We start from the raw sequence: 118,225 nt of genomic DNA, 5'->3' as shown, positions 1-118,225 counted from the left end.
GCTCACTTCTCACTAGTGGAGAAGTTACAGCATGACGTCATGCCAGGTGAGCTTTGTAGGGGAAGGGAAGTCCTTTAAAGAGTCTTTTTCTCTCTGGATTTCCCTTCTCTTTTTGAAATTCAGGAGCAGCAACATTGTTGTGGTGTCGCCAGGGCTTTAAGTGGAAGCTTCTTCAATATTATATACAATCCCTAGTTGCTGCTTAATTATCTTATGCAACTAACAACCATTGACAATGCCAATAGTCCCGACTTGTTGTAGGCATGATGTTACTTGTATCATATATCTGAATGCACTGACAGAAATAGCAAAATACAAGTCGGGCGGCACACTATGCTAAGCACAGATTTTTAGCTTATGTGTTTTAAAGCCACGCCCTTAATTACATCAGCCACGCCCCTTTGAGAGACCCCACAGTTTTTTCATCCCACTTAAAGCCCACCTACTCTATTATTTTCGGTACCGTTATTACAGCTGTCATTCTCCCATCATGTTGTCTTATAATGAGCTTTATCTCCTGCAAAGGAAGTGTTTGGGTTCCTTAAAGTTTCAGGGGCTTGTGCTGAGCAGGCTAACACCCTTGGAGGCACATTATCAGCAGTCATTGTAAGCATGCAGGATAAAATGCAAATTGCATTGCCACTTCTTTGAAGGTCAATCAATAACATACAAGTATTTAGGCTAACAACACAGGAACAAGTCCAAACAGGGTAATGTTCTTTGGCTCGTATAACACATAGGGGCTGATTCTGATGCGGGTTGGAAATGCTGCCCGACCGAATCGGTTTGGAAATGGTTTCCAACCCACTTGGATCGGGACAGTCCGACCGAGGGAGTACAATGCATCCGGATGCTTCCAGATACGATTTGGTTGGACTCCCATTGACTTCAATGGGAGCACATGTTCCTAACCGCATCTTAATTGGGCCCTGGGTCGTTCCCGATCCTATTTGGAAGGAGCAAATGCCGTTAGGAGGCCTTCCTAACCGCATCAGAATCAGGCCCTGGGTGGGAATGCTTTCCAACCCGCATCAGAATCTGGCCCTTAGTAGCACCGAGCAAACATTCACATGATTACAGATTACAAAGCATAGGAATCACACGCACATACTCCTTATCCTGCTTTCCCCTCTGATCTCTTTTGTGGGCTACGTAACACTGGCTACTCTCTGACGCTGTTCTTTAATGTATGTTAGGCTATCTCCCTGTGCCTTGTTTGACCGCTCCCTCCGCTCCGAGATCGCTGCACCTTGGCTCTAATTTTCAAGATAAAATAAAGCAAATAAAATCAAAATACCATAACACAGGAGCTTGTGTTTCTGTGTGTATACTCGGTGTCAATTCAAAGGTGTGTGCTAGGACAAGTGGTATTCCCGTTGGACACTGGCTGAGAGTTGCAGCATGATTTTTAGTATTTTCTTGGCAGCTGTGTACTTTGTTTTTGCTCTTAGGTGGGAACGCCTTTCCAGTTTTTGCCCTTACCTGGAAGAAGCAAACACTGGGGCATTGTCCCAGATAAACATAGAGCTGATGTAGTGGTTTGCCTTGTTTGCCCTGCTTGGTGTCTGGCATTGGTGGTCAACTTCTTAAATAGGTGCTGTAGGGTGATAATAAAGAGAACAGCAACTTGGTGCTCTCCAGACACAGAAGGAAGTGTGTCCCTTCATTTACAGTTAATGAGCTTTGAATTAACCCCTTCGGTGCTGATGACGGCCCCCGTCCGTCATGCACTGCGGTGGGCGTGTGCTGATGACGGCTGGGGGCCGTCATGAACCCGCCCACTACGGAAAACGCCGCACAGGCGCAGAATCACGGCCGCGCCCAAGGGGTTATTGTATGTGAAATGCTGGTTACCAATGGCAATAGTGCACCTGCTGCTATTGCAGGATGGACTCTGCTGATGCCAAGGCTGCTTCTGTTATCCTAACCCGGCTAACGAATACACTTGTGACAAAATACTTTACACAACAGCAGTGTTTGTCAGTTATTGAAGTCACCATGCAGGCTAACCATGCTTACAAGTCTATTCCTCTTAATATGTATGGGTGGCTGTGCTCTGGTTATTTACGGTTGTGTTGTTTCTGCAGAACTTACATACAAGCCATGCTTCAGTGAAAGATACTGCATAGCTTTAATCAGGTGTGCTCTAGATGACAGAATAAATATTATGACAGTATTAGGCATGGAAAAACCAAAAAACATGTCATGATTGTTTATCCTAAAGGATTTCTAATGTGTTTGCAGTATGAAAAACATGACTTTGGTGCTGTCGGTTAAAACCATTGGAGTGCAACCCACTTCCATAAAAAAATACTAGGACAGGAAGTAGCAGGTGCATTCATCGGAATTGATTTGCATTCAATTACATACAAGCACTACATGTCTGTAGGATATGTATACTCTCTCTGTGAGTAAGGTATGCTGGACTAGTTTGTCATTACATGTATATTGTAAAACATACAGTTGCCATCACATACATCCATTTCACTCCAAAACACATTTCCATTGCAACACCAATAGCTCTAACGCTAAAAAATAAATGTGAGACCTATTGCATTGCAAATGCTTGTTTTTTTAAAAGTGAAACTGTGGACTTGGTCCTTTTGGCAGGTTCACCCCAAAACTTTTTGCATTTGCCTAGCCTGTTTCTGTAACCTGGTGTTGGTGATTTTAGGCCTCTGTGCACTTTTTCACTGAGGTCCAGTGTAAAGTGCGTGCGCTCTCTGTGTATGTGTGTGTGAGAGTGGCCTGCCCTCCCATAGGAATGCATTGGGAATATGTGTGTCCATGGTAGTTCCTGATGTGTGGGGAGTGCAGGGTCGAGTTTGGTATGTGCGAACACATGTGATTAAATGCTGCGCGATGATGTGCACGGATTTATTGTGTCTAGTGTGGAAGTGCCACTTCTGGAAGTTGGCATGTCTGTGCAGTGAATGTGAATTGGCTGTCTGGCTTGTGATTGACTGGAGCTGGCTGGTGTGCCTGGTTCCAGGAGTCAGGATGGGTCTGCCCCGGTGGTGAATGGAGAGATCTGCATGTTGATAGGAGGGAGGAGTGCACCTGGGACCTGAACAAGGCTGGGCCTTCTCTCCACAATGCTGGCTCCACCCCCTGTGGTGCGTCTGATGTCCCTAGCCTGGCCAGGGAAAGGGAGAGAGGGGCTGAGAAAAACAAAGTGCTCAGGAGTTCCCCTGAACCAACTGTAGCTGGTTCTCCCATTGCCTGCACCTTGTTAACAAAGGGATTTTGTGTATAAAAAGGGGCTGTGACCCCATGGAAAATGTTCTTGTCTTGGACTGGAATCTGCCCGGGGCGTGCTGCTGCTGGAGCTCAGAGGAAGGCTTGCCTCCCTGGGCTCTGCCCAGCCCCTGGATGCCTGGATGACTTCTGGGAAACCCCTCTGCCTGGTCTGGGATGACTGGGGGACGTTTCCTTGCCGTGGAACCTTCTGCTTCCCCTTTAAAACTCTACAGGACCTGGCTTTTATTTTGAGAGCACCTGGCTCTTTTCCTGATGCTGGGAGCGCTGGGCTTCTTTCCCTTGTGGCCCTGTAAGAGGGAATCCCCAGCGTAGGGATTCCCCCCGTGGCTCCTTCATTGCAGGTGCCCACCCTGCATCATGTTCGCCATGCTGCTGTATATTTTAATTTAAGCAGGTGCCAACCTGCATCTTCGTTTTATTTTTTATCAATGCGGGTGCCACCCTGCCTTTTTTTATTCTTAAATTGCGGGTGCCCACCCCGCTTCTAACTTAATTTTTAGTTTCGAGGGTGCCTACCCCTCATTATGCCCCTGAGAATCACCGTCGCGGCCCATGCTTCCAAACCGGAATTCAGGCACCTCCTGCCCGTGACATGTGCGGGGCCTGAAATCCGACTGGAAGAGGCCAGTGCAATGCGAGGACAATGTGGGGCACAGTGCAGGAAGGGGGTGCAGGTGGAGCCTCTCAGGCTCGACATCCGAGTCCTGGGTCCCAGGAGAGGGCCTGGGTGAAATGGGGAAGTGGCAGCCGAGGCAGCTCGGGGCTCCTGTGATGAGGGAGAGAGCCCCGCGTCGTGCTGCCCGAAGCCGCCCCAGAGCCTGCCTTCCGCTGACGGAGAGAGAGCGGCCCCAGTGAGTGTAAGGGGTGGGGGCTGCCGTCCTTGTTCGGCAGTATGGCCTATGTTCTGTCCACATTTTTAGGGGGCATAGTTGGTGCATTTAGGGCGGCCCCGGATGGCAGTGGGCCGCCCCAAAGTTTTATCAGTGATTGCTAGAGCCTCCGGAGGCTCCAACGTTGGGGGCAAGTCCTTGCTAGGCCACCATTTTCTTAAAGTCCCAGTGAGGAGGGCTTGGGGAGCGCCATTTGTTTACCGCTCCCGGGTGTGCGCATATATTATGTTTTTCCGGGGCCTGAGGGGTTCATGCTATTTGGGGACATATTTCATTTTAAAGCGCTAGTGCGCTCCATGAGTGCCTAATTGTTTTCAGAGCCTAGATGGCTCCCATCTATTGCTGGTGTTCATTCCCAGAGCCCCGTGGCTCCAACGTTGGGCGCATAGCTATTTCAGGAGCCAGAGTGCTCCCAGGGACATACTTTATTTTCAGAGCCAGATGGCTCCAATGTCCTAAACATTTGTTCCGAGGGCCAGTGAGGGCCCATGCCGTGATTCTACTTCACAGCTTCCCAGCAAGTAGTGGGCAGCTGCACCGTTTAGGCGCAATCTTTGAATGAGAGTCCCTGAGAGGGACAGAAGTGGCACAGAGGTGCCAGGCCTTCCTCAGCTGCACAGCACTTAGGGCCAGCTGCAGCGTTTAGGCGCTGTTCTGGTTCTCAGCTACCCAGCAAGTAGTGAGCACTTGCAAAGTTTAGGTTTGCACCGGTGGCGCACACCTGACTGGCGCTGCGTTGGCAGCCCGCCCTGACATTCTGGACACAGGGCATTTGAGCCCCTTCTTGATGGACAGTTTGCCAGGGGAACTGGTAGAGGTATAGGGCGCAAGGCCCTAATGTGATTGATATGTGCTTTAAATATGGTGCTAGGAAATGTAATGCATCTAGTATGTTTACGCACCCTGTGTTGATACCTCTAGAGATGGTTTTACCTATGAAGGTTTGTGTTAGTGAGATTGTACTTCACTATGATTTATGCCCCTAAATGTGAGTTATACTTAAGAGGTAGGGTCTAATGTGTTTAGACTAGTGAGGAGATTGCCTACTGTATTTATACTTAACCAGAATATCCACCTCCCATTGGATATAGAGGTTAAGAACTGGTCTGAGCAGGCGTTAGTTTTCAGCGATATTCACGCCTAGCGCAAATTTTTTTATCGCTACGCCTGCCTTGCTAATAGGCGATAGCGACGTTAGCGACTGCTTTCAGGCGCTAACTGGTTGGGTACGCCCACTTTGCATGTCATTAGCGATAAATATCGCTGACATGCAAAGCGACCCCCAAACCGCTCGCTATCACCTAAAAGCTGTCGCTAACTGATGTTAGCGACAGCCTGCTAATAGGGCAATGAAATTATCGCCCCTTTGCAGCCGAAAATGGCCGCAAAAGGACCGATAATTTCATTTTGCCTGCTTTGATAATATGCCCCATAGTGCCTGTGCCATATGCACTCTTTTTAGACACTTTTTAAAAGACACAGATACCCACACACCCTTAACTACTCAACTGCACCAAAAACTGAGGGTTGTGCCAGCAAACACCCTCCCTGACTTTACTTGCAGGGATAATCCGTATCCCAACATAGGAGAGAGTGCTACTGACTCGAAAGAAGAGTCCCCGACCCTATGAGGCACATAAAGGACACCTTATTAACTGGAAAAACCTGTACTCGGGTTATAAAACCTGCAAAAGTGCCGTTTTCTTTTTAGGGTTTTAAAATCCAATGAATGCTTGAGGCTAAATGAAGCATTTAGTGTTCCTGCTTTCACTTGAGGTTTGATAGACTATATACTCTTGTCATGTGTTCAAGTTTCATGACTTTTATTCAGTACAAATGGTAAACTGTGTTGTAAAAGGCACTCTTTTGCTACAGTTTATAACACCAAATACAAGGGAGATTCTCCCTAGCGCCTTGATGTAATATGTGGATATAGGCTGAGAAATGTGGCCAGATTGTTTTCAGTCCCTAATCCTGTTGTGCCTGTCTGGGTAATGTTCCTGGCGCCTCAGTAACATATAGGGCCAGATGTAGGTATCCAAATACCGGTCGGTAACGGCCGAAAATATCGATTTTCGGCCATTACCGACCGGTATTTGGATACTGAGATGTAAGGCATGAAAAAATACAGATTCTGTCATTTTACCGAATCGGTAAAGTTACCGATTCGGTAAAATGACCGATTAGGTAAAATTACCAAATCTGTATTTTGAAATGTAGGTAGCACTGTAAACAGTGATACAGGGCTTTAAGGATTCGTTATTTACCACCAACTATTAGTTGGTGGTAAATAACGAATTCCTATGTAAATGCAAATATGTGCATTTACACCTGTGCCATGTGGCACACATACATGCCCTTAGGGCATGTATGTGTGCCACATGGCACACAAGCACAAAATTAGGGGTGCAACAGGGTGTCAAAGTGACACCCTGCCACCCTTGGCTATTTCACAATTTTACCGAATCGGTATTTACCGATTCGGTAATTGACATTCATTCCTATGGGCCTCAAGGCCCATAGGAATGAATGACAGTTACCGAATCGGTAAATACCGATTCGGTAATTACCGAATCTTAACGGTTCGGTAAAAAATACCGAATAATTACCTATATAAGTTTTTTCCTCATTCTAAAATACCGAATCTGTAAAATTCGGTATTTTAGAATTGGTAAAACCTTTTTACCTACATCTAGCCCATAAATCCTCAAAGCAACCTACTCACAGACTAATGCATCATCCACACACTCATCATCCATCCACCTGCCTACCCATCCTCATACCCACTCATCCCTTCCCTCGTTTATCCATGCACCCTCTCACCCCTTCATCCACCCACCCAGCTGTACACTCATAAACCCATCATCAAGCTATTCACGTGGAGATACGTCCACCCAACTATTTACTAACCCACCCACTAGCCCACTCATCCATACATTCACCCAACACCTCACCAATTTACCCATCCACCAATTGATCATTAGCTTCCACTCACTCACCCATCCATCCACCCATCCACTCAGGCATCAACCATCCATCTGCCCACTCAGTCCCACATCCACTTACTCTCTGATTCATCAGTTCGCCTGTCTACATCCCCACACATTCACTAACTCACCCATCCAAAAAGCACCTCTATCTGTGGCATAGAACAACGTCCTTCATTTATCAATGCTTGTTTATTATCTTTTAATATGATACATATGCAATATTTGTTATGCCTTGGAAAAAATGCTGAAAAATATATCCATAAGTTTGTTGTATTAAGAGCCATTATGTGAGGTCACAGGAAGCACGTCATGGGCCTCCTTTGCAGGATCCTCACAAAATCCTAATATTTCGTATTTAAAAATATTCATTTAAACATAAGGGCCAGAGTTATTAATTGCATTATGAAGGAGCCTGAGATGAACAAGTAATTGGTGCAGAAGGCAGAGTAAATGAAACTGACCAGACTTTCATTTCTCTGGTGTTTACTTCTTTGGGTTTAGCTCATGGAGACATGCCTGTGGCACCCCACTTCCTGCAAACCTTGTCTTGTGCTTCAGAATACACACAGCCGCAACACACCATGAGCCACAAGGCCAGACCACATCCCAGCTGGACAGATGCACGCCTACTTCACACTGCAGAATGTAGGTCACAGAAACTAGGGCCATATTTACTACAAAGCGACGCAGCGTTGCGTGACAGGGAAAGGGCAGGAGAACACCCTATTTAAAAGAATACAGCGCATTCCTGCCTTTGTCCTTGCACTGGTGCTGTTTTGGCTGCCTAGCGCCAACGCAGGCACCCATGCACCATGGTGCAAGGATGGCTGCGTTGTAAGGAGGATTGTTTATTTTTGATGGAATGGGCATCTTCCTGCACAAAAACAACCCATAAGGGGGGAACATCCTTTTCGACACGGATCTTACCCCGCAGTACTTTTAGAACGCGTCCATTACAACGCAAGTCATAACCACGACTTGCGCTGGAGGGCGCTAGAGGATAAAGAATAGTAAATGTACTATTCCAACACCTTCCCTAGTATCCACGGGGACTGGTGTTAGAATAGTAAATTATACTATTTACTATCCGCGCCCCCAACGCAAGTCGTGGTTACGACATGCGTTGTAAAAGACGCGTTGTAAAAGCACGCGTTGTGACGGTACGCGTCGTACCGTCATACATCCCCACTAAGGCATTTTCCTCTTTCTATTTGGTAGATTTATGGGGATTAGGCCTAGGGCAGTGCAGCAAGGCACTTTTGTGCAGTGCCCTACGGCAAAGTGAAAGGGCAGGAATGCACCGTATTTATCCAATACGGCACATTTCTGTTTTTTCCCCCTGCGCTTCCACCGTTTCGGCAGCCTAGAGCTAACGCAGGCACCCTTACACCATGGTGCAAGGGTGCTTGTGTTGTCGGCAGGTTTCTTATGTGTAGGAAGGGGTACCTTTCTGCACAAAAACACTCATGTGAGGCTTTTTACTCTTTCTATATGTGGTGTTGAATGCAGCATGCATAGAAAGAGGAAAGAACGAGGAGAAATAAATATATTTTTCCTCGTTGCACCTCCACTTGGGAGGTGTAAGGTTTTGGCGAATCCCCAGGTTTACATGGTATTGTAAAGCTGGGGAAGCGTCAAAATCCATCGGTGTTGCGTGGGAATACCCACCACAATGCCCACGGAAAGCCTCCTTAGAGCAGAGTAAAATAAGGCAGTATTCTCCGCTGTCATACCTTACTTCATATATATGAGGCACTTCAAAAACCACGCATAGTGGCTTTACGTGGCCTCATAAATATGATTTTGTGGGTTGCCCCATGTCACTATCGGCCACATGCATCATTGTTGCCGTTTGCGATTTCTTAATTGCGAAAATTAAGGAATCGCAATTAAGAAATCGCAAACGGCTATGCATCAAGAAATTGCAATTTTTTTGCGATTTCTTAAAATTCCTTAATTGCGATTCACAATTTGCGAATCGCAATTAGGGAATCCCTTCCCATTGATTCCTATGGGCCTAGAGGCCCATAGGAATGAATGGGAAGTCATTCTCAATTTGCGATTCGCAATTTGCGAATCGCAAATTGAGAATGCAATTTCAAGGGTGCAGGGGGGGTCCAAAGAACTCCCTGCCCCAAGGGCATGTGTGTTTGTAAAATGAAACTTTCAAAAATGCACTTTTGTGCATTTTTGAAAGTTTTCGCAAATTACCATGAAGGTCGACTTCATGGTAATTTACCTCTCCCTATTTGCGAATTCGCAAATTTAAAATGTTCATGCATTGCATTTAAGAAATTGAAAATTGCGATTTCTTAAATGCAATCCCAATTGTAGAAATCGCAACATGATTGCGATTTCTAAATTTGCGAAAAACATGATGCATCCCAATTTTGTCAATTGCATTTGCAAACGGCCGAAAATTGCGATTCGCACCTTTTGCGAATGCAATTGACAATGATGCATGTGCCCGTAAAAGTGATGCTTAGGTGGCACAAGTGTCTCAGAAATACGCCTCTACGTGTGCTGCAGAATTCAGCACACATAGAAAGAGGAAGTAATGGGGAGAAATAAAGATTATTACACCTTGGAATGCGTGGCATTTTGGCACATTTTCAGGTCTACCACTTTCAGTAAATTTGGGAATGCATCACAATCCATGGGTGTTGTGTGAAAACACCCAAGCAACACCCATGGCATGCCTTCCTGGGGCAGAGTAACGCAACGCAGCGATTTGCGCTGTGTTGCATTACTCTGTATGTATCAAACCACTCAGCTTGCGTGGCTAAATAAATCACATTTTGGGCTTGCGTTGCGCATGCATCATGTAGCGTGGTACAAGAGCGACACAACCTCACTCGTAATATGGCCCCTAACGTCTAAACGTGCTTTGTCTCTGATGCCTGGTGGTATTAAAGAAGACTGCGGAGAGGTTTCTGGAAATAATTTTTCAAATAAGACCAAGGGCTAGATGTAGGTAATTGAAATTTACCGATTCTAAAATACCGAATTTTACCGTTTCGGTATTTTAGAATCGATAAATGTTATGTAGCTAAAAAATCAGTAAAAATTACCGAATCGGTATTTACCGATTCGGGAACGATTCGGTAAATACCGATTCGGTAAAATAGGGAAAGCTTCAAGGGTGGCAGGGTGTCACATTGACACCCTGTTGCACCCCTGAATAGTGCTTGTGTGCACATGTGGCACACATACATGCCCTAAGGGCATGTATGTCTGTCACATGGCACAGTTGAAAATGCACAGATTTGCATTTTCAAAGGTATTCGTTATTTACCACCAACTAATAGTTGGTGGTAAATAACGAATCTTTAAAGCACATGAGCGCTCTTTAAAGTGCTTCCTACATGTCATTTACCGATTCGGTAAATACCAAATTGGTAAATACCGATTCGTTATTTACCGAATCCTCCCCTACATCACAATTGGCTCAATACCGGTCGGTAAACCTGAAATTTACTGAATTTCGGGTTTACCGACCGGTAACGGGCCACCTACATCTGGCCCTAAATCTTGTGTGGGTGAAATTATAATATAGCTGACAAAGGTCTGCAATGCGGAAAAAACTTTGCAACATCACAAGTAACATTAGTAGCAAACACGTTTTTGTGGGACATGTTTTCCTTGCTTATAAAGTTTGAAACGTTTTAAATGAGAAGTTCACGAAACTGGTGTAAACTATCTTTGCACTCCTTTATCCTAAAGTGTGTATAATGTTATGGCAGATTAACACCACCAGGTATAACTATTTGGCACAATGTTCTGTGTGCTCATCGCAAACCAATCATAAATGGTCTCTTTTTAATCCTTAGGTTGAAATAATCTTTGCTCCCACGTGTCAGAAATCTTTATGAATTATTTCAGTGTTTTATGTCCGCCAGGTGTGCTTAGAGTTTGCACTATGCATTCACTCCTGAAAAAAACCATTTCCATTAAATGTTACTGTTAGATCTGACAGCCTTTGGGTGACCTTCCCCCAACTTTTTGCCTGCCTTTCCCCATTTTTCTGGACTTGTTTTTGCTGGTATTCAGACTCTGAGCACGTTACCACTGCTAACCAGTGCTAAAGTGCATGTGTTCTCTCCCTTAAACATGTTATGATTGACTTTCACATGTTTGGTATATTTTATTTACCTTTAAATCCCTTGCCAAGTGGCTTAACTGGGTCCATATACCCAGGGCCTGTAAATGTATTTCTACTAGTGGACCTGCGTAGAAAGAACAATTGATGAAAATAATGCTGAAATGTCAGGCCCTCCCTAGACCAGAAACAAGAATCCTGAGACCGGTTTCTGGGTGCCACCCCATATCAGCCACACTAGTGTGACTCCAGTGGCATGGAGAACACAGGACCCACGTCTGTGTAGGCCCATCCAGCACAGGGTGGCAAATGCAAAAAGAATAATTGATGACAAAATGCTGAACAATGTCAAAAATCTATCCCAGTACAGAGATCGGGGCCTATATCCATCGTTTGTTTGCTCCCCATGCCATTCCAGTTTAAACCCAGCCAAATGCAAATCAGACTTTACCCTGCTCCCTTGGGGAACAGTCCAGCTCGAACAGCGTGGCCAGGTCCTCCATGAACCTGCTGCACTGATTGTGCCACCCACACCAGTAGACTTTCAAACCTGTCTCAGACCTGCCATCACAGGCCCTGTGTGTGCAGTTTATTTCCACTTTGATTTGGCATTTAAAACTACTTTCCAAACCTTGAACTCCCCTTTTATTACATACTTGCTTACCCGTCGCACGTTGCTGCGATCTCCGAAGAAAGGAAATTCAAGGAAACTCGTTATGATAACATTCAATGTACATTGTGTAATTTTTATTGAAACTTATTCATTTTAATATGGAAAACATTTCAAAGTGTCGTTTTAATTCTATTTATTTATTCGAGTGCTTGTGGATATATGATATTTTGTTTTTCCGTCTGGTGCGTACATCAGTATTCGAAAGATTATGAGGGCCCTGGGAGGCCGATATTTTAAAAAATGTTATGCCAGAAACCTTCGCGGGAGTGTACTCAACAACTTCCCAAAGTTTCCTGGCGATCGGATGAATGCTGTTTTAACTCTTCTTTTTTTTTCCGAGTGCTTGTGGATACACAATTTTTTGTTTTTCCGTCTTGTGCGTACATCAGTATTCGAAGGATTATGAGGGCCCTGGGGGGCCAATATTTAAAAAAAAAATTATGCCAGAAACGTTTCCGGAGTGCACTCAACAACTTCCAAAGGTTTCATGGCGATCGGATGAATGGTGTTTTAATTAGCATCCGTGGACTTGGATGCTAAGGTACCTCTGGATATTTACATTCATTTCCATTGAAATGAATGGGCACTCCATGACGAGTTACCCTTGTCATTAGCATCCAAGTGGTTATTATATTTATTTATTCGAGTGCTTGTGGATACACGATTTGTTGTTTTTCTGTCTGGTTGTCTGGTGCGTACATCAGTATTCGAAAGATTATGAGGGCCATGGAGGACCGATATTTAAAAAAAATTTATGCCAGAACCCTTTGCGGGAGTGTACCCAACAAGTTCCCAAAGTTTAATGGCGATCGGATGAATGGTGTAGTAATGCATAAAGGACAAACAGACAGACAGACAGACATACTTTTTTTTATATATATATATATAGATAATTCACCCCTAAGGAAGGCCTACGGTAACCCAAAGGGCAGGGTGCTAGGTAAGTAAAAGGTAGGACATGTACGTTTATGTGTTACATGTCTTGGTACTACTATGAGGCATACTCCACTCATAGGCTAGCATTGGTAATTCTGTAATACACTTTTAAAATATAATTCCTGATCAGAGAGGAGAAGCTTTTTCATGTTTCATATGTTTGGAATGGTCTTGATAAATCCTCTTTCCTGGTGAAGATGGATTTAACATTACTTTTTTAGAAATGTTTTAGAAAGTGGACATTTCTCTGCTCTTAGCTCTTTTTGTGCCTTACAGACAGACCCCAATACACATCTGGGTTGGCTGACAGCCAACATTTCATGGTTTATTAGGCTGACTTACCAGATCTTTCCCCAGGTGGTGCTACCTCAGTTCCTTGCCTGTGTTTGCCGTCCTTTGGTTGTTAGAAAGTGGCACCGCTTACAGTTTTGAGAGGGTTACCGTGTACCAGATTTGACGATTTGTCGACACTTGACTGAGTACTGTCAATTTTAATATATGCATCCTTAATTTCTTTATATATTTTATATATGTTGATTTTTCTTACTTTACCAGGAGACTCATTGTACTGTCAATTTTTGGATGTGTGAATTAATACACCAAGGGTACAAGCAACACTAGGACACTAACCCCTCATTTGGAAGGTCATATTTTGGTTCTGAGTGAAGGCGAGGGCCTGCAAGTGTGAAGGACACACAAAAGGACCTCGAGGGCTTGTTTGAGCTTTGGGAAGCAGATGTTGAGTAGGGGTCTTTAGAGCTCTCAGCGTACCTAATTTAAGATGTGTACGAATGGGTGTGAAACCATCAATCAATCTCTTTACATTGAGATGGGAAGAGGGGTCCCTACCATAGTGTCTGCTGATGCACAGCTACTGGATACCCAGTGGCATGGTCCATGCAGAGCTGCAGCTCATTGGCTCCTCAGTGTTTTCCATGAAACCATTGAATACACCTTGATGAAAAGCACTTTCTGGCTGATCCGACGGCAAGCCAGGATGTCACATTCTAGTGTAGTGCTGGCCAGGCATCTTAGTTCATATCAGTTGCACAAAAAAGGAAAATACTAGGTGGAGAAGTGTGGCTCAAGGGTTAGAGCGGCAGACCCTGATGCAGAGGTCTGGCCCGCGACCAGGGTTCAATTCCCGCCTCGGCGGGTCTTGGGCTCAAAATTCCACGGACCTGATAATTCTCGCCTTGGTGCCTATTCCAATCATGGAGTCCCACTCTGCAACTCTGGGCAATAGCTTGATTAATCTCCACAACGGCCCCCACAATGCTAAGGATGCCTGGCCTCCACCTTGGGGGTGCCCAGGAGTGGACACCTCACAGGGAAAGCCAGGATGGGTTCCACAGCGGTATTCGTACAAGCGCCTTGAGACCCTTGCGGGTGAGTAGTGCGCTATATCAATTTACATTGTTCTGAGAAGTAACAGCCTGTGTTTCCAAAAGCTACATCTTTTTAATTTAATCGTGAAAATAACCAGATATCACAGAAAAGCGTGCCTGCTAATGAGGACTGGCGTTAGTCCGTTGATGTCCTAGCTCCTGATTACAAGTTTGGAGGACCGGTTACCCCATCACAAATGTGACGGATATTCCGTCCGCCATATTACACTTTGCATTATACTCTATTGGACACAATGGAACTCATAATATGGCCGACAGGATATCCGTCACATTTGTGATGGAGCAACTCCTCCGCCAAACTCGTAATCAAGCCCTTAATGTTTCTGGATTGGAAACAACCTTTACAACGTGGACATTACACCGCGATACCGTCACAATGCTGTAATTACAACGACCGCGTTGTTACAATGCAGTGCCATTACAACGTAAGTCGTTACAACGACTTGCTCTAGATGGTGCTCTAGACTAAGGAATTGTATGATTTAGGATTCCAACACCTTCCTTACTGTTGCACACACTGGAGTTGGAATAGTAAATCATACCATTCCTAAGTCCAGCGTGCCATCTAGAGCGAGTCATTGTAACGACTTGCGTTGTAATGGTGCTGCATTGTACCAACGCGGTGGATGTAACAGCCATGTTGTAAAGGCACGCAATGGCGTAGTACAGAGTCATATTCTTTCTGGATATATCAACCATAACAAATAGGGGTTAACCACAAACATATGAAAACATCAGGAAAGATGAAAAACCTTTTTTCAGCTGGATCACACTAGGGAAGTAGAGAAAAATACAAAAAAAGGTACAGAAAGGGGACCATACGCCCCAGGAAATGAGTGGGAGTACTTTGATACCTCCATGCAATGTTCTTTTCTTGGGCTGTTTCAGGGTTTTGCCTGCATTAAAAGTACACGTCTGAGAAACTGAGGTTTAGGAATAGGAAATTAAAATAGTCAGGTTTCACAGCATAATGACTAATGTTGGAGACTGGGAAAATGTGGTATTTTCTTTTTGGTGACTTGTGCTCCATTTAACTTTGTAAAAGCAAACACATTTTAATATGTGGAATAAAATAGAAGTTTGTCTGATCACCATTTTTGGTAGGAAAGTAAAGAAACTTGGCCACACGTTTGAAGGCACTTCATCCGAGGGCCAACAGTTGAGTCGTGAGAAAAGTCAACAGAAATATATTATTCTGAAAAACACAGAGATCGCCCGCATGGAGACTATCGGGTGTTCCTGTGAAATTCCATAAGTATATTATGGAAATACCAAATCATTTTGAATTGCAATTTGATGTCCTGCAATTTGTCTGGGGTACCTTGAAAAGCTGCCTGGAAATGGATTCTAGACAACTTAACCTGAAATTTCCTGAATACCCTGCAGAGGGCGCTTTGAGAGATGGCACCTGTCACAGCTATTATGCATTGGTGTTACCTGATCCTGGCAGATGCAATGAACATAGGACCTGGCTGGACATGCGTGGGGATTGCCTGGCTATGTTGCATCTGCCTGCCTAGCACAGAGAGTCTTGTCTATGATTACTCTCCTATTTCACCTTTACCTACCAAAGCCTCCTACTCTGTTTGGCCAAAGATTGTTACTCTCAGCCTACAAATTCTCTTTCTTCTCCTACATCTCCTCCACTGGGCTGCCACAATTCAGCAGCCTTGAGATCTGCAATTTTGAATGCTTGCATTGCATTGTGGGTCTGCTTTTGTGGTTTGCACCAGGTTCAATCCGCTTCCAATTGATGATATTTTAAAAGTGCAAATTTTCTGTTTCTGTGCCGTTACATTCATATTTTGTGTTTTGATTTCTGTAAATTGTAATTTCCCGTCACATTTTCCACATCTGTTATTGAATTGTCCCACTGTGATATAGTTAAACAAAATTAAATTGTTTTGCAAGTTCATTAACATGGCAGTGAGCAGTTTTTGAGATTGCAGATTGGTCTGTGACGTCACCGTTCCATTCATAATTCACACTGATTATCAAAAGTGTAGACACCTATGAACCTTTTGTAAGCCAAAAACATAACCTAAGAGTTGAATGGAACCAAAAGGGTTTCCTTCCAGTGCTTAATTTGAGCAGTGGTTTCTGGTACTTGCACCGGTACTTAATTGTCAGCACTGGCGCTTGTGACAGACTGTCACAAGGTGGCGCTGTTTAGCTAATTTAGAGATGACCACAACAACTGTTAATTATTAATGCTATATTAAATAAAAATGACTATTTCTGCTGGCCAAGTCATTCTTATAGCTTTCAGGGCCTGAAATAGTCTGAATTGCCACACTTGTAGGAGTGTGATGGTTAGCTGTTGTGTTGTTACTTTCATTGGCAGAATGGCAGGGGCAATGTGTGGTACAACCTGCAGTGGCCTCCTGACAAGAGCCCGGGCACTTATTTTTCTTACAAATTAAGCACTGCTTTGGACTATGATTAGAGCTCAGAGTTGTGTTGTACCTCCAGACAGTCAGTAAAAACACCTTGTCCTTGCGTTACCATTTTCAATGCAGGAGTTTTTCAGCAGCACACAAGGAAAATGGAAAATGATGCTGGAGGTTATCAGGCCTCAACTTGCTATCGGAAGATAAACTTTATCCTGATCATAACAGGCGCACAGACAGGCTACACAGCTAACTACAAATGTAACAAAGGGACACATTTTGCTAACCTAGGGGTCGATTAGGAAGGCGGACAGACAAAGTCCGTCCGCCATCCTGTCTGGGGCAGGTACCGTCCGCCACAAGGGCGGAGGACCCGTGTCCCAATTAGGATGCACCCGCCACAGTGGCGGGTGCATCCCGTATTTTTAACATTGCGGCGGACGGTGCATAAAGCACCGGCCGCCGCAATGTGAAAAATGCATGTTGTGCGTTTCACTGTTACAAAGAAATAAGGGAACCCAAAAGGTATAGCATAGGGACCTTGGGCAGTATCATATTATAGAGAACATTGGTCCCTATTTTGGAACGGAAATCACATTCATACAATAATCATACTCTAAATAGATAGTATGTCTTTTATCCAGCCGGACAAGAGTTTATTTTTCATATAAGAGCAAAAATAAGGAAGTGTTTCAAACACTAAATGACAAGTGGGCACAGCCATGACCCACAGAACATTGAGACACAACAACGAAAACAGAATGGCCAAAGGGCAAGGTAGAATATGTCTGTACACTCGTGTTTTAGAATTTTACAGACTTAGATCATTACTGTATACACCATTGCACATTACAATATTGCTTAATCATATTGCATATGGCGTATGGGTGTCGACGACGTTTCGATGCCAGCACTAGATACTGGGCATCATCCTCAGGACAATTAGATCAATCATTGTTGCCTTAAATTCAATTACACAATGCCTTTATCGCATTACGTAAAAATTGTAGAATCCCACTTAATTAGAGAATGTTAGACGGGGACCCTGAGGGTCGGCCGGATACTGGGGGAGAGATCCCCGAGTGGGACCGTCTCCGGCGATCGTACAGACAAGTTACCTCCCGTCCCACAAACAGGCACCACACCAAGTCGAGTTCAATGCTTTATGTAAGGTTCTTAAGGCAAGGATATCAGCGATACAGGATATCTCGGACCCGGGGGTCCTCTCACTTCTAGTCTCTGTAGGGAAAAGGGGGTAGCGGGACAGTCTTGTTACCGGATCGGTACAGGTGGTGTTAAGAGGCGAGCTCACAATCCTCGAGCTGGAGTGTCTGTGGATCGGGCCGCGGCGGCGCCAGCAGGCCAAGATGATAGTCTCACAAAGCAGAGGGCCGCGGCAGCGCCAGCAGGCCAAGTCGATGGGTTCACGAGGCAGAGGGCCGCGGCAGCGCCAGCAGGCCAAGACGATGGTTTCACGAGGCAGAGGGCCGCGGCAGCGCCAGCAGGCCAAGACGATGGTTTCACGAGGCAGAGGGCCGCGGCAGCGCCAGCAGGCCAAGACGATGGTTTCACGAGGCAGAGGGCCGCGGCAGCGCCAGCAGGCCAAGACGAAGGTTTCACGAGGCAGAGGGCCGCGGCAGCGCCAGCAGGCCAGTTACGGATGAGTTCTTCTTGGGTTTCTCGACTCCAGGATACAACTCCCTTCCTGTCCTGGGGCTGCCTCAGTTATAGGCCTGGCGCCCTTTGATGTCCGGACCCTCGCTCTTGGAGGTCGGGGGGTCTGGGATGAGGGAGCCCAGACACCCAGCAGGGGGGTGGAGCCAGCGCCCGAGGAGGCTGGGGGTGCTCGGCACCTGGCGGGGGAGAGCCGTCGACACTTCGTACTCCCATTGACCTGCCAAGTGGGCCGTTCACCTCCTGGGTGGAGGGTGGTGCCGGGATGTCGGGGCCTGGCCAGGCCCAGGGTTGGGGTTGGGCCGAGGCCGCACGGCCGCGTGGTGCCGTGTCCAAGATGGCGGCTGGGCCGGGCAATGGTGCTGACGGTGGCCCGGGCCCTGTCCTGCGGGGAGGGAGCGAGCCCTTCATGTGGCCTGTCCAACATGCGTCCCCCCCAGCTGAAGGCGGGGAGAGTCACCCATCTTCTTGGGGACTTTCCTCGTCGAGGCGGAAAAAGCGGGACAGGCCATCCGCGTTGGCGTGGTCTTGGCCGGGTCGATGTTCCACAGTGAAGTCCATCCCCTGCAGGGAGATGGACCAACGTAGCAGCTTCGGGTTCTCCCCCCGCATTTGCATCAGCCATTGCAGGGGTCGGTGGTCTGTTTGCACCCGGAAGTGGGTGCCGAAGAGGTAGGGCCGGAGCTTCTTGAGGGCCCAGACTACGGCGAAGGCCTCTCTCTCAATGGTGCTCCAGCGCTGTTCTCGGGGCAAGAGGCGTCGGCTGATGAAGACCACCGGATGGTCGACCCCTTCGGCGTTGAGTTGGGAGAGGACGGCCCCCACACCATGATCGGAGGCGTCCGTCTGCACAATGAACTCCCGGCTGTAGTCGGGAGCCTGGAGCACGGGGGCCGTGCACATGGCGGTCTTTAGCTTTTCGAAGGCCGATTGGCAGGCCGGGGTCCAGTTGACGGTTTTGGGGCTCTTTTTGGAGGTGAGCTCTGTGAGGGGCCCCACGATGCTGCCATAGTCCTTCACGAACCGCCGGTAGTATCCGGTGAGCCCCAGGAAGGCTCGGACCTCCGTTTGGATCGTAGGGGGTTGCCAGGCCTGGATGGCAGCGATCTTGAGTTGGAGAGGGGCCACCAGCCCGCTTCCCACTTGGTGTCCTAGGTAGGTCACGGACCCTTGGCCAACCTGGCACTTGCTGGCTTTGATGGTGAGCCCGGCTTGCTGGAGGGCGTGTAGAACCTCCCGCAGGTGGCGGAGGTGGTCGGTCCACTGGTGGCTGTACACAGCAATGTCGTCCAGGTAGGCGGCGCTGAAGTCTTCCAAGCCCGCCAGTACCTGGTTTACCAGCCGTTGGAACGTTGCCGGGGCGTTTTTAATGCCGTAGGGCATGACTTTAAAGTGGTAGTGCCCGTCTGGGGTAGAGAAGGCGGATCGTTCTTGGGCCCTAGGGGTGAGGCCGATCTGCCAGTAGCCCGCTGTTAGGTCGAAGATGCTCAGGTAGTGGGCGGCCCCCATCCGGTCAATTAGCTCGTCTGCCCGGGGGATGGGATGAGCGTCGGTCCGGGTAACTGCATTCAGCCCCCGATAGTCCACGCAGAACCGGAGCTCAGGGGCAACGCCCGGGGCAGCTGCCTTGGGAACCAGGACGACTGGGCTCGCCCAGGGACTGTCTGAGGGTTCGATCACTCCTAGGGTCAGCATTTTGGACACCTCGGTCTGGATGCAGGCTCGTACCCGGTCTGGTACGCGGTACGCTCGGTGTCGAATAGGAGGGCTGTCCCCGGTGTCCACATCGTGGAGGCACCAGGGGGTGACTCCGGGGGTGAGGGAGAACAGGGGGGCGAACTGCCTCAGGAGCGTTTGGCAGTCTTGGCGTTGCTCCGGGGACAGGGCCTCGGAGAGCTGGACCCCTTCCACTGAGCCATCCTGCTCGAGGGCCCTCAGTAAGTCCGGAAGGGGTTCGGAGTCTTCTTCTGTCCCAGTATCGGTAGCCATCAGGAGGCTGAGTTCGGATCGCACAAAATGGGGTTTGAGCCTGTTGGCATGGAGGACCCGTAGGGGGTTCCGGGCAGTCTCCATGTCGATTAAATAGGTGACGGGCCCCTTGCGTTCGATTACCTTGAAGGGCCCGGACTCTTGGAGTGCACAGGGCTCAACCGGGGACATCACCCAGACCTGTTGTCCAGGTTCGAACTCAATGGAGGACGTGTGCTGATCGTACCACCTCTTCATGTCCTCCTGACTGGCCTCGAGGTTGGCTTTGGCGGCGTCTCGGAACCGCCGGGTCTGGTTGCGGAGAGCCAGGAGATACCTGTAGATGTCCGGGGGAGTTTTCTGGGGAGGCTGCTCCCAACCTTCCTTGACTAGGCTGAGGGGGCCCCGGACGGGGTGCCCGTACAGGAGTTCAAATGGGCTGAAGCCGAGGGACTTCTGCGGGACCTCCCGATAGGCAAACAGGAGGCATGGAAGTAGCACGTCCCACTGGCGTCGAAGGGGTTCTTCTAGACCCCTAATCATCCCCTTGAGGGTGCGGTTGAATCTCTCGACCAGTCCGTTTCCTTGCGGGTGATAGGGGGTCGTGAACTTGTAGGTGACCCCGCATTGCTGCCAGAGGGACTTCATATATCTGGAGATAAAGTTCGTGCCCCTGTCACTGACGACCTCCCGGGGGAACCCCACCCGGGAGAAGATCCCCATCAGGGCCCGGCCCACCACGGGGGCCGTCACAGTCCGAAGAGGGATGGCCTCGGGATAGCGGGTGGCGTGGTCTACAAGGACCAGGATGAACCGATGTCCTTGGGCTGTTCGCGGGTCGAGGGGCCCCACAATGTCTATTCCCACTCGTTCAAACGGGGTGGTGACGACAGGAAAGGGTTGTAACGGTGCTTTGATTTTTCGGCCACTTTTTCCGCTGGCCTGGCAGGTGGGGCAGGCCTTGCAGTGGTTGGTGACATCCTTCCGCATGTGGGGCCAGAAAAAATGGGTCACCAGGCGGTCGTAGGTTTTATCCTGCCCCAGGTGTCCGGCCAGGGGGACATCGTGGGCTAAGTTCAGGAGGAAGTCTCGGAAGCGAAGGGGCACCACCAGCACCCGACCGGCCCCTAGTTCTGCAACTTTCTGCTCGCTGTAGAGCAGGTCTTGGTCCCAGTAGATCCAGTGGGCCCCCGAGGTATCCCCGGTGCTCTGGGCCAGGGCTTGCTGCCGGAGTCCTTCGAGAGAGGGACAAGTTTTCTGTTCGGCCCGGAATTGTTCCTGCGTGGGGCCTCCCTCCTGCCGCCAGTGTGCCAGGTCAGGGACGTCCCGAAGCTGGTCGGATCCTTCTTCGGTTTGGGTCAATGGACTGGCTTCTGGGGCGGCCTCCTCTGGGATGAGCGCGGGAGGAGGTTCTGGCCACTCGGGCTCTTCCGGGCTGGGGACCGCGCGGGCGGTCATGGACCGGGTCGTGACGCAGACCCATTCGGGGAGGCCAAGCATCCCCAGGTGCTCCCTCCGCTCGACAGCTGCCCAGGGAGAGCTTTCAAGATCGTTTCCTAGGAGGCAGTCCACGGGGGCATCATCGCGGACAGTTACTTTTAACATCCCTGTTACTCCCCCCCACTCGAAGGGGACGCAGGCCATGTGGCATAGGCTTTCAGAGTTGTCGGCTGATCGGACAGGGCAAAGAATGTTCGGCAAGATTTGGTCTGGAGTGACGAGGTGGCGTCGGACCGCCGTTACACTGGCCCCGGTGTCGCGGAGGGCTTCCGCCCGGCGGCCATTAATGTTGACCCATTGACCGTACTTCTGTGTGTTGGCGGGAAGGGGGGCCCGCGGAATCATGTCTCTCTCCCCTACGCAGACCAGTGCCATGGCGGCGGGTGCCCATTCAGAGGGATCGGCCTCGTACTCTTCTTGGTCCTCCGGGATTAGTTCTTCCCCTAGGGCCGCCGCTGCAACTTGGCGGGGGGTAGTGTTCGGATTCTTTGGGCAGTTGGGATCACTGGCGTAGTGGCCGGGTCGCTGGCACCTGTGGCACGTAATGTTGGCCCGGAAACCGGCCCGGACGCCAGGGCTTCCTCGGCCAACCGGGGTCGAGGGGTTTCTGGGGGGTGACGAGGGGCCGGGGTCTCTCCCCCGACCCTGACTTCCTCCTCCCCCTAGGGGGCGATACGATCTGGATAATTCGCTGGGTGCGTTCCGGCCAACTCGGGTGCTTTCCCACCGGTCGGCTTCGACGGCGAGTTGTCGAGGGTCGGTTAGCTTACTGTCCAGGAGGTGTTGCCGGAACTCCACGAAGCAGTTGTTCGACAGGTGTTCCCATACGATAAGGTCAAAGAGTTGTTCGTAGGTGGTTACCTTGTTGCCCTTGATCCACCCCTCGAAGGCTCGGCTAAAAAAGTTCACGTACTCCACCCAAGTTGTACCCGGAATCCGTTTGCAGTCGCGGAACCGTTGGCGGTACATCTCAGGTGTGAGCCCGTATCGAGTGAGGAGGGCGGCCTTCATGTGGTCGTAGGAGGTCATCAGCTGGTCCGGGAGTTGCAGCAGGGCGTCCCGCCCTTCGTTGACAAACCTCCCCCATAATCCGGCTCCCCAATCGCTTCGGGGAATCCGGTGGGAGGTCATTGCCACCTCATAGGCTTTAAACCACTGCTGTATATCATCGTTCTTGTGGTATTCCCGGATGACATCTTTGGGGATGTGAACCTTGGGTTCGGTCGAGGCAGACGGGGTCGGTCGTTCGGGGAGCCCGAGGTCTTTATCCTGTTTCTGGATCTCCAGTGCTTTGAGATTGCGCTCATGTTCGTACTCTAGTTTCTTTTCCTCTAGCTCCCTCTGTCTTTGCTTGTCTTCTCGCTCTTCCCTGAGCCGTAAGTGTTCCAGGGTTATTTTTTGTTCTGCCAGCTTGAGTTCTCCATCCAAGCGAAGTCGGGCTAGTTCTAATTCGTGGAGTCTGGTTTTTTCTCTCTCTCGGATCTCTTCCAGGGAGAGGCCCGCTCTTTCTTTAGTTGGTGCGGGGCTCGTTTCGGTTGTTTGTGTTCGGGGTACGGCCGTACCCGTTTCCGCCCAGGCTTCTAGGGCTCGTTTGAAGTCTTCCTTCGTACTCAGACCCGTGGTTGGGAGACCAAGTTCCATGCAATATTGCTTCAGTTCTCGGTGGTTGTAGTCTTCCAATTTTTCCATCTGGAATTTCTCCGTTGTTCCGCTCTCTGTTGTCATGGTGGTCGTGTGTCGTGGGTCGGGTGACTTTCTGTACGATTATGCGTAGGTTCGGATCCCGTCGCTGGCCACCAATGTTAGACGGGGACCCTGAGGGTCGGCCGGATACTGGGGGAGAGATCCCCGAGTGGGACCGTCTCCGGCGATCGTACAGACAAGTTACCTCCCGTCCCACAAACAGGCACCACACCAAGTCGAGTTCAATGCTTTATGTAAGGTTCTTAAGGCAAGGATATCAGCGATACAGGATATCTCGGACCCGGGGGTCCTCTCACTTCTAGTCTCTGTAGGGAAAAGGGGGTAGCGGGACAGTCTTGTTACCGGATCGGTACAGGTGGTGTTAAGAGGCGAGCTCACAATCCTCGAGCTGGAGTGTCTGTGGATCGGGCCGCGGCGGCGCCAGCAGGCCAAGATGATAGTCTCACAAAGCAGAGGGCCGCGGCAGCGCCAGCAGGCCAAGTCGATGGGTTCACGAGGCAGAGGGCCGCGGCAGCGCCAGCAGGCCAAGACGATGGTTTCACGAGGCAGAGGGCCGCGGCAGCGCCAGCAGGCCAAGACGATGGTTTCACGAGGCAGAGGGCCGCGGCAGCGCCAGCAGGCCAAGACGATGGTTTCACGAGGCAGAGGGCCGCGGCAGCGCCAGCAGGCCAAGACGAAGGTTTCACGAGGCAGAGGGCCGCGGCAGCGCCAGCAGGCCAGTTACGGATGAGTTCTTCTTGGGTTTCTCGACTCCAGGATACAACTCCCTTCCTGTCCTGGGGCTGCCTCAGTTATAGGCCTGGCGCCCTTTGATGTCCGGACCCTCGCTCTTGGAGGTCGGGGGGTCTGGGATGAGGGAGCCCAGACACCCAGCAGGGGGGTGGAGCCAGCGCCCGAGGAGGCTGGGGGTGCTCGGCACCTGGCGGGGGAGAGCCGTCGACACTTCGTACTCCCATTGACCTGCCAAGTGGGCCGTTCACCTCCTGGGTGGAGGGTGGTGCCGGGATGTCGGGGCCTGGCCAGGCCCAGGGTTGGGGTTGGGCCGAGGCCGCACGGCCGCGTGGTGCCGTGTCCAAGATGGCGGCTGGGCCGGGCAATGGTGCTGACGGTGGCCCGGGCCCTGTCCTGCGGGGAGGGAGCGAGCCCTTCATGTGGCCTGTCCAACAGAGAAATATCAGGTCCAAACAAGTGCACGATCGCACGATTTTAGAGGCGGGAGCTCAATGGCATGTCCGGCTGCATGGTCTGGGACCGCGCGGTGCCTGCCATGTTGTGCTGTGAAACGCAGGGGGGTACCATAGGTACACCCCATGTGCACCCCCCACCCCCCTTCACCCTGGGGGCCCGCAACAGGCTCCCAAAGCAGGAACCGTATGCCTTTTCGTGACGGCATTGACGCCACGGAAAGGCATTCCCCTCAGGCCATCCTAATATGGCTGGCGGTGTCTGATAGACACCGCCACCATATTAGAGCTTTTCCACCACAGTCGCAAGCCGACCGTGGCGGAAAAGCGGTGGACGGTCTTCCCGTCCGCCACGGTCCCGTCCGCCATTGTAATATGGCGGGGGAAAAAGGTGGCGGACGGGCATGGATGGCGGACAGATCGCCACCGCCTGCATGGCGGTGGCGATCCGTCCGCCATCCTAATGGACCCCATAGTACATTTGATTTTACCGAATACCAGATATCTGGAATGGAAAATCTGGTAATTTCAACATTGCTGGTTAAAACCAGTGAGGCCCTGAGGAAGCCACATGAAAAATAAATGAGTCGCGAAACACGTGTTGGCCAAGTGTAGAAGTTTTGATAGTATCTAAAAGAAAAAAGATATTGGATCCTTCACCTCATAGTGTAGAAAGTATGATGGAACAAGCAGTTTGCATTGGAATTCACAAATGTATCTTTGTAAAATATAAGCTTTGTCATTGAAGAATTAAGTTAATAAGACCTTAAACTCCTTTTGTCTTTCTACTATAGCCACCTATCCTACCTTCCGATTTTCATGAACTTTTCAATTTCAGATAGAATCTAACCATTTATTAGTAATAATTTCCAGGTACTCTCTGCTATCTATTAAGCTGGACTACATGTTGTGAGACCACCGGATTCAACAAGCTTTCCGTGAGCATCTTCTACCTGCAGGAAGTGGTTTCACAGGCCTTTGATGTGGTCAGACACAGGGGTTGGCCAGAGGGGGGCGGGAAGTGTTGTTCAAATGCACAGGATATGGGGGGCAAGGCGGGCTGCCACAAACAGCGCTCCGAGTAGGGGGTCATGGAAGGAAATGCAGTGAAGCACCAAAGAAATGAAAGTCTGAGGGTTTCATTTACGCCTTGCCAAGGCATAAAGCATCTATCATGTTTGTGAAAAAAGCAAACAGAAGCTGGGACAATGAAAAGAAACCCTGCCACCCCACTTCAGAAGCCTTTGCTTTTTTTTTTTTTAAAGTTTGAGTTTATTGAAGAACAAAAAGAACAGAACATGAAAAAACAGTTAAACTGATAAAGCCATACAAGTTATACATTGAAAAAATAAAATGATAAAAGAGTTACAAAGCATATAGGGACAAATGTGAAATTCAATCAAAACTATGGGTAAACAAACTTTACAACGCAACTTTTACCACGCAGTGCCTTTACAATGCAACTTTTACAACGCAAACCATTACAACGCATTACGCTGGGGGGCGCTGTAGGATAGGGAATGGGTTTAATGTACTATCCAACACCTTCCCTACTATCCACGGGGACTGGAGTTGGAATAGTAAAATAAACAATTCACTATCCAGCGCCTAAAAGCACTAAGCGTTGTAATGGTATGCGTTGTAAAAACCACGTTGTAAAAGCATGCGATGTAAAAGCATGCGTTGTAATGTCATACATCCAAAACTATGCATATAGAAAAGACATTGTAAGCATAACCAAGCCATTTGCTTTTCTAAATCGAAATAGCGCGTGGAAATGGCTCAAACTATAAGCACAGCCTTAGACTAGTGAATATTTGTATTCAGGTGCAATATCCCCCCACAATGGTGCAATATTGCACGTGAGTAAATATGACTTAAAAGATGGGGCGTCGATATTCAAGGGCAGGGTTTCCCTGAAGGCGGTGTGGGAACACCCACAAATTCGAGAGAATGTGGTTCTCCCAAACTCCTTTCCAGCTGCTCCCCATTTTGGGAATGGTCAGAGGCCATATTCTCTTTCCAGATGTGTTCGCCTAACAAAGTGCTGAGCACACATACCCTCGTTGGGCACACAGCTGTTTTTCCTGAGCTGTAATATCGCAGATGTCAGCGGTAACTGTAACACTAGGTCCCAACATAGAAGAGGTGGAGGGCTCCGGCTCCGGGTTTGTGAATTGCATTTTGTATTATTTGAGTCTTGCTGTGTTACATACAAAAAAATACAGTTTGGTAAGCAGGCAGAATATGTTTAGTATGGTCACTTATTAAAAAAATGCATGTATATCCTAGAAAGTGAGCACAAGATGTTATTGATAGAGGTTTTGAAAAGACTGTGAGAAAATTAGTGGCATTATTAATTGGGTGCTCATGACGAGCTCAGCTCGTCATGAGGCACAGTGGCGCTGTGCTCATTATGAGCTCAGCTCGTCATGACTGCCGCGGAACGCCCACGCGTGGATAATTCCCCTGCTGTGCTGAGCGTTCCATGGAAACAGGCGTAGTCCTCGTCATGAGCACAGCGCCACCGTGCAGCATGACGAGCCGAGCTCATCACAAGCACTGCGGTGCCGCGCTCGGCACCCCTCCCCCCCCCCCCGGCACCGCGGGGGAATTAGCCCCGCGGCGAAGGTGTTAAGGGCCAGTGGAATGGTGTAGTCAGTTTTAATAAACTGTGGGAACAATTTTCAAACAATATGAGTGCTCAATTTACAAGTACAAATAGCTTTCTGTTCTATTTTGAATCAACAGAATGCATTGACACTTTGTACATTTTCACTTGTTAAGGTACACATACTGCTCCACGTGAGTAAATCTCTAAGGAGTGAGAATTCAAAGACATCTTAAGGACTGTGGGAGCAATGGGCCAATAGTATTTTGAGGGCCTCTGTTTGAAACAACTTTGAATTTGTGATCCACTTGAGCTCTTTCATGACCTTTTTGGCCAAGTGCACTGGCACATTGATCCAAATTCTACAAGTGTTCACATCTAATATTCAGAGACAGTGATGTGCGTTTTTAATATTTTAACACAGAAGCAGCTCACTACATTACTGCAATAATCTCCATGACACCCTCCCATTCCTCATATGTGAGGTCCTGTTGTTATCTAAATGAAACTTGTTATGGATGTTGCATGAAACAAAGACTACGGGCCCTATTCACAGAACTAACTTAAGACAAAATCCTAAACATACTACTTTTGGTATTCACAGAAGTTAGGATTTTATCTTAAGTTTGTCTTAAGACAAACTTAAGACAGACTTAAGACAAAATCCTAACTTAAGTCTGTCTTAAGTCTGTTTTAAGTTTGTCTAAAGACAAACTTAAGACAAAATCCTAACTTCTGTGAACACCAAAAGTAGTAAGTTTAGGATTTTGTCTTAAGTTAGTTCTGTGAATCGGGCTCAACATTTCTCTGCAAAATGTCGATATTGCACTTTCACACATTACCCACATTAAAAATAAATAGAAAGAAAACGGTATTTAAAACAATTTGTTTAAGAATTATTCAAGGTCATTAGGGTAAGCCTCTCAGCAGAACAGAGCTGGCTCTATTCAGGCCCCCCCTGAAAGGCTGGGACCCTGGGCCAGATCCCACTTAGCATTGGGAATTACTCATTGGGGCTGCCATGAAAAACATGGTAAAACCCAAAAACATACTTTTTTTGTGGGAATTCATTAAGTTTTCCACAGCCTATTTTAATCCTGGAAATAAAACCTTGAATCTGGTAAGTCAGAAGTAAATCCGTTTCTAGGCTGGGTATGGGATATATATCTTCAAAATTGGTGGGTGTAAATTAGAAAGGGTTTTCCAGGGGGAAATGTTTTTTGATAATTAATCAATGAAAGGAGGTTGTTGGTTCCAACACGAAGGGGGCTTTTGCTTTTAGTGAGATGTGTTTTAGTTAGTTTCACGGAAATGTTTAAAAATAAACGAAGCTGCCAGTCAATCTTTCTATCGTATTTTAGGACATTTCAGGCCATTGCGAAAAATGTGTTTGCGGTGAACCGCCCCCGCCCACAACTGTTGCTCGTCAGATCCAGCGTGCATGCATTCCTAGTGCCAACCCACTCTGCATGACCACATCAAGGGCCACTGAGGCTGCTGCAAACTACCTCTGAAAAGGCGTCACTTTCATGAGGAGGACAACTTTTAATTCTAGAAAACATGACCTGTGTTCTTCTAGGTTGTACAGGTTGTACATAAAAGGACAAATAAAACATATTTTGGAACTAGATAAAGCCAACCAGGCTTCCTTTCCTTCCCTGTCTACTGAAAGCTAACAGACAATGCTTATTCTTTAAATGTTACCCTTGTTTTTGGAGTGCAGCGACTTAAATTGTCCCGACATATGGTTAAGTTCATTAAATTATTTGTCTACTACAGCGTTTCAAGAATCTCCGGGCCCGATTCACAGAACTAACTTAAGACAAAATCCTAAACTTACTACTTTTGATATTCACAGAAGTTAGGATTTTGTCTTAAGTTTGTCTTCAGACAGACTTAAGACAGACTTAAGACAACTTCCTAACCTAAGTCTGTCTTTAGTCTGTTTTAAGACAACCTTAAGACAAAATCCTAACTTCTGTGAATATCAAAAGTAGTACGTTTAGGATCATGTCTTAAGTTAGTTCTGTGAATCGGGCCCTCCCCCTCCAGTCTCATATTGTAATCTCTAGTTGTAGATTTATTTACTCTTCAGTGTAATATGCAGTTTCTTACTCTTTGTTGTGTTCTGGTGGGCCTCTAGATTACTTCCATATCCACATGCTTCTCTTTGATCCCGGTATATACATATTTTGATTTCTGTGCCTCCCAAAGTGTGATGGAAATTAGACACATGTCTCATTAGCTTTGTAACTGAGAGAAGGAGGTGTCTAAATTGTGTATAAGAATGGGGCTGATATGTATACCTATGTTGTTTTGAAAATGTGGCAGTGGTTAAGCTGAACAACAGTGTATATTAATTTGACATTTACTTACCTCTTTAAATAAATGGAATATAAGTCTTATGAATATTTCCTACAAGTTATCAACAACACATTAGTTCTAAAAAGGGCATAAACCATATTTAGTTATTGCAGGGGCTCATACACACTATACACCACTTGTAATCAGTTCAAAGGAAATACATTTTGTGGAAAAGGTTTGACATCTATGTTGCATCTATCTAGATAGAACAACCTGAGCACAAAAGTAGAAGAACCAGCTGCTGTTTTCTGGGTCCTGGAAGATTAAATAAATTACAAGTGACCACCCAGTCAATGCTGACCTATATCAACTAATTGGGAAAGTATTAGTCTACAATGTTAAGACATTCCCAGTGTCTACAAAAGTAGAATATTTTAGCTCCGTATGTATTAATTAATCTTGATTAAAAGCAAAACCTTTACAATGCATATTTGATTCGGTTTGATTCATTCTTCATCATTTTAATTCAAAATGCCATCAAGAATGCCACATACGTTTCAACGGTGAACAACCTTTACAACTAAACTTTTACAACGCACTACCATTACAACGTGGTCATTACAACGCAAACCATTACAAGCATTGCGCTGGAGGGCGCTCTAGGATAGGGAATAGGTTAATTTACTATCCAATAACCTTCCCTAGTGTCCACGGGGACTGGAGTTGGAATAGTAAAATAAACTATTCACTATCCAGCACCCCAAAGCGTTATGCGTTGTAATAGACTGCGATGTAAAAACCGCGTTGTAAAGGCAGGCGTTGTAATAGCCTGTGTTGTAACGTCATACATCCGTTTCAACATACATCCAAAATCTTCTAACAACATTTTGCTTTTATGTGTAATACCCATTATTATCTAGAGTGTTAGGTTGAAATATCTAATCTAATTGAATACCTTATCTAATTGAATCAAGTTTTTAGTCTATTTACCTAAGCCCCTTTCTCCACATTGCTGTAAATGGGAAAAAGTCTTTACAACACAGCTGGAACCACGCTGTGCTTTACAACATGGTCCGAACCACGAATTTGTCTTTACAAACACATTCCTTCGCCACGCAAGTTGTTACAACGACTTGTTCTAGGGAAAGTGTCGTTGGAGTGATGCTGGACTTTAAGTCCAACACCTTCCCTAATGTTGCCGAGACTCTCGTTGGAATAGTAAATTATACCATTCCAAAGTCCAGCGCTTTCTCTAAGGCAAGTCGTTGTAACGACTTGCATGGTAAACAAATGCGTTGTAAAGACGCATTCGGGGTTCGGACCACGTTGTAGAGAAATATGTGGTTTGAACGTACAACTGCTGTAAACAAGTTTAAAAACTAGCAGATTAAATATGAAGCAGGAACCTTCAATATGCAATGAATTTTTAAAGTGAGGCAAAGGCTCCGACAACACATACTGCTTGTGCAGTGCTTCATACGGTGTTAGGTTAAGTGAAAGATTTCCCTGAAATGGAAGGCTATTCAACAGCTTGGGCTTAGTAACCGAAATGGAGGGAAATGTGCAGGGGGGGAGGGGGGTGATGAATGTATAGGAAACATTGGAATTCTTAATGAGAAAAAACCTTCCGAATGTGGCACTGGGAGATAGAGAAATTAAAATATTTTAAAGTAATATAAAAAGTATAAAATTAGAATTGGTCAGTCATTCTGATACAAGTAACATAACCAAGAAAGGTTGGTCTGAGAGTAGAACATGTAAGAGCAAAGAGAAAGGACCTGAAGCTGAGCAAAGAAAAAGCTACAAAGACGTAGATTATATATTGTTGTAGACAATTTAATGCCATTATTTATCATTCGACCCTAAAGCAGCTGAAGAACATGAATGTGGGAAAATAAAGTATATGATGGTGTCTATAACAGGTCTGCTAACATAAGCCAAGCATATATCATTGAATTTCTGCTACATGATTTAGGATACATTGATGTCTAAAGTGGAAGTGCCAAATGGTACATTTTAGCTACTACCCTCTTAATCCAGTCTTGGGGTTGATGGAGTATATTTGAGAGCCTTGGGTCTGATTTAGAATTTGGCAGATGGGTTATTCCATCACAAACATGATGGCTATCTCATTCCCCTTATTACATGTGCCTAATATCCTGACATGTGTAATAGGCAGGAATGATATCTGTTGCTTTTGTGATGGAGAACCCGCCTGTCAAACTGCTAATCAGGTCCTTAACACTCTCATGCAATAATCTTAATTTATTTCCGTGTATTATGTGGGGAGAACTATCTGCTTTCAAAGGGCCTTCTCACTCGTTAAGTGTTGGCAGGCTGCTGAAGCTTTGCGGTCATATTGCTAGCCTATTTTTAAGGACAGGTCTTAGCCTGTTTGAGTTTGCACATGTGTTGGACCCGGCCCTCTCTTCAGGGTCACCTCCAAACCTTTTACCTTCTCCCTTCCTGTTTTGTTGAGTTAATTTTTGTTAGCTTTCTCGACTCTGTGCACATTACTATTGCTAACAGGTGCCAAAGTGCTTATGCCAGGCCTAAAACCTCCTTTTTAACACATATAAGTCACCTCACAGTGTGGAAATTAAACACCCCATAGGGCAGGATGCATTGTTTTTAAAAAGTTAAATATGTACGTTTAAGTTTTACATGTCCTGATAGTGATATACTCTTAAATTTATTTTTCACTATTGCAAGGCGTACACTCCCATGGATAATACTGGGTTATCCTATTACATTTATTAAATGATAACGTTTGTTAGGCAGCGGGTTGAAATATCATGGTTGGTGTCTGAGGAATTGCAATTTAAAAACCTCTTTAATGATAATGTCAGATTTTAAGTCACTGCTCATAAAATAACACTTTTAGAAAGTTGGCATTTACTTGACCTAAGCATTTGGTGCCTGCAGACTGTTTTCTTGGTCACATGACGAGGTGTAGTTGGCGCTTGGCCCTTGTGTATTCCTCCCAAATAGTATCATGTTAGAGGGCCCGGGTGTTGGCAAAATTGGCCATTCTGACTGAATGAGGAGGTTAGAGCTGTCACCTTAAACCCACAACCACCAGATTGACTCCAAGGGATAGCTGACTGGCCTCCTGTTCGGAACCACAGGGCCAGAAGCTCCAGAGACCAGCCCAGCTGCCCAGGCTCCACTGGACCTGGCTGTGCCCTGCTGCTGACCTCTGCTGGAATGAATCATGATCCCATAGCGGGCCCTCCAGGTCCTAAACCCTTTGTTGGCATCACAACCGACATAGTGTGATGCAGCTTAATGTAGAACCTCACAATACAGCCCTTGCAATTCCTCACCAGAACTAATGCAGTGCCGCACAACTGTATACAGGACCTCACATCACAGCCCTCACAGCTCCTCATCGGAACGAATGCAGTATGACTCAACTCGATGCAGGACTTTGCATGCCAGCCATCGCCGCTCCTCATCGGAACGAATGCAGTATGACTCAACTCGATGCAGGACTTTGCATGCCAGCCATCGCCGCTCCTCATATGAACCCACGCAGCACAACGCAAGGCTCCACATCAAGGACATAAGGTACAATTCTCAGTGGGACATACCTGGGCCCAGTATACGGTCCGCGACTAGATAGCCACAGTTATTGTGCATAAACTTTGATATTGCATAATCTGGTTTTACTGATTGGATTTTTGTCATTTTGATATCAAATAATGTATTAAATGCTACTCTATTGTTCCAAATTGTATGGGATATTTCTGTCTGAGTATTGTATAAATATCTTATACATTGCCTCAGAGTTAAGCCTGACTGCTATCGTGCCAAGCTACCAGCGGTTAAGCACAGGTTAATTGAGTGACTTTTTGTGATTCACTTTGACAAGTATTGTGGCTGCTGCACTCAACCAACAGCACAATTTCTCACAATTCTAAACAGCATGTGTGCTAGGGGATACACAGGCTCCCCTTGTAGTCACATATCCATGCCATCAATCCTTTTCTCAACCTCTCTTAATGCAGAGACGAAGCAGGATTTTAAAGGTATGGAGGTTTAGTGTGCCACTTCTGGATCCCTAGCTAGATACTCCATCAATCGCCTTCTTTTTGCCCTCACAGCTACTGATTCATAAGAACAGAAAATACCAATGGAGAGGATAGACAATTCTAGCAATCTGCTGACTTGCAGTGAAGAACATTACTTCTCTCATATACAACAATGTATTGAAGATGTATGCATGCAATTTCTCCTGTCAAGATACAGTGATTAGTGATAAAAAACAATTCATCCAAATTCGTAATTTGCTAATCTACATACCTCATTCTTGATTGTTCTTGCATCTTTGGCGGTAACCTTTGAATACAAGTCAACACACTGCCTTTCCAAGTTGAAAATACCAGAATGATGGGTCAAAATACCCTTCAATTGATCCAAGAAAGAGATTGACCCTAGTTTTGATCACTGTTATTATTTGTCCAATCAGTTTTAGCCAAGCAAACATTTGTGATTGCATTTACTATAGCCCCTCTGACAGTGGCAAATTTCTTATTGTCCCAAGGATTTGGTTCAGGCCAATTGGTGTTGGTCAACAACCTATCTTGGGCCTTTCTAGGCATATTAACATGCAGCAATTGTTTTACAACAAGCTGGCATTTAAAACTACTTCAAAAATTAAAGCAATAGAGGGATAATAGCCAGGTCGCCCTCCCCTCACTCATGCATACACAAATTACCTGGTTACATAGAACACTGCAGCCTTTCAATGTTATATCTACAAAGGAAAGGGGCGGGTTTTCTTAAAATCAATCTACTCCTATGTTAGGCTACGCTTATTCAGCAGTCGTGCCCAGCCCCAAGTCTTCTTTCTTTAAACAATTTTTTAATAGTTTGTCAATCCACCACGCACATCCTCACATCAATTACTGAAAGAAAAAAAGGTGTGAAACGTCAGGAAGTACCTCACGTAAACACCACCTGTATGTTTATGTTTATGTTTGGGCGATTTGTATAGCGCACAAATACCCTGGGGTGTCTCGGCGCTTGTAGACTTAGAATCCAGACAGGAAAACGCTGCAGAGGGCGTTATTGGTTGAAAAGCCAGGTTTTTAATTGTTTCCTAAAGGTGAGGAGTGTGGGACTGGTTTTGATGAGGAGAGGGAGGGAGTTCCAGAGTCTGGTCGTAGAGACTAGGAAGCACCTGTCTCCCCAGGAGGCTTTCTTGGTGCGTTGGACAGGTAGAAGACATGCTGTGGAGGAACGTAGCGATCTGTTGGGTGTGTATAGGCAAAAAGCTTTTTTTTAAAAACTGGGGTCCGGAATTATTGATAGCTTTGTAGGCAATGCATAATGCTTTGAATTTGGTCTGGCTTCTGATAGTCAGCCAGTGAAGTTGGCGAATGACCGGTGTGATGGATTTAAACTTGGGGATGCCGAGTAGTATTCTGGCTTCCGCGTTCTGAACCAACTGGAACTTGTGTAGAGCTGCTGGTTGGTACTCACCAGTATGCTCACGTTGTCATCATTGGTAACTTTCATGACAAAAAAAGAAAAGGGGAAATTAAAATTTTGCCCAAATCTTGAAATTGTGGTTGGAAAGGTGAAGGAAAATAAGGACCCCATAAAGTGCAAAAGAAACCACTTTTCTAAACTAAAAAGAGTTGTGGCTCACTTTTTGTTATACATACTTTAATTTCCAAATTTCCACAGTGTCCACACTCAGATTAAAAAGAACGGCATGTTTAGACCATGGTCCCCACCCTCCACATATTGAAAAAAAGTAACTTGGATCCCCTCAGAAACCCAGTAGCTACAGACCCATCTCTAGGCTTCCATTTCCTGCCAAAATACTTGAAAAGGCACTAAATGCTGAATTAATGAGCTGCATTGATAATAATAATCTCCTGGATTCCTCACAGTATGGTTTCAGAAAGGTGCATAGCACAGAAACGGCTCTGCTTGCGGCCTCAGAAGAGATCACATGGATATTGGACAAAGGTGACCAAGCCATCCTGATATTACTCGATCTCTGGCAGCATTTGACAGGCTTAACTATACAATACTGATCAACCATCTAAGGACCAAGGAAATTAGAGGAGTTGCTTTGACCTTACTACAAGATTTCTTAACAAACATAAGAAACCATGTTGCATTGGGCAATTGCACTTCTGAACAAAGTAGTCCACCAAGTGCATGTTGCTCCTCTGGTGAAACTGATAAAGTCCCTGAGGTTCTCGGTAGTGTCTTACACAGATGATACTCAAATTGTGGGGTCTATACCTAAAGACTCTACAGAGGCGGGCCTCAGGTTCAGCTCATGTATGACGCAAGTTTATCATTGGAGGAAAAGGAATTGCCTAAAGCTAAACTCGAACAAAAGAGAGGTGTTAGTTTTCGGTAACAATAGATCTGTCTTGTCTCCTAGCTTGTGGCCCCAGAATATGGGACCCTTGCATATTCCAACTCAAAAGAGAAGAAACCTGGGAGTCATTTTTGATGATAAACTCCTCTTCGATCACCAAGTTGAAGCCTAATCTTCTTCAGTTGTCTACACGCTAAAACTGAAAAGGAACATTAGACCGTTCATCCCAAATGAACTTTAAAAACTGGTCGTCACCTCTCCTGTTCTGACCAAACTGGATTATGGAAGTTCACTATTTAACGGTATCCGCAAAAAGCCCTTACAGAAACGACAAGTATTACAAAACAGAGCAGCAAGACTTATCGCTGGAATTCCTAAACATAAGTCAGCAGCCCAAACCTTGAGCAATATACACTGGCTACCTATAGCAAAATGCCTCGAGTTTAAAACACCTGCATAACCTTCAAGGCACTGCATAATTGTGGACCTAGCTATTTTCGTAGGAAATTAACCTGGTACATGCCAAGCAGAAAGCTCAGATCCTCAGAAGCAAAGCTACTATCCAACCCTAGATCAAACCTCACCGGTGGCAGGAGTTTCTTTCTGAAGGCAACCACTCTTTGGAACTCTCTACCTTTAGCCATGTTCTGTCCTCCTGACTTTTCGGAAGCAAGTCAAAACCGGTCTGTTCCCTCACTGACAACTATGTATGTATGTATGTATGTATAGGCATTTATATAGCGCACTACTTACCCGTAGGGTCCCAAGGCGCTTCGACCGCTGCGAAACCCTTCCTGGCTTCCCTGAGAGATGGTCCCTTATTGGGTATCTCCAGGGTGAGACCAGGCATCCCCGGCGGTCTGGTGGGGCCGTTAGTGAAGATGAGGCAAGCTAATGCCCAGAGTTGCCGAGTGTGATCGCTGATCAGAGTGGGCACCGAGGCGAGAGAATTATCGAGTCCGCTGACCCTGGTCCAGAAACCTGCCGCGCCGGGAATCGAACCCTGGTCCCGGGCCGTCCTCTGCTCTCGGGTCTGCCGCCTCTACTCAGTGAGCCACACTACTTCAACTAAGAATCATTCAGTCAGAACACCTTTGCTCATGACATGCAGGGCTTCACTGAGGATCTGGAGTGAATGAACAGAGTACCTCTTTCAAAAGCATCCATCTAAAAAAGTATTTCTATGACCAAATGTAACCATGCCATCACTCTGGATTATTGCTGAAACCTTTGTCTCCTAATATCCTGGACTCTGCCCAACCTTCCTAAACACCGTATTTCCATCATCTCATACCCGATGACTTGTCTTAGCTTTTAAGGCAACAAACTATCTAATGCAGAATCAATAAATACAATCCAGACCCTTATATTCAAATTGAATTTCATATGGCAGTCGTACATGCTCAGCCAGCTGTGAAGAGGGTTGTCCCCCAAGTCCCCCTTGAGAGGAACCTCTGCTTTACCTTGTTGCCTGGAGTGTCCAGTGGTGATCCAGTCCAGCTGCTGATCCCAGTCAAGATGTTGTGCTTCACGGCCCATAGACCACTTTCTGTTGAAGAAACACCTGTCTCACTTTTGAGTTGAGTGTGATATGTATTTATTGCGAAAATCAAAGCAAACTAACAAGAGGAGTATGCTACAATCCCCTACACACTAATGGAGACAAGCTCTATGAGAGAACACAAAATGACAATTTATGCCGTAACAGTAGTTTATAGGATAAAAAAATATGACCTGACTAAATAATTCTCACCAAGAATATAAGCAGGTGCACAGAAAAGCACATGAGGATGCCTGCAGAGTGTCTTTAAATGGATCAACAATGTTCATGGTTTTGGTTCAGCAAGCTAGTTTCCCAAATTTCAAGTCTCTGGTCTCAAGGTGCACCTTGTTTCACCTCTGAGACGGACACATGTGGTGAACCGATTTAGCAAAGGCAAGAAACATTGGTTTTTACAGAATACTGTAGTCATAATTGAATCAATTGATTGATTGGAACTCAACAATTTCTAATTTGGTCCCCAATGGTCACAATCCAGAAACTGAAATATTCAATATTTTTGGTGATAACTATCATTTCCTTGAGAAAGTTGAAGCTTGCCTATCAATCCAACTGGATATGTTGATGGCTTTTAATAGTCTTGACTATGACCTATGGCTTATATCCTTCTGAAAGTGATGGATGTAGTTGCCCAATCATTTAAAGCTTATGTATCTGAAAACTAGTAGATGATCAAACTGAGCTGCATATTTCATCTGTCTATTCCCACACAATTTACTGTGCTTTAAGGCTAAATATTTTCACTTGTCACTTTCAATCTTACCTGAAATCACTTAGGAAACCGCTGGAAAACTGAGATTCGTGCCACTTATATGCACATGATAGCCAGCTATACATTAATTCAGAGACATTGATTAACCATATAATTTTTTTCATCACTCAAATGCAAGACTGGATAACTATTGGAACCTATCAGAGAAGTAAGCTTAGGTTATCTGGTGGGAGCAGACAGATGTGTCACTCCAGCGCTCTCCATCTGGAAGCCCGTGGTGGGAGCCGACAGCTATGGAGCTCCAGCGCTCTCCATTTGTAAGCCCACGGTGAGAGCCGACAGCTATGGAGCTCCAGCGCTCTCCATCTGTAAGCCCACGGTGAGAGCCGACAGCTATGGAGCTCCATCGCCCTCCATCTGAAAGCCCACGGTGGGAGCCGACAGCTATGGAGCTCCAGCGCTCTCCATCTGTAAGCCCACGGTGAGAGCCGACAGCAATGGAGCTCCAGCGCTCTCCATCTGGAAGCCCAAGGTGGGAGCCGACAGCTATGGAGCTCCATCGCCCTCCATCTGAAAGCCCACAGTGAGAGCCGACAGCTATGGAGCTCCAGAGCTCTCCATCTGGAAGCCCACGGTGAGAGCCGACAGCAATGGAGCTCCAGCGCTCTCCATCCGGAAGCCCACGGTGGGAGCCGACAGCTATGGAGCTCCATCGCTCTCCATCTGAAAGCCCACGGTGGGAGTAGACAGCAATGGAGCTCTATCGCTCTCCATCTGAAAGCCCACGGTGGGAGACGACAGCTATGGAGTTCCATCACTCTTCTTCTGGGAGCCCACGGTGGGAGCCGACAGCAATGGAGCTCCAGGGCTCTCCATCCGGAAGCCCACAGTGGGAACAGACAGCAATGGAGCTCCAGCGCTCTCCATCTGGAAGCCCACAGTGGGAACAGACAGCAATGGAGCTCCAGCGCTCTCCATCTGGAAGCCCACGGTGGGAGCAGACAGCAATGGAGCTCCAACGCTCTCCATCTGGAAGCCCTTATCACATTAACATCATGGATGGAAGTCCTTGGAATCCCCATTGAGAGGAGAGGACATTCTTGGGAACATCCGACAAGACCCCTCTTTCTCTTCTTTAAAACCAGACCCAAGAAGCTCCTACATTGGAAATCTTCTCATTAAATCTTGATTCCTTGATAGCAAATCACAACCAAACACTCTGGCCCACATGCATCAAGCATTTTTGGAGTCGCAAACGGTGCGATTCCTTTAAATCGGCCGTTTGCGATTCCAAAAGTGCTGTTTGGGATGCATCATGCTATTTTAGAAATCACAACTATTTTTCCGATTTCTAAAATTGCGATAGCATATAAGAAATCGCAATTTAGCAATTTCTTAAATGCTATGCATCATTTAAAAAAAAATTGCGATTTTTCAAATTGGAAGTGCAAATTACCACGAAGTTCAACCTCGTGGTAATTTGCGAAATTGTTTAAAAATGCACAAAAATGCATTTTTTAAACTGTTAAGTTACAGACACACATGTCCTTAGGACATGTGTGTCTGTAACTTATACTGAAAAGTACATTTCATGGGTGCAGGGGGGGGTCATTTGGACCCCCCTCTCCACCCTTGAAATGCATTGATGAATTGCGATTTCAAATTGCGAATTCGCAATTCCCATTCATTCCTATGGGCATTTTGGCCCATAGGAATGAATGGGAATTGCGAATTCGCAATTGAAAATTCGCATTTTTAATGCGATTCGGTAACAATAGCAATTTTTACCGAATTGCAAAAAAAAGCGAAAATATTCATGCATAGGCTTTTGCGATTTCTAAATTGCGAATCGCTATTTTTCGCAATTTAGAAATCGCAAAAGCCGATATTGATGCATGTGGGCCTCTATTCCATCCTGTGCACTGGAATCTCTTCTTTTCCCACTGATGTTACCATTTGCCCATCCTTTCTTTCTCTACATTCACTTCCTCTTCCCGTCATTCTTGCCTTCCTCGCTCTCCTCCATCCCTTGTTCCTGTCTACTACTACCTTAGACTCCACACAAGACTTTTAAACCTTACATCAGAATAAATCCCACTTTACCTCTGAGGCAGAGACGTGTTCATGGAGAAAAAATAGTAAAGCCTGCTTATGTATTTAACCCCTTAAGTGCTGCCGTCAGCCGTTGGACGTCGCGAGCACTACCTTCGTAGTGCTGCGCACGTCCAACGGTCCCGCCCGTTTTGCGGAAGTGCCGCACTGCCGCGAAATCGCAGCCGCGGCAAAGGGGTTAACACTTCCTTTTTACGAGATGTCCCTGACCGCTCATGGGCCTAGCCTAATCATCTGTGGGGAACTTAAATGGCCTGTGCTGTTGTCATGGCATCTCTGTAAAGCACTTTCTCGTCCTTCTAGACCACGCAGGGCTTTAAGTGGGCCGGGTCTCAAGGGGTCTGAGCTCCGGCAGTTTTTTAAAGGGGGCCACGAAACGGGTCTCTATCAGGCTCTGTTTTGTGCCCTGGCACAGGGGGTCCGTTTTTTCCGGAATGCAGTCACAGCTGGCACATTGATGTGTGCGTGCTCACAACTGCTCACTTCTCACTAGTGGAGAAGTTACGGCATGACGTCACGTCAGGTGTGCGTCGTAGGGGAAGGGAAGTCCTTTAAAGAGTCATTTTCTCTCTGGATTTCCCTTTTTTTTTTTTCAAAATCAGGAGCAGCAACATTATGCTGGTGTCACCAGGGCTTTAAGTGGAAGCTTTTTCAATATTATATACAAGCCATAGTTGCAGTTTATTTATCTTATGCAACTAACAACCATTGACAAAGCCAACAGTCTTGGCTTGTTGTAGGTTTAATGTTACTTGTATCATATATCTGGATGCAATGACTGAAACAGCAACTACAAGTCGGGCGGCACAATATGCTAGGCACAGAGTTTTAACGTATGTGTGATTAAGCCACGCCCCTAAAATTGATGGTCCCGCCCCTTTCAGAGACCCCCCAGTTTTTTCATCCCACTTAAAGCCCTGAGACTACGTTTATCAAAAACAAAAATAAAACATAAAAATCTGCCTTCAAAGGCTTGTGCGCTCTCATTAGCCACTACTCCCTTACGTGAGGAGATTACCTGTTGAAACAACCTGTTACTCTAGTCAGATTTGTGTGTCTTGTATAGCGCCTCCTTGACCTCAGGTAAGAGAGCGCTGCAGCAACACCCTGAATAAAGTAACAAATAAACAAAGTCCCCGCTTCGTTGAGGAAGTAACACTTTTCTATGACATTGGCGCCAGTGGGCGTAGCGCTTCCTCTTCTCGGAGCCCTTCTAGCGCTGTCGTCGGTGTCCCCGGGTGCAGACGTGACTTCGACTCTTGGCAGGAGGTGTGTCTGCAGCTCGAGCTGGCCATGGCAGGGGAGGTGGTCTACGCTGACATCAGGGTGCCAGGGGGAGCGTCACACAGCGGCCCCCCGCGGCCAGCGGCTAGAAGAGCAAGTAGGTGCTGGAGGCGCTTTTCCCCGAAAGTGTGTGCCCTGAAATTGTGTTGTAGTCTTTATTTGTTTGCATTTAATTGTGGTTGCATATAGTATAGCATGAACCCGACTTAAAGGCGCAGTCTGTGCTTTGCAAGAAAGTCAGTGGAACAAATGAACACACACAAACAGGCCACGGTGTTACAAGACAAGCACAGTTACTTTAATTGAGTTTTATGAGGGTTGCAGAATACTGTTCCATTGGCTGTGCTCTGATAGAATGCATTTTCTGAGTCGAAGAACTTGAAGGCTTCCTGCAGATCACCATGACAACTGCTTCTCAATCCTGCAGGTTTATTGCAGCTGGCCGTGGTCGAAGTTTGTGTTTTGTATTTAGTTCAGTTCAGTTCAAGGAAAACTTTATTTAGTTCTCACAACCATAAGGCGTTATACTAGAGTTACATTATTCGTTTTAAAATCAATTTCCATAATTAAAGCTAAAATACATTAAAAACCCTTTTAATTTTTATTTTATTTTATTTTTTTACAGTTCATCCATGTTACCAACTCCTTTATGTATTATGTTGTGTATTTAGTTTGCTTATTGGGCGTCTGCAAACATTGCTTATGTCAACTTTCTGTAGTTTTCTTTAATACTTTGGCAATTATGGGAGACACGTCAGTTGGAAGATATAAGCCATAAAGGGCGGAAAGGCTGCAAGATGTTGCTTGCTTGAGTAAAAATAGCAAAATCTCATGATATCAACACGTATATGTGTATAAACCTCCTTTGGGAATCCGCTCAGCGAAGACATATAGGAAAATAGGGGCATATTACCAAGGGTGGCGATAGGCAATTATCGCCGGTTTAGCGGCCGTTTTCGGCCACTAAGCGGCGATAATTCTATCGCTCTATTAGCAAGCTGTCGCTAACTAATGTTAGAGACAGCTTTTAGGCGATAACGAGCGGTTTGGGGTCCGCTTTGCATGTCAGCGATATTTATCGCTAATGACATGCAAAGTGGGCGTACCCAACCTGTTAGCGACTGAAAGCAGTGGCTAATGTCGCTATCGCCTATTAGCAAGGCAGGCGATGGAAATATTTCCGCTATCGCCAAAAACCAACGCCTGCTTAGACCAGTTCTTAGCCATGTTATCCAATGGGAGGTGGATAACATGGCTAAGAGCATTTAGTCGCTAATGCGCGAATATCGCTGTATTCTCAGCAATATTCACGCATTTCGCCGCTAGCGCCGGAAAATGTATCGCTTTGGAGATAAACGTTGCTAATAGCAAGTTTTCTCAGCGATAAATTCTGGCGATGTTCAGCAATGAAAAATTTGTCGCTAAGCCTATTTAGCGATAAATATCGCTACTTGTTGGTAATATGCCCCGAAATGACGTATATGTAAAAAAATGTGTTTATTGTTTTCACTGTCGGACCCCCTTTGTGTTGTTAAATTGTACTTTTATTTCACATTATGGATGTTAGGTGGAATGAGTGGTATGGTATGGAGTGAGTATGTTGTGGTAATGCATGAGTGTGTTGGGGTATAGTAAATATAATGAATTGACTTGCCTTAGACTTTATATTTTTGTTTATTTATATCAAAACATTTCTTTTAAATTAATTTCATTAGATAATTTTGTCACTTGTGCATTTTACATGTTTTTAAATGAATTCTCATCCCTTTTGAAAATGCAAAATAACAAAAAATATATATATATATTTTCTAAGAACTATTGCCATTTCTATATGATTTCACTATAGAAAAGTAATATTCTTTCTCCTTGTAGGGTGCACATAAGCCATTGGCTATTCTTAAAAGTAATATAGGTCAGCTGGAGGTCTTCTTACAGTTTTTTGCCTGGTGCTCGACCCCTCCTCTTGGACCTGAAATTAAACTAGGGGGGACCTTCTTTGTCTTTATTGACATATACTTGCATTGGCCACAGAATGTGAAAAGCTATACCTATAGGTTTACAACCTCATAGACCGGTATTGATTTACTTATTTTGGAATTTCACATAGTTTCCCACAGGAAGCATAAGAAGTTTGAGAACATGAGACAATAATTGGTTTCCAGACTCTCTCCTGGAAAACCTTTATGAATTTCCAACTGAGAATAGGTAGAGTCATCACATGCAAAACTGTACATAGTGACAAAAAAGGTATACGGAAATACCATCATATTTGGGCAATAGTATTTTTTCTCTACATAGAAAATATCTTTGCCTTTGGAGAATTCGCTTCCCTCACAGTCCCATAAATTTTAGGACTTTCGGGTTTCTTTTCCCAATAAAGAAAGGGATTTAGTAAATCATCTATATTTTGGGTGGGAATGAACTACGGTGAAGCATTACGTTGCACACTAGGACCCTCATATCTTGTGATTCAGGAATACTGATGTAGTATTTCCACACCAGAATTATATGGATATTGATTATAATGTGGTATTTTGAGTCGCACCCTGATCTGCCCTTGAGAAATGGTGAATTACCCCATGTATTGCTATTTTGAATCTTTCCCCTCGATAAATTGACATTTTTAGGCCGATTACTAACTGGACATGTTGGCAAATGTTTGCTCCTGAAATGGCTGCCCTGGGGAAAGAAGTCATGATTAGTTTTAAATTTGATTTTGAGAATTGACATAAGTTAGTAGCTAAACTGGATGTTATAGCCCATTTAGTCAAAGGGCCAACATTGCAGGGCATTGCAGACCTGGAACTCCCACCACCCACCACTGGGAACAAATGTACTCAATAACAGTAATATGCTGCACATAAATAAACTCATGCATAAAGGTCAGAAGCTTCCCCTTTTTGTCAGAATTTAAGATATGCAATGTAGATCTGATCAAATCCCAGCTCTTGGTTTATTATGATTGTTTAAGGAAGTTTGATTTGCTGCCTTTATGCATAATAAAGTTTTTAGAGCTCAAATGTGGAGCTTGCGTCTCAATGAAAAATTGATCTGTGAGTGGAAACTCCCTGGTCCTGACTTACAGAATCAGGATCACCGAACGCATGTCCCTGGAGATTGGATTTTATCCAATGGCATTCTCCATTATTGTAGATTATCCTCAATTCTTATCACCGTGGAGTGAAATGTGGTTAGTCCATGAAATTTCCTTGATTGGCACCCTGGCAAGCCAATGGACGCACACTTTGCTCTTGGTTCTAGTCTCCATGAGCAGGGCAAAGGTGCTTAGAATCCTGGTCATGCTGTGAGGGATACAGTATTAAAAACAAGTAGCAGGCTCATTATGCTTGGAGTTATATAGGTCTTTAACAGGGTTCTAGGTCCTGGCCAATGTTTGAGGTTTTGACTAACGACAGACAGAATGGGATTTCATAATGATCTAATGAGTCCATCTCAGAGGGCCATCAACACATAGAGTCTTTTTTGGCGATTATCAATCCAAGGTAGCAGCTTTGATACATGCATTTTAAGGGAATGTTGAATCAGGCCATGATCGAGTAGAAAGAAGGAGATCAGTGCATGAGAGACCTTTAGGGATTCCCTGATGAAAGTTGAAATCATCAACAAAATGTGATTGTTTAAGGACAAAGTGAGCTATGAGGTGAAGTGATCCGTGTTGTGATTGACAAACATGTGGATGACTCTTTCTAGGCGATAGATGATATTTAATCTAGTAGAATTAAAGAGGGTGTCCTTGATTTCTTATTAATTTTTTACATTGTTATTTAGAGCCAAACGGTGACATTTATTTTTATATTTTATGCAATAGGTTGTATATTACTACATCGAGCTATATCAATGTCATAAATATCAACATACTTAAATCTTGTATCCACAATATGGGCTACCAACATTGTAGGAACATAAATATATAGATAGAAGTATAGATTTACAATTCCACATGTACTTACCTAGACAATATGTTGTTAGTCGATATTAAGGATAGGATACTATTTGCATGTGCATATCACTTAGAATGTATTATCCACCTCACCTGGGCAAATTAATCTCAATTAAAATCTGAAACACTGTGGCAGTGCTACAATAAAAGCTATCTCACATAAGTATATAAGTACTATAAAAGATTGTCACCTTTATCAGTATTAATACTTCAATTTTCAAGAACACTAATTTCATATCCACATACATACATTTTTTTTTTAATTTACTTTTGACCGAGATAACCTGTACTAATTCAAAAAAATATTTATCCCAAGAACCCCTTTAGAATCTACACCATTTGGTCTTTCCACCTTGAATGTTTGTTATATGAATGCATCCTTAATTACCACAGACACACAAATTAATCCAAAAGGCACAGGGAAGCTATTATATTTACATTACATTTTTGTTACCAATGTAATGCATTTCCCATTTATAAATATTGTAAAAAGAGTTTAGTGTTTTCTGGATTTGTGATAGAGGTACCACTCTGTCACTTTTTTTCATAGTGACGAAACTTTTCAATCTTCATTTTCATTGGAAGCTTGCAGCAGTCAAGCCTCTCCAGAAAAAGGCCCTATCTGACCCGACCACCCTCTCCAACCTGCGTCCTATCTCCCTGCTCCCACTGGTGTTCAAACTGGCGGAAAAGTTCGTTAATAGCCAACTCACGAACTTTCTGGAGGAGAATAATATCTTACACTCAAACCAGTCAGGGTTTCGGTCGAAACATTCCACCGAGTCTGCCCTGCTGTTCACAGCAGAGACCCTACGAATGGCCATGGACCAGGGAAAGAAGGCTGTCCTGATTTTACTTGACCTGTCGGCAGCCTTCGACACGGTCTCACATACCATCTTAGTGGACCGGCTGGCTACCGCAGGAATAGGAGGGGTGGCTCTGGCTTGGTTCAGAAATTTTCTTAACAACAGACGCCAAGTCACAGTTTTGGGCCCATTCCAGTCTGAAGCTAAAGTCATCAGCTCTGGGGTCCCTCAGGGCTCTAGGTTAAGCCCTGTACTGTTCAATCTATACATGGTACCCCTGATTGAGCTAATTGCGTCATTTCAGATTAGCACAATATCATATGCTGATGACTCGCAGCTCATTCTGGTGCTGGATAGGGAACTGCCTGGTGCCGAGGAAAACCTGAAAAATTGCTTGACGGCCACGTTTGAATGGATGACCAGCAATCATCTCAAATGCAACTCCGGCAAGACGGAAATCCTGCCGTTCGGCAAGCAAAATCTGTTTTCCCCGAAACACTGGTGGCCTGATGATGCTGAAGCCCCCCCTAATACCATCTCGTCTGCCCGAAACTTGGGCATCAAATTTGATGACCAAATGACTTTTAAACAGCAAGCGGTGGCCGTAGCTGGTATGTGTTTTCACTTAATCAAATCTCTGAGGAAGTTCTTTGACCTTCTCCCTCTGTCAGCCAGGAAAACGGTTGCAGTCGCCTTAATAACCTCGAGGCTGGACTACTGCAATGGCCTATATGCTGGAGCTAATAAGTCCGTACTCCACAGGCTACAGATGGTCCAGCATGCAACTGCCCGGCTGGTGCTACGTTGGCCCCGCAAGTCATCTGCTTCGGCCGCGCTTAATGCGCTTCATTGGTTACCAATTGGCAAAAGGATCCTATTTAACATTCTTCTGATTACTTTCAGAGCCTTTCAACAGCAAGGGCCCAAATATTTGTCCAATGGCTTTAAACGGTACCATCCTACCCGCTGTTTGAGGTCTGCTAGTCAGAACCTGCTAATAACCCCCAGATTTAGTCTGGCAACTAAAGGAGGGAAATCTCTTTTTGTTCTGGGTGCTAAGGCCTGGAACAAGCTTCCGCCGTACCTTCGTTCATTGTCCCATGAAAACCAGTTTAGGAAAGCCCTAAAAACTTGGGTGTTTTCCCTCACAGATGCCGCTTGCAGACTACTAGTGTAAAGTATGTTCCACCGAGCTGTCTTCTTCCCTCCAATCTATTTCATCTGGGTTGGTTGAGCTCCAAGATACTCCTTGGAGTGATAGGAGCGCTATATAAGTGTTCATTACATTACATTACATTACATTGCCCTTCTGATGGTCTCTCATTTTTTATCTCCAATATAAGCTATATTCCCAACATTTGAAATATAATTACACATACATTTTGTGTGATTTGTCATTCTATTGCTTAGAAACCTTGAATAATGACATGTACTGGCTGTAAATTAAATATCAAATTCAATGTGTTCGGATTGACACACATTGCCATACAGTTTTGATACAATATTGGTAAAACTCGGGCTGCCTGCATAACATATGAGTCACATTTCCATTAACACAGAGTATTTTAGGCAAAGAGAAAACATTTGTTGAACACTGAACATATCATGAGTGATGAAATATATGCGGTCATAAGAACATCTTATGAGAGATGAAATATGTGAGGTCGTAAGTAGTGCAAGGCAGGGGCTCGTGCGATAGGTACCTCAGTAAAGTATAACTGGTGAATTTCAGTGCTTTAATATTGTATTTTAACTGACGTTTTCACTTAACCATAACCCCACCTTAACCTTTGTTTTTTCAGTGAATTTCTAAGGTTGTTTTTTAACGTAAAATGAGATGTTATGTCCATCACTTTGTTTGACTGTTTGGGTGTGTGAGTGGCTGTATGGGTGTATATGTTGGTATGTGTGTAGCTGTGTGGGTGAGTGAAGGGCTGTGTGATTGGCTTTATGGGTGAGTGAGCGGCTGTGTGAGAGGTTGCATGGGTGGGTGAATGGGTATGTATGTTACTGTATGGGTGAGTGAGTGAGGGTCTGTATGGTTGTATGAGTAAGTGACTGGGTGTCTAAGTTACTGTATGGAGGATTGAGTGGCTGTTTGAGTGGGGGTTTGTTTAAGTGAGTTGGTTTGTGAGTGGCTGTATTGGAGCGTGAGTGTGTGCGAATGGGCTGTATGGGAGAGTGAGTGGATGTGGGAGTGCTTGTATGGATGTGTGAATGGGTACGTAAGTGGTTGTGTGGTGTGTGAGTGAGTGTGTGAGTGCTTGTATGGGCGAGTGGGTGGCTGTGTTGAGAGGCTGCATGAATGAGTGAGTTGGTGTGTGAGTGGCTGTATAGGTGACTACATGGGTGTGTTAGTGGCTCCATGGACCAGTGAGTGGTTGTGGTAGTACTTCTATAGGTCTGTGAAGGGTTATGTGTGTGATTGTGTGGGTGTGTGACTGGGTGTATGAGAGGTTGTATGGAGGTGTGAGTGGTGTGTGAGTGGTTCTGTGGATAATGTGATCAGTGATATCGTCAGTGATGTAATTTGCAATGTCATCAGTGATGTCACTGACCATGTCACGATTGATGTAATATGTGATGTCATAAGCAGTGCATTGCGAGGGTATAAGTTGTAGTTAGCTGAGGTAACTATACCTGCTTAATTTCTCTGGTTTTGTCAAAGTGAAATGTGAACCTAAATTTAACATATCTGTAACCTTTATTTTTTAGTGAGTTTTTAAGGTTTTTAAATTCCATTTTCTAACTATAACGTCCCTGTAACCTTTGTTTTTTTTAATTAATTTGTAACGTTTTTTCATTTTATTTCCTAAGTTTAACAAGTACATCTTTGAGAGTGAATGTGTGAGTGAGTGCATGAGTGCCTGAGTGAGTTTGTAAGTAAGGGTGAGAGTGTCACAATGGGTCTGTCAGTAGGTGTGTGAGTGTCTGAGTGGGTCTGGGAGTGGCTGCATAAGTGCCTCACTCGGTGTGTGAGTGGGTGCATCAGAGTCTGTGGGGGTCTTTCAGTGGCTGTCTGAGTCTCTGACAGGCTCTGTCACTTGACACATGTGTCTCTCAGTGAGCCTCTGAGTGTTGGCATGCGTGTCTAAGTAGATCTGTGAGTGGATGCATAAGTATCTGAGTGGGTCTCTGAGTGAGAGCATCAGTGTCTGAGTGGGTCAGTAAGAGGGTGCATACGTCTTTGAGTGGGTCTGAGACTGGGTGCATGAGTGTCTGAGTAGATCTGTGAATGGGAACGAAAAGTGCCTGAGTCTCTGATTGGGTCTGTGAGTACGAATATAAGTCTCTCAGTGAGTCTGTGAGTGGGTGCATGAGAGTCAGGGTGGGTCTGTGATTGTGTGTGGGAGTCTCTGAGTAAGTCGTTGACTGGGTGCATAAGTGTCTGAGTAGATCTGTAAGTGGGTGTGTGAGTGTGTCACTGGGTCTCTGAGTGGGTGCATCCATGTCTGAGTGGGTTTGTGAATGGGTGCCTCATTCTCTGACTGAGTCTGTGAGATAGAAGAACAATTTCATTAGAAAAGCATGGAAGAGAAACATGCATTTTTGTAATTGTAGTTTAAATTGGTATATTTCTAAATCTAGGCTATGTTGCTGTTTCCAATTGTTAACATATACTAAATTACAGATTTTACATACTTTCTGATTTCAACATACGGTAAAATAATGTTGTTTAGTTATTCTAGGTTTTATTTTAATGTAATTTTTATTTGGTAAAATTACATTTCCTTTCAAATGTTTCTTTCAAATTGTTATGTACCTGCATTCACATACATCAGGCACCAGCTTCTATGGATACTGGCACATCTCAAAACACCAACTTTCCTATAAATCTCATCCAGGTACCATACAAATGCCACTACAAAAGACCAAAAGAGGCTACAAGGGTGCAACAAAAGTAATTGTTTTTAGGAAAGGGTTGCCATCCAGAAAATAAAATGTGATTTTCCGTGCTTAATTTGTAAAATAAAATACTGCCAGTGCTCTCGTCAGGAGGCTACTTCAGCATGCCCCACACATTGTCCCTGCAATGCTGCCAATAATAGTAACAACACAACTACTAACCATCACACTCCCACAAGTGTCAGTTCTGACTATTACAGGCCCCCAAAGCTATAACAATGGTGTGGGCGGGCAGAAGGTGATAGTCATTTTGAATGTCAATTAAATTAAAAACTGACTGTTGTTGTGGTCATCTCTAAGTTAGTCAGACAGTGCCACTGTGTGGCAGGCTGTCACAAGTGCCATTGTTGACAATAAAGTGCCTATGCTGAGCTGTACACCACTGGCTCAAATTAACCACTGGTTATTTTGCCTGACGCTCCAACAAATCCTTGCCCACAAGTTCTATAAAATATTGTGGCTTTTAAATCAATTCTTTGTTGTACATTTGCTGACTATTTAAGGGCAATGGTCTTAATAGGCAGCCATTATTGATTCAATTGAATATTTCCTGTGGACTATCTTTAAAAAAACCTTGCATGTCTAAACATACATCCGAAATAATCAAAAACTGAACAATTGAGCTGGCTACAGCTCGTTCATTGCGGTGCTTCAGCAAAAACTTGCAAAATAGCTGAGATGCATTTGTACATATGTTTCAAATACTGATGTGTTGTTATGTCAAACTTTGAATTTCACAGAGCGACAGCCATGTCCCCCATGGCACAGACCTTTGCTAAGGATCAGCGGAGTACTACATATCATGGTGGTTTTTGTTGGTTTTATAGGATTTGTTGCTTGGGGTAAGTGCAGATCTATTGGCTTTGCCATTGCTTCTTGTTATTCTCGGTGAAATTGTCTACACACAAAGGGTGCAGAAAGAAAAAGACACTACATTCCATGACCTGTATTGTCAGTAATATATCATCTTCATCCCAAACAAGCGTACCAACGCACTTCGACCTTGCTGGTCTTTCTCAAGGTTGGTGACTCCTTTGTTAATTTCTATATTTATATATACCGCCCATACTGCATAATATGAGGCATTCTGGGATATGTAGTAAAACAATAAAATCAATATACCAAACAAATGTACAACTTGAACAAAGTAAAGCCCCTAATCACCAAACATCTACCTTACTGGGTTCTTGGTAGCAATAACAGTGTAGTATAATCATTATATTCAATACAATGCATTTACCAATGACCAAGATGGTTCCTTCAGAATTCTTAAAAATCATTACAGACTATTACATATAGTATAATGTGACCTCTCACCAGATTGCAATGTGTTGTTATAGTTATATCTCAGCGTATACTCAACTATATTGTCAGCCTATCCTGTGCCTTATTACATATATCGCATTAAATCTCATCAGATTATGATATGTGACAATTGCACTTTGTGTTGTCGATAAGTTTGTCAGACTCTTGTGCACTGTTAACCTTGGTTATCTCCAGAGTGTAACATATCATAAAAGTATAGTACTCTTAGCCACTCAACATGTCTTAATAATTTTTAAACCGGTCCTTAAGTTATTCTGCAATGTTCTAGTTTGTTCATCATCAATACAATATCAATCATTTAGACCTTGCATCATAACCATCCTGTCTTTATGTTACAAGAACTATCTAAATTGGAATAATATGATATTTTTTTTATCACTAATGTCCTAGTCCTCATTCAAACACCCCAAGGACAGTTTTCCTAATGTCACAATACTCCTGAAAGGTGTACAAAGAGTTTTTCATCATTGTTCAATACAAATGGGATCTTAGGGCCAGATGTAGGTAGCCCAATACCGGTCGGTAGCGGCCGAAATGACCGAATTTCGGCCGTTACCGACCGGTATTTAGGGTTTGAGATGCAGGAGGCAGTTTTAAGGAATCTGTAATTTACCGAACGGTAGTTTAAATACCGATTCGGTACATTACTGAATCCTTAATATAGGGAGCACAAGTTTTGCGATTCCTTAAATGCAATGTATGAAGCCCAAAAAATTTGCAAAATGCCCTTAAGGAATCGCTAATTACCACCAACTACTAGTTGGTGGTAAGTTGCGATTTCTTTGAAAAATGCACATTTCAGCATTTTTCAAAGTGCCATGTACAGCACATACATACCCTTAGGGCATGTATGTGCACCACATGTGCACCCATGCTTATTTCAGGGCTGCACCCTTGAAATTATTCTCAATTTACGATTAGCAAATTGCGAATTGCAAATTGAGAATAATTTCACATTCATTCCTGTGGGCCTCTTGGCCCATAGAAATGAATGGGAAATAATTCCTTAATTGCGATTAGCAATTTTCTAATCGCAATTAAGGAATTTTAAGAAATCGCTAAAAAAATGCGAATTTCTACATACATGCCATTTTGCGATTTCTAAATAGCGATTCCTTAAAAATCGCTATTAAGAAATCGCAAAAGGGTATGTTGATACATATGGCCCAAAGACTTAAAATGTAGAAAAAGGCTACTGAGTAAAAAACACAGATATTTAGTTGATTCCAAAGACTGACTGCTAAATCTGGCTTCCGTGATAAAGAGGGAGCTGTTCCACTTGGTAGGTACCTGGAAAGCAAATGTATACCCCCATTGACAAGAATTTTTGATCGTAGGGATATGAAGAAGATAAGCCGAGGCAGACAGCGCAGTTCTTGGAGGAGATTAGCGTGTGAACAATTGAATTATGAATGCAGGGCGAAGATTGTCTAGAGATTTAAAGCGATGCAAAGACTTTTAAAGATGACCTCCTTCCTCATTGGCAACCAATGAAGTAAGCGCAAATGGTTTCAAATGTGAGCATGACAAGGGAGCCTGCAAGCACTTTTTTGAACCAATGGGAGTCGATGAAGTTGGTAGTCAGATAGACCGAGTACAGAGCATAAGCATAACCTAAGCAAGAGTCAGGAAGTGGGTCGAGGTAGGAATAAAAAGGCTAAAGTTCTCCCAGGATCTTAATTTGATGAACAAAGGAAGCAGTAATAGCATTGATTTGTGGGGTAAATGATAAGATGTCATCCAGAATGTCTCCCAGATTTCAAACACCGTGCATTGGGGAGGGATGTGAACCAAGTTAGGCCTCCCACCTATTATCAGTCCAAAGAAAAGATGGACCTCCTAGGATGAGCACCTCAGTCTTATCAGAATTCAGCTTCAAGCATTTAGTAGACATCTAGTAGGCCACTACTTTTCGCTCTGATAGAAGGTATGCACATGCAGGGTCTCCATTACCATCTATTTGTAAAATAATCTCACTGGCATCTGACGCAGGTTTCATGTGGCGCAGGGCTTTACAACGTGACGCATCTCCCTAGATGCTTCACGTCATAAATACCCCGCAGCATGGTGCTGGCTTTGCGCCGCTTCTGCGTCACAGAAGTGACGCAACGGCTGCGCAAAAGTGTCGTATGGGGCTTGTAAATCTGCCCCACTGTGTTCCAAAACTGCTCAACTGCAATGCTGAGGCCTTCCAACCCGCCTCCTTGCAGGACAGTTGCACTCACAAATAGTGACTGAAAACTAACTCTAGGTTCAATCCTCTTGCACCCCTAGCTATGACCCAATCAGACTTGATTCCTCCCTCAAGCTTCCCTTCTCACTTACCTGTCTTGTTTTGTACCAGCCCTTAGGACGGAAGTCAAAAACACCTCAGGAATCGATTGTGCCACACCTCCAGGTAAACACAAAATTATGTTTTATAATATTTCTATGTTAGTATTATGTGTTCCTTGCCACAGTCATGCGAATTGATAGCTCTCACAAAGCTTATGAATCTACACTTAGCGAGGCCCTGTTCTCAGAGAAGCAGATTCGTTTTTTCATTGGTCCATTGCAACCAAACACAAAAAACTGTCCAGTGTACAGTGCCCGCCATGATGGGGTCTCCTACAGATACAGCGAGAAATGACCCCAACATGACGTGTGTCCTGGACAGCGTCTGCTAATAAAGAAAATACCAACCGTGAAAAAGAAACACATGTCTGTTTTAACCACATGGGTGCTCATGACGAGCTCAGCTCGTGATGAGACACGGTGGCCGTGTGCTCATGACGAGCTGAGCTCGTTATAACGGCCGCAACACTCGCACGCGGGGCTAATTCCCCTGCTGTGCGAGCATTCCACAGAAACGGTTGTGGTTGTGACGAGCTCAGCTCGTCATGAGCACATGGCAACCGTGCTGCATAACGAGCTGAGCTCGTCCCGAGCACCGGGTTGCTGTGCGCGTCCCCCATCCCCCCAGCACAGCGGGGGAATTACCCCCGCTGCGAAGGGGTTAAAGCCTTCCCACGTCTATTGGTTTCCGCCTGACCGCCCACAAAAACCTTTGTGACAGCTTCTGTTTGGAGGTGGGTGAGCCAACAAATTAACAGGGAGAGCCGAGCCTGAGCCGAGCCATGGGTCTGGCTCAAATCTTAGAGCCCGTGCTCGAGCCAACCCTCTGAAAATATGTTATAAAAATCATACAACAAATCACGTAAAATCTTCAAAGTTAAAAAAAAGTGGGCCCAATTCACATAACTAACTTAAGACAAAATCCTAAACTTACTACTTTTGGTATTCACAGAAGGCATTTAGTAGTCTTAAGTTAGGATTTTGTCTTTAGTTAGGATTTTGTCTTAAGTTAGGATTTTGTCCTAAATTAGGATTTTGTCCTAAATTAGGATTTTGTCTTAAATTAGGATGTTGTCTTAAATTAAACTTAAAACAAATTTAAGTTTAATTTAAGACAAAATCCTAATTTAAGAAAAAATCCAAATTTAAGACAAAATCCTAATTTAAGACAAAATCCTAATTTAAGACTACTAAATGCCTTCTGTGAATACCAAAAGTAGTACGTTTAGGATTTTGTCTTAAGTTTGTTCTGTGAATGGGGCCCAGTGTCTTTTTGTAGCATATGAAAGTTTTGACATTAATAGGGCACGTTATAGCACTGAACTGAGAAGTGTTTATTAAATGTGATTGTCTGAACTCACATCTTCGAAAGTGCTTTCATACATGCATGATAATGGAAAAAAAGAGATTAGGTGAAATAAACTATTTGCCTTAGATCACACAATGCATGTTGCAATGTATCCAGGTTTTCTGTTTCACTCTGTACAAATCAGCCAGTAAATGGGTATCTATTTGTCTTTCGTTATGTTGAGGCCTTTGGGCATATTTACAACGAGGTGTGGAGCTGCGCAAAATTTGGCAGCACAGCGCTCTGACATTTCCAACACGCAAGCATGTCAGTATTTACAACAATACGGCACACCCCTTTGTTTTCCCTAGCACTGGCACTAGAATTAGCTGCCTAGTGCCAACGCAGGCACCCTTGGATAATAGTGCAAGGCAGAGGCAAGGGTGCCTCGTTGCAGGGAATGATTGTTTATGTGCAGGAAGGTGTCTCACCCAATCCATAATGGCGATTTGTTATGTCTAGGTGAGCAGCAGAATGCAGCACACATGGAAGCAACAAACCGTCATTATTTAATGATTGTTAATGCGCATGAAGGGACACCGTCCTGCACATAAACAATCATTAACGGGGATTTGCTCTTTCTATGTGTGTTGCAGACTCCAGCACACATAGAAAAAGCAAAAAAGAGGAGAAATAAAAGTAATTTTCCTCGTTTCGCCGTTCTAACGCCTGCCCTTTCCTGGCATTGGTTTTTGTCACTGCCTCAGATTTACACCTCCTTGTAAATGTGGGGCAGCGTAAAAAAGCAATGCGTGTTGCAGTGGAATGTCCACAGCAACAACCACTGCACGCCCCTTTCACGCTAGATGATTTGTGTAAAGGGTCTATATTTAGAAGGCGACGTTAAGCCTCAAAAAGTGGCTTAACGCCGCTTTGTTAATATGGAGAATGGAATAGCACCACCAGAATGTCGCTAAAAGGGATGGTTTGGTGGCATTATCCCCTTATATATATATGCCCCCTTTGTTTTTACATTTCAGTGCATTATTCTGCAGTGTTTAAAATATAGCGCAAACTCAACCAGAAGGTATTGGAACATTTTACATGAGCACCAGTGACATTGCACAAGGTAACATGCATTATTTATCACCTTTGCTGCGGTGGCTATTCCGCCACAGCGCTAATGGGGCGGGGGGGGTGCACGGCGCGCCCATGCTGGTCACGGAACCGCTCCGTAACCAGCCTCGGTTGAGCTGTGCTCATGACGGAGCCGTTCCGTCATGGCCCCGCCCGCTCAATAGAACGCGCCGTGCATGCGCGAAATCAGCGCTGCGCAGGCGCGTTGGGCGGACCATGACGAACCCCGCTCCGTCATCAGCACAGCGCCACCGCGGCTGATGAAGGAGCGGTTCCGTCATCAGCATCGAAAAGGTTATAGGCAAGGGGAGATAACATGATTTGCCCAGAATGATCTGAAGCGGAGACTCGACTTGGTTCCCAAGTTTCATACTCACCAGCTCTGGGTGAAGCACCACAAAGAGGAAGCGAAGCAGAAGCAACATGAAAGCTTAGCTCGTTATGGGCTTGAGGTTCCAACAGGACCCCCAGCTGAGCCGGAGCCCGGCTTCAGGTTCAAGCCTGGCTCGAGCTTTCAGTGCCTCGCCCACCTCTAAGCTTGATACCCTTCTTGGAAAGTAAATGAAATGTATCAGCTGACCTGACATGGGGGTAAGGCATTAACCTCATGGGTGCTGCTGACGAGCTCAGCTCGTCACGGCCATTGAAACGTTCGCACGCGGGGCTAATTTCCCCGCTGTGCTGAACGTTCCAAAAACGGGTGCGGCTGTGACGAGCTGAGCTTGTCATGAGGGCAGCTGCGCTGCATGCCGGCGCCGCGCGTGGCCCCCTCCCCCCCGCCCCCGCAGCGAAGGGGTTAAAGGTAGATGTCCTGGGCTCTCTGAATTTAACACTGAGTCTCTGTAGACATGTCTCCCAACATGGCCCAAACTAACACATCTGTGATGTTTAGTAATTCCTATTTTATTTTAAATTAACAGAACATGTCCAAATGCAATTTTGTTGTACACTTGTCTCGTAGCACACACTCAGTATACATATCAAATATTTCACACTCACCGGGCATCACCCCTCACTCACACTCCATATACAACAACCCCCATCACCTGTTAGAAATATACCTAGAGTCAACAGCTCATTAGAAAAGTGCTCATAGTCTTCTGAATTAACACCTGTTAAACTGTTAAAAAAACAACTACAAGGAAAAGTAAATGAATGCAATAACTGTAACATATTATCATATTTGGCACAATAAACCTAAACTACACTTTTTTGTTTGGAAGTAGTATTACCTCCAACAGATAGGATTCTCACCACAGTTAGTAGAAGCAAAATTAATTTAGAAAAGTAGTTCTAAACTTTTTAACTTCTGTGGACCCCTACTCAATCATTAATGGAACCCATCACAGAATCAATGCTGGAACCCCCACTAAGTTATCATTGCAATACTGGGACCGCGGCCTAGGCAATTTCGATGATTTGAACTGCAAAACAATGCACATAAATACCAAAACAAGCATTCTTAAAACAAATACAAATATGATGATCTATTTTATTTAATTCAAAAATATTCTTAAAAATCAAAATTTTTAATTTAATGGGAAGGTTGCACCTTTTCTAAATGTAATTGAGGCCGCTCGTCAACCATAATAGACTCTGTTTAATGCAATCAGTTGAGGGTACCAACTTAATTTTTAGCCTCTAATTTCACATTTCTTGATATTTACACGTTAACATTTTCAATTTTCAATTTTGCTTCTTTATATATATACTAGCAGCCCGTCCTGACCTTGTCCGGGAGCAATCAGGCTTCCCCAACCCCCGCCCGCCCCAACATTGTGCAGCAGCCCGGCCCCCCGCCCGCCCCGACATTGTCAAGCCACCCCGACCCCCACCTGCCCGGAGCCTTACCTCAGCCGCCGCTCCTCCCCCGCGCTCCTCATTTCACCGCTCCTCGCCGCTTACTGCTCCTCCCGCCTGTCCTCACCGCCATTCCGCCGTTCGTCACCGCTCCTCCCCCGCGCCATGTCCGCTGCTCCTCCTTGCGTTCCTGGACGCCGCTCCTCCCCGCGCTCCTGATGTCAGCACGCAGGTCGCGGCCGGCGCTACTTCGAAGGGACTACTTTTTTTTATGTTAATTTTTTAAATAACGCATATTTTTATACTTTTTATAGCCTATGTCCATCTGCACACCCTGACGATTACAATGATGTATCGGGTGTGTGGATTGGCGCTGTGGTTCCCGAGTTTACCCGCCTCAAAGGTGCAAAGTTCTTCCTTTATAATAGTAGTATAGATATGCACCCTATTCCTTTGATATTATTTTATTTTCGAATCCGTTACAGACCCCATGAGTAGGCCTCATGGACCCCCTGATACAGCGTCACAGAAGCCCTGGGTTTCTGGATTACAGTTTTAGAACCTCTAATCTAGACAGTGTGAACTGATCCAGCACTCAGAGATTGATAAATGTGCAATAAACAAGGCCCAATTTCATTACCCAAAGAAGTCTCTTCATGCTGGGTTCAGTGTAATGCAAAGTTCATACCTAACTTACCAATTTCCAACTGAACCTGCATTTCCCATAGAAAAATAATGTAGCAATGACATTTTTTTATAGTTGAAAAGGTATAGGCAATAATCAATAACCACACCCTAGATAAAAGTCGAACACAGTGTGTATAGTTATATTATTTTATCTGATAATGTGAAAAAATGCTCATCAAGTACCAATACATAGTACAAACCATGGAATATCATTGCGTAAATTATTAGCAAAAAGAATTACAAAACTCACATCATAATGATAATGCATTGACGGAGTGGAAAGGCGAAGAGAGAAAATACATTTGCAAATAATTATGCAAATTCAGGTTTCTATCTATTATTATTATTATTATTATTTGCACTTATAGTGCACTGCAGCTACCCAAAAAGGGTTTCCCGGCGCAGTTTTACGGAGTTGCGTAAAGAGAGTCACTGGGAGAGTATACTAACCCGGTAGGAACAGGGAATCTACTCTTTGGCCACAAGAGCAGAAAGACCCCTCAAGAAGATTTGAAAGGGCAAAGACCAGTCAGGGGTCAGGGATTGGGAACAGGAAACAGGTAGGCCTCTACAGCAAACCGACAACAGCGACGATCTCCCAAGAATCTGCCTAAACGCCTCCCACCAACAAACCCCTCCCTTAAAGCAGTTATACCCTAAGACCCAAATGTCCAACCACATTTGATTGGTCAAGGAAGGGGTTGTACTGTCACACCACACTCAGCATGTCCATCTTACTCAATGTTCTATTGTTTTGTTTTTCAAACATCATGACTACATCATCCCAGGAAATACAAGTAAACTAATATCAGCTTCCTTCTCTCCACTAATGTTTCCAGTTCTGTTACTTCTTGAGCCACTCATACACTTCCGGAGGAAACGTTCATCACTTGCTGATTGTTTTTCATCTCCACGTTTTAGTTTTTGGCATAAGTTTGAAAGTAACTCGCCTTTGCCTTCCCTCCACATTCTCTTTTGCTTTTTCACTTAATAAATGATTTATCTCCTTAACCCATGCTTCTAAGAGAAATAAGACAAGCATTATTACTCTTCTTGCAATGTTTTTCCTTTACGCACCCTCCAAAAGCTGCATCTAACCATGCGCAATCCATGTTAATATTTTCCAAAGCAAACGTTAATAACATGCACAAAAGCAGCATTAATCTCTTTATTTTCATTAGTCAAGCATTTGCGGCCTAGTTCAGTGCTTTAGTACGTGCTTGCGCAGTGTTATTTTCCCTCATGTTATTTTCGTAAAAACCACACATTTTTCACTGCACACTGGGCCCGATTCACAGAACTAACTTAAGACAAAATCCTAAACTTACTACTTTTGGTATTCACAGAAGTTAGGATTTTGTCTTAAATTTGTCTTAAGACAGACTTAAGACAAACTTAAGTTAGGATTTTGTCTTAAGTCTGTCTTAAGGCTGTCTTAAGACAAACTTAAGACAAAATCCTAACTTCTGTGAATACCAAAAGTAGTAAGTTTAGGATTTTGTCTTAAGTTAGTTCTGTGAATCGGGTCCCTCGTTAGCAAATTTGGAAATGTTACTAGGGGTTTTCAATCCGAGCAGGTTTCATTTTACAAAAACCCTGCTCCTTCAGATTCAATAGCCCATACAATATTTTTAATAAAGGCGCAATAAAGTAATGAGTTGTGTTTGCTGGAGACGGATATATTATAATGGTATTGTCCACCAGACGCTCACAAATATTGTATGGTGAGAGAGCATCAGCATAATCAGCCACACACAGAAGCAGGGCAGTGACGTGAGTTGATATTAGGCGGTTAGAGCAATATTGAGTCCTAACACTGGGATGTGCCATATTGCTCTCATTCGTAATGAAAAGCTAACTACAGTATAGTCACAGTTGCCTCCTGGTAGCCATATGAACTGTATTGACCACAGATATGGATGAACAGCATTATCTTCAAAAGCAAAGCATCAATGGTTAGTCGTATCAACAGTACGGACCTGAGGTGTTGATGGGCTGTACTGCCCTGCATAATGGGACATTATCAGCGCCATGGACCAGACAGAGTACTGGCACATTGACTTATGAGCATCAATGTCTTAGAGCTGTAACACATAGTGGACAAAATGAACAGAGCAATATTGACCCACATTGGGATTCCCCCCCACAAAATCTATAAACATGCTAGTCTATAAAATCTTAATTGATGTACCAAGCCAGAAAGAGAGGAATCTCCTTTTTGCCAACTCTAGTCTATGTCAGTATAGTTTACCCCTGTGGCTGAGGAGGACCAGTTTGATGTGGGCAGACACCAGTATGTTCTCTCACCGGTGGATCACTGCTCTTCTTAGTTCCTGATCTGTTCACTACCTGCAGGGTAGCTCTAGCGGTGCCCGGTGCAACAATTCTTTTGACGTTCTCCCCAATAGCCTCCTTCTCCACGTATTCCCTCACTGCCACGCTCCAACAATGCCCCTCATCTCTCCACAGACCCCCTCTCACCTGCATTTAATTTGTTTTATAGCACTACTCATCATACCAGTGGAGGGTGTCAGAGAACTTTCCTTCAAATGCACATTACAGAGAGACAATGAATCATATGTGTGTAAATCAGTCTATAGGAAATGTTACATAGGACAATGAGGATTACCAGGTGTAGGAATCACATGCTATCCATGCTATTATGCAATTAATTATAAGAGTGTTTGGTCTGGAGAAGCACAAACTCATGATTTAAAATGTACCACAGTAGTTGGGCTTGACTTTACTAAAAAGAACGTATTTCTACCCAAACCAACCCTTTTAAGCAACATTAGGATAATGAAGGACTGGAGAGAAAAACATAACATTGCAAACTATACCATGCAGTTGGAAGCAGAGCTGTGATGGGAGTTCATAGGTCACTCTGCTATATAAGGATTGTAACTTATGAACCACAAGTAACAAAAGGATTTCGGTGACAAAAGCAGTAACTCACTGAGCTATGCACATAAAATACTTTATGGCAAGTCAAAACTGCCACAAGGCATAGCTGATCTCTTTCCTGCAGGAACATTAACCCGTTTACCGCGGCTGTTGTTTTGGCGCAGTGCAGGCGTTCTAAGGAGTGGGCGGGGTCGCGTCGGCCGTTGGCCGTTCGCAGCACCAGCCAGGTAGTGCTCGCGATGTCCAATGGCCGACGGGAGCACGGAAGGGGTTAATCACCAGAGCTATCTTGACTTTTTTATTTTTGCCTAAACAACTGCTAAACACCCAGGGACCTCTGCAGCAAGTGCTTTTAAATCTATACCTTATTTCTAAGCACTGCTCTCCCCATCCCCCTCCTTCCCGAGCTCAGTGCCAGATGTGGTTGCACAAGCCACACCACCCTAAAACCAGCCCTGTTTCTGTGAGACTCGTGTGGGATGCAACAGAAAAGAGACCTTTGTTCTTCATCCCTCTGTATCAGCAGCTCCACATCACTTTTATCACAAACTGTCTGTAACGTAGACACAGTTACTCCTCTAATGCTCATTTAAAGATACAAGAGCTCCCCACCCACCTCAAGAAATTGTGAGAAGCCGCGGAGTAAGATCACTCACCCTTGGCCAACTCATGACATCACAGGGTTGACTCTTTGGGGCATATTAACAAGGAACAGGGCAAATTAACGCTAAGGGCGCTTAGCGTTAATTTTTTTAACGCCCGCTATCACTGGATAATATCTCCTGGTTATCGCGTTATTAACAACGCTAACCGCCTAGGCGATAAAAAATCCGGTGATAGCGGCATTTTGGGAGGTTATCGCGGGTAATGCAGCGATAAAACTACAAGGATAGGGATATCCTTGTTGATAGCCCATGGTGGACTTAGTCATGTAATCCACCTCCCATTGGATGACATGGCTAAGTCTGAAAATTAGCAGCTGTAAAAAAAGCAGCGTTAACCGTGGTTAGCATTACTTTTTTTGTCTCTAACAGGGTTAGCGTGAAGATTGAAAATATTATTTGGACTCTGGAACGCACGCTTTGCTTCTCATTAGAGATGCAAAGGGAAGAGTAGTGAAAAAGGGAGCTAACATGCGATTTTGCATGTTAGCACCCTGTTGTTGATAGGGCGAAATTCTTATCTCCGCTTCTTTGGCTTTCAAAGCCAAAAAAGCAGAGATAAAGCCCTTGTTAATATGCCCCCAAGTTCTTCCTCTTTGACCCATAACAGCCTCTGATTTGCTAGTGAGGAGTCGGGACATGGGCAAGTAAAGTAAATGGCTGCAAGAGCTTAGTTTTCTCTCGATTTCTTTCTGCTTCCATGAGTAGGAAGGGGCACTGCTAGAAGGAGGCGGGTCTAAAGGACAGGATACATCTTGCATGCCCCTCATTTATGCCCATGACACTTCCTGTTTGCTTTTATACCTCATATGTGTGTGATCTGCTGCAAGGACAGAATGTACACACACCTATGTAAACAGATGTGGAGCCTGGCCTGGAATTCATAGACGAGCCTGTGAGTTTTAGCAGTTGTCTCTCTCTCATGAATGGACACACCACCACCCCATGCCCTACAGCTTCTTTTTATGGGCCACATTGCTCCACTGAGGACCATATTGGTTGAGGGCCCGATTCACAGAACTAACTTAAGACACAATCCTAAACTTACTACCATTTTGGTATTCACAGAAGGCACTTACTCATTTTGGTATTCACAGAAGGCACTTACTCATTTTGGTATTCACAGAAGGCACTTACTCATTTTGGTATTCACAGAAGTTATGAGTCCTAACTTTAGGACTCCTTAATGCCTTCTGTGAATACCGAAAGTATTAAAGTTAGGATTTTTTTCAGTTTAGGAGTAGTAAAGTTAGGATTTTGTCTTAAGTTAGTTCTGTGAATCGGGCCCTATGGGAGCAGAGCCGAATAGGACCATCCAGAGGACGCCTCATGTCTCCCTGCTGTAGAGCTGTAAGGAAATGTAATGGAGCACTTACGGTTGTAGGGCAGGATTGAACATCACAGATCCCGTACAGTGTCCCTTCACATTCACTACTCTACAGTTGACGTATGTTGAAATGTACCATCGGTGAGCACAGAAGCAGCACACCCAACTGTCAATCAAGGATATGCAGGTTTTGGGCGACGTCACCTGAAAGGCAATGCTCTTTTTGGGCAGCCATGGATTCGTAATTTGTGAGTGCGTTTGTGCCATCTCGAAAACAGACCTCATCTAAGTTGTTTCAGAACTTCTTATAAGAGAAGGAAAACAAAGCAAAATAATCATGAAACAGTCCCCTTTAGGTATCTCAACCTGTATTGCAAATTGTCTTTTCTTGCTCTCTTGCAACAGGATCGGAGCCCTCGTGTCCTACAGAGTGGCATCAACATGGAAGAAAGTGTTATTTTTTCTCCAACCAGCTGAGGAACTGGAGCGCGAGCCACGAAGACTGCTCCACCAGGGGCTCCCGCCTGGCAGTGATAGAGGACAAGGCCGAGCTCGAGCTGGTAAGCATCAGTGATACAGGAACAGGCAGAGCTGGTAAGGCATCAGTGATACTGAGCCAGGCAGAGCTGGTAAGGCACCAGTGATACAGGAGCCGGTAGAGCTGGTAAGGCACCAGTGAAACAGGAGCCGGCAGAGCTGGTAAGGCACCAGTGATACAGGAACAGGCAGAGCTGGTAAGGCATCAGTGATACAGCAACAGTCAGAGCTGGTAAGGCATCAGTGATACTGAGTCAGGTAGAGCTGGTAAGGCATCAGTGATACAGGATCAGGGAGAGCTGGTAAGGCATCAGTGATACAGGAGCAGGGAGGGCTGGTAAGGCATCCGTGATACAGGAACAGGCAGAGCTGGTAAGGCACCAGTGATACAGGAACAGGCAGAGCTGGTAAGGCATCAGTGATACAGCAACAGTCAGAGCTGGTAAGGCATCAGTGATACTGAGTCAGGTAGAGCTGGTAAGGCATCAGTGATACAGGATCAGGGAGAGCTGGTAAGGCATCAGTGATACAGGAGCAGGGAGGGCTGGTAAGGCATCCGTGATACAGGAACAGGCAGAGCTGGTAAGGCATAAGTGATACTGAGTCAAGCAGAGCTGGTAAGGCATAAGTGAAACTGAGTCAGGCAGAGCTGGTAAGGCATACGTGATACTGAGTCAGGCAGAGCTGGTAAGGCACCAGTGATACAGGAGCAGGCAGAGCTGGTAAGGCATCAGTGATACAGGTGCAGGCAGAGCTGGTAAGGCATCAGTGATACAGGTGCAGGCAGAGCTGGAAAACCACCAGTGATACAGGTGCAGCCAGAGCTGGTAAGGCATAAGTGATACTGAGTCAGGCAGAGCTGGTAAGGCATAAGTGATACTATGTCAGGCAGAGCTGGTTAGGCACCAGTGATGCAGGAGCAGGCAGCGCTGGTAAGGCATCAGTGATACAGGAACAGGCAGAGCTGGTAAGGCATCAGTGATACTGAGTCAGACAGAGCTGGTAAGGCATCAGTGATACAGGAGCAGGGAGAGCTGGTAAGGCATCAGTGACACCGAAGGAGGCAGAGCTGGTAAGGCATCAGTGATACAGGAGCAGGGAGAGCTAGTAAGGCATCAGTAATGCAGGAACAGGCAGAGCTGGTAAGGCATCAGTGATACACGAACAGGCCGAGCTGGTAAGGCATCAGTGATACTGAGTCAGGCAGAGCTGGTAAGGCACCAGTGATGCAGGAGCAGGCAGAGCTAGTAAGGCATCGGTGATACAGGAGCAGGGAGAGCTGGTAACGCAACAGTGATACAGGAACAGTCAGAGCTGGTAAGGCACCAGTGATACGGGAGCAGGCAGAGCTGGTAAGGCAACAGTGATACGGGAGCAGGCAGAGCTGGTAAGGCATCAATGATACAGGAGCAGGGAGAGCTGGTAAGGCATCCGTGATACAGGAACAGGCAGAGCTGGTAAGGCATAAGTGATGCTGAGTCAAGCAGAGCTGGTAAGGAATATGTGATAATGAGTCATACAGAGCTGGTAAGGCATACGTGATACTGAGTCAGACAGAGCTGGTAAGGCACCAGTGATACAGGAGCAGGCAGAGCCGGTAAAGCATCAGTGATACAGGAGCAGGCAGAGCTGGTAAGGCATCAGTGATTCAGGAGCAGGCTGAGCGCTTAAGGCTTCAATGATACAGGAGCCGGACGCCCTGGCAAGGCATCAGGGATTCAAAATCGAGCAAAGCTGGTCAGCTATTACAGATAAAGAAGTGGCAAATTGGGCACAGCTACCATGAAACTGGAGGGGCAGAAGAGGTAATGCCTGATTGACATTTTATGGGGACTTCATACCCTAGTGTGGGGCCCTTGTGACTTTTTCAGAGCGGTAGAACACTATACCATGGGGAAGTGCTTAGCTGGAACAGTCTGGCTTTTGTTGTGGGCCTATATGGGAAGCACTTTGGTGTTGTGTGACCAGAGAGGAACTTAAACTGTCTTGGGACACAGTGCTTAGCGGTGTGTTGGAGGGTGTAGTAAGAGAGAAAGAAATGCAAATGATGACTTCATTAAGCCGTTGACCAAAGATTGCCTCTGCAGGTCCCTCATTATGCGAATGACATTCTTGTATTTTAAGTTGCTTTCAGCCCAAATTATAACAGATATGTGAGCCACTATGAGGCCTTATTGATCAGGGGGATTGGTCAGCAGAGAAAAGGGGGGCGCATCGAATTCTGCTGTTTTTCTCTAGACTACAGTGAGACATCCCCTATGAACTAGTGACTATAAGATGTCTACAGATTCATTCCTATTTGTGGAAGCCACACCTGCGAGGATGGATTGCATTAGAATCCCTTAGAGCCAGCAAATGACTAAATTGGTGAAGGGGTGGGTGGACACAGGCCTGCTGAGCAGTGCTGCCAACACCCTTGTAATGTAATGCACGGTAACATGGATTTGTAGAGCATGAAACTTGTCACCCATGATGGTATCCAGGTGCTGAGCAGGTGCATGTTCTGCCAGAAGGATCGGTTGAAGAGCCAGGGGTTCAGTTTCTTGCTGAAATCCATAAGTGACTCTGCTGTCCTGATGTGCTGGAGGAGGTCTTTCCAGGATTTGGTTGTCAGGTTAGAGAAAGCCCTACCTTCTGTCTTGCTGGATATCGGGGTGTGCGGGCAAGCCCAAGGGAGGCAGAGTGGTGGTTCCTGGTTGGTTGGTAGAAATGTAGACAGTGGTTGAGGCAGGTAGGACCCTGGATGTGAAGTGCCTTGTAGGTATGGGTGAGCATCTTGAACTGGCAGCGTTTTTGATGGCGAGCTTGTATGGTTTTCAGAGGTGAGGTGTGATATCCCGTGTGGCAAGGAAGGTGAGGATTAGTCTGGCGGAGTCATTTTCGATGGTTTGCAGCTTGTGTTGCAGGAGTGCGGAGATGCCGTAGTATAGGACATTGCCATAGTCCAGTCTACCTGTGGTGAGGGCCTGGGTGACTGTCTTTCTGGTGTCAGGAGGGAGCTATTTGATGATTTTTCTTTGCATGCGAAAGAAATATTGCAGCCCTGCTAGTACAGTCCTGTTAAAGTTTAGCAGCCCTCCTAAGAAGTGGTAGCACTAATCCATTAACAGCAGAACAGTCGTGCTGAGAGGTACTGACCCCGTTCCTTTACGTGCACATTACTTCTGGCCAGAAATGCCAGTGCTGCCCCACTAAAAGCACTTCAATCCTAATATGAGGTGTTGGTTCAGTCCTGTTAAAGTTTAGAAGCTCTTATTAGAAGTGAGTGTTGGTACACTTAAAGAGACACAGGCACTGATTGTGTCTCGTTAAGTGTATGGTACTCCTGCTAAGAAAATCAGGAATGCTTCATTAAAAGCATATCAGCCCTGCTGGTATCGTCCTCTTAGAAGTACAGAAGTCCCTCGTGAGGTCTATTATTCTTTTATTGCAATAGGTGCCAGGATTCGCTGGCTAGCCATTATGGGCCCGATTCACAGAACTAACTTAAGACAAAATCCTAAACTTACTACTTTTGGTATTCACAGAAGGCATTTAGTAGTCTTAAATTAGGATTTTGTCTTAATTTAGGATTTTGTCTTAAGTTAAACTTAAGACAAACTTAAGTCAAACTTAAGTTTAATTTAAGACAAAATCCTAACTTACGACAAAATCCTAACTTACGACAAAATACTAATTTAGGACACAATCCTAACTTAAGACAAAATCCTAATTTAAGACTACTAAATGCCTTCTGTGAATACCAAAAGTAGTACGTTTAGGATTTTGTCTTAAGTTATTTCTGTGAATCGGGCTCTATGTGCTTCTCATTAACATTAGAGTGTTTTAGCATAAAGAACTGTGCTACTCAACCACGACAGAGCCAAAATTGCTGCTTTTGTCAAATGAAAAGAGCAGAGCAGCGCCATATCTAGTTAAAGAGGGAGCAGAATCATTTTTTTCCAGTGCTGGTTCAATTTAGGGTGCTTTTTGAACACCACACATATCCCAACAACAGCGCGGCACAGAAAAATGACTTGCAGCACCGCGCCACGTTAGTTTATTGTGAATCTGCCCTGTAGAAACTGTGTACGGACTTGATTACCATGACTCCTAAAGTGGTCTTTTAACAGTAAATTTAAAAACAATCGTACAATAAATTAAAATTCATATAGTTAAAAATAATCTGAGCTATACCATAAGAAAGATATTGCACACACATTATTAAAACATTGTAAATATGAGAGGCACAACATCCAAGACGTACATATTTGCCATTTAGAAACAAGTTCATTTGAAGGAATCAACAAATTAAAGCGCCTAGATGTCCCTGATAGTTCATTGTTCTACAAATTGAACAAAACCAAGGGGGTGTCTTAATTTTGCAATATATTTATTATGATATAGCTTGGATTGTTTTTAACTATAAGAATTTTAATTTATTGTACAATTGTATTTAAATGTACATGTTTCTTTAAACAGATTTTATTTAATTGCCTTTTGGGTCCTTTTAAGACTGATAGTGAGTAGGTTTTTGACTGTGAAGACAGTGGAGTGTGATCCAAGAGATTGTTCTTTATTGAGAGAAATATGTATCCATCCTCAGAGGATTATTATATTAAGGATATATATTGGCGTGGCGGCCCCTGGGGTTTGGCGGCCCTGTGCTGGTGCACAGCTTGCACATGTCTAAGGCTGCCCCTGGCATACTAGATCAGATCATTCTTAACATCATATGAGAGTGAGGGCCTCTGGCCTTAGCCAAGGCTGTTTCAGATTCATAGACCTGTCATAATAGCCCCCACTATTCCTTGACAGTCGGTGCAGTGGGATGAATCCAAGCTCTGGCAATATATAATCAATCTGACATACACAATAATGATCGAGACTAGTGACCCTTCGTAGCCCGTATACTCTTGCTTAGACCCCAAGAGAATTTCTTTATCTGTAAGTTGGAATTCGTATCTGAAACGTTCCCTGAGAAGAGATATAGGTCCGCCCAAAATTGCTTTAGCATTAGACAATCAACAAACATGTGCCTTAAATCTGCAGCATAAAGTTTGCATTTCGGGCAATGAGACTTATGAGGAGCTCAGGACATTGCCAATTTAGAGAAACACACCGGCGTATAGTATAACATGAAGCTTGTCCTGAAATGCTGACGCTTCATCCTAACAGAGGGTACTACTGGTAGATCTAAGTTTACCAAGGCATCCTGTGTGTCATTCACTGTTATCTCGGATGCAAGGTGTTGGCTCAGTTTTACAGATATTTGCAAGCTATCATTTTGTATCCATGAAATAAGGGGCAGATTTATGAGTTCTGGCACATCTCTGCAAATCAGCAGGGATGCGCCAGAACCGATGCGTCATGCAATTCCCTCCTTGCGGAACCACAGATGCGCCGCATTTACAATGCAGCGCATCATGGTGCAAGGAAGGGCAGATGCGTGACGCATCTGTGGTGCACGGGCGACGCATTGCTGGAGTAGCGACGCAAGTGCGACGCAACTCCTGCAATGTACAGAGGCCACCCATACATAACGTGGTGCGTCACTCCTTACGCTTGCTTCAAGCAGGCGTAAGGATTTGACGCAGCAGCGTCGTAAAACTGACTCCGTGAAATCTTGTAGATTTCACTGCGTCAGTTTTACGGGGCTTTCCTACGAGGGAACGCCCACCCTGCGTCAGAACGCCCACATGAAACCTGACGCAGGTTCTATGTGGCGCAGGGCTTTACAACGTGACGCATCTGTCTAGATGCGTCACGTTGTAAATAGGTCGCAGGGATGCGCCACGTTTCCGCGCCGTTGCGTCACGCAACGGGGGCGTAAACGTGGTGCAAGTCCGACATATATCTGCCCCTAAGTTTCTAATAGAATGCGCTGGTTGGGACCCTAACATATGTCCCATATAAATAAGATAATATTTCCGATGTAACCGGTTCAGCTTGCAGTTTCTGCCGATTTAGGAAATAATCCCTTACTTTCAAATACTTAAAAAAAGAGAGCTGGGGAAGCCTATATTCCTCTAGTAATGAATAAAATGAATGAAACCCCTGGCTTTCATACAAATGGCCTAGTTTATTAATACCCAAACGTTGCCAGATTTTCCCCATATTATCATGAAAAATTTCTGGAAATAGTGGATTACCCCATAGTATTGTAAAGGTATGCAGCGAAGGTAGGGAGTATTTCTTGCAGATTTCCTGCCCTATCCTTGCAATAGCCCTAACTATCTTGAATCAAACCCTCTCCTAATAGTTTGCCTTACATTGGCAAGAGCTTTCAGAGTTCAATTCACTCCCCCAGAAGAGTGTGCTAGTTCTCCAAGAATAGTGGTCTACTTTCAGTACTTTAGAATGAGACAGAAGAATGTAAACAAGGTGATCCCATTCAAGACTATTAAGGTTGAGAATTACTTTTCTTTTTACATTTTCCCTGACAATTCTCCTGAGACTTCACTCCGCCATTTGGAATGCAAACACATTACAAAAAAGTAGTGTACATTAATTGCACATACACAGAATATTCAACTGGGTAAGTTGAAGTCATTATGTTATAGACATTTCCATGTCTGTTCTGAAATGGCTGAAGCAGAGACATTTTTGGCCTCAATGAGAAACCTTGCATTTTTAAACATGATTTTTTTGTGTGCAAATGTATTCCAATTTACACTAATCATTGAGCAGTATATGGCCTCTGGGCAACCGCAGATGCATGTTCAGCACACAACAATTAGATGTCATGGGGGAACATCCATGACAACGTGGTGAAAACACCGCGCTGCCATTACCACGCATCTTTTACAACGTAAGTCGTTACCACGACTTGCGCTGGGGGGCGCTCTAGACTAAGGAATAGTAGATTTACTATTCCAACACCTTCCCTACTGTACGTAGGCTGGAGTTGGAATAGTAAATCTTACTATTCCTAAGTCCAGCACCTACAGCGCAAGTCGTGGTAACGACTTGCATTGTAAAAGATGCATTGTGATGTACCGCGATGTAAAGGATCGCGTTGTACCGTCATACAACCGATATCATGGATAGGTGGACATAGCCGCTAGGGGTTAGGAGCATCCAGAAGAGCATGCGGGAGGGAGAACGTAGGCATGGAGGAGTGCTCTAAACAATAAATGCAAAAGGGATGCATGCTTATAGCAGTTCAACCCGACTATTATCCTGTTACAGGAAACACACTTTATTAGGGGTACAGAAAAAGATAAGTTCACATATGATAACTGTTATTTCTCATCAGCCGCTGTCACGTGTGAGGGGACAAAGATAATCGAAGCATTTTTTAATGATGTTTGTAACCGCATGGATATTTGTGATGTAGGAGATTAACTAACTCAATCATCAAAGTATATATTTGCTTTTCAAAACAGTACAGATCAGCATCGGATTGATATTTTTTTAGCTTTTCTCGCGCTTCCTGATGTTTTATTTAAACGTTGTCCAGGAGACTTCTCCGATTCTCTATCAGGCTACCCATATAACCATATCGATGAGTTATGGATAAAACTTGTTTTTACCTGCTGATATGATAAAAAACAATAAATATGGAAATTAAGCATTATTTTTTCCATAATGAGTCCACAGCAGTTAGAGCACTTGCGAGGAAAATCCAATGCTAGACCACTTCCCATCGAGAGTTCTCAGCGCGGGCGATCACCGATGGTCGCTACTGCTCATGAGCTCAGAGTCCTCTCCCTCTGCATGTGACTCCGCTTGTGGTGATTGTGGAGCGTGGGACAAATACCAGGTGCTAAAAATCAGCCTGAACGGCGCGAGGTAACACACTCCGCTGCTTGCTGAACTCCGTGTAGCGCGGAGGAGGTTTTTTGTTACTTCGCGGACCTCGCCCATGCCTAATGTTTATAATCATGCTGAGGAATTATACCATTGCACCGCACATTGCTCTATCAAAAATCTATAGGTGCCTAAAAATGAGATACAAAACCTTACGCTAAATTTAGAAAGTGAGACAAAAAGTATTTTCCTAAAATAAATTCCCAGCAGTGCATATCATAACCCCTATTCAATGCTGTAAGCATTTTCTCTCTGAGATTCACAGAAGGGAAGATTCATCGATGGTCATGTTGCATGACCAGAGTAGGCAACTTCTTTGAGGGCTAAACATGCAATAATTTCCACAAGCTTTTCTCTGCAAGTATTCCTAACAGACATTTCTAATATTTCTCTTTTTTATGGGATATCCTCTATGCTGAATAGCAATAGCTTACTAAAGGCCACCCACAGCCCCAGCTGTGCAGGGGGGGCTTGAACTCCAGTACCCTGGCCTGATCACTACTGAGTAGGTCCGGAGGGAGGCCACTCCATGTACTTTGCAGGGGGCTCTTCAAGTTACATTATGCCATGGCTTAATATTCTCCTAAAGAGAAGATAATGACATAGGGGTCACATGCCCCCCCCCCCCTTGCTAAGCCTCCTAGAGTCCCTGAGGACCCCATCCCCCGGGCCGTCATTTTAATTAAGGAGATGGGACACACGAACCCCCTCCAAGAGCCTTATAAGGTCCCAGGAACCCCGTCCCCCAGTGCCGTAATGCTTTACAAAGGAAAGGGGGTTCACGCAGCCCCACCCTCAAAAGCCACAAAGGTCCTGGGGACCCCATCTCCTGGGGCTGGGAAATTATTGAAGTGAGGCGGGTGCACGTCTCCCACCCTGAGCCTAATTAGGCTCAGAGAACCCCATCCCCATGGGACAAAATGTAAATAAAGGGTAGGGGGGAATGCAACCCCCTCATTGAGCCTTACAAAATCCCTTGGGATCTTATCCCCTAGGGCTTTCATACGTATTAAAAGAGATGGGGTTGCATGGCCTCCATCCCTGAGCCTTTAAAAGCCCACCCAAACATGGGAGTCTGCTCCTTCAGGTTGGAGATTTAAAAATGCTGGCTGGGAGTAGACTGGTGTTTTGTTTCAATGCCTGCACTCCTGCAGGCAGGGAAACCAAACACATATTGCTACTGCCTGGAGGGAGCAAGCATAAACATCTTTTTAAAAAAAATACAGCTCATGCAAGTAGGCCAACCCTACTCAAGGCATGCCAAAGGCGGTGCGCGACACAAAGTTAACAGCCTGCAGGGGGTTTGGCTGCATTCGAATGGGTTGGCCACAGGGACTGGTCACAGACACAGAGCAGTCAAACTTAACTTAAAGGCAATGTGTAAAGTTTTTGTGCAACACGTCAAACAGTAAAACAGTGAAAACACCAGAGAAAAATTATCCCACATCAGGGTTAGAAAAATAGAGTAATTTCTAATGAATAAAAAAAGACCAAAACAGCAAACATCCAATAAGTAAAACGGGGGATATTTGATTTTAAAGTTCTGAGTTGAAATAGCGCCTAAAAGCACAAAGCGCCCACATGGGAGATCTGGTCGTGCTGGACTGGGACAACGTCCCAAGTTCAGGCCGACCGCGATGGAGCTCTGGCCAGTTACAGTGACCCAGCTAGTTCCACTGAACAAAGTAGCTTAAATCTTGGTTGCGGAGCGTTGCGTCGATCGAGGTCGAAGTGCAGTTCCGAGATGCATTGAGGCTGCAGTGTGAGGACCTGTTGCATCATCATTGAGAATACGTCTACTGGGCGTGCATTGCGAAGTCCTAGTGTTGCGGATGTGGTGCGTTGCTGGCGATGCATCTGTTCAGAAGAACTATGAGTCTGGCATTGTTCTCGAGGCTGCCGTCAATGAGGGATGAGAGGACTTGGGCCTGAGATGTGCTCCCCTTCGGTGATGCATCAGTTCTGAGAACTGCGGAGGCTGCGTAGGGTCCAATCCATGTAGCAGCAGCGATGCATAGGTTCTGCTTGAGGATGTTCCTGAGGCTTCAGATCAGGAGGGCAGTCAACTAGCCCGTGGAGTCACTCTGAGTTCTGAGTTCAAGAGAAGAAGGCCCAGTCCTTCTCACTCAGGCAAGAAGGCAGCAGGCAACAGGTTAGCACAGCAAAACAGGTGTCCAGCAGAATAGTTGTCCACCAGAGTGGCAGTCCTTTCAGCAGAACAACAGTCCTTCTTCCTGGCAGAGTATACACAGGTCCAGAAGTGTACTGAAGTGTTGGTGTCTGAGGTCCGGTACTTATACCCAGTGGTGCCTTTGAAGTGGAGGAGACTTCAAAGACATGCTGTTGAAGTGCACAGATGTACTCCCTTCCTGCCCTACCTCCAGACTCACTACAGTGGGAAATGTAGCTCTTAGTGTGTGGACAGGACACAGCCTGATCAGGTGTAAGTGAGGCTGTGCCCAGCTTCTCCCTCCCATCCTGCCAGAGATTGCATATTGAGACACACCTAAGCTTCCATTGCGTAAGAATGTATAGGAGGAAAACACAGAGACCAACTGCCAATTACACCCAGTCATGTGATCAGAGACTTGCTACAGACACCAAATGACTAACACAAGAAAATGTTAATTTTCTAAAAGTGGTATTTTCAGAATTGTAATTTAAAATCCAACTTCACCATAGATACGGTTTTAAATTAGGATTCCAGAGATACCAAACTTGAATAAATCATATCCTCCTATTTGGAAGTTACACTTATAAATTGAAATAAGGTAACTCCAATGTTATCCTATGATAAGTAGTAGTGAAAAATGAATGTAAGAGTTTTTCACTACCAGGACATATAAAACTTAAAAGTACATGCCTTGTTTTATAAATACCTTGCACCCTGTCCTCTGAGCTGTCCAGGGCCTACCATATGGGTAACTTATATGTATTAAAAAGAAAGGGTTGGGCCTGGCAAGAGCGGTATCTTGCAAGGCCAACGTGGCAGTTTGAAACTGTGCACACAGGCCCTGCAATGGCAAACCTGAAACATGTTTAAAGGGCTACTCAAGTGGTTAGTATAATCAGGGCTGCAGGCCCACTAGTAACATTTTCTTGGGCACCTGCAGTGCACTTGATTAGGGACTTATAAGTAAATTAATGTGCCATTTGAGGATAAGCCAATGTTACCACATTTTAAGGAAAGAGGATAAGCACTTTAGAAATGCTTAGCAGTGGTAAAGTGCGCAGTATCCTAAGGCCAGCAAAAAAGAAGTCAGCAAAAACAGGAGGTCTGAAGGCAAAATGTCAGGGCAAACCATGCCAAGAAAGCCAGATCTATGAGTAATGCTATAGCACATACCCTTGACATGCACTGTTAATTACGCCACATATTACATCTTCTATGACATCATTGATAATATCACTGCTACATGTGCAATAACATTATTAATGAGAAAACTGTGCATTACAGGGATGCAAGTTATAGTTACCGTAGGGCAAGAGTTATAGATACTTCAGGTAAATTTCTATGGTTTTTGGAGTTAATAAACATTTCACTGAACATTTCACCTAACTATAACGTTGAAATAACCTTTTCGTTTTTCAGTATTATATATATATATATATATATATATATATATATATATATATACATACATATATATATATATATATATAAGTTTAGAAAACTGGTATGGTCCTATATGTAGAAACCAGAGTCGAGGCCCAAATTGAGTTTTAAGTGCTCAAGGTTTAATTGGCAAAAATAAACAGCCCCAACGCGTTTCGAGGTAAGCCTACCTCTTGGTCACGGGTGGAGTAACATCATTTCACCAAACTTTTAAAGTAAACACCCAGATGCATTCTGTCATGCATCACGTGCCCATAGACAATGAAGAGATACTGCAATCGGGCTACAATGTATCATTGAGTTTGTTTACACAGTCATTTCAGTTGTTAACTTAAAATAAACATTGGCTTTGTGGCTACATGTCCAGGCATCTAATTAACATCGTGTGTCACATTTATCTCATGAAAAAATAAATGTCAGAAAATTATACATATGCTTGTTCTGCATAAGCGACACCTCTGAGCAGCATGAATCGGTCCAACCAAAAGACCGAATTTTAAAGGAAGTGGCTCTAATGGCACAAGGTCGCCAGATGGGCACGCCCCCAAGGAATCGTGGAAGAGGCGGCAGAGGAGGAAACAGGGCCATCAGAGGAGAAAGCTCACACGAGGTGGCCAGTCCAGTGGGAACGCGCACCAGAGGAAAGATTGCGAAGAAGTGATGAAGAAAACAGTGGTAAATCTTTCTAAACGTACGTTAACGGCTGCCCAAATGCAAGTACTTTCACGTGGTTTGTCATTTTGTCCCACCGCAAGATTTAACTTTACTAACTCACGTATTGACCTATTTAAGTTTACTCGTAAGCTTAAATTAAAAAAATGGTTTGCGAGCAAGATTAGACTAAAAAAGGACAATATTGTTGATAAACCTAGCATGTTAACCCCTAATGACGCAGAAACACTACAAGCCTTTCATGAATTAGCAGGTTGTGAAAATGTGAATGTAGATCCTCTGCTTAATTTGATGGAATCTGAAAGAACTGATTTGTGTAGTGCTAGCGGGTTCAGACCTAAGTCGATATTTGTACCTAATATTGCTAACATGTATATTGACAGTTTTGAACAAGGGGTACTAGAGGAGATGCGTAAAATTGAGAAAAGAAGACCTAAACTCAAACTCAATCTAACCAATAACCAATTCCTAGCATTGAAAGAGATGGAAAGCTGGACTGACATAATTATCAGGAACAGTGACAAAGGGGGTAATGTTGTACTGTGGCCTGTGGAGATGTATTTGGAGGAAGGGTATAGGCAACTTAATGACCATGAAAACTATGTTTTGACCACGAGACAAGAATATAATAGCATGAAGCAGATGTTTTTTGATAAACTTGTGGAATGGAAATTCAGTGGTATCATTGAAGATGAGGAGTACAAATACCTGTTGTGTAAATACCCCATGGTGCCAGCACTGTACCTATTGCCCAAGTTACATAAAGATTTGGTGAAACCACCGGGGAGGCCAATTGTCTCCTCAGTGGGTAGCTTACTTGAAAAAACTTCAAGGTACATCGACCACTTTTTACAACCACTAGTCCAGTCTTTACCATCTTATGTTAAGGATACATCTGACTTCCTCAGAAAAATTAACAACTTTACATGGAATTCTGATTATTGGATGATCAGTTTTGATGTCGTCAGTTTGTACACAAGCATTCCCCAAATTTTGGGGCTAGAGGCATGTAGACACTTTCTGAAGGAACGATCTATCTCCCACTGGGGCCACACTAATATGATACTGCAAATGATGCAGATATGTCTTGAAAATAATTTTTTCATATTTGATAAAAAAATGTACAGACAGACACGGGGGACGGCGATGGGTACTTGCTTTGCTCCCAGCTTTGCTGGCCTTTTCATGGGCTGGTGGGAGGAGCAAGTGGTGAGCAACATCTCCCACTTTAGCACCCACGCCGTCCTCTGGCTCCGTTTTATTGATGACATCTTTGGTGTCTGGAAGGGCACCCGCGAACAAGCTCAGGAATTTGAAAAGATCATCAACAATAATGGTCTCAATTTAAAATTCACCAGCTGCATGAGTAAAACTCAACTGGAATTCCTGGATGTCAATCTTGAGGTGAGGGATGGGGTTTTAACAAGCTCCTTATTCCGCAAAAAAACAGCTGGGAATAGTCTCCTACACGCTGAAAGTTGTCACCCTGTTACATTGATAAGAAGCATCCCTTTGGGAGAGCTAACCAGGGCGAAGCGTAATTGCAGCACAGGGCCACACTATGAAAAGGAAAAAGCACTCATGATAGCAAGATTTCGTGAAAGGGGATATTCAAAGGAAATCATCAATCATGCAGAAAGAGAGGTAGATCAGAAGGAAAGAAAAGAACTTCTAATCCCTAAAGAACGTCCTGCAGATGATAAAATCCGATTCATAACCCGGTATGACAGTCAGTCCTGGGAAGTGAGACGGAGTTTACTGAAATTTTGGGATATCCTTAAACTGGATAAAGATTTGTGTGAGGTCATACACGATACACCATCAGTGACTTACATGAAGGCAAAATCACTAAGAGACACACTGAGCACGACATTAATCAGAGAAAGTCCCAAAAGTAATGCAATACATGGATTTTTTCCGTGTAAACGTTGCAAAGCTTGCAAGACCAGCAAGAATTGCAAATCGATAGTGATTTCCAAAGATCAGGAGGCACATAAGATCACAAAACATCTGAGCTGCACGACGGATCATGCTATCTATGCACTACACTGTCCCTGCGACAAATTTTACATTGGGTGCACCACAAAGCAGGCCAAACTCAGAGTACTAGAACATCTAAGAGCAATAAAAAACTTGAACCACCAATACCCAGTAGCAAGGCACTTTGCGGCAGTACACAATCAGAATCCCAATCTGCTAACATTTGCAGTGCTAGACTGTGTGGAAAATAAAGAGAGAGGTGGAAACAGATGGCTAGAGTTACGGAAACTTGAATCCAAATATATAATTAAATATAACACCATTCAACCGACGGGGCACAACCTTGGGGAAGAACTAGCAGTACACCTGTATGAGTAATTTTAAGGAATCAAGTAATCTCTGTCGCGTCTTTTGAGCAATGTGGAATCTTTTAAAGAAAGTTGATTTTAATAGCACTTGTTACAGTTATTTGCACATACATGATGAGAATACACAGGCTGAATTTGGTTTGTTTGGTTTCTTGCAGGAAAGGATGGCACGCCCACTTGGGCAGAATTAAGACTCGGCATTATGAACAATTTTGTGGTGGTAAAAAGCCCACTTGGGCGGAGATTTTCTTTGTAACAACTTATGCAGAACAAGCATATGTATAATTTTCTGACATTTATTTTTTCATGAGATAAATGTGACACACGATGTTAATTAGATGCCTGGATATGTAAAAAGCCCACTTGGGCGGGGATTTTCTTTGTAACAACTTATGCAGAACAAGCATATGTATAATTTTCTGACATTTATTTTTTCATGAGATAAATGTGACACACGATGTTAATTAGATGCCTGGACATGTAGCCACAAAGCCAATGTTTATTTTAGGTTAACAACTGAAATGACTGTGTAAACAAACTCAATGATACATTGTAGCCCGATTGCAGTATCTCTTCATTGTCTATGGGCACGTGATGCATGACAGAATGCATCTGGGTGTTTACTTTAAAAGTTTGGTGAAATGATGTTACTCCACCCGTGACCAAGAGGTAGGCTTACCTCGAAACGCGTTGGGGCTGTTTATTTTTGCCAATTAAACCTTGAGCACTTAAAACTCAATTTGGGCCTCGACTCTGGTTTCTACATATAGGACCATACCAGTTTTCTAAACTTATTTGAAGGATCGGCGATCCTGTCGAGCGCCCGCCGTGCAAGCGGCAGAAGCACGCCATCTGTTCGTGTTGTATATATATATATATATATATATATATATATATATATATATATATATATATATATATATATATATATATTTTTTTTTTTTAAACATTTTAGTGAAGCTGCATTTCGCCTTGTTATTGAAAAGTGGACTCCTTTGAATTCTATATTTCAGACAGAATAAGTAATCTTGTCCATTAAATCATTTATGTTGGTGCATTTGATGTATACTAGAACTGGCAAGTTATGTAGTTTGAATTATTCTTCAAACATTATTTAACATTATGTAACATGGTCATTTGCATCTAATACTGTGAATAATGATATCTGTGTATTGAGTCTGTCATGGAATATGAAATAATATATTTTTGTCATTACCCATATAAGCAATAATAAACAAGGGAGGGGAGAGGGTCAAAGGGACATACAAATATTTAAAGACCGCTCCTCGTTCGGGTCCCCCAATCAATACGTGATACAACAAGAGAACAAAGGGGGTCTAAAGCAACACAATGTGTGGCGGTATCCTAGACTCCAATACCTGTAGCAACTGAGGAGTCGATGCCCTAGTCACCTAGGATAGCCTGAAACGTAGAATACAAAATCACAATGAGTCTAAGTGCATGAACTACCGTGCATATAGTGCCTGGTCGGTGGATGCACAAGCACATCCAGATTGACCGGGGACTGGACCTCACCTCACCTGAACCGTGCTCAGGTTTCACGAGGCCCTGCTCTGTCCGTCGGTGCCTCAAAGCTCAAGCCTGAGTCTTTGGGGAAGGCTCCCCCAAAGACTCAGGCTTGAGCTTTGAGGTCCAGTCCCCGGTCAATCTGGATGTGCTTGTGCATCCACCGACCAGGGGGATCAGGTTGTGGTAGGTTGTATGCATTCCAACCTATGTTATATTGTTTCACACCACGTTTATAAGCAGTAGCATTATACTAAGAGCAGAGGCCCTGATGAAAGCCGGGAGACTTTTTTGCCCCGATTGTCAGAAACATGTTGGCCTTGTTTAACGACAGATATTTGTTTCCACTGTCGCCTCTACTGTTCTGTTTTTAACTAGGGGGCGCGTCCTTTGCTTAATAAAGATTTTGTTAGGACACACCACTCTATTTTACATTCACCACTTTTTTGTATGCTCTGCGTATTCACTTATTCAACAACCATCAATGATCAGCTGTCCATAAGTGCCTATGGACTCATCTTTGCTCCATGCACAACTCCGTGGGTTATTGGTCTCGATGATTAAGGGACCATCCACGTGTTATTGGAGAGCCAGATGATAGGACTGATCACTAAGTTCATTTTGATGGTGATCCAACTACGAGCTTTTGGGATCGAGTAAATCAGCACTGTATGCACGGTAGTTCATGCACTTAGACTCATTGTGATTTTGTATTCTACGTTTCAGGCTATCCTAGGTGACTAGGGCATCGACTCCTCAGTTGCTAAAGGTATTAGAGTCTAGGATACCGCCACACATTGTGTTGCTTTAGACCCCCTTTGTTCTCTTGTTGTATCACATTACCCATATAAGGTCTGAACTCTTGATTAACAAAGTTAAAATATGTAAAAAAGATTACAAATGTTACTTAAAAAAAGAGAAGAAAAAGCCAATCACAATTTTCCATAGATGGCCAGAGCCATTCTACAAGGGGAAAGCCATGTGCCACAATATCCTATTTACTGAAATCTGCAGTACATTTGCAGTACATAGAGGTGAATCGGCTCTTCTTATAAATGCTGATACCCAGTCAATCCTTAGGCCTGTGAAACATTTCACAATTTTATATTTATTAAGTGTGCATTGATTTCCAATCCTCCTCTGGCGTTTGATGAAGGAATAAGCAGACTAAGAAAAGTGTAGTCAGGCTGCAGTTTTTAAAGGCTGCACAATAACACCATGGTTTGAGGGTTATGATATGGTTATGTCCTTGGAAATTGGACTGGAATTGCTCTTTATTTTTTATATCTTTTTTTAAACCTATGCTCAACCTTTCTCTATGGGAACAAGGTATATGCCTTCCTCTATCTGCTACTAATAGATACAGTGGGAAAGAGTACGGGCATTCTCAATACATTCGATCATATGAAAGGTTCTGATTTAAATGGTTCTCCTTAGTCATCGAAGTAAAGTAAGGTGTTGGGGATCACCCCTGACATAAGCCGGGATACTCATATGCCACTTGACTGTATGTATGACACAACTGATAGAGAACCTTTGTAACCGATATGTGATGTTTTGTAAACACTCATGCATGAAAGAAAGAATATTTATGGCTGAACTGAACCAGTCAACAATTAAAGAAGAATATAAAGGCATTCTTCCTCTGTATATTGCATGGATTACAGGATTTCATGAAGCCTCAAGTGAAAGCCACAACCTGGATAGGACTGTTTAATACAACACCAGGAAGGAGGTGGACCTGGGTGAATGGATCCGCGTACATGGAAAACACGTACGTTTATCAATCATACCTTTTGTATTTCATGTGCTTGCGTACTTCTATCCACATAAAGGATCAGCCATAGAACACCCTGGAGCACAAGTCAATGAGGGTCCGTTCCAATACAGGGGGGCGTCTTTCCCACACTTTTTCTCAGAAAATTCCATTTTGATAAAAAGTAAGAAAGAGAGTTCATTACTGTAGGAAAATGGGTGGAGTTTACTAGTTAAAAATACATATATAAGTCGACAGACGAGAAAGATCCATGTTGCAATGTAGCTTACAGATGATCTATCTATCTATCTATCTATCTATCTATCTATCTATCTATCTATCTATCTATCTATCTATCTATCTATCTATCTATCTATCTATCTATCTGTCTGTCTGTCTGTCTGTCTGTCTGTCTGTCTGTCTGTCTGTCTGTCTGTCTGTCTGTCTGTCTGTCTATCTATCTATCTATCTATCTATCTGTCTGTCTGTCTGTCTGTCTGTCTGTCTGTCTGTCTGTCTGTCTGTCTGTCTGTCTGTCTGTCTGTCTATCTATCTATCTATCTATCTATCTATCTATCTCTCTATCTATCTCTCTATCTATCTCTCTGTCTATCTATCTGCTATGCATCAGAGTGCAGCGTGCCAGTCAATTTAAAAAAAATATCTGTTTCAAAATCAGAGCACTTTGGAGAATTGTGTTTCAATGTTGCTTGTAGTGGTGGATTTTGAGACAGTTTGTTATAATATAATCATATCACAGACAAACATGGTCACATCAGCACCCCAATGATTTCATGCATAAGTTACTCCAGGAGTACCTACATCCAACAGACAGAAATAAGAGGACTAAAAAATGTGCCCATTTTGAAAATTTACTTGAACAGCTTGATGCCAAATATGACCTGATTCGGCAGCAAAGAAAGACATTTATAAATTGCTGCTGCTTTAGGACTAGTTAGAAGAAACTGAGTAAATCTGGAAGGGACAGGGACTACGCTGGATGGAATATTTGGAAGGGAAAAGCATTTATCAAGCACCACATTCATCAATGAAAGAAAACGAGAATAGAAAGACTTGGGACAATGAGAAGTTTCGCAAAATTTGTAGAAGAAAAAGACAAAACCTCCTTAAAAGAGAAGGACTTAACAAAAGCCCTTTCAAAATCCACCCACAGAGGAGCAAGGGGTGAAATTACATCAGAGGTCCAAAAACCAGCTTGTCTTAAAGTATATGCTCAATGATAATAATAAAAGTCTGGAAAGTTAGCCCCCCAACAGCTTTGGGTTTCTACAGAAAGAGCTACACACAATTTCTTTTTGTGCCACAAGAAAGAAAGAAGCAATGAGTTAATCTTCTTAAAAAGGATTTATATATATATGAAAAGGTAACATAGAAAGAAGATATAAGAAAATAGGGGAGACCATCATCTTAATCACATCTAAGCGACCCCTCCAAGAAAGAAATAAGGGATTCCAGGAAGAAAGCAGATTTCCAACCTTTACATTAAGGTAACCCTAATCGTATTTGCGAAAGAGGTTGTCACCTATATACTTGAATATTTGATTTTGGCAGAAGCTGGCTATTGAAAGCCAGTCATACGATAGGGACGGCTGAAAGTCAATTAATTAAGGGGAAGAATTCCTGTTTTATCATTATTCACTTTATAGCCGATACCTCAGAGAAAAGAGAAATCTCCATCAAAAGAGAAGGCAAGGAACTTTACGGAGAAAAGAATATTATTTACATAAGCAGCGAATTTCAAGTAATGATCACCATCGCCAGAGATCAAAGGATTAAGATGATTTTGGTAAAGAAATGGTTCCAGCGCCAGTACAAACAATAAGAGGGAAAGTGGACAACCTTGCCTTACTCCTCTGTAAAGAGAGAAATATGAAGAAACGTTACCATTAACCAGAATAGAGGCTTAGGAGAGTGATAGAAAAGGGATACAAAAACAATACATTTAGGTCCAAAACCATGACAAGCTAAGGAATTAAGCATAAACTCCCGACTGATCCTACCAAAGGCCCTCACAGCATCTATGGTTATTGCCGCAAGTGAGGATTTAAACAAAGGGCCCTGCTGAGAACATTGAGAATTAAGCAAGAAGTAAACAAGCATTATCAGAGATAAATCTACCCTTAATAAATCCTGATTGCCCTTTTCCGATAAGGCACAGGAGAGAGGACTCTAAACTAAGAGCAAGCAATGTATCAAACATCTTATAAATCACACTTAAAGATGAGATGGGTCTATAATTTCTACAATCCTGGGGAAATTTACACTCTTTATGAATTAAATGTATAATAGCTTCCCGAAATGTACCAGATGTGGAATAAGAATCAACAAAACAGGTAAACAGGCAAAATAAGTAAGGAACAAGAATATCTGAGAAAAGAAGAAAAAACTCCACTGTAAAACTCTCAGGTCCAAGGGGTTTTCCCCAATTTTAACTTTTGCAATGCACAGTAAATTTTCTCAGCGGTAGGATAGTTCTCTAAGGTTTAAAAGTATGAATCTGGAGGAATGGTATGGGAGACTTGACTCAAATAATTTACAATAGTGGAGTATACACAGATTTATAAAATTTTAAAAACTCTTCTAATATCATTATGATTAGTAATAGATCTACCTTGAGTATCAATCACTGAGTCAATAACTCGCTGTTCTTTCCTATCTTTTACATAGTTTGCTAACAGCCTTTGTTTATCCCACCATAACAACGTGCATGCTGTCTAAGAAGAATACAATTAGCCTCATAGGTAGAAATAGAGTTACATTTTAGTTTTGTCTGAAATAAAGTATGAAGATCTGAGGACACTTTAGAGGAAAATAACTTTTGTTCCAAAGATTTTGTGCAAGAAAGTAGAGCTGTGTGTTCCTTAGCACAATTTCTTCTAGTACTAGAAACATAACACAAGATAAAATCTCTGGCAGTTGCTTTAAATGTATCCCATAACAAGGGAGGAGAAACAGAAGCGTTATGATTAAACGCAAAAAATTCAGGGGCGGAAGAAACAAAAGAACAATAGAAATGAGCATTTCGTAAGAGAAATTTATTAAACCTCCACCTATGCAAAGAGAGATAAGGGAGAGCGAAATCCAAGTCAGTAATAACCATTGCATGGTCAGAGAGGACATTTGGGGAAAGATATGATTGTGTGATTAGCTGCGGGAGAGATTTAGGTAAAAAAAATGTGATCTAAACATCAATCAATCAATCAATCAGGGAATTTATAAAGCACACTACTTACCCGTTAGGGTCTCAAGGCGCTGGGGGGGGGAAGGGGGGAGCTGCTGCTAGTGGTCGAAGAGCCAGGTCTTGAGCAGTCTTCTGAAGGCCGGGAGGTAAACATGAAAGTTTACCATAAGAGGGTGATCAATAAGCATAGTCCCACACAGTAGGATTAAAGAGCCTCCATGATTCTAATTAGACACCCTGTGTGATGGCCATACGGAACTGTTTATCCACTCCGTGAGTTAAAAATTGGGACAAAGAACATCTGTCGAAAAAGGGATCCATAACCTGATTGCAATCACCACCTAAATTAAATATGAGTCATGATACTGTGTACATGTTCTAGCGATAGAAGGCCAAAATGTGAAATCAAGAATCGTAGGGGCACACACATTTAACACTGTAAGAAGATTATTATCTATTAGAGAGGTAACAATAATCCATTTGCCTGCATCATCCGTTTCCTGTGAAAGAAGAGTACAATTGAGAGATTTCCTACACAATATAACCACCCCATTCTTTTTATTTAGTGACGGGGAAACAAACACATTCCCCACTCAGCTACGTTTTAGTTTGAAGCTTCCAATTCCATGAGGTTCATGCTGAAGAACTGAATCTGGATTAGACTTCCCCAAATGGGATAATATCCTTTGTCTTTTAACTGGATTTATAGATCCTTTAATATTCCATGTTATTATACGGAATTATAAATAGTAAGCCAAAGGTAGCATTACTTGAGATATTAACCTAGAAAAGAAATTATAGAGAAGAGCAAAAGGAATGAAAAATGGATAAATGTATATGAAAGAGAGAAGAATAATAAAAAGAAATTAAGGAAGACTAGAGCAGACAAAAGGGAAGGATGAAAAGGAAGAAAGGAAATCCAAATAAAGAGACAGTACATATCCTAAAGGGATAGCTGAAGTAATATACCTGAGGAAGTAAGGAAGGGAAAAGAAAAGGGTGATGACATGCCCAGGGGGAGAGGATTCCAAGCTGCGCCAGGACCAAAAACACTTAAAATGACGGACCGAACACAAATATGCATCTGCAAAGAGACAAAAAGAATGTCATAAGACGTCTTATAAACCATAACTAACATCACAAAAATATGATTAAAATGTATTAAGTCAAGCATACCATTTCAAACCAGCTGAGGTGAATGCAGATAAGAATAAAGAAAACAAGAAAACCAACCACTAGAAGTACCAGCAGTATCCATATTAACCAAATTATGCAACTGTATACATGTCTTAAGTTCTGCTGGATCTTCAAACGTCGTAGTATTATTCTGAAAAGTCACTTTAAAAATTCAGGGGTGAAAAAGACCATATCTGGTGCCGAGAGAACGTAGGGGAGCATGAAGATTATGAAATTCCTTTCATCTTGCTGCAGTGACATTGGAGACATGAAGACTCTTTGACCTAACCAAGTAACTTGATGCTTTGCTTTAGCTGCAGAAAGGACTGACGGTAAGTCTGTACATTTCAAAAAAAGGATAATGACTCCTCTGGGTTTAGCAGAAGACGCTGACAAGGAAGGACGAGGCCCAAGCCTATGAGCCCTCTGGATGTTAATCGAGGTTGAGGAAGGCATGTCTAACATTTTTGGGAGGAAGGAGGTAAAAAAGGAGACAGGATCATCCTCCTTCCAAAGCCTCAGGTAAGCCATAAACACAGAGGTTATTCAGTTGATTCCTGTTTTCCAAATCTTCTGTGTGCTGTTGGAGCCTATGCACCTCCTGTTTCAAAGAATGAATTTTGCGAGTTTCATCACGCAGATCCAAAATCTGTTGTTCCATCGTAGATACCCGATTCTCCATTGATTACCACTTGTCATCCAGATGTTGTATTCTATTTTTAGTATCTTCTACAAAAGGACATAATTCACAAATTTCCTCCAGCAACATCTAGAGCAACATCTAGGGGACACAGACTTTTCAGGCATCCTGCTTCAACCTCTGAGATTCAAATAATGTTTTGCTTCCAGAAGTCTGAAGAGGCACCTCAGAGAGCTCGGAATTAATCATTTCACCAGAAAAAAACAAATGGGCTTCTGATAGTGCTTTTGAAACATGACCAGCACACAAACCAGCAGAGGAATGCGTCTTAGCGGTAAAAACAAACTGTCATTTCTGTAGCCTTCCTGTAAACAATACATACAACTTGTCAGAAGTTGATGATGTCTCTGGTGTTACTCAGACCAAGCAAGGTTAAGTGAAGGGCCACACGAAACCCCCAAAAAGCTTCATTTCAACATAGGCGTCAGGAATAAAAAACAAAAACTAGCCTAAAAGCTACAATATATCCAGTTTATATCTTATGTTAAGAAACTTCTTCAGCTTGTTTTGGTATTTTGCTTAGGATGTTTGCAGGCTATGTTACGAGTGCCTGCTCATTACTCCATTTTACTGATTAATAATGATGGGCCCGATTCACAGAACTAACTTAAGACAAAATCCTAAACTTACTACTTTTGGTATTCACAGAAGTTAGGATTTTGTCTTAAGTTTGTCTTAAGACAAACTTAAGACAGACTTAAGACAAAATCCTAACTTAATTATTATACTTAAAAAAGATGGGTTAGCAACTAAGAAATTGCCAGCTACTTGATGGAGGAAGCAACCACTCTCTCAGGCGTAGAATCTGCTGATCCTGGATACCCACCATTCATTATCATCTTTACAATTCAAACGCTGACCTCGCGGTGCCTGCCACTTTGTCCATGTCAATGCAGGGGGGTACCATAGGTAGCCCCCATATGCACCACCACCCCCCCAACTTTCTGGGGGCCCGCTACAGGCCCCCAAAGGCAAAGTCCACATGCCTTTGGATGGTGGCATGCCTTTCCATGAAAAGCGGCGGACGGTCTTTCCGTCCACCGCGGCCCCCCAGCCATCCTAATATGGCGGGGAGTCTTTGAAGTGGTGATGGCGGGTGGATCATCACCGCCGGGCCACCAGTGACTACCGCCGGCCTCTATGTTATGTCATAAGCAGTGAATAATAGCAGTGAATGATAGGCGCACAAGTTATAATTAGCTTGCCAAACTACAACCGGCTAATTAAATCTGTATAAGTGTTTATACGTTTGTACTTATGTGATTTCAACACAAAACTAAAAGGTGATTTTAATGCTTGTGTTTTTCGCTGAATTTCTGTTTCCATTTCAACGTAAGCTTAAATCTTTATACCCTACCCAACTATAATATCACTTTAACCATTGGTTTTTCAGTAAATGTATGTTTTTTTTACTCATATTCAAAGTTGAGCATAGACCGAACCCCCTCAGGGTGCCTGCAGCCAACCCGCCCACTACGCATAGCATTTGGTTATGGCAAAAGGTCAGGGCCACCAGATGTCTCTACACCTAACCCTAGCCAGTGCCCAACCAACCAGGAGTGCCCATTCCCTCTGCTATTCACAACCTTCAGTCATGCTCAGTGATGGATTGGCCCTTTGCCAACCCACTGGAGGCAGCTGGCACAGACGTTCTAAGGATGTCCACAGGGTCTGCCCTTTGGCTAAACCGTGCCCCCAACTCCCTGCAGCTGCACAAGCCCACACAGGGGCCCATCCCCCATGGGTGTTTTGTCCCCCCCATGGGTGCCGAGTCTCTGATCCCGGCAATGGCTGCTACAATATAATGATCAAGTTGTGGCCAGCCATTTAGGATCCACTCAACCTCTTTGACTTGGCCAATCAGAGCATATATGGACAGCAATGGTCCTGATACCTCGAAATCGGTCCAAGCATTATACCTTTCATGCCCATTACGAGCTTTGTTTTAAAAGCAAGTTTCCTGAAAGTGGCTGAATGAATTTACACTAAAAAAGCACAAAGTGCACTTTCCAAGTATATATATACTTAAATCGCCTTGTTGTGGCATCAATAAGTCTCAGTGGAGCTGAAACACGTTATGGGGCTGAATTAAAGCCATTTTCAGCACCAGTCCCCTTAATGAGCATGATTTTCTTGGCCACACCAAGGGGATTTAAGGAATTATCTTACGGTGTTCAGTGTTGCACCACTGTAGGGGGGTGGGTGGATGGTTGGATGGATTGATAATATTTGAGGAAAGTGACAGGGGTGTAATGACTATTAGATGAGTTGTTTGCCTATGTACAGAACAGTTCCATGTATAGTCAACCAAACAGTGAGACAGTTCTCCTTTGTTAGCTATCGTTCCAGGAATATTTAACTTGAAAACTAACATTCCCCAACACCCAACACTACAAAATATTTTTTAAACCTTGCACAATTGAGTGATTCCTTGCTACTCTGCCATTTTTCCTTTGTTTTTCATCCTTTCCAGAAGAGGCAAACAGTCTTCTGCAGCTTCGCATTGTAGGTGGATCCTTTTTAACAATTGTTTACTATTTCCTGATGGCATATCTTTTTTTATGAACTGAACTGCTGGATTTGAAATAAACTATGGACCTTGTGTAGAGTTTGGTGGAGGGGATACTCCATCACAAATGTGACAGATATCCCTTCCACGTACTAGGCGATATGGCACTCGTAATACGGCAAATGGGATAGCCGTCACATTAGTGACAGAGTATCTTGTCCCCCGAACCCTAAATAAGGCACTGCATCTTTATTAGTGTGTATGAATCTGAGCAACTACCCTGTTCCTCCCCAGATGGATATAAACAGAAGGACACGTTAAGGGGTCACAAACTTCAATTTTAATGTCTCTTGACCTGTGACGATGGCGCTAGGATGAGTCGACTCTTGGAACTGTAATATCAAAGGAACGCATTGTCATATGTATTGTGGGTGCAAAGTAAGTGTGTGTGTGTGTAAAATTCAAAATAAGTTGTCCCTTTATTTGTACAGGGTGTGGAACCATGTGAATAAGAGGACACATTTGTCTGTATGTCTGTACCATATTACAAATACAAGGGTAAAAGGATTTTAGAGGGATGTACAATCTGTGCACCAAATGGAAGGAGAAGCACAGTTGGGGTATCCCCCAGAGTGCCCTTCGAAAGGGGGCAGAGATATTCTTCCAAACCCATGTGGCGGCCCCTATTGGTCTGAAGTGCATGTGTAAACACTATGGCAGTGCTGCTGAGCACACCACTCTGCTAGTGTCTTTTTAAGCAAAACCTGCATCAAGGAAGGGTGCTCTTTTGAATCTGGTAGGAGTAGAGCAAAACCAATTGTATTTGATTAAAGAGGGCCACAACTAAGGGGCCAATTAAGATGTTGGGCAGAAGTTTTCCGCCCGACACCAATTCGGAATCGAGACCGACCGATTCGCGGTCCGCAGTTTTGCCCTCAGGATTATGATGCGACAGAACACTGTTCAGTCGGATTCCCATTGCTTCCAATGGGAGCTTGTGTTCCGCCCAACAACCAGCCGCAACACAGGCTTCTATGGGGAAATGCAGTGTGTTTGAAAAACCCTGCACCCTGTTGTGGGCCGCCCAAGGTGCCTGCCACACAGTGCAGGGTTTTACAGGGGGGTCCCTTAGTTACGTCTCAGCCCCCTACCTAAGGCCACTGGATGAAGGGGGCCAAAGTCACTTTCAGACAGTCTTTTCGTCTCAGACAGGTTGAGTTGGAAAGGCTGTTGGAAATCAACATCGTAATCCAAAGGTCAGAAATGCTGTCCATAGGGGTGTACAATGCAGTTCTGACTGACATGAATCGATTCGAAATGACCATGCGGTTTACCTTCCAAACGCCAACATCGTAATCGGTCGGGAGGATTGTAAACCGACCGAGTTGGTAGGAAAGCTCCAACACAGTTGAGTAGAATCCGTCAGTCGGGAGGAGGCTTTCCGTCCAACATCGTAATCAGCCCCTTAGTCATAATTTCAAGTTTCTAAAATGGAAAACATCAAACCTGATGCTAATATTAAAAACTGGTACATTTCTCTGTGTTGTTTTACATTTCAATTCTAGCACATAAGAAAATTTGCATTGCTCAAAGTCACAGTATAAGTGAATAAAATTAACGTACAAAAATAAAAAGAATCTGTATCTCCGCCACAAACTGTGGGCTATCTTAGCATTTATTCTAAACAAAAAGTTAAAGGTTATTATAAAACAATGCCTCTTTTGCATGATCACCCCCAATTTATTTTGGACTGATGCTGTTGGTTTTTAGACTTTGTTAACTAGGAGCATGCCACCCAAACCCCAGTGCATGTCCTCTTACCCCTAAAACTTGTTGAATAGGTTAAATCCCTTATTTCCCCTGATTGGCACATTCAACTTACCTATTTGTCCCTAGTAAGCGCCTTGAGACCTTTCTGGTGAATCGTGCGCTATACAATAACCTATGACTATGACTATGACTAGGGTGTGACTCCAGAACTGGTTTTGAGTAACCAGAAGGAAGTGCTTGTCCATTATCATAGCCACACCTCTGTGTGGGCACAGGAAGCTTTGCACAGGGGAAGAAAGATGCGACCATGTTAGGTTTAGGTGGAAAGGGCCACTGTGGAATAGTTTACAATAAAGCCCACAGGAAAGGCTGCAAAAGTGGGCAGGGTCCCCTTAACAACCTTTACCCCATTAGTTAGGGATTGGCCAGTAGTTTCTCCCACTCACAGGATGCCTCTGGGAATAAATGTGGCACCCTAGTACCTTCTTCAGAATTCATCTGGAACTGTGGAAGAGAGAAGAAGGTGCACATGCTGCCGAACCTGTGGAAAGAAACTACAAGGACTAGACCTGCTCCCACTTGTACCCAGGACATAGAAGTGGACTCCAAGGGTGAGTTGGCTGTCTTCCTGTTAAGCTACAGAAAATAAAAGCTGCAAGACGCTCATCTTCCTGAAGAACCGAGCTGACCAGTTCTAACTGGACGGGCCCTGGATCCTGCTGTTAGCTTCCCCTGGAGAAAGTCCTGACCACCAAGTGGGGTCCCTATGGGCCTGGGGCCCTTGAATGAGTGTCTTAGTGCACTCCTGCTGCCTAACATTAAATGTTGGGACTTCGAAACGTTTTCAAAGATTTGTGTCTAGTAAACCATCAGAAGACCAGCCTTACCTGCCAGCCAATCTGCAGAGGAAGCATCCCAAATGGGCCTGACTTTGTTGCAGCTCCTGCTATTGACTTAGAGGGCCCAATGTCAAGATGCATCCAATGAGATCGAACCCGCACAGGGTGCAGCCTACAGCCTTTCACCACTGAAGGAATCTGACTTTTAAAAAAGGTCTAAATCTGAAGGTAGAAATCTTCAGTAGACCCAATGCCGAGCAGCATCTGAGTGAATGCTTCCTGGCTGCGAACTCTGGACTTTGGATTGGAGCAGGGTCAAGACTGATTTGCATATTATTGGGTCCAAACTAAGGTGACATGGCATGCATATATAATTATGAAGTGGTATGTGTCCCGAGTAATAACCAGAGGCATAGAATAATTCAAGCATTCCATCCATCTCTTTTTTGTATACTCTAGAGTGGTGCCCTAAATGGGACAGGTATACCCAGGCATGGGTCCAGTGCACTTTGTCACTGGAATCAAGCTGTACCCGGCTGATGAGCCCATAACTAAGGGTGGACGGAGAGGTCCACTCCGCCTGCAGAGTGTGCGAAGTGTTGCCTACTACGCGCTCCGCAAAGTAGGCAAAACTCTGCACACTCCGCGGCAGAGCAGAGTTGGCCAGGCCCCTTATCCTACCCACCCTATTAACAATTGTTATACAAGCTTAAAAAAACAATATAAAGTAAAGAAAAACGCCTTACCTGAGCTGCGGCGTCCCCGGGCTGCCCTCTTCCTCCATCGTGACTTCTTGATGACAACTGCACATGCATTGTTATCTTATATGAAGCATTTAGTAACATGGCTTTCAACTGGAAAGAGAACATGATGTAAATATTTCAATCACCGACCCAAGCTGAAATGGAGCAGTGTAAGTTTTTTTTAACAAATCAGAAGTTTGACTACAGAACTTGAAGTTAAAACTAGTTTTTTTCTCTCTGCCAGCTTGAAGGTGTTTTCAAACAATGATCTCAAAACATCTAAAAGTGAAGATGTGGATGTGTAATGGGTAACTCACCAGACAAAAACCGTGAAGAAACAACTGTATATTAAAAGATAACTTTTACTGTGTTCTAACTGTTTAGCACCATGTGATTGTATTCTTGCATTCGTATCCAGAAGTCAATTATCGAGTAGTCGAATTTGAAAATATCTGAGATTTCATTATGCTAAATTTAACATCACTACAGTAGATTCTGTGTTCGCTTGTTCCTCAGGGTAGAATCTGAGTTGGTCAATGTTTCCACTTATTTAGTTTGTCTTGCTTGTGTTTTACCTTTTTCTTTCTATATAAAAAAAAAATGCTTGTTTCAGGATTTCATATTAGACAAGACCTTTTTGTGTCTCCGAAAAATCTTAAGGAATACCTAAATATATACATACGTACATAAATATATAGAGGGATTTTCAGAATGTATATTGTTTATTTAAAATGACAAAATCTAAAATTGGGTCACGTGTAGCTATCCAAAAGAGCAGGATGAAACAATCAGGGAGTGGGCAGCAATGGGTTGTCAGGGTTGACAAGAGGTTGTGGCATTGCATTAGGAAAGCATGGTAGGCTCCCTTTGGGGTGTTGGAGGAGGTAGGTGGGGGTACCTTGCCCTCTCTATCCCTGGTCTTACCAGGGGTGGACCTGAACCCGGTAAAAGCATGTCTGTATCCCATCCTGTGATAGATAGATAGATAGATAGACAGACAGACAGACAGACAGACAGCAGACAGACAGACAGCAGACAGACAGATAGATAGATAGATAGATAGATAGATAGATAGATAGATAGATAGATAGATAGATCTAGATAGATAGACAGACAGACAGACAGACAGACAGACAGACAGACAGCAGACAGACAGACAGACAGACAGACAGACAGACAGACAGACAGACAGACAGACAGACAGATAGATAGATAGACAGACAGACAGACAGACAGACAGACAGACAGACAGCAGACAGACAGACAGACAGACAGACAGACAGACAGACAGACAGACAGATAGACAGACAGACAGACAGACAGACAGACAGACAGACAGCAGACAGACAGACAGACAGACAGACAGACAGACAGACAGACAGACAGACAGACAGACAGGCAGGCAGGCAGACAGACAGACAGACAGACAGACAGACAGACAGACAGACAGACAGACAGACAGACAGACAGACAGATAGATAGATAGATAGACAGACAGACAGACAGACAGACAGACAGACAGACAGACAGACAGACAGACAGACAGACAGACAGACAGACAGATAGATAGACAGACAGACAGACAGACAGACAGGCAGGCAGGCAGACAGACAGACAGACAGACAGACAGACAGACAGACAGATAGATAGATAGATAGATAGATAGATAGATAGATAGATAGATAGATAGATAGATAGATAGATACATAGATAGATCACCACATTTATGTAACGTTGCAGAATTACCCAATATTAATTTGGATTGTTATACTCTTTTCAAAGCCTTTACAGCAAATCTTCAATTATACCAAATTACCTATAATTCTTTTACTACAGAGGAACATACAGTTTTGGCAACCTTGCGCCACTTCTATCTCTGTTCTGCTTTCTTTCACCTTTTACATGCTTTTTCCACTTGCCACCAGTAGCCATTACAACCATTCTCTGTTTAGCCACTGTTCGGTGTCCTATAAGTTCACTTTCTTTTGAATATTCTTGAAGAACCAGAAACACATAGCCTTGCATATAAAGTCAACAGGCATGGACTACTGTTAATACCAGATGTAGTGAGAATAATGTGGAACCAGTCCTGCTCTAATTTTCAGTATCCTACTTATTGCATTTAATTACCACGCTATTGAATTCACTATTTTTGGATACCACATTTTCACCCTACAGTGTTTGAACAAAAATAACAAATTCTTTAACATTTCTGGCACACATGATCTCAGGTGAGAGTTGCACAAGCTGATAATTTGAACAACAATGTTGATATGTCTCTGTATTCCTTCTAAGCTTGCCACTTGCAACTCAAATTAAATCTTCTGCTTCCATTTCATAAACCTCTTCGGTGAGGGTATGTCTTGCCTTTGCCAGTTCATAGATTTCAGTAAACAAGGCATACTCTCCACTTATGTAGCCCAAGATGTTGCTTCATTTTTTTTCTAGAGTAGCCAGTGCATCATACACACACACTGCCCAAAAATGACCAAACACTTCCCCTAACACAAGGCCAGACTAATTGACTTTGCAATGCTTGCTTTCTGAATAATTTTGAACCATATACAAAAATTACATGTTGCTTGAGCCTTCTGTTTGCAGTACTGTCCGTATTATTTAGCGTCTTAATCTGTCTATAGTGTTTGTTCATTTTTGTTTTTAATAGAGTAACTTGGCATCATAATCGTCTTTTTATTTTCACCGTGGGGGTGGGAGGACTGACAGGTTAAAGTGCACTCAACTTGCATGTGATCAGTATAAATATTTTAATTGAATGTGTAGTGTATATGTCTATATTTTTATACTAGCAGCCTGCCCCGATGTTGTCCGGGGGCAATGAGGCTTCTGGGCCAACGGCCCGCCCCGGCCCCCGCCCTAGCCGGTACTAATGCCACTGAAAAACATTGCCACTGTATGCAGCAAATCTAAGCCGACAGGATAAAGCGGTGAAAAAAGTGCTCGCGGGTCGCTCTGACGCAGTGTCCTGGAATGGCGGGATGGGACTGCAGTGCGCGCCTCAATCGCCCCACATGCCTATTCACTTGTGTTTGAAGCCGCCGTTCTTCAGGGCCAACCTCCTGCTCCGACATTTTATGTGTCCCTTTGCCTTACCTAAGCTGCCGCTCCTCCCCGCGCTCCTGACTTCACCGCCGCTCCTCGCCGCTCGTCACCGCTCCTCCCCGCCTGTCCGCCGCTCCTCTCCGCTCCTCCCCGCCTGTCCGCCGCTCCTCCCCGCACTCATGTCTGCCGCTCCTCCTCGTCATCACGCACGTCGCGGCCAGCGCTACGTCGTGCCCGGCGCTACTTCCAGGGGACTACTTTTTTTTAAGTTACATTTTTTAATTTTTATTTTATATAGCCTATGTCCATCTGCACACCCTGACAATTTCAATGATATATCGGGTGTGTGGATTGGCGCTGTGGTTCCTGAGTTTACCTGGCTCAAAGGTTTGTGTTCTCTCTTTATAATAGTAGTATAGATAAAAAATAGGCCCGATTGGTAAAGGGAATCGAAAATGTGCACTTGTAGGAATACTAATCCTTAAGGGTACGATTTTCCATAATTCATAAAGCTCAGCAGTAGTATTCCATGGAAGATGCACCATGTGCATCATTTATGGTGTACTACTGAGGGGATGTCTTACTGTGTATAATGCAAAAGTATGCACTGTGGAAATGCAGCATGATGTGTAAATGTGCTGCTCTTTATTTAAATGTTTTCTCCCCAGGAAAAACATTTTCTCATGGTGCAACCTCTTCCCCTGAACCCCCACCAACTTTTAAATGACACACGAAGAAGTCTAAGCAACACAATATAGAAACAAATGACCACTGAAGAAAAACCACCTGTCCCAGCAAGACCTGTCTGGATTCCAAAGATTGGGGATCTAGTCAGAGAAAAAATATGGGATTTGTAGGAATTTGGGCCTTCTTACAGAAAACCAGTACCTGTACTAGCAGTCCACGGAACAAGAACAGTGTTACTGCTGCCCCTTGCTGGAAGAAAGGAGAACCGGTCCGTATCAATTGACCTTGTAAAACCACACCATGTGGCCGATAATAAGTAGTAGGCCCAGTGGACTCCAAAGATGTAGCAAATGACCAAATCTTGCTACTATCCAAGAGGTTCACCCTGGAAGGGGATTTACTCCAACTATTAATTATGCATAATTCTGATGGATCAGGTGTTGCTAAGGGTTGAATAGGAGTTTGGGAATGCCATCAAATTCATGTCGTTTTGGCATTCACAGACATATAAGGTAAGCAAAGATGTGTTCCTGCTATTCCCAGCCCCTTGCTGCCTGGCAGTTCAATGACCCCCTGCAACAATAGGCCCATCCTGGAGGATCAGCCTTCTCCAGGTGGAGGAATGAGCTGGGGGCAAAATCTTCCAATCAGCTGCAGCCCGTGCACGTAAGAGCGGAGGCGCCCAGTGGGAGGGATGTCGACGGACAATGACGAGGGACAATTAAATAAATAATACATTTTCCCTCGTCATCGTCTGTTGAAATCCCCGCCCCTCAAATCGTGCCCAACTGCGCCACTGTTCTTACCTGCACGTGCCGCAGCTGCTTCAAATGCTAATTGGGTACCTCTCCTTGACAAGCATTGGCAGGACAAAGGGAGCAGACCCTTTGCTACAATCATGACAGGGGGAATTCTATAAATCTTGGAAGGAAGAAACCAAACCTGAGTGTCCAGAGAGTGGGACCTGTTTCAATTGTCCAACAAAGTGCAATATTTGTTCTTCTCTGGCTATGCAAGGGGATTTACAGCCAGTGCCTTTCTCTCTGGAAGTACCCTTTGAGGTGAGGGGTGTTGTGGCATTCCTCAATTGATTTGGGATTCTGACCTCCTAGCATTCTACACCTCCATTTTTATACCCATGCACTTGGAAGAACCTTAGAGACAAAGAGGAACAATAGAAGAAAATAGATGGACCAGCTTGTTGATGAACCTCTGTCTGGAGTAGGAGGACCCTGTTTAGACTTGTGTACTTGGACAATTGTTCGACACTGTCTCCAAAGCTATTGCCACTAGCTCCCCTCCTCCTTTTCATCTCCAGTATAGTGTGGACCTGTTGAAGACTCTGAAGATTTGCCTTGGACTTCTGTGAACTGGTCCTGCTTGTGGGCTGCCTAGAAGTTGGTGAAACAGTTTCCTATTGAACACTGGGGTACCCCGCAAGTATCAAAAAGCCTTGGCTGCTTGGGGAGTGCAGGAAGGGAGAGTGGTGAAGACATTCGGGTGCTGCTGTCTGGAAAACACCAGGCCAGGAGACTACCAAGAGCTGGACAGGAGCTCCAGCTTCTTACAGTCAGCTGCTACTGCAGAAAAGGAAGCAGTGGTGCTAAGGGCTGAGCAGAACTGTCAAGGGTTTAACATGAATATTGGACAGAATGTAGGGCCCACAAAAGCACTCTGGTGGCTGGAAGTGAACCCTAGGAGCACATAATGAAAAACTGATCTAAACTTACCACATGGAGTGTCAGTAACTGTGGCCTGATTCACCTGCCTGCATTTGACGGGCGCACAAGCACAAACTCCAAACTCACTGGCATGCTATTCATTCTGGGAATCTGGGAGGGTTTCTGGAGAGACACAGCCATCAAGGCAGTCTTAAAACGTTTGAAAGAAAATCATCTTTTTGCTAGAATAGATAAATGTCTTTCATACAAGTATAGCAGGGTTCCTGAGTTCCATTCATTAGCTCTGACTGTGTTACCAAAGATAAAAAGAAAATCTCAGTAGTTGGTCAGTGGCCAATACCAACTTCTGTCAAACTTAAACAAAGTTCTGTGGACTTTGTCAACTTTTTTAGAAGGTTCATTCATTAGGTTTCTGAAATTGAGACCCATTACCAGTTTACAATGTAAGTGATCAACTTTGCATGATCCAAAAAGGCCAATCAGGTATTTGTTTTTTTTAAAACCTTTTCTGGTGCCCAGATTTGCAACATCCTAATACATAGCATTCATTTATTATTGAACACTACTCCTTATAATGCTATGTAAGGTATTTTGTCACAGAGAAATCTAGATATTGAGCAGGCTCATCCACTGGCTAATTTTTCCTCAAATGTTTTTTCCACAAAACAGAAGCAGCAGCTCATGCGAAGTACTTTGTTGCCTACAGTGGGTGACCAGAGGGTCATGGACACCCGCAGCATCCTCAAATCCCTAACAAGAATATGGGGGACTCATGACAAAATGCCTGTCCTAGCACAATGGAGGTAATTTTTGACATATTGGGGCACCCATTCCACATTTTGAAAAAATGGGATAAACTCATGGGAAGCCTCAGTATTGATTGGCTTGGCACGCCAAGAAAGTGTCTAAATAATTGATGATGGCCGTTACCTCGCTATGGCATTTTAGTAAATTTAAGTAACAAGTGTTCTTTAAATGAACTATTTTACCTCTTTCTTCTCATTAGTTTCCTTGGGTGGAGAAACCCTCTAGAACAGGTTTGGCTTACTCTCTCTGCTCACTCACTACAAGACGCAGCAAGTATAAAGTCCCAAAACTTTCAAAGATTGCCAGCACTATAATATTGGTGGTGTCTAAACTAACCGTTTGACTGTGTTATGCTCTTATAGTAATCGTGCAGCCATTATGGAACTTCAGCGATGTCAATGGTTGGGATATTAGGGTCATGTCACATGCCTGGCAGGAAAAAAAATCAGGATCCGGGATCATATGATTTAACTTCCTGTGATGTCATTAAGGCCAAAGAGTACATGATGTAACTTCCGTTACCCCTTGCATTTTGGTGAACTGACACCCGTGAGTGGACCACTCCTTAGCTGCCAGATTTCTATTTATTCTCACAGCTCTTTTCATGGCGGGATATCCATTTTGAACAGTTGTAGAATGCTACAATATAGTATAGTAGGCCATCCATTAGTTTAGTTTTCTGGGTTCCATGGACGTAGCTCTGTGTCGCCCTCTTTTAAACATAGATTTTATTTGCCTGACCTGTACACCATATGTTAAGAATTGACCCACCGAATATTGGACGTTTTGTCTCAATTCTTAAAATGTTTGATTCTTGAGGTTGCCTAATTTAATTATACTGGCACTACTACAACTTAACCTGCCAGAGCTTGAACCCAATTTGCAGCTTAAGAAGAAGGCACAGAGGGGCATATTCTCATGAACGTGTGATAACCATCGCAAATTTAGCTTAACACAACTCTTCACATGGCAGTCTATTGCAGAAAAACAACCCGGCGGCACCATGCGATAGTCTCACGATAATGCGTCCAATGATTGCGTTAAAATCAACGCAACACTGCAAAAATGCGAAACAGGAACGCAAAAAAAGTTGCGATGAGGCCAATCGCGATACAAAAATCAGCGATAACCAGCGACAGGCCTGCAATTCCCACGCGCCATGTGTGAAAATGCACCATAAAAGCAGAGTAAAAAACCGATGAGATGAAAATGTACGAGCACAACCCCACATCCGTGATGTAGAACATTGTGGGACTATTGTCCCACATCAAATAGGCATCTCCTCACAGTCACAATGTACATTGACATGCAGTCTGCATGTAAACTGTGCCAATGCTGAAACATACATGGAACACACTGTGAAACCGCATCTTCCCTTCACATTGCAGAAGGACAAGCAACCCCTCCTGCACACAGACGTGTCATGACCATGAGCAATCAATTATGAAAGCGTGGACAAATATAGAAGCAGTGACTCCCACCTACGTACATGTTGCCCATGTTGTGGGACTTGAGTCACAGGGGGCATCCCTGCATCATGGCGGTACATATCTAACCCCAAAGGAGCCCAGTTGTCATCTGTAGGTCACAAATGGCAGCCAAAATGAAATGATTTTGGACACATGTGAAACTCTGAAGAGTGGGATTCCCTACTAACTGTGACACACAAAACTGGCAGTTCGAATACGTGACACCCAAACAGCCTCTCTGCACTGAGGTGACACACCCACCATCCCTGAACAAATCATAAAATTGTTAGCACTACATGTCGCACTCACACTTGGCTGAGTGATGTGCCTGTACAGATGAGTGACATGCACTCGGGGAATTTCTTTGGGAATGCCTTTATTTGCATATGATGTGCCTGTGGTCATTTTGTAGTGTCCCATGATTGCTAAGGACGGTCACAATGTGATGTGCTCATGTGAATAAATTGCCAATGATGATGTTCCTACAGGCTATTCCTGCTGCGGCTGCAGTGGGGTGTGGTCCAACTGCCTCATCTTCATCATCATCATCGTTCGGTGCATCTGGCACTTGTATCCATGGGGCATTGCTACGTACACATATGTTGTGCAACACACAACATGCAACAATCATCTTGCACACGATGTCTGGGCTGTACTGGAGCCTTCCACCTGTGACGTCCAGGCACCTGATACTTGACTTCAACGCACCAAATGTGCGCTCCACGATGTCCCTGGTGCGTTTGTGGGCCGCATTGTACTGTCTCTGGGCCTGTGTGTTCAGGGCTCGGAGGGTGTCATCATCCAGGGCAGAGTGCAAATCCTTGGTCCCTGTGACAGTGCAGAGAGACATGTGTCAATAGTTGGCATGATGTGTTGGCAGGCTCACTGATTCATTGGTGTGTCATATGTGTGACTGTGATTTCTGTATGACATTTACTGCTTGTTACAAATGAGTGACATCAATGTGTATTACGTAGTCTCACTGCTGCTCCTCCCTCCCCCCGAGCCCATTCACTAGTGTGCGCAGCGTGGTTGCATCACTTGCACCCCTACGGCACACCATTGGCATGCCTGTCTGCGCATGTCCACAAGCCTGACAGCGACACAGTGATGTTGTGCGCTGAAGGTGGGCGGCCACGTGTGTAGGCCTATGGTAAGGACAGGGAGGGCACAGATGTAGAGTTCATGCCTGGCTGAACTCGCCATGTGGTTGAGGGTTGACCTCTGGCTTATGCTGCGGAAATAGCGACAACAGTTGGCATGTCTGATCCCTGACCCCGAGTGGGCTTGCGCACCCTCATGTACCCCTCGGCCGAGCCCGCACTTCGGGGGCATGCTACATAGCAACATTGTACATTGCGTGATGGGTGGCGCCGACACGTCACCAGAGACACATGCATTAGTAACTTCCTTGGCAAGGCCTAAACTCAACCACGCCCAGAGCCATGTTTTGAATAACCACACCCCTACGCCGCACTGTCATATGCCAGTCCACTCCCTTACGCTCACATGGGGGTCTGACACAGCTACATGTCCCAGGTCTACCCTACTGCCTGAGGTGACAAGGTTGCGGCTGCTGTACACAGCACAAGGTAATGTGGTATGGCCCGGGGTCCCTCATGCATACATAATGACCACATAGACACTGAGATAATTTGTGGAACTGGCTACGGGCATGTACGCCCAGCACCTTTTATTGCCTGGGTCACACGTCCAGTGACGCTTGTGTTGGATGGGTGTTGGGTAGTGTAAGCCACCCCACAGGGGTTGCTTGGTGCTGGCAACAACTACAACAGTAATCAGCCAATCAGAAGTTCAAAGTACAAACAGCAAGGGTCCATTACTTGAGCTGCCAAGAGTTAGTGACCCAGGATGCACAGCGGCCGGCACAGGCACACCCGCAAGGGACAATGACTTGCGGTGCACTGAGATAGGGCCACAAGAGCTGAGCGGGTCCTCATTGATGTCCAAGGAGAATGTCGCTGAGTGTTACGGGGGACAGTGGTAGGTGTCCATCCAGGGCATGATGCAGAGGCCTAATGCAAGTAGAAACAGGCAATATGGAGGAGTTGAATGCTGCAGTCTCCTTTTACCCATCATGTCAGTATCAGCTACATGATGATGATGACAATCCCCAGGCCATAGACTCAGACGCCACCAAAGTTCAACAAGAGAGTGTGCATGACTCCTATGGCACGGAGTCGGGGACACCATAGCTGGAAGGGGATGCAATCTGAGATGAGGCCTGTACAATGATATGAACTCTGCAATGAAGAAATCAAGGCTCAGTTCCAATTGTGTCTCCTACTTGACCGCATTGTGTGCCAGAGGCAGCGGTCAGCAGTGGCCCACAGCCACTTGTCGTCGGCTTGCGATGCACAGAGTCAGCGGAACCAGTGCAGTTGTAGGTAGTGTTCGATCACCTCCGTAACAGAGATCCTTTTGTCCTCCGGACTGAACCACTTCTTTCTCTTACTCCTCTACTTGCGTACTATGATATGAACTCTGCCATGACCAAATCAATACTCAGTTCCAAATGTCTGACGAACTTGTCCGCTGTGTATGCCGGTGGAGTACGTCAATGAGAAAGGAGTACTGCGGACCTTGCTTGCGGAGGCCGTGATGGTCTGAGGAGGCTGCCACGGTCGTGGGCCTCGGGTTTGGAGCTTGCACGGGCACGTGGTGGGCCCTCTTTGAGACATGTCAGTGTTGGCAGGTGAGCAGTGAGGCCTGGATGTGCAGGGATGGGCAGGACGAAGTATGGGGACCAGCAACCTGGGGTGCAGCAGGCGCACAGGATCGCAGGCACCACCGCTCACGGTGCCGGCCTCGTCATGGGGTGAGGGGCGCCGCCCTGACAGATACGTTGGCTATTTCGGAAGAGAACCATGCCCAGGGCTAAGTGCTTTTTATTCACACCCCTATGCTAGCCTGGCGTTCACCGGGCCAGCCCACTCCGCACACGCTTACAGGGGGGACATAACAAGCTACATTTCCGAGATCTTTCCCACTGGCTGGGGTGACATGGTTGCATCTACTGTCCACAACAATTCCACCACCAGCAGTATATGTCGACATGGATATGTCTGTGTAGTCTGTCCAGCACATCCACACCACACTTGGCATTGTGTGCATTCTCATTCATGGGTCCCTTGCCTCCTTCACACATGCCTGGTTCCCACCTCTCCCCACATTATGCTATTGTGAGGCTGAGGTGCCATGCCATTGATGGCTCATGTACATGGCTAGCCCAGATTACCGCTGTACATTGTGCAGTCGTGTATGGTAGGTGGGCATGTTGTTTGGCATGTTGTGTGTGAGTATGTAACGTGTGCATTCCCAGAGTTGTGAATTGCATGATTGTGGAGTTGCGGTGTGTGGTGTGTTAATTTGGTACTTACCAACGAGCACTGCATTTCCGTAGGTGCCATTCTGGAAGCGCTGGTTGATGATGGACTGTCGGAAGATGTATGAATCATGCACACTGCCTGGGTAGTTGGTGACGACATTGGTGAAGAGTCCCCGGTAGTCCACTATTGCCTGCATATTGATGGAATGCGTGTGCTTTCTGTTGCTGTAATTGTGTGCAGTGTTGGCAGGGGGCACAACTAGTACATGTGTGCAGTCAGTTGCCCCCAACACTTGCGGGAATGCAGCTATGGTGTAGAAGCTGTTCCTGCGCAGTGTGGGGGAAGTACAGGTTCTGGGGTACCAAGCTGATGATGGCATCCAGGACAGGTGTGAGGAACTTGGATAGGGCTGGCAGTTGTTGGTTGGAATGTCCCAGAGGCCAACCGGTGCAGCACAGCCAGCAGCTTTATCTGCGGAGGGATATTGGTTGCAACTGTGTTGTTACCATCAGCCAGTAGGATATGATGTAGGCACAAAGGCACATAGCACACAGAAATGCACACTTCTAAAAATGGCATTTCTAAAATAGTAATTATAAATCCAAGAACACCAATACGCAGCATTTATCACCACTATTCCAAACATACCAAACTTGATCATGCTACCTCTCTCAGATCAAACATTACCACTGAAGCACATATCAGGGAATCTCCAATGCCTTCTTATGAGAATTCAGCCTCACAGCAGTGAGAAACCAATTAAGCTGTTTGTCACTACCAGGACATGCCACACAGTTAAGGAACATGTCCTACCTTTTACCTACACAGCACCCTGCCCATAGGGCTTGCTAGGGCCTACTTAGTGGTGACTGATATCTAGTAAAAGGGGAGTCACAGATGTGGCAACCACTTTATGTGCCCTGTCACAGTGGCAGTAAACTGTGTGCACAAGCCCTGCAGTGGCAGCAGCCTGCACCATGTTTGAAAGGCTACTTTGGTGAATGGAGCAAGCAGCGCTGCAAGCCCACCAGTAGCATTTAATTTATTGGCCCTGGGTATATGAGATACCACTGTACAAGGGACTGATGGGCAAATTAAATATGCCAAACAGGCATAGACCAATCTTACCAAGTTTACCATAGAGGGCACATGCACTTTAGCACTGAACAGCAGTGACAAAGAGCCCAGAGTATTAAAACCACCAACAACAGATCAGACAAAATACAGGAGGAAGGCAAAACGTTCTGGGATGACCCTGCAAAAAGGGTCAAGTAAAACACATATACTTATGCAAAAGAGCATATCTGCATTTCTCACTCTTGTCCCTCTCTTGCTCTCTATCTCTCTCTCTTTCCCATCTCATATTCCTCAGCCATTTTTTTCTCCCTATAGTTCTTCTCTCCAATTCCCAACTGCTCCTATGTTCGCTCTTTCAGGTGCTTTTCTCTCCCTGTTCAGCTTCAGGCAGTTGTCTTCATCTAGTCATTGATTTCAGTCATGCAGGCACTGAACTTGATCCAGGTACTGAGCGTCTTATCCGAGAGGAAGAGAACTAGCTGTGTATTGTTGGCGTAGGAGAGGACGTTGATGTTGTGAGAGTGGATGATGCTGTATGGAAACGTCATGCATGCATTGAAGGTCAGCTTCAGGGAGCATCCATGCAGAACTCGTCAGATGAGGTCGTGGGTGTCTGAAGTGTATGGTGCCAGGCTGCCTGACTGGATCTTTCCAGGCAGAAGGAGCAGATCCATCAGAGTATCCAGAGTATGTGTCATTGGCTTCTGATGTCTTGTAGGCGTTGGATGAGGATGGGTGGGAGATTGTGTCAAATGCTGCAGGGGTCCAGGAGGATGAGGGCTGCTGTGTCTCCTCCATCCATTGCCATGCAGATGTCATCCATGGCGGCGATGAGGGCAGTTTTTGTGCTGTGGTTAAGTCTGAAACAAGACTGAGGGGTGGCGACAAGTCAGTGAGGCGTCTGTTGATGATTTTTCCTCTGACCTCGGTCGATAATGGTAGCAAGAAGAACAATCTGTAGTTGGCAAGCATTGAAGAGTCCGCGATGGGTTTATTCAGCAAGGGGAGGATTGTTGAATGTGTCCAACCATATGAGACGATCGCAGAAAAGGTAAAGGCATTCAGGATGGGTGTGAGGATGGCGATTAAGGGTTGCAGTCCTCTGGAGTAGGCATGATATGGCTTCTCCATTTTCTTGTAGACATGGGGGCCAAGTCCCAGCCTCCAGTAATGGCAGTTGCAAAATTTTTTTCAAATTGAGGCCAGTCAATCAAAGAGCTTTGAGACCACAAACCTTATTTTGTGTACTCAAAAAGGATGACCATTCGAATTGTGTCCAATAAAATGTTAGTATTTCTCTGAAGTTTGTTTGTGCAAACGATCCACAAAACTTGATTCGTGGACCATTTGAGGGGGTTTGGCTCCTAAATCTCTATCTTAATTGACATGTCAGCTCACTTTTCTGCTGCTAATTTCTCAAAAAGCAGGTTTGCACCAAGCCAAATATAGTAGTATAAAAAACCCATAGGAATCTACTGCCCATCAATTGACACTCCTGCAAACCTGCTGAACTTCAGCATCAACAGCACTATGTTGGACTCTGTAGGCAGTGTCAGAACATTTTCCACTCACTTCATGAAGCACCTCTGCGTTCACAGGATGATTGTTACAATGACATGGTTCTATTGCAGAAAATTACTTTACTGCATTTGATGTGCTCATCCCTGAATTGTCTCCCCTAAGTGCACAGACAGCTATAACTCATCATAATGAATATGAAAAATAAACAATCCTCACAAATAAAGTTATCTGTTTTGGGACTTGATAATAGGACTGTTTGGAAAGCTCTTTGTTATGTCAATAGTTGAGACATCAAGTGATAGATGGAAATTGTATATTTAATGTACAATATCCTTTGCAAACAAGAACAGATTCCTTAACTATTCAACTATATCTAGTGGCTCCTCGCAGATAAGGATTATGTTGCAAATTAACATTTGCAACACTGACTCTAAAAAAAGTCGATCTTTAACAGGACGGATGAGTAGAAATACACCCAAATATAGTGACTGAGCTTCTTGAGTGTTTTGAAGGGTAAATAAATTAACAGTTTCAACATCAAAGCGTCCTTCTAGTGACCTAACAGGCACGTAAGTCATGTGTTCTACAAGAATAGTGATATGCGGTAAAATTACCACATAAAATTTACGTTGGTGAGAATTCTCAAACCTTCGAGAAAAAAAAAACCAATTATCCTGCAGGATTACCTTTATGTTTATAGCAAATGTGTGATTTGTTTGGAGTCCTCAAATAATTCCAGGTGTATTTCTATAAATCTATGAATTTTCTATACGTACTCACCAAACGTTTATGTAATTAGAGTTGTAACGTCTTGAACAATTGTTCATATTGAAATGAAAGACAAATTTACATATTGAAGTAGAGTCCTTCTGCGTTCCAGTGAAATACGAGGGTTTACCGTCTCAGCTTCTCCCATGAAAATACATTGTGGGGCATTAACCCGTTGGCTGCACTGAACATTCCGCGCCAGTGCGGAACGTTCTAAGAAACGGGCAGGGCCGCGTCGGCCAACAGACGTGCGCAGCACTACCGAGGTAGTGCTCGTGACGAACGTTGGCCGACAGCAGCAGCCATCGGGTTAATACAAGCCCCTAGTGCCCCAACCCATCACTTTTATTAATGCTCTGGTGGTGGTAAGCCCTGCACCATACTTATAACGGGCATTTTGTTGCACACAGAGAAAGACCAAAAATGCCATTAATGATTGCTTATGTACAATAAGATGTCCCTTACTGCATATAAACAATCATTAAATAATGGCAATTTGCTCCTTCTGTGTGCTGCAGAATGCAGAACAGATAGAAGTAACACATTGCTATTATTGATTGTTAATGTGCAAGAAGGGACACCTTGTTGCATATACACAATAATTCCCTGCAACGCAGGTGACCTTGCACTATGGTGCAGGGGTCCCTGCGTTGGCTCTAAGCAGCTAATTTTAGCACCAGTGCTAGGGAAAACACAGGGGTGCACCTTATTGTTAGGAATGCAGCACAACCCTGTGTTTTGGAAATGTGGGAGCGCAGCGCTGCTAAATTCGGCAAAGCTCCGTGCTCCGACATTTCTTTGTACATATGCCCCTTACTGCGGGCCATGAGAAGAGCCAGTTTGTGAATATTTTTAGGGTGAAAAATTGCCTTACAATTGTTGGTGAAAACCCACAAGTTGGTGGGAATCCACCAACATTTGCAGGTGAGCTCAAAGGGAATTTCCACAAACACATTTCTAACCCTGGCTGTACCCATGTGGGAATGGGGATTTCACCAAACTGTCAGAATTTTTCTTTTTACCTAAATCTTAATTCTGAGGGTAAAACTTCAGCATTGACTATGTAATTCGAGAATGCGGGCTTTATCCTGGAAAATTTGTTTTTTGTGCATAGATTAGACTTAGGTTTAGAAAAAGTTTGAAGACTGTGGGGTATAGTCACAAGAAAATGTTGGGGCGCAGAGCTGCTCCAAATTTGGCTTTGCTGAGCTCCAACATTTTCAAAATGGAGGGCTGCACAGAATTCATAAGAATACGCTACACCCCTGTGTTTTCCTTAGTGCTGGTGCTATATTTAGGTGCTTAGCGCCAAAGTAGGCCCCTTTGCACTATAGTGCAAGGGGGCCTACCATTGCGGGGAATTATTGTATGTGTGTGGGAAGGTGCCCCTTCTTGTACATAAAAAATCCCTAACGACTATTTGTTACTTTATGTGTGCTGCAGAATGCGCTGCAGGGAATTATTGTTTATGTGCAGGAAGGTGTCCCTTCCTGCACATAAACAATCACTAATGGCAATTTGTCACTTCCAGGTGTGCTGCATTCTGCAGCTCACAGAAGTAGCAAATAGTCATCATTTAATGATTGTTTGGATAAGAATACCATCCCCTTCTTGGACATTACTATCAGAGTTGACGAGAGAATACAAAAAAAAATGAAGACCTACTACAAGCCAACAGCAAAGAATACCTTATTGAAATTAAACAGTTTCCATCCCAGGACATTGAAAGAGAATCCTCCATATGGGCAATGTCTCCGAATCAGAAGAAATTGCAGCTATCATGCCCAAGCAAAGACCCTATCTAAAACACGAAGAGACCGAGATTAACCACACAAAATCATAAGAGCCTCTCAAAAATCAGCAACCAACCAAAATAGAGATGACTTACTTGATGAAACATTACAAATAGAGACAGCTACACCCCTAAGTTGCGTCACTACATACAATACCATCTTAAACGAAAAGGCCAAAAGTAATTAACAAACATTTGGGTATCCTACAAACAGGAAAACTAGGATGGGAAAAAAAAATGTTTCCTTCAAAAAAGCAAGAAGCCTCAGAGATCATTTGTTGTCTACACGCCCCAAACGCACGCCAGAAAATTCCCAAAACACAGTGCTCAATGCTTGGGGCCTATGAAATGTAAGAGGACATTATCCCTACAGCAATTTTAGCGCATGTCACCTGACTGTCAGTACCAAGACCCTCAATCTAGAACCAGGAAAACCTGGCATTTAAGACGACATACCAACTACAATTCGGCCAACGTTATATACTTGATAACGTGTCCCTGCGGTCTACAATATATTGGCTTGACCAGCAGAAAGATCAAGGAGAGAATCTGCGAACACTGCAGAAACATACGATGTAACCGCAACATAACAAAAATGACTGACCACTTTTTACAGGTAGGTCATACTGTTAATGACTTTAAATTAGATGTCATTGAGCAAATGGAGCAAACCCAAGAGAACAGACATAGCCATCTCCTCGAGAAAGAACAACAATGGATTTAACGTTTATCCGCACATAAGAATGGGTTAACCGATAACATCCTATCCTCAATAATAGCTGAGTCTGAATTTGCATCTTCCACATTTATAAGTCAGATAATTCAGATTACGATCACATCGCACGGTTGATTCAACACAAGGCAGTCTTATGTGAAAAATTGTCCACCTCTCCTCAAACTTGTTTTTAATACAAGCTATGAGCAATAACATTAGTTCACCCAGTCTTTTTTAAATGATATATAAACAGTTATCCCATAACAATATACATTTACAATTAGCTAACACTACGTGGGTGTCAATGGGTGAAATCACAATGAGTTTGTTCTTATTGTAACATCGTGCAAATATCGTATACTTCCTGTGAAGTTCTAACAACATGGTTGCCTGTTTAACCAGACTAATAGGAAGCTGACACAATACGTCATCGCGCAAACGTGAGCACATGACGTTGCATCCGCTTATGGACTATAATGATTGCGTAAGCAGGAGACACCAGCCTGTGCACATCCTCGGGATCCCGAGCAAATGTTGGAATAAGTGTTTGCCGTGGGCAGGGGACCTTGACGAAGTAAGTGGGAATAAGGGGAGCATTGAGCATACCCTCACGTTTAACCACAACAAATGGATTACACTGCCAATACTCTCCTATATTTTATTCTAAGAGTGTGACTACACGCACTGTCACTCACTGGGATCCATGTCCCCCAATCCTAGAGCGACACAAGTAAGGCACGGACCATTTGTAATTGTTTCTCAATATTTCACAAATCACGTCAGAGTCGGCTGGGTGATTATTCCTTTAAAGAAAATCAGGCACAATTTAAAATTTGCTAACATTCGTGCCAAGAATTTTCAATTCTATTAAGGACAGGAGGCGAGGAATATGCTTTTCTCAATTTCTTTACTGGAGACAGAAGCCAATGAAAACACAGTAAAGAAAACAAAAAACTACACTTCCGATGAGCACATAGTAACCATAGAGTACATAGAAGGTATAAATATAATCATAGAGGTTCCAACTTCCTCTTTCTTTGTCCAGAACCAAGAACATTAGAAAATCAAAATCCATTAAGAACGTCCAAAGGAAAAGTCCTCATCCATATGAAGGGACGGAGGCACCTCCCAAAGCCATAGGAACAGAAGAAGACCCACGAAGAGCAGGAACTCACAGCACATCTCATTTAAGGTCGGAGCCTGGAGGAAATAAAAACAGAGCCGTAAAGGCCATTCCAAAGGATAGAGTACAAAATTCACAATAGGGCGGAAATAGAGTCTGAGAATAAAGAACATTACAGTATAGCAACATGCATACTTAATGCAATGCATAAATGTCAATAAGGGTGGGATAATCCTCGCCTCCTGTCCTTAATAGAATTGAAAATTCTTGGCACGAATGTTAGCAAATTTTAAATTCTATGTCAGGACGGAGGCTCCGATTATGCTTGTTTAAAGCTTATCCACCACGACAGAAGCAACAGCAACAATAGGTTTGAAATAAAAAGTCTTGAAAACAGATTCTGAAGACCAATCCGCGGCCTTCATGATATCCTGGAGGCCAACCCCCAAGGAAAAAGCCTTTGAAGCCATAGCTCCCCAAGCAGAATGGGCTCCAAAGACGGAAACGTCAATGCCCGCTTCTAACATGAGCCATCGTACCCAAAGTGCCAAGGTAGCGGGAGACACAGGCTTAAAAGGCTTTTGCAAAGCTATAAGCAGTTGACCCAGCAAATTATGACGGAAAGGTGCAGTACTCACCTCATAATCCTTAATACATTGTACTACACACAGCTTGGGATTGTGTGGAAAAGAGGGATAAGACACAGAAGATGTGTTATATTTAGTACGGCGAGAAATGGAAAAAGAAACACCATCAGGTGAGAAAGAGCGTCCGGCGAGGTCTAGAGCACGAACATCTGACACACGCTTGCAGGACAAGAGGCAAAGCAACATTGTCAATTTGGCGGATAACTGTTTCCTAGACAGCAAAGAATTTTCAGGCCAAGAACACAAGAAACGTAAAACCACAGATACATCCCATAATTGAACATACTTAGGGCAAGGAGGTTTTACCATCCGGATTCCCCTGAGTAATTTGGAAACCAAAGGGTGTTCCCCAATAGGCTTAGAGTCCACTGGAATATGACCAGCTGAAATAGAGGAACGAAAGTTATTGACTGTCCTGTATGCCAAACCGGAAGAAGCAAGAGAAGCAAGAAAATTCAGAACTAGGGTGACATCTGCCGTAGAGGGATCCACTGATCTTTGAGGACACCAATCACCCCACCGTTTCCAAGCTGACGAATAACGTTTGAGGGTGCTGGGGGCCCAAGCTTCGCCGATAAATCGGGCAGCGTCAGAAGAAAGGCCTGCGATTTGCCAGCGTCCCCTGAAATCCACCACGCTACAAGACGGAGATGACCCGATAGAATGAGAGGGTGGGGCTGCAGAAGAGGGTCCAGCAACAGGTTCCACCTGTTGGGGAGAAGAAGTGGCGGAGAGCAACTCATCTCCTGAAGAACTGGAAACCACGCCTGAGCCCTCCAAAGGGGAGTGATGAGAATCAGATCCGAGAGGAAACGCCTCGTGCGGGCCAGAACCCTGGGAATCATCATGAATGGGGAAAACGCGTAACACAGGAGAGGAGGCCAAGACTGGAGGAAGGCATCCGTGGCCAGAGCCTCCGGATCCGGACGCCAACTGTTAAACAGCGGAAGCTGTTTGTTCAGGCGAGAGGCAAAAAGATCCAAGTGGCATTGGCCCCAAACCCGGACCAAGGTCCGAAACACTCGAGGGTGGAGACGCCAGTCGCTGTAAGCCCGGCGGTGACGGGAATTCCAATCCGCCACTAGATTGTCGCGACCTGGAAGGTATTCTGCAATAATCGTGATCTGGCAGTGTAAGCAAAGATGCCAAAAGTCCTTGGCTATCTCCGAAAGAAGTTTGGATTTCGTACCCCCAAGCTTGTTGACATATCTCACCGCTGAGACGTTGTCCATGCGGAGGAGAATGCAACAGTTTGTCGCTTGAGGAGAAAGACAGCGGATCGCAAAAGAGCCCGCAAGAAGCTCTAGGCAATTGATGTGGAGGGATAATTCCTCCCGGGACCAACGGTCCCCTGTCGTCAGAGAACCGCACCGAGCTCACCATCCCCAAAGGCTCGCATCGGACTCGATAATGATGTCTGGAGTCGACCCGAACAGCGCTCGGCCGTTCCAGGACTCCATGTGGTCCAGCCACCACAACATCTCCCCACGAGCATCCTCCGACAGGGGAATGAGATCGGAGTAACGAAGGCCGTTCTGAAGATGTCTGATCTTGAGGCGCTGGAGAGCGCGATAATGTAAGGGACCCGGGAATATGGCTTGGATTGAAGAGGAAAGGAGACCTACAATCCGAGCCACAGTCCGCAAAGAGACCAGTTGTTTGGACAAGACCAGACGCTATTCTCGTTTGATCGCTCTGATCTTCTGACCTGGAAGAAGAAGCTGACAAGCTAGTGAGCGGATGTTGAAACCTAGAAAATCCATCTTCTGCGAGGGATGAAAGTCTGACTTCAGGGGATTGATAAGAAAACCTAGAGATTGCAATAGATCGATGGACCATTGTAAATGAAGTTGCAGAAGAAGGGGGCAATGAGCCATGAAGAGAATATCGTCCAGATACACAATCAAACGGACCCCCCGGGCCCGCAAAGACTCCATCACCGGTCTCATGAGCTTCGTAAAGCACCATGCAGCGGAAGATAGACCGAAGGGGAGTACAATGTACTCGAACCATTTCCCCAACCATTGAAACTGAAGAAAGCGCCGGTGGGGAGCATATATCGGAACAGACAGATAGGCGTCTTTCAGGTCCAAGCGGACCATCCAGTCCCCTTCTTGAAGAAGATCTCGAAGAAGATGGATACCTTCCATCTTGAAATGACGGTAAACAACCCCGCCGTTGAAATCTTTGAGGTTTAAGACTAAACGGGAACCACACCCTTTTTTCTCCACTAGAAAAATATTGCTGACGAAACCGTCGGGATGACGGGAAGATGGAATGATGGCTCCTTTCGTCAGAAGGGACTTGACTTCTTCGGAGATGAAGTCCCGATCTTGTTGGGAAAAAACAAGGGGTAAAGGAAGGCGGTGTTGGAAAGGGCGGTCGTAGAACTCGAGTTTGAAACCCTGCACCGTTTCCAACACCCAAGCATCGCTGGAGATTAGCTGCCAATTCTGAAGAAAAAACTTCAGTCTGCCCCCCAAAACAACCTCGGAAGCCAGAATTAAGCTCACCTGAGTTGGAGGAATCTTGACGTCCTCCCTGGGCACCTCCTTAGCCGCCTTTGCCGTAGTTGTTTCTACCCTTGCGAGAGGGGTAGAATCTGGTTTTTCCAGAGCCATAATTGTCCTGGGCTCTTCCTCTCTGGGACTGGCCTCCTCGTTGAGCAGGCTGGTTACCTCCCCGGCCGGACGAACGTCCCCTTCGTCCGACCCGTCCGAAAACCGGACGGAAGGCACGGCGCAGGTTTGATTGCACCTTGTCAAGGCCACTAAAGGTCGCAACAAAATTAGTGAGTTCCTTCAGAAAAGGAGGACCAAAAAGGAAACCTTGTGCCAAAGGGCCTGATTCGGAAGAAGCAAGATCTGTTAATTTAGGGTCCAATTTCATTAGGATCGAGCGACGGCGCTCACAGGACAGGGCGCAATTTGCATTGCCTAAAATGCATATAGCCCTTTGAGACCACCCTGCTAACTCATCGGGATCAATAAGAGAATTAGAATTTTTCGCCGAATAAGCCAAATCCAAAATTTTTGTCAATGGACCCAAGAGGTCTAGTAATTTGTCCTGGCAGGACCTCCACGACCTATCCAGACCCTTCTTCGGGTCTTTGGCATATTTGCGCATATATGTAACCATAGACGGATCGACTTCAGGAGTCTCAGCTAACTTGTCCGCCAGGTCTGGGCGGGGACATTCAGAGCGCAGCCTGGCGCGAACATCTTTCTCAAAGGGACGATGAATATGTGCTTGCACATATTCAGTAACCTCTGGTGAGGGGAGCCAAGCTGAAGAGTTTGGGTGAATAATGTCATCTGGCTCAAAGGTTAACACTTGTGGGGTAGAAGAGGCATCGACGAAATGCTCTTTACGAGCCTTCTTTTTGGGAGGTGGAACTATGGGATCCGAAGAAGAATCAGTTGAAGACGAGTCGTCAGTCACAGTAGAGACTTGATGTGTCTGAAAAGACGTGGCAGATCTCTTGGAAGACTTGGTGGTCAAATTTTTAGCCAGTTTTACAAAGTCTGCTTTATGAGGATTCTTGGGCGATTTTTTGGACCGACCTGAAGAAGGAATCCAACCCTGCTGAGTAGCATATTCAGCCAAATGTCTCTTGAGAGGGGCTATAGCTTGATACAATGCGTGGTCCATGAATTCAGCACCCTCAGAGCCTGCAGGCTCTTCCTCAGCGTAGTAATACGCCTCCTCATCCTCATAATACTCTGCCATTTTGGCCTCAGGAGAGGTGATATGCCCAAGAGGAGGCGAAATATATTGACACCCAAAGGCACTTCAGGGGGAGTGTAGCCCCAAAACAAGCCAATGGACAGGAAAAAAACCTGTCAAAACAATAGTAAAACGTGGAGGGAGGGCTTGTTGAAGACACTCTAGGCAAAGCCTCTGCAATTATTTTACAACCCCAGGTAATGTAAATAGCACTAGGGCGTCAGGGGCCTAACAACAGGAAAATTGGGCAAAGGCAGAAGCCAATTCAATTGAACTCCGAAGAGACACTCGAGCGCTGGACGTCCTGTCAGAATTCTGCACAGGAACAAATGTGCAGTACCACCGCCGACCGCAACGCGAGAACAGCCGGTGGACTGCGCATGCGCTGAATGAAACCTGTCGACAATGGGAGACGCGTGTAACAAGACACGCTTCTTCCCGCTCCACAACAAAGAACAGGCGCAAGAAGCAAGCCTGCCACCGGGGGTGTGAGCCCACACCCCCGCAACCGACGCCGAGAAGCGGCGGACAATAACAATGCAAAACAGGAAAGCGCCGAAGCAATTAGCGGCAACACGCGAACCGGTAGGTTCAAAATAGCAATTAGCAGTAACGCTGCAGTGAAAAAACAAAGCGCACACAATATTACTATGAATTAAGGCAAAATAGCAAGTAAATAAGGAAAGAGCACTTAACTGGCTGCGGAGCAGCAAAGAAAGAGGAAGTTGGAACCTCTATGACTATATTTATACCTTCTATGTACTCTATGGTTACTATGTGCTCATGGGAAGTGTAGTTTTTTGTTTTCTTTACTGTGTTTTCATTGGCTGCTGTCTCCAGTAAAGAAATTGAGAAAAGCATAATCGGAGCCTCCGTCCTGACATAGAATACAATACCTTCACCACTACTACAATTATCTGCCTATTTAGGGTTACTGTGACAAGCAAGTAAGATGATCAATGTTAACATATTTAGGAGTAATTGACTTAAAACGGAGCCATTACTTTAGGGATTTTAGTGGTGACAATTTCGTAGTGTTTGGGTTTAATCTAATTCTCAATCCAAACTCTTTCCGGATCATCACTGATAAGCGAATCACCTGTATGATAACAAATAAATAACAAGCACTAGCGTTCTTGATTAAATAATTGTGAATGCATAGACTGGTTATTGGGATATTATTTGCATACAAAGAGGAATGTTAATTTGGCATGCCACTGTGAAAAACCTTAAGTCACTGTTTCAGCCGAGAAAATAAAAAAAAAAGAGAGAGGATTTCTCCACCTCACCACACCTTAGTATGTGTGCATTCACAATTGTTCAAAGCCTAATCATTTTGGGTTTTTCACTTGATGGTTCTGAAGAAAGCCTCGTACTAACTTTTTTGATTTGGCTGAAACAGGTAGACCAATTTTTTAGGATCCAGGAGATCAATTTTTTCTCTCAGACATCAGCCATTCTTTTTTAATTCTGCCACAGGACCCCAGTATTAAAATAATCCTGGCTAGGAGGAGGATCATGTAGATAGTTTTAACTCACCACAACACAATCTGTCACAAACAAAAACCTGCACCGCTGTAATCAGGCGTTGAAGCACAACTAGGATGTATTTGGCATCCTAGGTGGGAACCCAGTGATGAAGCATGCCACCAACTAGGTTGTTTGGTGAAGGTTCTTCTTAAAAATCCTTGGTTTTGTCCGCACAAATGATTTTTGAATGCAGTAAAGGTTTCTTGAGCCTGTTCTTTTTGTTGTGTAATAATACAATAAAGCATGAGACTGAAATAGGCCTGTGTTCCTTTACAAATCATCTAATGATATATTTATTAACACTGGAAATCTATAATTGTTACAATCGTAATAAATGTACGGCATTCAGAAAAGAAAAGTGGGCTTATGAAGATGGGTAGAAAGAAAGACATAAGGTATTGTAATCCATTGAAATTCGAAGATATAAAATATTTTTGGTCGTATAATAAAATCAATCAAAGAATTTTTTTTAAAGTGCCTTGTGAATCTCTGATCACATATGCCTTCTATACCACACAGGCTTCAAGTATTGAAGAGAGAAGCTGAAGAGAGCTGTGGCACTGTGAGAGCGTCTGTGATTGGATACGACAGCTGCAATGCTGAATGGAGATGGATTTGCCAAAAGGACTTTAAGGGCACACTGTGACCTCGAGACTGGACATCTGACCTGTAGCAAAGTTTAACATCAACCATACCTGAATATCTCCAACTTAATGCCCCAACCTGTTGTTTTAGAGACCTATTGTAAAGATTTAATATGTTGGGTTCAAGACTCAATAATATATTTGAAGGAAGACATGAGGACTAACTTTATGTTTTTCTGTGTTAGAAGATGGTGCCTGAGTATAAACATCCAGAATTGTTGGGGACACCTTTGCATACGAGGTCAAAGATGTCAAAATATATAAAATATGTGTTTTTTACAAAGCCACTTGTATAAGTCTCTTAATTGTTTTGCAAACAAAACCGACAGATGGTATATTTTTCAAATATGCACTTCTTTACCATTCCGAGAGAAGTTGAGCTGAATTGTGTCTTCACAATTATAAAACTTTTGATACGTAGTCAGACCACCAGCACTTTTCATCTTTCTTCAATGGAAAGTCAAGCCATGTCTCATTCTGAGTAAAATATCATCTAAATGGGGATCGTAGTAAATATTACATAATTTGATAACAAAATCTCCAATTTTATAGAACAAAATAAAAAGATCTGTGTGTGTGTGCGTGTGTATATCCACATGATTAAAAAACATGTTTACCATTAGAAGATGAGGTTTCCAGGTCCTGTTGTGATTAGACATAATTAATCTATTTAGAAGCTGCAAAACCTACTAGAC

At 44.4% G+C, this 118,225-nt stretch overlaps 1 protein-coding gene across 1 annotated transcript; it reads left to right on the top strand.

Annotated features, from left to right (window-relative positions):
• Positions 1–41,548: 41,548 nt before the first annotated feature.
• On the top strand, positions 41,549–117,813 carry LOC144766598 (killer cell lectin-like receptor subfamily B member 1B allele B). Its single transcript, XM_078650391.1, has 6 exons — positions 41,549–41,705; positions 51,022–51,123; positions 53,952–54,005; positions 64,152–64,306; positions 81,905–82,011; positions 117,406–117,813. The coding sequence occupies exons 1-6, from the start codon at positions 41,618–41,620 to the stop codon at positions 117,530–117,532; spliced, it is 633 nt and encodes a 210-aa protein (XP_078506517.1). The 5' UTR covers positions 41,549–41,617; the 3' UTR covers positions 117,533–117,813.
• Positions 117,814–118,225: the final 412 nt, after the last annotated feature.

This window comes from Lissotriton helveticus, chromosome 7, assembly GCF_964261635.1.
Source record: "Lissotriton helveticus chromosome 7, aLisHel1.1, whole genome shotgun sequence".
Classification (NCBI taxonomy): domain Eukaryota; kingdom Metazoa; phylum Chordata; class Amphibia; order Caudata; family Salamandridae; genus Lissotriton; species Lissotriton helveticus.
The sequence above is the reverse complement of the archived record's forward strand: the minus strand, read 5'-3'. Positions and strand labels throughout refer to the sequence as shown.

What these genes read in the sequence shown, in the direction of transcription:
- LOC144766598 (XM_078650391.1), top strand. Translation starts at nt 41,618, where the DNA reads ATGGCAGGGGAGGTGGTCTACGCTGACATCAGGGTGCCAGGGGGAGCG. An exon ending in CGATTGTGCCACACCTCCAG is followed by an intron (nt 54,006 to 64,151) that starts GTAAACACAAAA and finishes CTCTTGCAACAG; the next exon opens with GATCGGAGCCCTCGTGTCCT. An exon ending in ACAAGGCCGAGCTCGAGCTG is followed by an intron (nt 64,307 to 81,904) that starts GTAAGCATCAGT and finishes CATGGATTACAG; the next exon opens with GATTTCATGAAGCCTCAAGT.